The following is a 138,083-nucleotide window of genomic DNA, read 5'->3' as shown; positions in this document are numbered from 1 at the left end:
AACCATATTTCTCAGGACCTCACTCTGAAGGAAGATTCTTGGTGTCTAGTTTGAAGCCTACTCATTTTCAAAGACCACCAGCTCAACTATCATTTCCTCCGTAAAGCATTCCTGATTGCTCCCACCTGGAACTGACCTCCACCCTGCCCTACCCCAACTGAATGTTCCTCATTACCACCTCTCTCTGGGGCTTCCCTGGTAGCTCAGCTGCTAAAGAATCCGCCTGCCATGCAGGAGACCTCGGTTCAATTCCTGGGTCAGGAAGATTCCCTGGAGAAGGGATAGGCTACCCACTCCCGTATTCTAGGATGGAGAATTCCTTGGACTGTGTTATAGTCCACGGGGTCGCAAAGAGTCGGACACAACTGAGCGACTTTCATTTCAACACCTCTCTCGAGGTCTCATCGCTTGGAATTAGACTTTTACCCATCTTTACCTCTCATATGAGACTCTAAGTTTCTTGAAGAAAATGATTACATCTTATTCATCTCTCTGTTCCTGGAAAGGCGGACCCTTCTAGGGCCTGAGAGTAGGTTCTCGTCTAACACTTGGAAATAAATTGTCCAAGGAGATACATGTTAACAAAGCCAGAGACTTTATTGGGAAGGGGTGTCCCATGAAAAGCCACAGGGTATGGGAACCCAGAAGAACTGCTCTGCCGTGCGGCTCCCAGTCTTAGGTTTTCCGGTGATGGGATTGGTTTCTGGGTTGTCTCTGGCCAATCATTCTCATTCAGGGTCTTCCTGGTGGTGCATGCGACACCCAGCCAAGATGGGTTCCAGCAAGACAGATTCTGGGAGGACACATGGACTTGTGTCTTTCTGTGTCCTTTTGACCTTTCCTGAGTTCCTCCAGTTGGTGGTGGCTTGTGAGTTCTGTGTTCCTTACCGGGATCTCCTGTCATAAAATAATTCATGCAAACGGTTACCGTGATACCTGGCCAGGGTGACTGGTTTCAGTCAGTGGTTCCTCTAACATTTCTATTTCCTAAAAGTCTGTCACAGTTGCCCTCTGCCACTTAATTTGTCCTGTGACATTAAACAAAGCCCTTTCTCTCTTTGAGCTTTGACTTATTCTTTTGCAAAATAGGGAAGATGGTGGTCCTTACTTTCCAGTTTTTTGTGATACCTGAAACACTCATACAGAATTTATTGAACAGATAGACCATGCATATCATAATATGCCTTATAAAGGTCAAATACCTAGTGCTGGCAGACCTGGAACTCAAAAGTGCTTTTCTAAATAGGCTATGCTCCTAACCACTCCTCCAAGCAGTCTTCCGAATTGGAGAAAAACAGTGCCTGGAACACAGTAGGAGTGCAATGAATGTTGCTAAATGCTTGACTCGGTTGAATTGACTTACATTCTGGTTTGGCTGCGCTTCCCCCTGGACTGTGATTTGTGTCATCAGACCATGGGACCTTCCTGCTGACCTGAAATATGTCTTCCCAGCACTCCTGGAAACTGGGAGGAGCTCATGGACTGTAAATCCTGGATCTGGAACAGCCCAAAGGTCTTTGCACAAACCCAGAAAACAACTGGAACACCAGCCAAGGGAGACACTACCTGGTGGGGGAGGGGAAATGTGTGCGCCATCTCCTCCTCCCCAACAGAGGAGTCCAAAGTCCAAGGCCTTGGGTCTTCTATCTTGGCCATATTCCTTACTTTTTGGTTTCAAAGGCATTTGTGGAGATAAAACCACTTCTCCATTGTGAGCTCCCTCACTTCCTAACAACCTTGTGGCTAGATACTTGGGAAAGGGACCATGGGCAATTTGGATCTACCAAATTCATATTCCTGTTCCTGGAAATTTTTTTTCCCTAAAGTTATTTGTTTTTCATTTATTGAGCAGTTGATATGTGCCAAGTGTTGTATTGCACACATTATGTACATTATTTCATTCAGAATCTCTCAGTCTTGAGGCTGTTGATTTGTTTGGACTGGATGTGTTGTAACGGACGGTCCTGTGCCTTGCAGGGCAGCGTGCCTGTCTTCTGTTTACTAGGTGCTAGTTGCCTCTGCCCACTTGTGACAAGTGAAACATGCCTCCAGAGTTTGCCAAACGTCCCAGGAGCAAAGTCATTCCAGGATGAGAATGATTTGATCGAATAGACTCCATGATATACTGAGGAAAGGGGAAAACAGATTGTAAAACAGACTGTTTTTTAAAGAACAGATTGTTTAATATGTTGATATGCTGTTAGCATATTTATTTTATTTTATTTTTAGTTCTACCAGTTTATTGCTACCAACCCATCTCCCTCCATCCTCATGAACACATGCTCAGTCATGTAACCCCATGGACTGCAGCCCACCAGGCTCCTCTGTCCATGGACTTTTTCAGACAAGAATACTGGAATGGGTTGTCATTTTCTTCTCCATTTAGCATGTTTAAACATAGAAGGAAGATCTGGAAGATTGTTGCTGCTGTTCATTTGCTCAGTTGTGTCTGACTCTTTGTGACCCCACGGACTGCAGCATGCCAGACTGTCCTGGAGCTGGCTCAAACTCATGTCCATTGAGTTGGTGATGCCACCCAACCATCTCTGTTGTCCCCTTCTCCTCCTGTCTTCTATCTTTCCCAGCATCAGGTGGGAAAGCATCCAGTGAGTGAGCTCTGCACCTCAGGTGGCCAGAGTATTGGAGATTCACCTTCAGCAACAGTCCTTCTAATGAATATTCAGGGATGATTTCCTTTAGGATGGACTGGTTTGATCTCCTTTCATTCCAAGGGACTCTCAAGAGTCTTCTCCACAGTTCAAAACACCACAGTTCAGAAGCATCAAGATAAATCTAAAAGATAAATTCTGCAAACAAACACAAAACATAGTATTCTCTGAAAAAAAGTGAAAGTTAGTCACTCAGTCATATCTGACTCTGTGATCCCATGAACTGTAGCCAGCCAGGCTCCTCTATCCATGGAATTCTCCAGGCAAGATACTGGAATAGGTTGCCATTTCTTTCTCCAGGGGATCTTCCCGACTTAGGGATTGAACCTGGGTCTCCTGCATTGCAGGCAGATTCTTTACGATTTGAGCCACCAGAGAAGCCTGGTAGTGCTCTCCAGGGGTGGATTATTAGTAACTTTTATTTTCTTATATCTGTTTATCTGTATTTTCTGATTTTTCTAAAATGATCAGAAAACACTTGTCTTTTTCCTGTCTAACTTAATGAAGGAATGGAATTTATTTATAGGAAATACATATTATCAAATAGTGAACAATATATTATATTTAGTCAGTTGATTTTCCTTAAAAGTAACAAAATAATTAAATGAAGAAAGGATAGTCTGTTCAACAAATGGTAATGGAACAACTGGATATTTGAAGGGAAAAAAATGAACCTCTACTATTACCTCACACTATACATAAAAACTAACATAAAAAAAAAAAACTAACATGAAATGAACAATAAATGTTAAGAATAGCACTTTGGGGGGAATAAACACAGGAAAACACATCTGTGAGGTCGGGTTAGGCAAAGATTCCTTAGATAAAATACAAAAAGCACAAAACATTTAAAAAATTGATATATTGAATTCCATCAAAATTAGTCTTCCACTTTTATAGAGAATGAAAAGGCAAGCCATGATCTGAAAGAAAATACGTGCAATTTATATATCTGAGACAGGATAAATCTAGAATATCTAGAATATACAAATAATAATAAGAAAACAGCACAATAAAGAATATCACCAAAAGATTTAAAAAGACACTGCAGCAGATACACAAGATATACAAAAGGCCAGAAAGTATATCAAAGATGCTCATCATCCTTAGTCATCACAGAAATACAATTTAAAAACTCATGAGATACCAATACACACCTAGGAGAATGACTAAAGTTAAAAAGGTTGACAATACCAAGTGTTGACAAGGATGCAGAGCAACGGGAACCCTTCTATGTTGTTGATGGAATTAGCTCAGCTGGTAGAGAATCTTCCTGCAATGCAGGAGATCCCAGTTCAATTCCTGGGTCGGGAAGATCCGCTGGAGAAGGGATAGGCTACCCACTCCAGTATTCTTGGGCTTCCCTGGGGGCTCAGACAGTAAAGAATATGCCTGCAATGCTGGAGACCTGGGTTCGATCCCTGGGTTGAGACGATCCCCTGGAAAAGGGAACTGCTATCCTCTCCAGGATCCTGGCCTGGAGAATTCCATGGACACAGGAGCCTGGCAAGCTACAGTCCATGGGATCCCAAAGAATCAGACATGACTGAGCAACTTTTATAGCCCCTTTGGAAAATGATTTGGAAATTTCTTATAAAACTAATATACATTTACTATATGTCCACAAAATTTCACTCCTATGTTTTTATCTAAGAGAAGTAAAACCCTATGCCCCCACAAATAGCAAGCAGCTTTATTCATAAGGAGCGAGTAGACAAATTTCTATATATCCATGCAATAATATTCTATTTGGCAATAAAAATGAATGAACTACTGATACACTCAACAACATGAGGCATCTCAAAAGCATTATGCTAACTGAAAGAAGTCAGCCCCAAAAGATTACACCATGAATACTTACTCCATTTATGTGAAATTCTAGAAAAATCAAAATTATAGTGACAACACTAACCAGTGGTTCTTAGGGGACGGGATTGCGGGAAGGGACTGATGACGAGGAACACAAGGAAATTGTGAGGGGGATGAAAAATTTCCATATCAAGATTGTAGTGACTGTATAACTTGGTCAGTACGCTGGGGACTTCCCTGGTGGTCCAGTGGTTGAGGATCCACCTTGCAATGCGGGGAAATGGGGTTTGATCCCTGATGGAGGAACTAAGATCCCATGTGCTGCAGGGCAACTAAGCCCATGTACAGCAACTGCTGAGCACTCTCTCACCCAGGCACTGAGCACCACAATTAGAGAGAGGTCCCCACGCTGCAACTAGAGAAGCCTGCATGCCGCAACTAACACCCAATGCAGCCAAATCAATAAATTAAATTAAACATTTTTAAAAGCTCAGTGAGCTGTACATTTAAAATGGGAAAATTTTACTGTATTCAAATTCTACCTTAATTATGACTCACTTTAAAAGTTTTGATGCCACGACAGATCTGTTAGAGGGACTAAAATGAAAAAGACCAATTTTACCAAGTATAAAGAATATGTGGAACAACTCATTTGCACTTGAACATTGTTGCTGCTGCTGCTGCTAAGTCGCTTCAGTTGTTAGTGATGTGTAAAAACTGTACAAACTCTGTAGAAAACAGGTGGGCAGTTTTTTGTGAGGTTAAACACATATTTGTCATACAATCCAGCAATTCCAGTTCTAGGTGTTTACCCAAGAGGAACGCAACTATATGTCCACAAAAGGACTTAGAACTGAATATTCATAGCATATTAATATAAGTGAAAATAAGCCAAATGTTCAATTGAGAGAGGAATGGACGGGGGCATTTTCGTACAATGAAATAGCACTCAGTTATAAAAAGGAATGACCTACCAAAATAAAAAAAACCCATGAATAAACTTTATAAACATTAGGCTGAGCAAAAGAAAGTATACACAGAAAACATATACTGTATAATTCCACCTATATGAATTTCTAGAACAGGTAAAATTAATCTGAACTTGAATGCAAAACTTTTTTAAAAAGGAATGGCAAAATAGATTAATGAAGGAAAATCAAGCAGGGGAATTACATATACAAGGCTGTATTTGAGATGACTTCACACCTGTTTGATGTGATTAGAATAGTGAGAAGATAATCTCATTTCCTTTCTTATATACTTTGCTGATTTTTCACACTTTAAATAGCATTTTTTTAAGAGTTGCTGTACTGCTCAGCCATGAAAAATAATGAAATAATGTCATTTCCAGCAACATGGATGGACCTAAAGATTATCACACTAAATGAAGACAGTCAGAAAGAGAAGGACAAATACCATAAGATATCACTTATATGTGGAATCTAGTGTGTGTATGAAAGTCTCTCAGTTGTGTCCGACTCTTTGTGACCCCATGGACTATATAGTCCATGGAATTCTCCAGGCCAGAATACTGGAGTGGGAAGCCTTTCCCTTCTCCAGGGGATCTTCCCAACCCAGGGATCAAACCCAAGTCTCCCGCATTGCAGGCAGATTCTTTACCATCTGAGTCACAGTGGAATCTAGAATACGACACAAATGAACTTCTACAAAACAGAAACAGACTCACAGACATAGAAAACAGACTTGAGGTTACCAAGGGGGAGGGGAGTGCGGGAGGGATGGATTGGGAGTTTGGGATTAGCAGAGGCAAACTAAAATGTATAAACAACAAGGTCCTACTGTGTAGCACAGGGAACTATAGTCAGAATCCTGTGATAAATCACAATGGAAACGAATATGATAAAAATGTATAAATATGTGTATAACTGAATCACTGTGCTGTACAGCAGAAATTAACAGAATATTGTAAACCAACTATACTACAATAAAATAAAAAGTAGGGACTAACCTGGTGGTCTAATGGTTAAGGATCTGTCTTGCAATGCAGGGGATGCAGGTCTCTTGGGGGAGCTGAGATTCTCAGATTCCGTGAGGCAACTAAGCCCGTGCCCTAACTAGAGAGAAGCCCTCGCATTGCAATGAAGATCCCATGTGCAACGAGTAAGACCTGAAGCAACCAAATAATTACATGAATATTTTTTTTAATGTTTTCAAAAAAGAATTGCTGTCAGTTGTGTGGTCATCTCTCCTCTGAGCACCAATGTTCTAGTAACACCCCACCTTTGGCCTTTTGTTCTCCTGAGAGGTTGTAACTTCTTTCTACAGTTTTTAGTATCTGGGTTACCTCAGCATCTTTTTTCAGCTTTATTCTCTTTTAAGCTATAATTATATGTCTGATTCCCTATATTAAATCTCATTAAAAGAAAATTGCTATAGTTTAGCCCAATAACATGGGCCAGGTATTAAGGTTTATCACTAACTATCTATATTTAGAGTAAACACTTCTCCTGATGATTTTTCTTTGTTTGATATAATGACTGTCTTCCTATTCAACGAGACCTTGAAACAAAACTTTCATCATTTCTCCCCATTTCTTCCTTAAGTTGATATCTGTTTCAAATTTCAGAGTCATCATTTTTCTTTTTTTTTTCTAGCCGCACCATGTGGCATGTGGAACTTCCCCAACCAAGGGTGGAACCCACACCCCCTGCAGTGGAAGCGTGGAACTTAACCACTGGACCACTAGGGAAGTCCCAGACTCACTCTTAATTTGTGTATCATGAAATTAAAGGAAGAGATCAGAAAAATTGGATAATGACTATTGCTCTCTAATTCTTTCTTTTAAAAATGACTTTAAAAAATATTTAAATTAAATTTAAAATATTGCCTTACATGTAAGTAAGCATCTCTGTACCTCTTGTAAATTTTTAGGTATAGTTTTAAATCAGTGCTCAACTTGTCTTCAGTAAATGGACAAATTGTGATTATTACTAATTCTTTTCTACCATTGAAAGTGCTAGCCTCACAATCACGTCCAACTCTTTGCGATCCCATGGACTGCAGCCCACAAGGCTCCTCTGTCCGTGGAATTCTCCAGGTATGAATACTGAAGTGGGTTGCCACTCCCTTCTCCAGGGGGTCTTTCTGACTCAAGAATCGAACTCAGGGCTCCTTCATTGCAGGCAGATTCTTTACCATCTGAGCCACCAGGGAAGCCAATTATCTAATGACTACTATGTTCATTAGCAAATGCCTAGAATGAAAATATTGTCCTAAGCCTAGTGAAGTAATACATTTTGTTGCATTTTCTTTTTTGTTCTAATTTTTGAATACAAAACTTTGTGATTTACTAATAAAAAAGTGAGTAATTGACAACAACACAGACGTGCATGTGGTTCACCACAGCTGCATGTCTTGAGCTGCAGTTCTTTACTGCTCCCAAATAAACCTGTTTTGCTGATAAAAATAACTGTTGACCTGGCCAACAACGATCCATCTAGTCGAAGCTATGGTTTTCCAGTAGTCATGTATGGATGTGAGAGTTGGACTATAAAGAAAGCTGAGTGCCGAAGAATTGGTGCTTTTGAACTGTGGTGTTGGAGAAGACTCTTAAAGAGTCCCTTGGACTGCAAGGAGATCCAACCAGTTCATCCTAAAGGAGATCAGTCCTGAATATTCATTGGAAGGACTGATGCTGAAGCTGAAACTCCAATATTTGGCCACCTGATGTGAAGAACTGACTCATTGGAAAAGACCCTGGTGCTGGGAAAGATTGAAGGCAGGAGGAGAAGGGGACGACAGAGGATGAAATGGTTGGAAGGCATCACCGACTCAATGGACATGAGTTTGAGTTGGTGATCCACAGGGAGGCCAGGCATGCTGCAGTCCATGGGGTTGCAAAGAGTCAGACATGACTGAGCGACTGAACTGAACTGAATTGAACTGACCTGACCTGTGTTTCAGGTCAACAAATTCTAGGTAAAAGTTTTGCATGCTGAACGTGATTGGGGTGCAATGTATCAATATTTGTAACTTATTTTAAAATTTATCAGAAATAAGATGAATCAATAGAGGGATGGCTAGAGAATAGGTGATTAAACAACTACAGCAAAATGCTCATTGTAGAATCTAGGTGGTGGGTATACAGTTTCACTGTAAATTCTTTCAGACTTTCTAAATGTTGCAAAATTTGCCTTAAAATGTTGGTGGGGGGAAAGAGTGTTAAGAAAAAAAGAAGAAGAACAACAACAAACTAACCTGTAGTGACAAAAAGCAGAGAGAAAGTGTCTGTGGGACACGAGAAAGGGGACTGGGGGACTCACTGCACAGGGAGACAAGGGAATTTGATTTGGGTTAGTTACGTAGCATTTGATTAGTTACATGTGTGTCAAAACTCATGGAACTGTGCATTTAAATCATGCATTTTATTGCATGCAAATTATATTTCAATGAGTTTTATTTGAAAGGGAAAATTTTAGAGAAAAACAAAGGGGAGAAAGTAAAACTTAGAGAACCTGGCAAGCCTTGCTTTGGCTGGTCTGTGACTTCAACTCCAAGCTTTTTTCCTCCCAAATCTTACCTATCTTTAAGGCCTAGCTGAAATGTCACCACTTCCAGGAAAGTTCCCTGGCCTTTCCAGCTCACAATGATTCATTTTTGAAGTCAATATTGATTCTGCATATTAATATAAAAAATACTCCATGAACAAGCATAGTGCTTCAGTTTATTCCAAACTTTCAGCTCACTATCTCATCTGACTTTCACCTTAACCACTAGTTAGGGCAAGGATTCTTCTACCTTCTACCCATTGTAGAGTTGGTAACTGAGCCTCAGGAAGGGAATCGTAACCTAATCTTACATCCTCCAATTCCTGGGCTTCCAATTCTCCTTCTCCATTGGAAGGGTGGGTGGAAACAGCACAGGTCAAAGAGTTGGAACTCCTGGTAATATACTTGAGAAACTCCTGGGAAATATATTTTTAAAAATATTTATTTGGCTGTGGCGGGTCTTGGTTGTGGCATGCAGGATCTTTAGTTAGAGCATGTGAGATCTAGTTTCCTGACCAGGGATCAAACCCAGGCCCCCTGCATTGAGAATGTGGAGTCTTAGCCACTGGATCACCAGGGATATATGTATTGCTAGACCTCAGCTTCCACAGCTGTAAAATGAGTGAAATCCCTGCCCTGCCAATGTCTCAGGGCTGTGGTTAGGATTGCTGAGAACAGTCTCTGGTTGGTGAATAAGTAATCAATAGGTATTTAATGCAGTCAACATGTATTTATTGAGCATTTATGCTAGCACTGTCTCTGGCAGACAGTGGAGATACAACAGTGAGCAAGGAGACAGGCAAGAAACAATAAATATTATGAAAGACGCTGAAGAGAAAAGGGGTGGAGTTAGGTTGAGAAACAAGGATCAGGCCAGACCTCTTGACGAGATGATATTAAAGGTGAGGACTGAAGGTTTAGAAAAAGCTAGCCCCACACAGGTCTGGGAGGGAAGCATTCTAGGTCATGGGAATTCCATATCATCTTTCATTTCACAACTTCCATTTCACAGATGAGGAAATAGAGGCAATTCATCTGAGAGAATGACATTGATCTAATTCCTGTCTTCCATGCAAGGGAGGAACTAAATGAACTGAACAGGCACACTGTGAACATTTTCTCATTTGATCCTAACACTAACAATTTTTGATGGTAATATTCTCATTTTATAGATGAGAAAATTAAAGAAAGTTATCAAAGACCATATAGGTAACTGGTTCTATTTACTTATCTTCTGCCTCATTCCAGATGGACTTGCACTTAGATTTCAGCCTTGTCTGCAGGGTTCCAAAGTCCAAGCTCTTTCCCTGACACCAGACTGACGGTGAGAGTCTGAGAGCTGGAGATGTAACAGACAACCACCTGGAGCCAAGGCCAAGTTCTAAACACGGGGAGGGTGTTATTTCTGGAACACTGCTGCCTGGATCCAGCAGCAGACCAGGCATACTAGACCAGGAAGTGCTGTGCTCAGTCGCTCAGTCGTTTCTGACTCTTTGTGACCCCGGGGACTGTAGCCCACCAGGCTCCTCTGTCCGTGGGACTCTCCAGGCAAGAATCCTGGAATGGGTAGCCATTCCCTTCTTCAGAGGATCTTCCCAACCCAGGGATTGAACCTAGGTCTCCACATTGCAGGTGGATTCTTTACCAGTTGAGCCCATCCTGCTGGATACAAACATATATTCCACACCTATTTTATTTATTCAGCCCTGATCACACACCAGGTCCTACTCTAGGCCCTGGAGGTCAAGCAGGGAACATGCTAGACAAATATCTTCTACCTTCACAGGGCTTGCAGTCAAGTGGGGAGATTAGTGAGCCAAGTAAAGGTTATAATATTAGGGGAAAAAATGCCTTCGAAAAACAGAAGCACTTGCTAAGTTTAGGCCAAAGGAGGAAGATGTATACTGAGGGTGTAGATGGGGAACCAGAGAAGCTTTTTTTGACTCAGGGGACTTTTCAGTCTCATTTCCATCATGTATGATGTGCTAGGTTGCATCAGTTATGTCCAACTGTTTGTGATCCTATGGACCAGAGCCCGCCAGGCTCCTCTGTCCATGGGATTCTCCAGGCAAGAATACTGGAGTGGGTTACCATGCCCTCCTCCAGGCAATCTTCCTAACCCAGGGATCAAACCCGAGTCTCTTACATCTCCTGCATGGGCAGGCACGTTCTTTACCACTAGTGCCACCTGGGAAGCCCTCAAGTCCATCTGTAAAAGGAGACAATACCAGGCTCTACAGGGCCGTGGGGAGAATGAAATGAGGTCACGCTTGTGAATCACTTATGGATGACCCGGCACATAGGCAGTCCTAAGTCTCATGACCTTCTCTACTCCTTCTTCTAATAAAGGCTGCCTATTGTTTTAATTCAGGCTGCTATCACAAAAATATCTTAGACTGAGTGACATAAACAACAGACACTTACTTTTCACAGTTCTAGAGGCTGGGAGGACGTGCTGCCATCCATGGGGTTGCAAAGAGTCGGACACGACTGAGTGACTGAACTGAACTGAACTGAGAGGCTAGGAAGTTCAAGGTCAAGGTACCAGCCAGACCAGTTGCTGATGAGAACCGTCGTCCTTGCTATGTCTTCACATAGTGAAAAGAGAGAGAGAAAGCAAGCTCCCTCCTGTCTCTTCTCATAAGGTCAGTAATCCCATCAAGAGGGGTGAACAGTCATGACCTAATTAACTCCCAAACGCCCTGTTTTCAAATAACATCACACTGGGATTTAGAGTTTCAACATATGAATTCGAGAGGGACACGGACATTCAATCCACAGTGTCTATTTTGTCATAAATAGCAAGCTCTCCTCTGAAGACTTCCCCCTGCCAATAGGATAAAGTTCAAAATTCTTAATATGACTGGCTTGCCCTGGGCTTTCTCCTTACCTCCCCCTTCCTCATATTCTCTCTGATCTCTCTGCCCCTGCCAGGCTGCCTTCCTGTTTTCAATCTTCTCTTGTGTCATTTCCTCTACCAGAAATCTTTTATTTAATAAAAGAATACTTATTCATTTATTTGGCTGTGTCAGGTATTATTTGTGGCGTGTGGAATCTTCTCTGTTGAGTCATGTGGGATCTTTTGCTGTGGCTGTGGAATCTAGTCCCCCAACCAGGGATTGAACCCCGGCCCCCTCTCTGCCTTGGGAATGCAGTCTTAGCTGCTGGACCACCAGGGAAGTCCCAGCCAGAAATCGTTTTTTGTCCCATCCCCTTTCTCTCCTCCCATCCTTGACTGTCTTTCTCATCCTTCATGTCCAAGGTATTTCTCTGGGGACTCCCATCCTGAGTGTGGACATTCCCCTGCTGCGTGTTCTCGTGGCTCCCTGTGCATTTTGTCATCTTCCGCCCAGGACTCATTAAAGTACTTGCGGGATGTTCATCTTTAACACTGGGTTTTAAGGTCCTTGAAGGCCGGACTGTGTCTGTCTCTTTCACTGCTGTGTCTCTTTCCAGCAGTGTCTGCAACAATGTAAGCACCTGATGATGTGGGCATGAACTTAGAAAAGGGGCTCCTCCTTGGGAGGTGAGTTTAGAAACTTGGAATTGGGACAGAAGCTCAAGGCTTCCCTGAACGGGAAGCAACACTGAGATTAGAGGTGATTCAGAGAGAAGGGGAAAGAAGCTCTTCCAGCTGAGACATGGTTTTTCTCAGAACCAGGGCCATGCCATGGGGTGGCTTAAGAGAAGGTAGGACACTCAGAGTGTACTTAACATTCTCCCCAGAGATGGCAAGTAATTTGTCCAAGGTCTCCAGCCTTGGCAGTGGGGACGGGAGAGAGGAAATTTGCGGCCCTTTCAGTATCGCAGCGGTCGCCTCCAGCCTTGGGAAAAGAAAGTTGAGACAGGAAGTTGTTGGACTCTGTCATAGGGTGGTGACAAACTTTGAAGAGGGTCTAAAGATTCAGGCTTGTGAGACCACAAGCAAGAAATTTCTCCTCTCTGGTCTTTACTTTCACCATCTGCAATAAGCGTGTTTTAGGCTAAGTACCTTGGTGAGTAGACTCTGAGATGGAAATCTGCATAGGTTTATTGGGGATCAGAATCAGACAGAATTTGGACAGCAAGCGCAGCAGCAACATGGGCCTCAGCTGATCATGAAGGGAGCAGTAGAGCTGGGACGATCCTGGAGTTGCTTCAAATGGAGTCAAAGAGGTCAGACCTTTGTATATGCCTCTCCCATCCACCAGGCCTTGGAGGCAAGACTAGATTGCCTGGTGGGACATAACCGTAAACTTGGTTGTTCCCTTCAACTCAGGGCAGTTCCCAGAAAGGCACTCAGCAATCCACTCTCCCAACGGAGTGTGGGGTGTAGGAAGGAGTGTCTGACACAGTCTGTGTTGCGCACAACAGCATCCATTACAGAGGAATGTAGGTTAGCAGTTTCCTAACTATTCCATGGAGACTTTGGGTTCCCAGAAGGTGCTTAGAAATGGGAGGGTGGGAAATTGCTCCTCTTGGGTGTGTGCTCATTTCTGCAGAAATCCAACATATTTCCTTGGAAGGAAAGCCTCTGATGTTAGGTTGAAAATATTCTGACAGCACCTTGAATCTCTCCTTTTGAGGTGCTGATCGCAATTATAATTCAAACAATTAGTTGTGTAATGATTTAATATCTGTCTCCTTCGCTAGATAATAAATTGCAAGAAGGCAGGAGCCATGCCTGTCTTTTCCACTGGTCTGTGTCCAGGGCATTTACATATTAGGTGCATACTATCTGTTGTTGAATGAAAGAATGACCTTGGCATCAGAACAGCAGGGAAGCTGTTAAAACTGCAAGTTTCTGAGCTCCACCTCTAAACACTGACCCTCTAGGAGATTCTGAGGCACAAAGAATTTGTGAGCCACTTCTTCATTCCACTTGTCCCAGGGCTCTGGTGAATGTTTGAAATCTTCCAGAGACTCATCCAGCTCCTGTTTCTACCTACTCTTAGCCAGTCTTCAAAAGCCAGACCAACCAAGAGTCAAGCTACTGAAAAGTTTCCACTAACTCCAACCTGGGTAAAAATGCCCAGGTCCTGGACTGCAGGTTGCAGAAATCTAAAACAGATTTATTTGATCCAATTTGGAGCCAATAGTTTTCAATTCTACAGGCAAGTCAACTCAACATGAGTTTTAGAGATGCAGACTGAGGGCATAGGGGGTTTGGGACTAAAGTAATGCTCTGGGGTCAGACTGACAAGGGTTCAAATTCTGTCTCTCTTCTGTGATGCTGAGCAGTTTTCTGAATACAGAGTGACTTAGTTTGAGGTACCTGAACTGTACTAGGTGCTTTCCAAGCATTATTTGATCCACACAACCCTCCCGTGACCCTAGGTATTCATTCTGCTGCATAGATAAGCAACTCGAGGAGAGAGAATTGAAGTAACTTGCTTATGGTCAAACATTAAGTGTCAGGGTTGGAATTTGAACCTGGTTCTGCCTATCATGTTCTTAGACTGTAACTTGAGGTTCCTCCACATCTGTAAAATGGGACCATCGCTCCTTTCTCACAGGGTTGCTGTGAAGATGGAGCTATTACATTAGGCAACAGTCACTTAGTAATGCTACCTGGAAAACAAAACGTTTTGCAAACTTGAGACACTGTGAAACGAATCAACCCTCCCCCTCCCAGGAAAATAGATGGCTAAGTCAGGACCAGAATCTAAGTTCTGTACTCCAAGTCTGACTTATTTTCTCTCCCACCCTCTCAAATGACTGTAGAAGGCAGAAAAAGTATATAGGAACATTGCAAAAATGAAGCGGGGCTATGTACTACCACGTGTAAAACAGATGGTTAGAGGGAAGCTGCCGTATGACAGAGGGAGCCCAACTCGGTGCTCTGTGATGACCCACAGGGGTGGGATGGCGGGGAGACCCGAGGAGGGGATACATGTGTACATGTAGTGGATTCACGTTGTCCTACAGCAGAAACCAACCCAACATTATAAAGCCATTATCCCTCAATCAAAAACAAATTTAAAGGGGACCTCCTTAGTGGTCCAGTGGCTAAGACTCTGTGCTCCTAATGCAGGGGACCGGGGTTCAGTCCCTGGTCAGGGAACTGGATCCCACATGCCACAGCTGAGAGTTTTCATGCCACAACTAAAGATCCTGCATGCTGCAAATAAGACTTGGCACAGCCAAATAAGTATTTTAAAAAATACATGAATTTTTAAAAAATGAAGGGAGGAAAGGGTTACAGGGAAGTCAATCAGGGCAGGCTTCCTGGAGGAGACCTGGTTTTCATTTTGTGACGCAGCATTAAGAGGAAGTGGGAAACCAGCAGGAGCGGTCTTAACCTCTTAGTCATAATGTGGTTTTTCTGATAACTGTGCTGGAGTTCCTGATGCCCAGAGAAGCTAAGACGCTTGACCAAGGTCACACAGCTACTACTAAGCGGCACTGGCACAACTTGGAGTCGTATTAACTCCTCATGCCTGTCTCCTTTTTTCTGGGGAGGGAGCGAGGGACGGGTGAGAAGCCAGAAAGAATGAAGTGACGGGGCAGGAGAAACAGAGGGTCCTCCAAGAAATTCTCACATATCCTCCTTCTGCCTCAGGAGGAACTCGGTAGTGGGAAAACAGCAAGGTGAAATGCCGTGGTCTCAAGATCACGTTGACCCCAGTTGGAATCCTGACTCCCATCATTGACCTGAAATGGTCTCAGCAAAGCCACTCAACCCCTGAGTCTCAATTCTCTTGCAAGATTTTGCTGCAGATTCAGAGAAATGACCTCCAAGTACCCAGTCTGGGGCCAGGCTGAGTGAGGAAAACAACACAGCCATTATTATTCCATAGTGCCAGGCCAGCCACAGGGGGTGGCAGGGCTGGACACCCAAGGGACAAAAGTAGACTTTGAGTGCCAACCACTCCCAATCCTGTGGTCACTGGCACAAATGCTCAGCGGGGTAAGGGCTGCGAGGTCAGGTCCCTGATGCAATCGCAGCTCCCTGCTTATGCTAAGAGGTGAACCATGACCCCCAGGAAATGGAAAAACAGCCCAGTAACAAGAAGTACAAAACAAAACCTTGGTGAACTTTTATTTCTCATCATACAGAACTGGTAGCAAAGGCAAAGATTTCTGCAGTTGAACACTGGATACCCCTCCCCAGCCACCTGGAGACACTGACGGTCATCACGTCCCCTCTAGAATCCAAACCCCAATGCTGGGGCCTCTTCCCTCCTATTCAGCTTCACTGCAGGGAGGGCTTTGAGGCCGGAAAGGGGTGCCAGTCGCTCGCCCATGCCTGCACGGGTATGAAATGTGGCACAATGAACCAGGCTCCTCTCCTGCCCTGCCCCAGAGAGGAGGGTCAGAAGCAGCAGCATCTTGGCCCTTGCCTTTCTCCAGTCCCCTCCCAGCTGGTCAGAGGGGAGGTACCTATGGCCGGAAAAAGGGCAAGGGAAGTCAGAATTCACAGTTTGTTTGCTACAGAAAGTGCCTGGGATCAGTCCTTGGCTGCTTTTGCCTCCAAGGGATCCACCTAAAATCAACCGAGAACGGACAGAAACTGGGATGGGGGTAGGAAGGTCCTTGGCAGGGAGCCTGGAGAGACTGACTGCAGGCGGGTGTGTGTGTGTGTGTAGGGGTGTGTGTGTGTGTGTAGGGGTGTGTGTGTGTGTGTAGGGGTGTGTGTGTGTGTGTGTGTAGTGTGTGTGTGTGTGTGTGTGTGTGTGTGTGTGTAAAATCCCCAGAGGCCCTTGGGATCCTGCAATGCGTGCAGCTGGCTGCTGGCAGGCTGGCCTCAGAATCTGAGCAAAGGCCCAGACATCACGAGATATAGTCCTGCCCCTCAGTCTAACTGTGGAAACTGGGCTCACTTGGCCATGAAAGGGCCCACGCAGGAAACTTGGGGTCTCATGCCTGTCTCCCTGAGCCACTGAAACCATGTGGAAAGGCTCACTTTTTTGGCAAATATCTGTGGCAGAGCCAGGGGAGATGAGAGACTGTGGAGTGCCAGCCTCTGCCAGGTAGCTCAGCCCTGGGGAGACACTCCTGCTCTCCTCTCAGACACTGCCTGAGGCTCTAGGGGTGGGCAGTGAAGAACCTCACTCATGAAAAATCAAAACGCAGAGAATTTATCATATAATACTCCCTCCTCGTCTGAAGGCAAAATAACCAACAGAGACTTCGAACTCTCTAGAGATAATCTACTTGTTTGACGGGCTTGGTCTCTCTCCTGGGGCCTCCCTCCAACAGGTGGTGGAGAAAAGGGTAAGAGGGCAAAGGGGGGTCAAGGGAATTGAACTAGGACTGGCATGACCAGGGAGCAAGGAGCCTGTGGGCTGCTGGACAGAACGGGCTTCTGGGGAGCCAGATGCACAGACCGGCTGTGACCCTGACTTTCACATTGATGGGTGAATGGCTGGTGGGAGGTAATGAAATCTTGCGGAGGAGGAAGCTGGAGGAGAGAGGTGAAGCTGCTTGGAGTGTCAGTCCCTGGAGGTGTTTGCCCCTCTCCCTGGGGGCCAGCCAGGGACTCCCCAGGCCAGGAAGGCCAAAGTACTTGTGCTGCCTGGGCCCCTGCCTGCTGGCACACAAGTCCGTGCTCAGTCCATTTTCCTTCCTGTGCCCTTGGCCTCTGAGGGTAAGGGCGGTTAGGAGGGGCTGGCACCTGGGAATCCGCTAGTCCTCTGCCAGCCCCCCACACCCCAGGGTCAGAGCTGAGATACCAGAGTCAGTGCGATGGTCCTGTCCATTCCAGTGAGAAGGAGGGTGTGGCTGGGGGGGGCTGCACGTCACACCCCAGGCCCACCCCCAGAGTAGGGTAGGTGGGTATGGGACAGGAAGAGATTAGGGTCTGTCTCCAGAGAAGTCCTTGCATCGAGGAGGCCCCCCAGGGTCAGCTGTTCCAGGCGCAGGTCTTGCATTGAGTCAGGTCATGTAGCGGGTGATGGCACGAAGGGCATAGAGCAGGGCGGCTTGCATGCGGGCCTCCAGTAGTAGCAAGTTCACGTGGACCTGGGGGCACAGACGAGGGCTTGCTGGCAAATGATGTCACTTCTCACCATCCCCTTCCCTCCCAGAGTGCCGTCATCCCTGACCACCCATTTCATCCTTCCCTTTCCTAAGGCTCTGAGTAACTTGGTGCAAGGACTGTGGAAGAATTTCAAGCACATTGATCTCGGTCATGACTAATCTCGTTATCCCCCAAAGCTAAAAACTACAGCTACCTCTGAGCATTTATTTGGGATCAGAGGTTTACCTTCATTTTCTCACTTCATCCTCCCAACAACCTTGAAATGCAGGCAGTTTTTAATTTTTATTGTCAAGAAAACAAGCTCGGAGAGGCAAAATGACCTGCCCAAGGTCACACAGCTCCCAAGTGATAGTGTTATGATTTGAACCCAGGTCCTTCCGGCTGTCACTGAGGACACCCATTTTACAGGTGAGTAAATGGGCTTCCCAGCAGGCACTCATGGTAAAGAGCCTGCCTGCCGATGCAGGAGACATGAAGAGATGCAGGTTGGATTCCTGGGTCAGGACCTCACTGGGTCCCGAGCCCTCGCCTCCTCCACAGGCTTCCATCCTGTTCCTCCCCTGAGAGCCGCACCTTCTCAGAGTGGCGGAAGTGCCTCCAGAAGTGGTTGTACATTCTTCGGGTGGTCTTCTCCGGATAGCAGGCCACTGTCTTGATATAGACCTTGAGGTTCCGCTCCAGGAGCTGGTTCACCTCCCCGTAGTCATAGTCATCATATCTGAATGGAAAGACCCAGAAAGAATCACTCGCACCTCCGCTCCCACAGAGCTCCTCTTCCCCAGCCCCACCCTGCAGAAGGGGGAACAGAGAGCGGCAAGAAAAGGCAGAAGGTAGGAAGCAGCTAGAAGCTTGGTTCCTCTTAGAAAAGCAGCTAATATCATATATCACAGGGTACTGGACTCGCAAGGGAATGCACAGAGGCTGAGCACACTGCACTGACCATGTGAACATATCCTCAAAACTTCAGTACAGGACTGGATACAAAACTATTGTATACAACGTACTGTATTCGTCAGTCTCATTTTATAGATGAAATAGAGGTTCAGAGAAGTGAAGTCCCAGGTCACACAGCTGGGAATGGAATTCAAACCCAGCTCTGCCTGCCTCCACGCTCATAGTCGCCACTTTACAGCTAAGGCCATGCATGGCAGATGGGGCAGGAGATCAGTGTGAAAATTTACCTTGGAGAAGGAAGAGGGAAAGGGAAAAAGAAATTGGTAGTCATTTCACTGATGGGCAAACGGAGGCCTACGGAAGGCAATCAGCTTGTTCAAAATCAAAGGGCAAGTTGCTGACAAGTCTAGAAGCTATTATGTCCCTCCCCAGTCCAGTGAGCCAGTGAGTCATCACAGATCAGCGTGGATGAGGAAGACTGGTTTTAGACTAGAGGGCAGATTTGGTAAACAGAGGTTTAGGATCGAGGGCCATGTTGCATAGTGGGGCATCCTTGACCTGGAAGCCTGGCAGCAAGAGAGGTCACAGTGGGCACCCTAAGATGCCCATCCGTCCTTGGCCTTCCCTGGATTAGAAAGTTGTCAGTGAGGTTGGCCAGTGGGAGACTGGTCAATTAAGCACAGCTCAACCCACGTAGTGAAATGTGATCCACAGCTAGTAACATACAGAAATGCACATTTTCTCCAAGGAATGTGCACCTTTTCAAAACTTTGGGGATTTCTGTTTTTTGTTTCTGTTGTTTTTTGATACTTAGAATAAACAGTTAAACTAGAAAAGCAAGGGAAAAAATCATGTTCATTAAAATATGCTCTTACTTGATTAAACTGAGTAAAATAAAGGAGTAGACAAGAAAGTCTTATTTTTGTAAAATTATGTACAATTGAGTATTTGTGCATGGAAAGAAAAGACAGGAAGGAAATAATGGGTTAGTCAAAAAATGCATTCAGGTTTTTCCATAAGATGATAATGGAAAAACCCAAATGAACTTTTTGACCGAGCCAATACCTGACAATAGTAAGAGCAGGTGGGATCATGAATGATTTTTATTCTCTTCTTTTTGTTATCTCTTTTTTCCTACATTTACTAAAAACTGAATTTCACCATTGGGCATTTCTGTTGCTTTTCTTTATTATGAGAGAAGAACTGCTATTTGGAATGGAAATACAAACATTACTCTCTTTGTATGTATATATATGTGTATGTATGTAAGTATACTCTTGTGTGTGTGTGTATGATCTCCTTAGTTATTTCTGGGGGTGGAACTAAAGACTTTCAAAAACTAAGCATGGCTATTATCTTTCATAATCAGCCAAGAAATACATTTGCTTTGAAGAACAGTATAGGCAGGAAGAAAGAGAGAGAAAAACAAAGAAAAAGGAAACAATTGTGAGCTCAGATGGAGGTCTTGTGGTACACCATGATTGGATGAGGGGACTTGCACTCACCTGATGCCAAAGACACAGTGGATATAATTCCAGATGGCCCTGCGGAGCATGGAAGTATCTACTCCACTGTGCATGGCGATGGTGTTGTAGGTGAGGCTATAGGCTGCCTGGAACTTCTCATCCAGCAGTTGTCCACCCTCAGGGTAGAGCCGCTGGATCAGTGAGTAGCCATGGTCTTCCCAGGTATAATCCTGAGAAACATGGAAAGGGGTGGGTCCGTGAGTGGAATCCTTGGGGCCTGAGGCTGGCCAAAAGGACACCATCTTCTGCAGCACAGCTGGGATCTCCATAATGCCTGTCTCCACCCCCGCAAATCTAACCTGCTGCTTGGTCTGGACCTGAGAAGCTGAGGAGGATGCAGCTTGGTGATGACTTCCTTCCTGTGGTCAGGATCCCCTGAGCTTAGGACCCAGCTGGGTCTTTTCACCTTCAGGGTCTCCCACTTCTTTCATGGAATCTTGAGGGAGAGAAGGTGCCCAAACTCTGATCACACAAACTACCCACTCCTGCTTGTTTGTAAAGCAATGCTGGGACTTCCCTGGAGTTTCAGTGGCTTAGAATCCACCTTCCAAGGCAGAAGACATGGGTTCCATCCCTAGTCTGGGAAGATCCCACATGCTGTGGGTCAATCAAGCCCCTGAACCACAATTACTGAGCCTGTGCTCGGCAGTGAGAAGCCCTCACACCGCAACAGAGAAGCACCTGCTCACCACAACTAAAGAAAGCATGTACACAGCAGTGAAGAGCCAGGGCAGTCCAAAAAAATACTAGCTCATTAATTTTAAAAAAGCAATGCTAAGACCAGTAGGGAGAGCCTACCTGGGCACGGAAGGTGGGGGGTGCCTGAGTCCCCCGCCGGGTAAAGTCCTCATATCCGAAAGTGGGGTCTTCCACGAAGCACAGCATATCTGGGTTTGCAGAGGGCTCCAGGATGTCCGCTGAGGATGTCAGAAAGAGGTCACAGTGAGGCCAAGGCACGGAGCACAGAGGCCTCCACTCCCCATTAATCATCAATGGGGAGGGGGTACGGGGGAATGTGGAATAGGGGGCCTGAGAAAGCCCCTCACCACAGTGAGTGGAACCAGGACTTCGGCAGGAGGGCCTGGGGGAGGGGGTAACTCAGGTCCAGGGGCTAACGCCCCCAGTGATAACAATAGCAATCCTAACAACAGTGGCTACTTATGGAGCTGCTTACCCTGGGCCAGCCTCTGTGCTCAGTGCTTTGCTTCTGTTGTCTCATTTCCCCTACACACGAATCCCCCATGGGGGAGGAGGCTGGGACCTGAGATAGCAAGCGACTTATCAGTGGTCACACTGCCAGAAAAGCTACCAGGAGACTTCCCTGGCGGCCCAGAGGTTGAGAATCTGCCTTTCCTGGGCTCCATGCCTGGTCAGGGAACTAAGATCCCTAAGATCCTGCATGCCACATGGCCTGGCCAAAAAGAAAGAAGAAAGGCCAGCAGGCCTGACCCCAGAGCCCATGCTCAGAACTTCTTGGAAGTGGTGGCTGGGATGTGGCTACCGAGGTGCAGTAACATGAAGATGCCAGCTTCCCAGCAGAGAGGGTGCAAGGAGGGGGTGGCCCCTGAACTTGGATGCTTGAGACCCTGTACCTGAGGGGGTCACCAGCAGGCTCTCTGACTTCTCCAGCTCGAAGCGGCTCTCCATCTCCTCCTGCGAGGCGCCCTCGTCCCGCAGCAGGCTCTCCTGCAGCTGCCTCATGCGCTCCATCAGAGCTTCCACGTCGCGGGCAGCCTCAAAGCCCTGTAGGAATGACCTGGTGGCGACCATCCACCCCTTCTCCCTTGACCCCAGAAACCCCACACGTCCTTCTCACATGCCGGGCCTTCCTGGGCAATCATGAAGGCCCAGGGCCTCCTCTGAGCTGGACAGCTCATGTGGCCTGTGCTTCCGAAGTGATGTTTAAGCAGCTATAGAACAGACAGGTCTTCTCTGAGGGTCAACTCCCCTCACAGGAAAGGGCTTTGTAAAGTATCTGTATTTTTAAAATACACACAACCAAGGCCACTTTACAGAATAAGAGGCAAACTTTGTATTGTTAAAGTGGTGAAAGTCAGCTACTTTAAGCCCACGGGGTTCCATGCTGAGGCCAGTCACGTGGTTATTTCACCTCAGGCTCGCAACCCTTTATGATGAGGGAGTCTTTATCCTCATCTTCCATATGAGAAAACTGAGTTTCAGAACCAAATGACTTAGGGCTTCCCAGGTGGTCCAGTGGTTAAGGATCTGCCTGCCAATGCAGGGCGCATGGGTTCGATCCCCGGTCTGGGAAGATTCTACACGCTACAGGGCAAGTAAGCCTGCGCACTGCAACTCCTGAGCCAGCGCCCTAGAGCTGCGAACCGTGACAAACAGTAGCCCCGCTGGCTGCAACTAAAGGAAGCCCGGGTACAGCAAGGAAGAGCCGGTGCGGCCAAAAATAAAGAAATATACCTTAAAAAAATAAAAGACTTTTCTAAGGTCTCCCAGGGTGTGATAAGGAAGCAGCTGCAGACAGGGAGGCGCTGTCTTCTACCCAAGGGCCAGGGGCCCCCAGCTTCCTCCCCCACCAAGACTCAGGCCCCTGACTTACCCCAGAGTGGTTCAGCGAGTCCCTGCTGGGGGGCGTGCTCTGCTCACTGGGGGGCGAAGGGGCCTGGGGGGCGGGGCTGCCCTCAGGGTCCCCCTCAGGGAGGATGCCACAGCCGAACACGAAGGAGGCCAGTGAGTGGCAGTGTGTGAGCAGGACCAGGGCCTGGATGAGCTCGGCCAGGGACCAGCTGTGCTCGCCCGTCTTCAGCAAGGCCTGGAGAGAAAAGGCAAGGCCAGGCTTGCTCAGCTGCTTTGCCCCGGGGTGCCCGCCCCACGCTCCCCCGGGGACCCGCCTCCCCGCCCACCGCACCTGGATGTGCTCCTTGGTGATGAGCCACGGCCGATGGGCCAGCAGCTTGTTGACCTCACTGAGCCTGCGCAGTTTCTCAGGGGCGCGGTGGAGGCCACGCAGCCACTCGGGGTCACCGCCAGTCTGCAGGAACTCGGCCATGTGGGAGCCCACCAAGTAGGAACACTGGTGGCGGGCGGCAGCCTGGAGGCGGTGGACAGAGCCCGCGTCACCCTGTCCTCCCTGCGCCCTGCTCAGGGGGGGCACCCCACGGAGGGAGACGTCACAAGCCTCACTGTTGCCTGAGAGGCAGGAAACTTAGGTTCTCACCCCAGCTTTGCCACCGGTTGGGTGGTCCGGAGTGAGACAGTGTCTTCTTGAATGGATAAATGTATATCTAAATCACTTTGCTGTACACTTAAAACTAAACCAACACTGTAAAGCAATGATCCTCTGACATAAAATAAAAATTAAATTTAATAAAAATTAAATTGCCTACTTAAAAAAAAAAAAATGCCTCTCTTCAAAATCTAAACTTCGATGGATGGTCAGATAAAGCTAGGGCTCTGCTCTAAGCCACCTCTTCTCCTGTTTGTAGAATCAAGACCCCAGCAAAGAGATCTGAGGGCTGAACCCCACAATGAACCCACCCCTACGAAAGTCAGGCTCAGACCAGCTCACCATGATGGCAATGTAGTGGCGCCAGGAATTGGCCAGGGGCCCATCCGTGTGCAGCAACAGGTAGTGTAGGCGCCAGAAGCTGGTAAAGTAGTCGGGGTGCAGGCCCATCACCACGGCCAGGTTGTCCACCCGCCCCGAGGACATCAGTGCCTCCAGCCCCAGGTGCTGCTCGAGGCTCTCGGCTCCCTCCTGCAGGACCTGCCAAGCAAAGGTGAGGAAGGGTGACTCCCTCGTGCCCTCCCCACCTGAGAAACCAACATATTCATTGCATGCGTTGTGATTTTAATAGCAAGAAACTGAAGACAACCACCATGTCCAACAAAAAGGAGATCAGGGGAGGAAAAGATATTTCATTAAGTGATTAATCAAATACTTATTGGACACTTTATGCAATGGTAGTCAATACTTATACAATGCTTGCAATGTGCCAAGTACTGTTCAAACACATTATATATATGAAATTAGAAACTTATTTTCTCCAAGTTTAGATAGAAAGACTCATGCACGGAGATTAGAATACAGCTTCTCCTACTTTCATAGAGCTTTTTTTTTTTTTTTGCCATGGCACGTGGCTTGTGGGATCTTAGTTCCCCAACCAGGGGTTGAACCTGGGCCCTTGGTAGTAATGGTGCAAAGCTGTGCAGTCATTGGAAGCAGATGCTAAACAGTTCACATTTCTTGAGTGCTTTCTCCACACCGGGTCTGAGTTTGGAGCTTTCCCTGTCTATATTATCTCATCAGTTCTTCCCAATTTCCTGTGAGGTGAATAGTATTATTTTCCACCACTGACACATGAGAGAATCAAGGCTTAAGGTTACAGATCTAATAAATGACAGAATCAGAATTCAATTCCCAATTAAGTTCAAAGACTATTTCTTTCCTTTATTACAGAGGAAGAGTAGTTATTTATAAATGAAAAAAAAAAAGATAAGAATATTTGAGTTTAACATTCTGGGCTATAGCAGGTAGTTGCGTGCTTTCATCTATTTACAAAGGGTGAAAGGAACTGGAGAGTTTAGATGTTTGTTAACAGCTCATTAACTATTTGGCCTACACATTTAGGAAGGCAAGGAGGACAAGGAAATGTTTGTCTTTGTTCAATGAAGGCCAAAGGAAAAGAAGGAAACGATTATTTTTTAATTTGTTTGTGTGTGTGCTTTGAAGTTCTCCCCACCACAAACCCCCCACTGGAATGTCAGTTTTGTGATGGCAAGGAGTTTTGTTTGTCTTGTTCTCATCTTTATCCCCAGCACCTAGAACAGTGCCTGACAGATTAATCATTCAACAGACACCTGTTAAATAAATGAATGCATGATCTGACTCACTAGATGAAAGATGTCTCTGATGTATTATGTGAAATAACAAAACATAACAACCAAATGAAAAAAAAAAAAGAAACTTCCCAAATGAACAAAAATAACAAAATCATGTTACACACTATGACCTTGGCTCCAAATGAAAAGAAGTCTGGAAAACAGTGGCAAATGTTTAACAGTGATTATCTCAGTGGGGTTGGGATCACAAGAAACTAAAGTTTTCTGAAACACTGGAAATTTTAAAATAATGAACATCTATTACACGTGAAGTTGGGGGGAAAAAAAAACTTTAATACATGTACATTCAAGGGTGAGAAGATAACTACAGATAGTTCTGTTTTCTTAAGGAAAAACAAGTCTTGTTCTGGGAACCACAAGTTTGTTCATTACCTAGCTGTGTTATTAGCATTTTATCTCTTGGAGCTTGTTTCTTCCCAGTAAAATGGGGCTGAGATGTCTGCTTGGAGCAGAGCTGTTTTGCGGATTAAATGAGTCAGCAACCTGAAGGGGTAGTTTCAAAGCTGCAATTTCAAGAGACCAGAAAACCCCTCCCACCCACTTAGTGCCCCATGTCCTTTCCTCCCAGGGACCAACGACAATCCTAACCCCTTCCAAGCTTACCTCCTCCACTGGAATGAAGGCGCTGGGCCCCCGGGGGCCTCGCCGAACCCTGCTCTCCCTCTGCTCCTAGAAGGACACACATCATGGTCAGTCAGAGGTGAAATGGAGGACTAAGAAGATAGTTCTCGCTCCTGGAGGGGTCACTGGAGGGGCCACACGAGGGGCCACACTGAGCTTTAATTTTATTTTTCAATATTTACTTATTTGGCTGAACCGGGTCTCAGTTGAGGCATGTGAGATTTTTGATCTTCGCTGTGCTATGTGGGATCAGTTCCCTGGCCAGGGATCGAACCTGGACCCCCTGCATTGGGAGTGTGGGGTCTTAGCCACTGAAGCACCAGGGAAATCCCCACAGTGAGCTTTTAGAATCACCTTTCTGGTGCACCAGGAGTCAGGTGGAGATACAGACCAGCTTGGTGGATGGAGAAAGGGTAAATAAGCAAGAGAGCTCACCCCACAGGCTGAGTTCTTCTGGAACTGGGAAGGGACCCAGGAGTCCCACTACTGGGTTGCAGGGGCAGGAGCAAAGGAAATTATATAGCCACCGTGTTGCACTTTCCCAGGAGGCCACCTTTTGGTACCCATGGAGAACTTGTATGAGAACCTCCCTTGTTTGTATCCTGAAACCTGGTTACCAAGCCTCCTAGATTCCTATGATGTAGCTTTATTGACATTTCTTCATCCATCACCACCTAGTAGACACCACAGCCCCCTGTCTGGACCACTACCCACTGCCTCACCAATGGCCTACCTGCCTCCACAGTCCTGGCCTCTTCTCCATCCTCTACCAAGATAACAGAATGAATGAATAAATAAAGCATCCACCCCCAACCCCACCTCTGGGACCAGGAGCAGATCTAGTGAGTACATCACCCTGGTGGTCACTAGGAGGGCAAACTTTCAATAGCCAGAGTAAACTTTCTCAAGTGCAAATCTCATCACTGGCTTAAAATCCTGCCTCCACCTCCTATTGCCTTCCAGATAGTTAGTGGCTCAGATCCACCGCCCTCTCACTGGTCACACCTTTTGTAGAACTAACTCCATTTTTCTGAGCATCTTCTTCTGACCCTCATCTGTGACCCACAATTCCCAGTGCTTTTGCTTCTGAAAGCATCACCTTCTAATTGTCTGATTTAGGTCTCCGTATTTCCAGATTACATTTTGTGAAGAGCAGGGCCAGGTAATTCACACTAGTCTGTGAATGAAGAAAGCAGAGCTACATGGAGGGCAACGCTGATGGCAGCAGCTGTATCTTGACGTGGGTGTAGGAGCCTCTATGGAAACCACATATTTTATTTACTCATTTATTTTGATACCGAGGTGGCAGGGGTTGGGGGGGTGTTGTCTCAGCACTGGCTTTAGAAACAGTTTATCCAAACCAGAGTCATATCCTCACTGAACAGAGATGATGTCCCCCTAACTCGCCCCTCCTCATTCAAATCTAGACTTAGTGTTAATCCCCAGGTGTCCAGAGACTAAGGATTATAAGTGAACCTTCTTTTTTACATAGCTAAAAGACACCCCCTCACACACACACACATTGGAAGGACTGAAGCTGAAGCCGAAGATCCAATACTTTGGCCACCTAATGTAAAGAACTGACTCACTGGAAAAGACCCTCATGCTGGGAAAGACTGAAGGCGGAAAGAGAAGGGGACGACAGAGGACAAGATGGTTGGATGGCGTCACGGACTCAATGGACATGAGTTTGAGCAGGCTCCGGGAGTTGGTGATGGGCAGGGAAGCCTGATGTGCTTCAGTGCACGGGGTTGCAAAGAGTTGGAGAGGACTGAGGGGCTGAACTGGAAAGCCCCCTGAGGGAGGCAGAGTTCTGGGGCTCTGAAAGATCACCAAGGAAAGAACAAGGGTACAAAAGTCCCCGGTATGAGTACCGATTCTGATGCCACTAACTAGCTGTGTGACCCCGAGAAAGTCACTTAGACTCTCGGAGCTTTAATCTTGGACAAAGAAGGCAGTGGGGCTGACTGCTCAGGTCCTTTGCAGCCCATACTTCTGGGATCTACCAGACCAGGCTGGGCCAAGTCTAGCTCAGAAACCTGCACAATCCCCAAGCACTCCTGTTTCAGCTTTCCTCCTCCCTCACCAAAGAGAAAAGGCCTAACAGCTCTGTCTGGGAGATAAGGATTGCTGACTCCACAAACTGGGCCTCCCCCTCAGGCGACCTAAGGACAGACAGAAAACCACAGCCAGGTGTGGTGGGGAAGGGCAGGAAGGAACTGGGGGGGTCGGTGGTGGGGACAGGGAGGGCCCACCAGGGTACTAGGTAGGGAGGGACAGAGAACAGTTTCAGGAAGCCCTTCCCTCTCTAAAGTCTGCCCCAGGAGCTCTCAAAGGAAGAAACTGAGGCCTGTGGGTCTTTACGTGATAGGTCCGGATCTACCAAAGTTATCAGCCTCAGTGAAGATGATGATAATGATTTGGACAATAAAGCAGAGTACACTTTAAAGATAGGGGCTCTTGACACAAACTGCCTGGGCTCAAAAGACAACTCCACCCCCTATTACCTGCTAGCAATGTGAGCCTCAGTTTCCTCTCTGAATTATGGGGTAATAATAGTACCTACCGGAGAAGGCAGTGGCACCCCACTCCAGTATTCTTAGAAAATCCCATGGACGGAGGACCCTGGTGGGCTGCAGTCCATGGGGTCACTACGAGTCGGACATGACTGAGCGACTTCACTTTCACTTTTCACTTTCACACATTGGAGAAGGAAATGGCAGCCCACTCCAGTGTTCTTGCCTGGAGAATCCCAGGGACGGGGGAACCTGGTGGGCTGCCAAATTATGGGGTCGCACAGAGTCAGACACAACTGAAGCGACTTAGCGGCAGCAGCAGCAGCAATAGTACCTACTTTCACTGGGTAGTCATGAGGATTTAATGAGTACCTCTATCACAGCAAGCACTTAGCAAGTCAGCAATCATTAACCTCATTGTTATTTCAAACAAGGGCTTCTCAACCCAAGCTGTACAGGTAGAATCCCTTTGAGAAGCTTTTTAAAAAGTACCAATGCCAAGGCCCAGCAATTTTAATTTAATTGGGGGGGGCCTGGCATAACTTGCCAGGGAGAGCCATTGTTTCACTCCATTCATTGATTGCTTTCTCAAGTATAAGGTGCTGTGCTAAGTGCTTTCCAGATAGAACCAGAATTAATCTGTTCATTCAAAAGAAAAATTTTTTAAATATTTATTTATTTGGGTGCACTGGGTCTTAGCTGCAGCATGAGGAATCTTTAGTTGTGGCATGTGGGATCTAGTTCCCTAACCAGGGGAATCAAACCAGGGCCCTCTGCATCAAGAGCATGGAGTCTTAGCCACTGGACCACCAGGGAAGTTCCTTGACAAATATTTTTGATGACTACATTGTAGGCAGCAAGAGTACTGGAATGAAAAGACAAAATCTTAGTCTTCCTAGAATTTACAAAGGAGAAAGACAAACAAATGATGAATAGGATTTCAAGTCACAGATTCCATACAGTAAGAGAGTGTATAATGGGGTGGAGAAGTATGTGCAATATTCCAGTCCTAGACAGGGGAAGCCACTGAGGAGACAACCTTTAAGTTGGTATCTAAATATCAAATATGTAAATGAGTTGATGGGCCTGTAAAGGACCCATAGAGATCTAGGGAACCAGCATTCCAGGCAAAGGTAGCGGGAAGTTTAAAGCCCTGAGGGCAAGACTGAGTAGATTCTAATCCAGAGTTCCAATACCCTGCATGCTTCCCCAACCCAGACACCCAAAACCTGAGAGGAAGTGGACAGAGCAGGGGCCACCGCCAAGAAATGACACCTCCAAACCAGCCCTCCCCTATTTCCTGGGGTAGGAAGTCAATAATAATGGTAGGTAACAACACTGATTATCATGGGCTAAACCTTTATTTCATGTGCACTTGAAGAGTTCCCATTTTACAGATGGGGAATAAGGTTCAGAGAGGTCAGGTCACTCAGCCAGGAAAGAGGTAGCAGGGTTAGGAAACAAATCAGATATCCTCAACTGCAGAAATGATTCCCATTCTGTAAACTTCTCAAGGTCTCAGTGGCCCCAAGGCTTCGCCTCTGGGGTTCGCCAGGAGTGAGATGCTCCTTCTCCCTGTCCACATTTCCAAGGGCTCTGCTGCCCCAATAACGGCCCTTGTCATCCTGCGTTGTTTCATACCTTGAGAGCACACCCTGGATCAAGTTCCCTGCTGTGACCCCAGTACTTAGCACTGCAAGTCCAATAAAACTTTCTGTAATGATGAATATTGTTTATCTGCACTGTCCAATAAAGATGGTAGCCCCAAGGCACTTCCTTGGTGGCTTCTGTGGTAGCTCAGATGGTAAAGAATCTGCCTGTAATGCAGGAGACCTGAGTTCAATCCCTGGGTTGGGAAAATCCCCTGGAATAGGCACAACTACCCACTCCAGTATGTTTGCCTGCATAATCCCGTGGACAGAGGAGCCTGGTGGTTTACAGTCCATGGGTTTGCAAAGAGTTGGACACAACTGAGCGACTAACACTTTCACACACAGTAGCTGAGCATTGGAAATGTGACGAGTGCAGCTAAAAAACTGTTTTAAATTCAATAAAATCTAATTTATCTAAATTGAAATAGCCACATGTGGCTCAGGATACACATTCACACACCTGATAAAGGCAAGATCCCTTCCCTGACTATATGGATTAAGAGTGGGGCAGGTGACCCACCCAAGGCAACACAGCTAGGGCGGGGCAGAGGGAAAACCAATGAGTTTCAGCTGAGAGGACCACCCCGGGCAGCGAGAACACTGAGGTCAGTTAGCTGGGCGGCCACTCAACTGAGAAGGCATCAGGGTTGTTGTAAGGAGGGGATCAATCACCTCAGCACTCCGTGCCTGGATCCTGATTTACGTGTCTACTCACAATTCCCTTTCATATTAACTCTGACACTAGCATACTGGTTGCATTTAATCTTCATCAGTTCGGGGGTGGGAGTAGGGGTCTCTTCTGCACACAAGGAAAGATTAAGGTTCCAAAGGTTAAGCCACAGTTGACAAGTGGCCAACTCAAGATTTGAATTCAGCTCAGTCTGGCTTGCAAGGGTTCTGTCCGCCACCCCAATCAGCCTCAGCCTTTATTCCTGGTAGGCCTGCCATCTCCAGGACTCAGTTACAGACTCCTTCAAGGTTACTCTGCCAGCTGGACATGGGTAGAGACTCCCCTCCCCTTGGGCTGCTGAATTCAAGACACTTGCCTGGGTTTACACCTGAGAGGGAGTCAGAGTCCTCCTTTGGGAGAGGCATTGTGTGAGTGATGCCATAAACTCATCTCCCCACCACGATCTGGCTGATTTCTCACAGCCACCTGGAGGGAAATAGGTCTTCTTATCCCTTCTTCAATCCTAAAGGAAATCAGTCCTGAATATTCATTGGAAGGACTGATGCTGAAGCTGAAGCTCCAATTCTTTGGCCACCTGATGCTAACAGCCAACTCACTGGAGAAGACCCTGATGCTGGGAAAGATTGAAGGCACAAGGAGAAGGGGATGACAGAGGATGAGATGGTTGGATGGCATTACCGACTCCATGGACATGAATTTGAGCAAGCTCCAGGAGTTGGTGATGGACAGGGAAACCTGGTGTGCTACAGTCCATGGGGTTGCAAAGAGTCAGACACGACTGAGCGACTGAACTGAACTGATCCTTTCTTCAGAGGCAGCTTACTGAGGCTCTTTCAGAGACCTGTTCCAGACAGGCAAGCTCAGATCTGACTTCAAAGTCTGTGCACAGTTCACAAGGGTCAGCTAAGCCAACAACGGCAAATAGTTACGAGCACTTATTAGGTGCTAAGAACAGTGCTAGTGATGGGGCCTACAGTGTTTCCAGTCTAGCAAGGTACACAGACAAGAAATGCCTGATTACACAACTGCTACACTATAGCTGGGATAACAGCTCTTGCAATGGAGAAGGGGGACAGGAAGCAGGTATGCAGAGGTGGGGAAGGAAAGACTTTCCTTGAAGCAGTGATGTTTCAAGAGCTCAGGAGGGCTCTGAGAACACACTCCCAGTACTAGAGTGAAGTGTCTGAGGGCCTTGACTTGGTGAAAGGGTGTGCGTCACAGCATGAGCTGAGGGGACTGTACATTCCTTGTATGTACTTGTATGTACTTGTCCAGCTTCCCTTAAGGCTTGGGCACAGGGCTCTGTAAGTTCAGCACCCTACTGTCTTCTAAAAGACTCTGCTTAAAACAGACATCTTCCCAAAGTCCTCTTTTCCTGGGAGAGAAGAACATGTAGAAAGGGGTCTGACATTACCAATTCCCCCAACCCCTTCTGCTGTTGACAGCTAGCAAGCTTCCATCTAAAGGCCCCGCCCTCAGAGCCTGCCCAGTCCACCTGGAGCTCGCTTTTCTCCCCATATCACTTCCCAGACGCTGTCCCAAAGAGAGATGAGCCAACATTCGCCTCAGGCAGGAGTGGCGGGTTCAGACACCCCCTTGCAAGAGACACTCTGGGGAAGGGGCAATACATGCTGTGGCCACATTCTAACAATACCTAGCGTGTTTGACGCAGGACTGAGTTGCTATGCTCCAGGCACTGAGCACTGGTCTTTGCATGTCTCCTCAGTTAACTCTCCCAACAATCCCTCGGAGACAGAGCCAAACCCCGACGTAAGGAAGTTGCTGATCAGAGAAGGGATCCCTTGGCCAAGGTCACAGAGCAAGAAAGTAGGAGGGCCGGGGGACATGGACCCGGAGCAAGTCTGCTCTAGGGCCCAGGTGCTCTCAAAAGAGAAAACTATTTCCTTTTTTCCTTTTTTCACAAAGAAGGAAACTGACTCAAAGAGTAAGATGACTTGGTCAAAGTCACACAGCTGAGAAGAGGCAGGAGCAGTTTTCCTTCCTCCACTTGGGCTCCTAAACCATGACAGGGGAGGGTGACAAGCTAACAGAAAACTGAGGACCCCCAGAAACCAAGCTGCTCAGGAAAGTGCAGCCATTTATTCCCAGGATCACAGTTCAGGACTAGCACAGGTCTGACTCCCAATCCCACTAAGACACTTGCACCAGGCTCCAGGCCTGGAAACCAAAGAAACAAGCAAAACTCCCTGCTGAGCGAACCACACTGGGAAATCTTAAAGACACCACAGCCAAAGAATGAGCTGCTCTGCAGGGTGAGCCAAGGAAGCCTCTCCACAGCCCCTCTTGGGCCTCAATTTCCTCATCCCCTAAATGAGCGGCAACAGTATAGCTCAAATTCTGCTTGTTTAAGTCTTGAGGACTCAGAGAAAAGGCAGAACCGGAGCCTGCCATACAGTAGGTGCGTAATAAACAAGATGTTCATGGTCCGTGGTGGTGGTAATGAGGCAGGGGGGTGTCAGATTGGGTGCAGCCGTATTCCCAGCCTCACTGTAAAGACAGTCTCTGCAGAACAAACTTCTGGGACGTCAGACCAGTTAGTAGAGCACAGCCAAATCGGCTTGGCTTCGGGAGCCGCGGCCAGGATTTTTCCCCTCTGCGAGCTTTCACCGCGGCATACCCGGCAGTCCGCCAAGGCCCCGGAGCTCCCGCGCCCCCAATCCGAATCGGGGGTGCAGGTGGGGGCGAGGGACGGGGTCGACCTTCGTGCGCCAGCCTCACGTACTCCCATCACCGAGCGGGGGCACTGGAGCCGGGTACACATTCTACCTAGAAACGGTTCCTCTAGCCCCAGCCTAGAGGAAGGGATCTGCGGAAGGGGGCGGGGAGGAGGAGTGGTCCGGCCGCTGCGCCGGGATTTGCCTGGACTTGAACACTCCCTAGACGAGGGCCCAAACCCAAGATAACCTCGAGAAGGCGCCCTTCTCTTTGGCCCGGAGTCTGAGGGAGCCGCGGAGGGCTCTACAATCCTACCCCCGCCCCGGGGAGGGGGCAGGAGGCGGAGGCTGAGGGGGCCGAGGCTGCCGGTTGATGCAACCCCACTCCGGGTTACGCGCTCCATTCCCCCTCCTCCAGCCGAGGGGGCGGCTCAGACTCAGCTCGCAACAACCCGCAGCTTGGACGCGGCTCTGGGTTCGAGGGAAGAGTGGCGTCGCTCGGCCGCTGCTTACCTCTCCGGCCGCGGGCAGGTAGCTCTTCAGCTCCGCGCGGCACTCGGAGTCCGCAACGATCATGGTGTGCGCCAGGACCCAGACGCGGCTCGGCGACCGCCCGTGCACCCGAGGGGCTTTCAGACGGACGCGCGCAGGAAGCCGGGGCTGGGGGCCGCTGGGGGAGCTTCTAGAGCCCCCGGGGGTGTCTCTCGGGGTTCCAGAACGCTCCGAAAGCCCAGGATCCGGGAACGGCCGCCGCTGCGCTGGACTCTCCGCTTGTCTGGCTTCTGGAGGGGTGAATAGCCTCGGGATTGGCCGCGGCGCAGGGATTTTCACGGTCCGGAGCTCCTCGGGACTCCGAAGTAGCCAGCGCTGCTAGCGAACCCAGCGCTCCTCAGCATCTCCGCCTCGGAACTGCCAGCGCTTGCCGGGCTCTGACACCAGCAGAACCGCTCTGCCCGCTGCGGTCCCTGGGGAAGGGCGGGGACACAAAAACCCCCGCGCCGCAGCCAATCAGATGCCTGTTTCCCGGGGAGGCGGGGGAACACCGCCCTCAGGAGCCTGGGGCTCAGCCAATCGGCACCGGGAAGTGCCCGGGGAATTCTGGGAGCTGTAGTCAGCCTCCGGCGAATGCTGCAAACTTTTGCAAGAGGGTTTAGTCAGAATGTTGGCAATACCAGATGAGAGTGACAGCCCCGCCAGTCACTAAAGCTGCATGATGAAACGGGACTTCACCAGGCTGGGCCAGAGATACACGGGTGTGAAATCCCTCCCAAGTATCTTCTTCAGCTTTTCGGTTCCTGGAGGGACTGGTTGGGGTTAGGAGAGGTAGTGCTAATTACAGAGCCGACCGCCCGATCTTTGGGAGATCAGAGCACACAGCCCTGTTCTTCTGGCCTCCGGGAAGGCTCCACCTTAGAATGTACCAGACACAGGGAATCCAGCTCATTTGTGGAGTCTCTGGGAAAGCCTTCATTCATTGAAATCTCCTTGGCAACTTCTTGTCTAATCTCAAACCCTGTTGCTGCAGTTTCCCCTCTTCCGCTCCCTTGGGTCCTCCCATCTTGCCTTCTATCCCCCCTCTTCTAAAAACTTTGCGACAAGGTATTCTACTGTTGTTTTTTTTTCTCCCTTCTGTCTCTGGCCACTCCTTCTCTGACTCTTCTTTCTCCTCCCACCTCCTGGAACGTGGGTGTTCCCCTAGTTTCTGTTTTCATCTTTCCTCTCTCCAGGCACACTCTCTCTCCCCATCTCATCCATTTCCTGGCCTTCAACCCTCCATTTGGGAGAAGTCGCTTCTACCAGCACCTCAAAGCTGACTTCTTCTGTTTCCTTCCCACAGCCTCTTGACAGTTTTTCTTCAGGGTTCCACTTTTTGTTTCAAAGGTAATGTTTACTAGGGATAGAGAATCCCAGCAGGAGCTCAAGTGGACTGGATGACCTCCAATGGCCCCTCTGTGGCTTCCCAAGTCTGACTTGGTCTCCAGACTCTTGGGAGAGCTAAATGAACCTCATTCTCAGCTAAGCTGAGGCCCTGGGGCTGGGGCTCTGTTGTAACACCTGTTACAGTCTACCTGGTGTTGCCCTTTTCTGTGGACATGAGTTTTGACTATAAGCTCCTTGAGGACAGGGTCCACATCTCGACATCTTTGTCTTCTGCCCTATGCCACCTAACAAAATATCCTGCCAATAACATGCCCTTGTTGACTAAATCCTCCTTTGACTGAATTCCCCTCTAAGTTACCCTCCTCAAATATGTCAGGTTCAGCTTTTACTTTTAAAATATACTCTGTAATGTCAAATGTTTAGGTCAGCTTTACTGGTATTTCATCAGTCACAGAATGAAGCTCAAACCCCTAGACTGGCATTCAATATCTGCCAAGATCTGCCTCAACATATCTTTTCTAGCCTAATCACCTGCCACCTTCATGTTCCTTGTTTGATTTCAAGCCTTTCTCTCTGCAAATCTCGGGCCACTGAACTCTAGCCCAGCAATTAATGCCTTTATTAGTAACTGTGGTCTGAATGAAAGCTTTAAAATGCCACTTCCTATAGAAAGTATTGCTTTTTTCAACTGAGCTGTAAATAAGCGCTACCACTGTTTAACTCCTCAACACATTGTTTCTACATTTTTTGTACCATTGGTCTTCAAATTTGATGCAGTCTGGTTATCATATTTGCATGTCTTACCCCTTCTCTCCAACTAACAATAGAATGTTATTGACCAAGTTTGCAAAGTGAGGAAATCTAAACTCAGAAAAGTAAAACTTTGTGTCAGGGTCATATAATGTCTTCTTTTGATTGCACCAGACTGGGTCAGAACTCCCTGAAGGCAAGAAATGTGTCTTATTATCTCTCTCTCTCCCACTAGCATGTAGTGAGTCCTCAGTTCAGTTCAGTTGCTCAGTCTTTGCAACCCCATGGACTGCAGCATGCCAAGCTTCCCTGTCCATCACCAGCTCCCAAAGCCTGCTCAAACTCATGTCCATTGAGTAGGTGATGCCATCCAACCATCTTGTCCTCAGTTATCCCCTTCTCCTCCTGCCTTCAATCTTTCCCAGCATCAGGGTCTTTTCTCATGAGTCAATTCTTCACATCTGGTGGCCAAAGTATTGGAGCTGCAGTATCAGTGAGTCCTTGGGAACTACTTTTATATTAATGAATATGAGTTGCCCTCCTCTGTAGAATGACTCTTTAGAACCTTGAAGGAAGTGACTAAATCATTCCCAAGGCTTCACTTACAAAGTCAGTAAATTTGTGAAAAGCAAGAGATACTGATATTCTCAATTGAATGAGATTTTGTGACCCAATCTCCTTTGAAGGAAAGCTTGGAAGGGAAACAGATACTGCTACTTACTGAGCTCCAAGGATAGTCCAGGATTCATCTGTTATCTCATGTAATTCTCACCACCATATCATGAATTAGGTAGTATGCCCCCATCTGACAGATGAGGATACTGAGTCTTGAGAGGTGTGTTGGCAAAAGTCAGACAGCTTAGTAATACATTGAGTAAGAATTCAAATCTAGACAGGAATGACTCCAAAGCAGAAACTCCACTGCATCACGGATGAAAGACCTGAATATGTAAGAAGCAGGCTGACACAAGGAACTGATATGTAAAGCAGAATTCCAATATATTAATTGGGAGTGAGAAATATAATTGTTAAGTGGCCCATAATTGACAGGCCAGAACCTCTTTATACCATGAAAAGCCAAATTATCATCAGAAAGTAGTGAGGGTAGTTGGAATCTGAGCAAAAAGAGCCAGAGAAAAGATGAATCACTAAACCACCTCCACAGCGAATGTGCTGGTTGGGGCTCAGGCTTCTTCCCTCACTCTTTCATTCACTAAACATTTATTGACCATCTAGTGTGTACCAGGCACTGTGCCAGACTCTGGAAATCCAGCACTGAAGCTCCCAGCCCAGGAAACACTGCCAAGTTTGTTCCTCCCCTCCCCCATGCCTCGTATTTTTGGTTCAGGAAAGATCCACCTCCTGTTGCCCTTCTCTCCACTCTTGCATCAGCTCTGTTGAGGCCACTGATTGGTCAAAGCTTTCTTTTATTCCTCAGTCACATTCCAGTCCTGAAGGTACATCTAGATGCTGTTTGAAATGTTTCTGAGGCTCCTTTAGCTTCAGACCCTCTCACAGATTTTAACCCTAATGGAATTCTCATCTGTTCTGAATTCATTCTTCATAAATTAATTTTCTAATCCCAAATGCAATATGATAGAATATTTTTATACCCTGACCAGATCTGGGGCTATGATTTATCAACTCAGAGGTAATTTTCTGAGCTCTTATTGTTTGCCACACCCTCCCCTTCCATTTTAGAATATTTCTGCCTTGAGGGAATTTCAGGAAAGAAATCCAACTCCAGGTGACTTATTTGATAAAACCAAAGCAGACTCAATCTCTGTGGCTCATTCACACATTCATTCATTTAATTACTCATTCAGCAGGCATTCTGCTAGGTGCTGAGGGAGGGCCTTCTGGCTGACAGGTCCTGAGCTGTCAAGTTATACAACCAAAATTGACATTCTCCCCAGGAATTGTGCATTAGGAGGCAGAACAGCCACAGACTCTTGAAAGCAGAACCAACCCTCTCCGAAGAGCCCTGCCCAGGAATCAGGTGCTAGTTTTGAGCTATGTGATCCAAAGTGATTTTTTTCCCTCAGTCTCTTAGGATCTGTTTCTTCATCTGGAAAACAAAGGAATTGAAAATAGCTCTAACTCTCCAGAGACAGTGTGAGAACTGGTGTTGGGCATTACATATAATTCCGGTACATTGATTGTATTCTGAGGACAGAAATCTTCAGATTTCAAAAAGTTCACCCCTCTTGGATTTCCCTGGCAATCCAGTGGTTAAGACTCGGCTGCTTCCACCGGAGGGGGTGCAAGATGATCCTTGGTGGGGGAAGTTCAGCAAGATGCGGCCAAAAGACCCCAATAAATTAAAAACAAAATTCACCCCTCTTAAAAAATAAAACACAAAACCTGAGTTCCAGTTTGGTTCTGTCGGCTGTGAGCCCTCAGCGCACCCTGCAGGCAGGACTCTGTTATAGCTCAGAACTGGCTGGGGGAAAAGGTAGATTTTTGAGTTCCCAGAATTGTCAAATCCTGAAACAAGGCCAGGCAACAGCTAAGACCATGAGGATTTCCTTGCTGCCAGCAGGAACCAGACTCCCCAGAGACCACCCCGCTTTCCTCTGCCCCTGTCCAAATGTACTTCATGTTATCTTGACTTATTATCTCACCTTACAGGCAGGAATCCTTAAGTCCAGAGAAGGCATTTGCCAAAGGTCTCCCAAGAAGTTGGTCAGAGAGCAAATTTAGAACCTTGGGATCAGGCCCCCAAACTAGGACCACCTGCAGACTGCCTCAAGAGCCTCCCATTTCCAGAGAGAATTGTCTTTGCACTGGAGTTTTGGTCACCCTCTCTCCCACTGTCCTCCAGGCCCCAAGGCTCCATATATTCCATTCTCAGACAATCACCTGAGGCCTATCACTGGAGCAGTGCCCCAGAGCCTTGCCACCATCTTTCCACCTCTTCCTACCCTCAGAAGCCTTTTGTTATCCACTGCCCGTCCTGTCCCCGCCCCGAGTTGTACTTGGAAGCAGGATGTCAGAATTGAAGGGTCTAGTTCAAACACTTTAGAGCTGTGGGAACATGGGAAAGTCACTTCACCTCTCTGAACTTGTTTCCTGTTTAGTAAAATGGGGCTATAACTTTTACCTTCAGGGGTTATTGTGTGGATGAGAGTTAATGTCTCTTATCCAGACTTGATGCAGATTAAGTGCTCAATAAACAGTAATTATCATTTAAATGGTACCGAACTGTGGTGTTGGAGAAGACGCTTGAGAGTCCCTTGGACTGCAAGGAGATCAAACTAGTCAATCCTAAAGGAAATCAGTCCCGAATATTCATTGGAAGGACTGATGCTGGAGTTGAAGCTTCAATACCTTGGCCACCAGATGCAAAGAACTGACTCACTGAAAAAGACCCTGATGCTGGGAAAGACTGAAGGCAGGAGGAAAAGGGGACGACAGAGGATGAGATGGTTAGATGGCATCACCGACTCCATGGCTGAGTTTGGGTAGGCTTCGGGGAGTTAGTGATGGACAGGAAAGCCTGGCGTGCTACAGTCCATGGGGTCGCAAAGAGTCGGACACGACTGAGCGACTGAACTGTTCTTATTTTAAAGTACCTAGCTCAGTGACTGGTAGTTGGGTGTTCAAGAAAGGTGGTCATATGACTGTTGCTGCACTTGGGCCTGGTTAGGAGCTTTCAGAAATGGGATGGACATCTTTGGTAGGTTATTGTAACTGTAATGAATGCTTTACTCCCCGTTGACTCCCCCCAAATGCCTTAATTCTGTGTACTGTTTATCTCATTGGAGAGAAGAATTGATCACGTGACATCTTTGTATATGCACTTCAGGTAGAGGCAGTGGCTCTCTGGAGAGTTTCTCATGATTTGCAGAGAGGGGCGTCTGTAAATGGGAGTCTCAACGGCTTCTCTCCACTGCTTGGGGGCCCCCGTGCTCCTGGGAGGCACTCATAGTGTTGCACAGGTTTAAACTGGGATGAGCCTGTTTTATTTAGTGGGTTTTTAGTCTGAAGAGAAAGTGCCCCTAAAATGTTTGAAACACATGACTTTCCATCATGGTGACACTGTCCCTACAGTGCTCTCTTGGGTGGGGAGGTGGTGGGGACTGTGTTACATGTGACTTATTTGACAGTGAGAGGGTGAGTTGTGAAGCTTTGGGAATGAATGAACTAAATAAAGCATTTATTCATTTCTCCGTGGGGGGGGGGAAAAAAAAAAAAGGTGGTCATGACAATTAAATTTAAAACTTTGGAGCACGAAGCCTGGCATTTAGCAGGGACTGAATAAAAGAAGTTAGTCATGTTGCTTTTTTGACCCAAGGGCGCCCAGTACCTTTGCAGTCTAAGAGTCTCTCCCGAGCAAAATCTGCGGAGCCTACATCTTTTTGCTCAGCAACAGGGTCTCATTACGAAAACCGTGGCTGCCAATGAGCAGGAGGATGGGCGGGGCTATATGGCAGCCAGTAGCAGCCCGCAGCGGCACTCTGGATAGGCCCAGGCTGGTTTCCAGGTCGCTTAGGTAAACCCCGAGGCTGATTGCTGGGCGTGAAGGGTCTCCAAATTCGCCTCGCTAATCAACTGGGCTCTGATTGGTGCAAACTGCGGCGGCCCGCCCCTCCCTCCGTCCGATCCCGCCCCCAGGGGAGGGGGCGGGGACTACGCCGTTAGCTTTCCATTTCATTTTTCCCCCTTCTTTCCTTTTCTTCTGTTAATCAACTTTTGGTTTTGGTTCATGTTTTTCTTTTCCAAATTATGTAACATATATTATTGCAGAATATTGGAAAGTATAGAAAAGGATAAAGCTATAAAAGAAATAACCCGAAATGATACACCCTCCCCCCTTTAAAAAAGGTTTTTCATGCTTTCTACCCTAAACCGGTATTACTCCTGTTCATTGTTCTATTGCTGTAAAAGTGTAAACCTAGAAACAACCAAAATGTTCATCAAAGAGGACTGGTTAAAGTAATAAGCAGATTGGTCTACACAAGGAAACATAATGCCGCACAGAAGCAGAAGGAGATAGCTATACGTGCTGTACTGTAGGTGCCCTACATGAAATGAAAAGATGTGCTGAATTTAATGTTAGGTTAAAACAAAGAAACAAAAAACCAAATGCACGGTGATACATTCAGAATGATGTCGTAGATATGTCGGTGATTACACAGACGCAACAAAAGTCTGGAAATATGCGCAGTTTGCAACGAACTGTTAGGATCCAGTTACGTCTGAGATAAAGGGATAACAGAGAAATTATAAGACTTTATACACTACACTTACTTAATAATCGCTTAAAAGCCAAGATGTAGTACATTTGTAACTTTAAAAAAAAAAGATGCTTTCAAAGGACTGAAGGAGGGGGAAAGGAAGGGGCAGAGGGAATCCCTTTGAAATTCTAATTCCACTACCAAGAGAGGTTCAATGTTAACACACTGGCTTTTATTTTTGCGTATATTTATTATATATAAATATAATGTTACTATTATATACTCATTCTTTAACTTATGCTTATATTTACAGTATATAAATTATGTGGACTTCCCACGTGGTTCAGTGGTCAAGAATCTGCCTACCAATGCAGGAGACCCAAGACCCTTGGGTTGGATCCCTGTGTCAGAAGGATCCCCTGGAGAAGGAAATGGCAACCCACTCCAATATTCTTGTCTGAGAAATCCTGTGGACAGAGAAGCCTGGCAGGCTACAGTCCGTGGAACTGCAAAGAATCCAACACGACTGAGTGACTAAACAGCATATAAATCATGTATGACTGTCGAGCCTGCTTTTTCTACTTACTATAATTCATGATGATTTTCAAATATTAAATATTCTTTAAACTTAATTTGTTTAAGGTTCATAATAACGTGATTTTACTGATAGGTTTTCTTTTTTTTAGTAACTTTTTTTTTTAAATGAAGCTCTTGATGTCTTCATGAAGGTTCTTGACGTCTTGTGGCAGAAAGAGTTGAGCTTTAGCCACTGAATGACCAGGGAATTCTCCTAAAACATCATTTTTAATGGTTGTAGAATGTTCACATGTCACATTCATTAATATCTATTGCTAGACATTTTTCAATATTTTATGTCAAAGTGAGATGAAACTCTTACATACAAAATATTGCATTATATTCCTAATTAGTCTCCTAGGTTAAGTTTCTAGGAGCAAATTCATGAGTCAAAGACTGGGAACAAGTATAGTTCTCTTGATGCTAACTGTAAAAACTTTTCAAAGTTTATTTCTGTGAATATTTTTGATGCCCATCTTAGGTCAGGCTGCTATAACAAAATATCATAGACTGGGTAAGTTTGAAAAAACAGAAATTTGTTTTGTCAGAGTCTGGAGTCTGGAAGTCCAAGATAAGGTGCCAGCATGTTGGGTTCTGAGGAGAGCTCTCGTCCTGGCTTACAAACGGCTGCCTTCTCGTTGTCCACAGATGGCAGAGAGTGAGTAAGCAAGCTCTCTGATGTCTCTTCTTAGAATGGCACTAATCTCATTGTGAGGGTCCCACTCTCATGACCTCATCTAAAATCACAGAGTGGGAGAAAATTTTGCAACTTATGTCGCTAATTAAGGTCTGAAAGTGAAAGTGAAGTTGCTCAGTCGTGTCTGACTCTTTGCCACTCCATGGACTGTAGCCTACCAGGCTTCTCTGTCCATGGGATTTTCCAGGCAAGAATACTGGAGTAGGTTACCATTTCCTTCTCCAGGAGATCTTCCCGACCCAGGGATTGAACCCAGGTCTCCTGCATTGTAGGCAGACACTTTACCGTCTGAGCCACCAGGCAAGTCCAATTAAGGTCTAGCAGCCATCATATATAAAGAATTCTGGGGGCTTCCTTGGTGGTCCTGTGGCTGACTCCAAGCTCCCAATGCAGGAGGCCTGGGTTCCATCCTTGGTCAGGGAGCCGCATCCCACATTCCACACTTTAGAGTTTGCATGCCACAACTAAAGATCCTATGTGCTGAAACTAAGACCTGGCGCAGTCAAATGAGTTAATTAATTTTAAAAAATTCTGGAAACTTAATGACAAGAAGACAAATAATCCCATTCAAAATAGGCCCAGGACTTGAAGGGATGTTTATTCAAAGAAGACAGACAAATGGCCAATAAGCACACAGATGCTCAATATTATTGACCATCAGAGAAATGCAAATCAAAACCATGACGAGCTACCACTTTACCCACATTAGGATAGCTAGAATCAAAAAATCACGTGTAACAAATGTCAGTGAGGGTGTGAAGAAACTGGATCTCTGTACATTGCTGGTGGGAATGCAAAATGCTGCTGTGCAAAAACAGATTGGCAGTTCCTCAATAGGTTAAATATAGAATTACTCTATGACCCAGCAGTTTCACGCCTAGGTATTTATCCAAAAGAACTGAAAACAGGTGTCCAAATAAATAATTGTACAGGAATATTTTTAGCAGCACTATTCACAACAGCCAAAAGGTGGAAGCAAGCCGAATGTCCATCAGTTGATGAATGGATAGTCAAAAGTGTGATATAGCCACACAATGGAATATTATTCTGCTATTAAACAATGGAATGGAGGTGTGGGATGGGGAGGGAGGTGGCAGGGAGGTTCAAGAGGGAGGGGAAATATGTAAACCTATGGATGATTCATGTTGACGTTTGGCAGAAACCAGCACAATACTGTAAAGCAATTATCCTTCAATTAAAAATAAATAAATTTTAAAAAATGGAATGGGACTTCCCTGGTGGTCTAGTGGTTAAGAATACACCTGCCAATGCAGGCGACATGGGTTCCATTCCTGGTTCGGGAAGATTCCGTGTGCCACAGAGCAACTAAACCCATGTACCCTAGAGCCACGAGAAGCCAGCGCAATGGGAAACCCAGGCACTGCAACTAGAGAGAAGCCCCTGCTGACCGCAATTTGAGAAAGCCCACGTGCAGCCAGGAAGACCCAGTGCAGTCAAAAATACATACATGAAAGTTTAAACCATGTTACACAGATGGACCTTGAAAACCTTACTCTTAAGTGAAAGAAGCTAGACACAAAATGTCACATTTTGTATGATTCCATTTGCATGTTGATTCAGAACAGGCAAGTCTATGGCGACAGAAAGCAGGCTAGTGGTTGCCAGGGGCTGGGGTGAGGAGGAAATGGAGAGTGAAAGCTTAATGGGTATGGAATTTCCTTCTGGGGTGATGAAAATGTCTCGAACTAAATAGAGGCAATGTTTGCACAATATTGTGAATATACTAAATGCCCCTGAATTTTACACTTTAAATGGTTAATGATTAATTTTATGTCATGTGAATTTTATCTCAAGTTAATAAAAAGAATGATGAGCAAGGGGGAACCTGTGGCATCTGCTAATTGCGAGATTGCGTTGGGTGGCCCAGCGTGTGAAGTGTTGACATACGTCTCCTTGTGTTTCTTTGTTCCTTTGCCTGCTCCCAAGCTTTTTGTTCCTTTCTGATGTTTGAGGTTGAAGATTCCTCAAGGGTAAAAGTGGTTTAGGTGTTTTCTACTCTAATAAAGGACTGTACTTAGAAAGAAGAGGGAAAGGAGCAAAGGAGGGAGAGAGGATGGAAAGAAGAAAGGAAGGACTAAGGAGTGATCACACTGTGATTGATTCAGCTTACAGGTGGTCAGCTCAACCCTGCGAAGATTCACAGAACTTACTACACTACCTCCTCCCCAGCCCCGCAGCGTTCCCTCCATGTTGCAGATAGAAAGGCTGAACTATTGTCAACTCCCCAGGAACCAAGGACCTCTCTCAATGCCAGATGCTGTCACTCATTCTTGAGTGCCATTCTCTCCTGTTTACCTGGCCGTTGTTATGTCTCTCCCAGGTCTGCATTGAGTGCCTGTCCCACGACCTCCTCCAACATTCTAAACTCAGCCCATTAGAACTACATTGTTGTTTAACCACTTGACTTTGCCAATAGACTGTGGGTTCCAAAAGGACAGGAGTTGGAATTATTTTGTAGTTGAATTCCCAGTGTTTACCAAGTGTCCAGCATGTAGTAGATACTAAATATAATTTTTGTATTGAAAATTATATGCATACATTTTAGAAATGTGAAACTGGAACCCATACAATATGCAGCAATGCATATTTGAAAATAGTGGAATAACCCTGCGTCATACCCAATGGTCCTGGCAAGACCCACCACCCCCAACCTGTTCCGCGTTGGGGAGGGAGTTACCAGGTAGCTGAACTACTGCAACTCAAGACTGGAAACAGGGGTTCTGAAGTCAAGTCCTCGCTCAGCACAAACCTGCTTGTGTGACCTTGAGAAAGTTATTCCCAATTCCCTGCTTTTGTTACCTTGGTTATAAAATTAAGCTTATGATGTATGAACCTATTTACCAGAAATATCATGAGATTTAATGAGTAAATAATTATAAAGTGCTCCATAAATATAAATTGTGCAATTGTTAAAGAATTGTTAAATAATCTCATGTAAAATTCCATAGAAATTCTTTTTTTTAAAAAAATGTTTCTGACACAGGTGGTTAGAAAGCTACTTAGACAGATCTCCTGCACTTTTCAGGGCTTCTCTGGCCCCTGCCTTTCCTGGGTTTTGTTTGTTCAGGTCTTGAGGTTCTGTGAGGCAATAGCCTGTTCTTCCAGTAAATTACTGTTTTTCTCCTCCATAAGCCAGCCAGTGTTGGTTTCTGTTACTTGTAAACAAAAAAGATTTTAACTAATGCAATAAACCAGTGTAGCATTTTCCAAATTGTATTCTGTGGAGTGCAATGTTTGAAAATACTAATATGTACAGAATAATTTTTTTACAGGATAATTCTTAATACACTTTTTAAAAATGTCCTAAAATAGCATCCATATTAAGAACTATATTAGAGACTTCCCTGGTGCTCCAGTGGCTAAGACTTTGTGCCCCAATGCAGGGGGCCCAGGTTCTATCCCTAGTCAGGGAACTAGATTCAACATGCTGCAACTAAGACCTTGAACAAACAAATAGGTACAATATTTTTAAGCTAAATTAAATATATAGTTATCTTCATTGTACTTAGTAATCTGCCTATGTTGACACATATGTTGCCTATGTCTGACGATCATTAAAAGTGCCCTGTGCCCAAGAATGTCAGCAAATTTCATTAGAATTTAGAATGGTCCTCAAACTTCAGGGTACATCAGAATCACCTGGGGGAGCTTGTTTAATGACATTGCTGGGTTCTACCCTCAGTTTCAGCAGGTCTGGGATGTGGCCTGGGAATCTGCGTTTCTAACAAGTTCCCAGGTGATGCTGCTGCTGCTGCCTTGTGGCTTCTTTAAGAATCCCTTGCTGTAGTATTTCCCAAATTCTAAGAACCACCTGAGGGTGCTTCTGGGTCTTTGGTTAATCTCATGACCTGTGCTGTGTCTGTGGCAACTGGTTCATATCACATAAATTATCTTAGGATTTTTTAACATATATTTGTTTGAAAAATTTAAAGTATTTTAAAACAGTTATATCTTTCCATTACTATAGCATGATAGGAAAACTAACTACAGGTATGTCCTAACAAAAAGACCATGAGTTACCCTTTTCATAAAGCTCAGGTAGTTTTAAATTAGGCGGCTCCAAAAACTTTTTTTAAGAGTTGAAACTCAGTTTTAACCACTGGACTTCCACTGCAGGGGTTTCAGGTTGATCCCTGATGGGGAAGTTCCACAAGTTGCCAGGTGAAGCAAAAAAAAAAAAAAAATTGAACTCATGATTCCTTGTCTTCACTTTAAAGTTTCAACTCTTTGATCCAATCATCATTAGACTGATTTTTATTTAAAACATAGGACAAGAGCAAATGATACACTGCTGTTGAGGAATCAACTTAGGAACATCATTCCCAATAAGGAAAGTATTGATTATAAGAAGTCACAAAATACTATAATTTTCAATTTTTTTTTCTTTGCCTGTTTGGCCTCGGGGCATGTGGGATCTTATTTCCCCGACCAGGAATCAAACTCCAGGCCCATGGCAGTGAAAGCAGAGTCCTAACCACTGGACCACCAGAGAATTCCCAAGATTTTGTGTGCTGTTTTTTTTTTTTTTGTTCTGGTCACAAAAGTCCAAAATGAAAGATGTTACTTGTTCCTCAACCAGTTTTTAAACTGGTTGCAGTGTTTTAAAATTTTAAAAAGGTATGTGAGTTAATATGACTATTTCTTGTACCTCATCTTTAAGGTCATTTTGTTGCTGGCCACTAGAATCTCAGCACTCATACCTCAAGAATATCTAGAAATAAACTTTCCATCAGCAGCACTAGGGGTAAGTTTTGGAAACAGCCATCAACTGTCTGGTCTGCAAGGATAGGGTCAATGACTTGTCCAAGATGTTATCACTAAATGGTCCTAAAGCCTTTTGTGTAAACAAAAAGTCCTCTGTCTTAAAACAAATGACATCACAATTCTGGGGCAAATGATCTACTACTGAACTGGTGAATTGAAAATATCTTGCCAATGGCCCATATGTCACTTGAAGTTGTTTTTTGCATTTTTGTCTACAAGAGTTACACAACTAGTTTGTATAATAATCAAGGCCTTAAAGTCTAAAGCAAGAGGATGCTCGGCAAAGCAAAATGTAACTTCAGAGATAATTCTGATTCTGTGCTATTAACAGATTAGGAGTCTAATCACCTGGATGCCAAGGTGACACATGATTTCTAATTCCAGCCTTCTCAACCTGCATGAGGATAATTAGAACAAGGGTAATTAGTTCACATGGAGTTGTCTAATCCATTTTATAAATGCAAAATGGTATTATTACTGATGGTGCCTTGAATTACAACTTTTAAAGTCCATCCTAAAGGGGATCAGTCCTGGGTGTTCATTAGAAGGACTGATGTTGAAGCTGAAACTCCAATACTTTGGCCACCTGATGCGAAGAGCTGACTCATTTGAAAAGACCCTGATGCTGGGAAAGATTGAGGGCAGGAGAAGAAGGGGATGACGAAGAGGATGAGATGGTTGGATGGCATCACCGACTCAATCAACATGAGTTTGGGTAAACTCCGGGGAGCTGGTGATGAACAGGGAGGCCTGGTGTGCTGCGGTTCATGGGGTCACAAAGAGTCAGACACGACTGAACGACTGAACTGAACTGAAGCAACCACTCCTGTTTTCCAGACTGCTCTTGACCTTATACATGGACATTTATCCCTTAAGAAGCTTTCTCTGACACCTCTTGACTAGTGTCTGACAGGGAAAAGGGACTTTCTGTTCTTCGTGTCACACTGTTTCCTGCCTATGTTGCACAGCACTCATCACACTGTGCTTTGTCTCCAAGTTCCCTACTGCGGGTACCCTGTCTTCTGATTCATTCAGTGGCCCAGTAGTGTGTCCCCTCACCCTTCTTCAGACAGAAGCACTACACACAGTTCACTAATGACAATTTATTTGTTGGAAGCACACAGGTTGATTTTGGTTAAACCAGAACTATGTCTACATAGAAGTGGGCAATAATAGGTAGCCATTCTATGGAGAACTTTGCACTTAGTCGTCATCCTCACTCTGTTTTAGTTTCTTGATCGACTGCTTATGCCGCTCAATTTCTTTCTGCAGGCGCTCAATCTCCTTTGCATGATGAGAGATCTCATTTTCATGGTGTTTCTTCAAGGCGGCCAGCTGTTCTTTAGCACGAGCTCTACAAGGACAGAGTGGCTCTTGGTTTAATCCCAGTTCTTCACCCCAAAGAGATCTCTAAGCACCTAAGGCAAAGAACAGGCATCCCAACCCCACAGAAGTCTGGCTCGCCATCCTCTTCTACCCTCCTCAAGCCCCACTATGAAAGACGACTGCATCCTAAGATACAACATTTATAGGAGATGGCCAAAAATGATTCCATTGTCCTGGTGCTAGTGCCTGAAATTCCTCCGCTAATGACGGAGTCCTTTCAGATTCAGTAGAAAATTCCAGAAAGGTGTGACTTAAGTCCCTACCTAAAGGACTTACTAGAGAAAACAACCCAAAGAACAGAATCCCCTTCTGGGGGGGGAAAGAGCAAAAGGAGGTGGGGAGATATAAAGGTGCATAGTTAAAGGACAAATATATGTGTCCCACCACAGTTTATCTAGGGCTGTCTTTGCCTGAGGACTGCAAGGCCCTCTGTAAAAGCCAAAATGAAGGGGAGGAAAAATAAAAGTGGTCTCTTGAGTCCAATTTAGGTCTCAAGAATGGATGATTCAGATGTTGGTTTGGCCACATAAGGGCTTCTGTTTTCCATAAATGTAAAATGTGGGAGGTCAATTAGATGGTCTCTAAGGGCTGCACCTTGTCTCTCTGGTATGACAGGTGTCATGGTGATAATCCTTAATAGTGAGCAAGAGAGGGCAGAAGAGAAAAGATAGGCCAAGGAGAGCTGAAGATAGATTAGTTCCACGCTGCTACCCACGGTGGATACAAGTCAGTGTGTGTAAGATAACTGGAGGTTGGTAAACAGGATAGACAGGCCCAGCCCAATCCATGCTCCTAAAGGCTGGGCTGGGCTGGGCGGAGCCGGCCAAGTCTCCAAGAAAAGGGGGGGAAGGGTGTCCCAACCACGTGCAGCTGCCACATGCTCCTACGATCCCACTCGCTGAGGCGAGTTGCAGAGGCATAAGGGTTTAGAAATGACTGAGGGTCTGAAGAATCAGGGAATCCATCCTCGCGGGGCTGGCAAGCTAAGGCCTGGCATAAGGGCCAAGAGAGTCAGGCTCACGGAGTTTGCAGATAGTGGAACCGTCGATCTAGACGCTCTGGGAGGAATCTGGGGGGCATTCTGCATGATGCGGGTAGAACTCCATGGGTGGAGATGGTAGATGACTCAGGAAGAGGAGTCGTGGTCTGCAGACCCTCAGGTGTAAATGACTGGGATATGGGGGCCGTGGGATTCGGCAGGGCACCGGGAGCCCACAGGTGGCGACAGTCGGGCCCTCAAGCCTTGGGTGTTAACAGGTTCAGGGGCCTGTTAGGTCTGTCGGGGGGGGGGGGGGGGGTGGGTGAGGTGGGTGGGGTCGGGTGTGGATGGGACGCCGCAGGACGCCAGGGAGGGATGCGTGGGGGCAACTGGAAATTGAAGAGGGGCTGGAAGGCCGTGAGGGATCTAGGGCTGGACTCGGGGTCCCAAGGGCCTCACCGGAAGTATCGTTCCTCTTCGGCCTGCTCTCTTTTTCCGAAGGCCCCACCGGCGTCCCGGACCGCGCCCGCACTGGACCTAACATTATCTCCCTGCGGAGAGAGACGAGGGCATTGGTACAGACGCGGGCCGGGGGGAGAAGAAGGATCCGCGCTCAGGGCTGGGGCAGCGGACCCTACCGCTGGCGTACCTGTTCCGAGCCAAAGCCTCGGCCTTGCATTGCCCAGACGCTCCAGACGGCCTGCCGGGTACGCGCGGCCAACACCGTGGCTGCCATTGCTGTCAGTGAAGCACCCCTCCAGTGACCTGAAGTGCAGCTTCTCCTTAGGCGCAGCTTCGCAGGCGCTAACGGCCCTGCTGGCCAGGCAGCCAATCGTTTCGCTGGAGAGGCGGGATGAAGCCAGGAGTAGCGAATCATGCGAGGGGGAGGCGGGGTTCCTGTAGTTTGTGGCGAATCCTGACAGAGGGGCGGGCCCATTCTTAGCCAACCCCTAGCAAGGGCTCCAGGGTCAAAGGACTGGAGAAAAATAATGGAGGAAACTGGGGAAAAGCTGAACAGAGAGGCAGTAGCCAAGGTCTCGGCTCTTGGATCTATCAGAATTAGCCGTGGCGTCCACCCCCACCTCACCATTCCTACTCTCATGTTATTGTTAAACACCCAAAGGAAGCCTTCATTTTTCTGGACTACTAGCATCAATAAGATGGGTAATAAGGGGGCGGGGGGCGGAGTGGGCGGCTCTGTCCATGATGCTGACGTCCAGGGTGCCCTTACTTAGTCTTTCAGAGTTGTGGGAATTTTTTTTTTTTTTTTTTTTTTTGGTGTACGAATATATGTTTTTGTTGTTGTTGTTGCACTGACATTTCACTCTCAAGTCTCAAACTTCAGCTCAGAGAAAACTCTTCTGCCCTCCTTCGTCATTCTATCAATAGCTCACTGTTCTGTTGTTTTTGTCTTTTTGGGCCTTCGAGTTTATGAAGTTGTCAAGTCATTACTGAATTAATATTTGCGAGATGCATTGATGTGTTATCAAATGGACTTGATAACAGGACTTTTGGCAGTGTGGTGCAATGAAATTGAAAAGAGCATAGGTAGGCGTCTAGGGAAGACATTACCTTGGTCTTCTGTTAGCCATCTAACAAATGTCATCAAGATAATAGTAAGTAGTTCATAGCCTTTGCCTATGTCATTTTCTCCCTCTGGGCCCAGTTTTTTTTTTTTCTCTTTTAGTTGAGAGAGTTGGGCCAGATCTTATTCATGATTATAAAAATATCTTCTTTGGTTTCTGTGACTTTGTTGAAGTGTTTTTAGTGATCACCTTTTCACTGGAAAAATGCCAGCCCTGGTTTGTATGACTTACATGGGAGGAAATGGCTGCAGGGCACATTTTCAAATGTTCATTTCACAAAACTTGAAAAAGCATGAAAGCAGAAGGCTAGAAATAATAATCACGCATAAGCCCACTACTTAGTGATAATAATTGTGTGTGTCTCTAGATACTTAAATGCCATTCCTGTTTCAGAGGGCTTCCCTGGTGGCTCAGATGGTAGAGTCCACCTGTAATGCAGGATCCCTGCATTGATCCCTGGGTTGGGAAGATCCCCTGGAGGAGGGTCTGGCAACCCACTGCAGTATTCTTGCCTGGAGAATCTCCATGGACAGAGGAATCTGGTGGTCTATAGTCCATGGGGTTGCAAAGAGTTGGATGAGACTAAGTGACTAAGCACACAGCACAGCATCTGTTTCAGAAACTCTGCTTCTGGTTCTCAGATAATATTGTTTTTTTATTATCTCCTGGGTGGGCATCCAGTGGAAGGTCTTGCTGAGTTTGTGCAAAGGATCCATAGAGGCATTAGGGTGGCTGCAATTTAAAAAAAAAAAAAAAGGAAAACAACAAGCATTGGTGAGGATGTGGATAAATTGTAACCCTCCTACATTGCTAGTGGGATTGTAAAATGGTTCAGCCACTGCGAAAAACAGCTTGTCAGTTGCTCAAAAGGTTAAGTATAGAATTACCATCTGACTCAGCAATTTCATTTCTAGGTACATACCCCCTGCCCCAGTAGAAAACTGGTACTCTCACCTTCATAGCAGCACCATTTTACAATAGCCAAAAGATAGAAACAACCCAAATGTCCATCAACTGACAAATGAATAAACAAATTGTGGTATACACATATGATGGAGTACTATTCAGCCATAAAAAGTGATGAAGTAATGATGTGTGCTGTGTTTCGAAGGAACCAGGAAAACATTATGCTAAGTGAAGGAAGCCAGACGCAAAAGGTCACATGTTGTATGACTGCATTTACATGAACCATCCAGCATAAATAAGTCCATAGAGACATTGGCAAGTATGGGAAGAAACTGCTTATTAGGTACTAAGTGTTCTTTTAGGGCGATGCAACTGTTTTGAAACTAGACAGAGATGGTGATTACACAATACTGGGAATATACTGAAGACCACTGAATTGTTCACTTTAAAATGGTTAATTGTATGGCATCTGTGCATGCGTACTAAATCACTTCAGTCTCCGACTCTTTGAGACCGTATGGGCTGTAGCCTCAGTCGTGTTCTACCCTTTGCAACTGTAGCCCGCCAGGTTCCTCTGTCCATGGGATTCTCCAGGCAAGAATGCTGGAGTGGGTTGCCAGACCTTCCTCCAGAGGATCTTCCCAACCCAGGGATTGAACCCCTGTCTCATTATGTCTCCTGCATTGCTGGTGGGTTCTTTACCACTATCGCCACCTGGGGAACCCCAATTAAAAAGTTTATTTAAAGGTATCTGGTTGGGCTGCGACCCCTTTAAGAGACGCAAAGAAGGGGCCGGGGCTAGAGAGGCGGGCCTGTGAGAATCACGTGAGGTAGCGCCTGCGCAGAAGAGTCACGTGGTCGCTGGGCCGGGGAAATGGCGGCTCCAGGAGAGAGCGGGGCTTCGGGTGGAGGAGGCAGCACGGAGGAAGCATTTATGACCTTCTACAGTGAGGTAAACACGGAGTGAGGAATGGCGGCACCGGGGCGACCCCGCCCGGGGCTATCCTCCCAGTGGGAGAAGGCAGTGATCCTCCTGGCCTGGACCGTTGGGCGGCCCCTCCTGTCTGGCCTTTGGGGCGGTGGGGGACTCGGGGTGTGTGTGCGTCTCCTCCAGATACTGCAGGGGGAATCCCCTGGAAAACTGAAAAGGGGCGGGGGTCTGACGTCTGCGGGGAGGCGGCGATCTTGGCCAACGAAGTGCTTGGGCGCGTGCAGAGTTCCCCAAGTTGGCGTAGTCCGGTGCTGTCTGCGGCTGGGAGATTGGGTCTACCTGGGGGCGAGTTAAACGGCTTGGTCCCCGTTTGTATTCAAAACGGAAGCACTCTCCAGTCTTAGTCCTCTGTAGTGAGTTTTAGTAGTTATTTCTGCCATTGGAGAATGCTAGGCATTGTGCATCATGCCATGTAGGCACTGTCTCCATTTTACAGATGAGGTTTAGGGAGGTGAAATAATTTGTTCAGGGTCTTAGAGCAGATAATAGTTTGGTATCATGTTAGGACGGGAGTAAGTTTGGTTTGAGCCTCATTTACTGTCGCGTCTCCATCGGGTACTGCGTAGTAGTTACTAGGTGAATATGTGTTGAGTAAATGAATGAATGAGTGGATGAACGAATAAATGAAAGGAAAGGATGACTCTTGGAGTCATAGGACCTCGGATTGGATTTTTGCATGGTTGTTAACGTGACTGTGACTGAATTCTTTCAAGCCATTGATTTTGCCAATCAATTTTCACGTTTGTAGAACGAAGTTTATTATTAAAACAGTTTTAATGAGGGTTAAAAGAAAGTTTCATAAAATATAAAGAAGAAGCTACTTTGTAAAAAGTTAAAAACAAGGCTGAATGTGAACTTGTTTAGCTTGGCGGGGATTTGAGGAATGGAGTTGCTCTCCACCTGGCTGTGATGTGTTCAGAGTTAAGTGCCGTTTTACATTCACCTTTTATCTCTGGTATTTGTAGCAGTGATTGCTACATAGCTCGGCTTCCCTAGTGGCTCAGACGGTAAAGAGTCTTACTGCAGTGCGGGAGACCCGGGTTCCATCCCTGAGTCGGGAAGATCCCCTGGAGAAGGAACTGGCAACCCACTTCAGTAGTCTTGCCCGGAAAATCCCATGGATTGAGGAGCCTGGCAGGCTACAGTCCATGAAGTCGAAAAGAATCGGACACGACTGAGCGACTTCAGTTTTGTTACATAGTAGTTTCTCCGAAGTAATACACTTTAAAACAACTGTAGTACGTCCATTTATAGTCTACTTTCAAAATGCCTAATTCACTTTGAAGTGTTAATTTGCTGATACCAGTGTTTTCTGGTGGCTCAGATGGTAAAGAATCTGTCCAGAATCTGCTGGTTATACAGAAGACGGGGGTTTGAACCCTGGGTGGGGAAGGTCCCCTGGAGAAGAGAATGGCTTCTCTGCAATATTCTTGCCTGAAGAATTCCATGGACAGAGGAGCCTGGCAGGCTACAGTCCATGGGATCGTAAAGAGTCAGACACTGAGCAACTAACAATAATGAGTACTGAACAATTATAGGGGAACTTGTCTTAATTTCCTAGTTTTTTTTTTTTTAAGCAATCCTGGTTTGTTTAAATTTTAATGTCAATTTCATTTGTGAGCTGTATTCACAGATGACTTATTTTGTGTGTGTGTGTGTGATGGAATATTTTCTCCTGGGGACAATGACTTATGACTGTTTTTCTGTAGTTTGCTCTCTTCTTAGCTACCCAGTGATTATGAACAGAAGGGTTTTCATGAAATGAGTTATATGCTCATGGGCTGTGGGTTTCATATTAGGTACTGTACAAACATCATGGGTGTCTGATTTTCCCTTTTGTGGCCCCGTTGAAATGAGCCGTATCTCTTATGAAACTCCAGCAGTGCTAGAGCTTACCCTGCAGACACCTTTTTTAAATTTTAGATCTATACATTCACTGGCATGGTTTGTTTAATGAGAGAAAATGCTGTTTAATCATCATTCAACTAATGTTTATTGAGCACCTGATACACACTAGGTCCTGTATTGTTTAGCTCCTGGAGAAATGGTAGTTGACAGCAGAAAGGAGAATCCCGTCTTCATAGGGCTTTCATCTGATAGAGAAGGCTAAATAATGAACAGATGTACAATATAGTGTTAGGTAGTGGTAAGTGCTATGAGGAAAAATGAGACTGGGAAAAAGAGAGTATGGTGGAAGGTGGGGAGTGGTGTGCTATTTTACAAAAGTTAAGAGGGAAGATGCTGAGAAAGATTAGCTATTTTACCAGAGTTAAGAGGCAAGATGCTGAGAAGGATTAGCTTTTCCTGTTATTGAAATCCTTTCCAACTCTGTTTTGGCCATAGAAATGAAGATAGTATATATAATATGCCAGAGGTTCATTCCAACTAAAATTTCAGTTCTGACGACAGCATCAAGGAGGTTTTTCTGGGACTAGCCTGGTGCTTTTTCTCCTTAGTGTTGTGTTCAGGACAGGGAATTTTTTAGTTAGAGTTAGGAAGGTAGAGTTATTTGCTCCCTCCCACATATTTTTTAGGTGTATTTTTTTAGTGTCTATTTCAGTGTAATTGTATTTTTCCTTTCTTAAAAAGTTGTGAATTAAGTTCAAACATTCACAAGTACGTCTTCCATCGTTAGAGTAGAAACTCTTCGAAGGTAATAGCTGTGACATATTTATTTTTGAATCTTCTTGTTCCCTGTTCTGGAGTCAGACTGTTGGGGTTAAAAATTCTGGTTTATAACGTGAGTGATTGGGCAAAAATCTGAGTGGTTACAAAAAAGTTGAGTGGTTACAAGTCAGTTGACCAAAGTCTCAGGTTTGTTATCTGAAAAATGGGGGTAATGGTGGTACCTACCATAAGGGATTGTTGAGAGGAATAAACACCTGTAAAGTTTTTGTAATTTTACATTATAGTAAAAGTCAGTAATTGGTAGCTGTTGTAATTAATCCTAAAGTGTTTAGCAAAGTACCTTGAACATGTAGACACGCAAATAAATGTTTGCTGACCATGTCAGTGAGTTACTTGTTGAAATGACAATTTACAGTTCATTACTGAGCTTTACTAATGAGGTTTTTATTCCCTTTATTTTAGGTGAAACAAATAGAGAAGAGAGATTCAGTTCTAACGTCCAAAAATCAGATTGAAAGATTGACTCGTCCTGGTTCTTCCTACTTCAATTTGAACCCGTTTGAGGTGAGCTGTCTGATATTCATGTGGCCTGGAATAAGGAATTTTACCTAGCTGTGGGCAGACTTACTTCAAACACACACCTAATTGGTGCTGTGCATAGTTGGAATTGACCTTGGGTGGCTTTATTGTGAGCAGAGCTTGCTGTCATCTTTTAGTAACCCGGATATATGTAGATTTATTTTCAGGTGTGATGGAATAGCTAGCATTGGTAAATTTAGGATCTTTGATTTAATTTATTTGTTAAAACTTTCCTGTTTCACCACAATAAAATAACTCAACAAGCAAAAAATGATCATATGATTATAGACAGGCATGTACACTTTTGAATTTCCTTAGTTTTATTTTTTTTAGTATATGTGCTGCCGAAGCGAGCACTAATTTCCTTAGTTTTATAACTTCAAATATTTCTTGATAAAAGTAAATCATGTTTCTTATAAAAATTAGAAATATACAAACAGCAAGAATAGTCATGTATTATTCCATCTAAGAAAACATCTGTTTATTTAAAAAAATTTTTTTTTAACTTGAAGTGTAGATTTTTTTAAAAGTATTATTTATTTATTTGGTTGCACTGGGTCTTCATTGCTGTGAGGGGGCTTTCTCTAGTCTTGGTGAGTGGGGACTATTCTTCATTGAGGTGTGCAGACTTCTTGTCATAGTGGCTTCTCGTGGGATTCAGTTTATGCAATGTTGACAAGAATAGCACAGAAGTGACACTGCATTCTCTCTGTCACCTGTAAAGTGGAACATGATTTTGATTTAGCCTATTATTAATGACGTTAAGTTGATCTCTTAAAGAAGTGCCTGCTAGGTTTGCTTATGAAATTAACTTTTTTCTCCTTTCTAGGAACACTTTGAGAATGTGTGAATATACTGTCCTTGTTGAGATATCAGTTTTTTCACTTGTCAGTGTAGACTTGGGGTTTCCTATTTTATTCAGTGGGCTATGATTCAATATTATTTATTCTGTTGTTCAGATATCCCAGATTTGACCAGCAGGTTACTTTAATGCCAGTGCTTATCTTTTTTTTTTTTTAATCATTCTTTGATTCGTAGGCACTCTTGTACTTCTCTGAATCCAGCCTTGAATTAACCATTTCTCTGAGGATCTCTTTTTAATGAAGAATGATATTTAGAAGTCAAGATTTGAGTGCTGGGCATACCCATTGCCATAGTCATTACTCCCAGGGCCTGTTGGTAGATAGAGCTAAGGCGTGTGTGTGTCTGTGTGTACACACATATACATGTATTACATAAAAGTTCAACCCAACACCACAGGGTTTATTCTAGGACGTTTTTCTTCCAATGTTCATAGTTCCCTTCTCTGATAGCAGTCTGGCTCCTGTTATCTTTATTTTTTGAAGTACTGGTATTTTATTTATTCATTTGGCTACCTTGGGTCTTAGTTGTGGCACACAGGATCTTCACTGCATTGTATGGAATGTTTGGTTGCATTGCATGGACTCTCTAGCTGCGCCCCACAAGCTCAGTAGTTATGGCGCGCAGGCTTAGTCGCTCCTTGGCCTGTGGGAACTTAGTTCCCTGATCAGGGATCAAACCCTTCTTCCTGCACCGCAAGGCAAATTCTTAACCAGGGCCCTCCTACTGTCTCTAATATGTACACGTGTACTTAATTGACCCCCCTGCAGGAGTCTGGCCTCCCATCCCTCCCCTCCCTCCTTCACTCTCAGCCCCACCCCAGGTTGCCTCCCTGTGCAGAAGCCCTTCTCTCCACCTCTGAGCTCTCCCCTGCCGGGTCCCCTTCACTGTGGGTGTGCGTCTCCTGGCTCTGCCTCCCGCGCCTGCCCCCCACCTGCCGGGAGCTGTCTTTATCCTTCCTGGGTCCCGCATCCTTCCTGCCCTGTTCTGGCTTTGACACCCCGTGTTAGGCTGCCTTCCTCTGGGGACACCCTCGTCACCTTTCTTGGGTTCTGACTCCACCTCCAGGTCACCCTCCTCACTGCTCATGTTCCAGCTCTCCGTGCCAGTGATACCTGGGCTCCTAGTCCCAGTTGGGCTGCTCTGTAACATTGATGCCCTCCTCCGAGGGCACCCCCCTCAATGTCCCTCGGCTTGCACCCCCCATGCTAGGCTTGGGCTTCACAGAGACGTCCTTGATGGGCTCCTGCACTCTGCCCATCCATGTTGGCAGTCTCACCCTGCTTGGGTTCTGCCACCGTGGGGCAGGCTGCCTGTCCATAGAGATGCCCTCTTCAACCCCCGTTGGCACTTCCTGTCGAGCTCCCCTTCTGTGGATGCTCTTCTCACCCAGTTTGGGTTCCAGCACCACGTGACTGGCTGACACTTCTCCTGGGGTTCCTGTCTTCTTTGCCCCAGATAGACTCTGACGCTCTGTTTGGGCCATCTTGACTCCCTTACCTGAAGTAGATGTCTACTTTGCCTGGTCCCACTTAGCATATTTGAAAGAGAAGAAGAAAATGAAAAAGCTGAAACTTAATCATAACTAATCATTAATTAAGGATAACTTAACTGATCATTAATCATTTAGTTATGATTTTGGGGAGGACAGAGGGGAAGATGATATATTTGAAAGGTGATAAAAGAATTTGACGGTATATCCATTCTGTTGTACTTTTAAATTGAGGTAGTATATACAGTGAACGGGGATCACTTGATTGTATAGCTTACCCCTTTATTCGTTAAGATAATTGGTGTTTTCTATGGAGATCTGATTGATGAGGAGTAACACTGTTGGGACCAGGGTGAATGCTAGGATTTTGCTGTCCTGCCAGTTAATGTGGTTCTGGAAGTGGAACTGACTGCTCCATAGCGCCTGTCCTGGCTGTAGGAAGTGTGTGTGAATGTGTAAAGAATACGGTAAGGTTGATACACTTGAGGAGGTGCAAGGTGATGTTTAAGTTTGTAGGACTCCATGACTGTCCATTAGAACTTTTGTCTTTTCTCTTTTTTGACAAATACGCTGGCCGCTTTATAGTATGGGTGTCCTTGTGGTCTTCTTTTTAAATTGAAGTATAGTTGATATACAGTGTTGTGCTAGTTTCAGGTGTATAGCAAGGTGATTCAGTCATGTATATATATGTGTGTGTGTATGTGTGTATATATGTAAATATATATTCTTTTTCAGATTCTTTTCCATTATAGCTTATTACAAGGTATTGAATATAGTTCCCTGTGCTGTATAGTAGTGGGTCCTTGTTATCTGTTTTATATGTAGTAGTGTGTATCTGTTAATCCCAAATTCCTAATTCATCCACCCTCCACCCCCATTGTCTTCTTGTAAAGTTGATTTTTGGCCCTAAGTCAGGATTAGGTATGCCTAGAAATTTAGGAAATCTTTCTGTTGAGGAAAAAACAAAATCTTCCGTGTAGGAAAAAAATCTCCAATTTAGGGAAATACTTCTGTTTCTTCATGCAACAACTCTTGAGACATCTAAATGAATCAGACTTTTCTCCAGAAGCAAGCAGACTGGTCTTTTCCTAGTAAGAGGTGATGTCATCATAGCTGTCCTATTGGCTGTAAATTGAAATGTGAGTAGTCGTCCTATGTACCATTTTACTGAACATCAGGTAGAAGAGGGACGCCGAGGGGTCTTATTACAGGAATTCTAATCCATGGGGCATTCCCTACCTCCACCCCACCATCAGTGCAGCTCCCTATTTGGACATATTTCTAACCATCAGCTATTATGCGAGCATCTTTCTCTTATGCATTCTAAGAATGTTTCCTCCCCCACTTCCTTTCATAAGCTTAGATGAATCTGTGCTCCTGCTCAGTCCTGCCTTCTTCATGTTCCTTTCTTCTATTTAACTTTAAAGCCCCAGAAGGCAGCACCACAGACTTTTGTTTTCTGTTTATCTTGTTTGGCACTTTGGAAAGAAAAATATTTGTCTCACAGGACTCTGGAACTTGCACATTATTCACAGGTCAGAGAGTTCAGATAGCATCTAAGACTGGATTTCTCTTTCAAGCAGAAGATCCAAAAGGTGACAGTTGCACTTTATTTGAGTTCAGGAACTTATATTGATATAAATGCCACAGTCAAGCATTTTCATTTCTGTGTGATGATTTATTCACTCTCTGAGGTCCAAGACTGTGGATTTTTCTTTGCAGCATCCCCAAAGCTTGAGACATAGTAGGAGCTCAGAAAAAATCTGGTCTGAACAGGCCTGTGTGCTTCCTTAGAGTCATAGTGATTGACATAGTATTTATCATTTTGGTAAGAATTACTTGTGACTTGTCTGTTCCTTCCCTTGTGGACCTTAAATTCCAAGAGAACAGTAGTGAGCACAGTATCTAGCAATCCCAGTTGCTCATAAATTTATATCAAATGTGTAAACTGGCTTCAAAGAGGTTTGGGCTGGTATAGGCCTGTTGTCTTTACTGTGTTTCATGGCTACATATGGCACCTCCAATGCTTAAAGACAGGAAAGGAGTTGGATTAGCTGGATTAGTTGGATTAGGAGTTGGATTGAAGGTACTCAGTGAATATATGTTGCAGTGATCAGTGTATATATGATCTGAGTCTTGGAAAAATAACTTTTGGCGTGTGTGTGCTGGTATGTGTATATTTATACATTTTTGTTTAGTCGCTAAATCATGTCCACCTCTTTTGTGACCCCATGGATTGTAGCCCACCAGGCTCCTTTGTCCATGGGATTTCCCAGGCAGGAATACTGGAGCAGGTTGCCATTTCCTTCTCCAGGAATCTTCTCGACCCAGGGATGGAACCTGTGTCTCCTGCATTGGCAGGTGGATTCTTTACCTCTGAGTGACTGGGAAGCCCTATATTTATACATACCCTCTTCATTTTTGCCATATCATCTGAAAGTAAGCTGTAGACATTGATGCTTCATGCCTAAGTATCTTAGCCTGCCTCTTCTCCAAACAAGAACACGTTTCCACATAATCACACTATTACCACACCTAGGAAAGACCACATTACTGCAATTCAATAAACATCATCGGGCATAGAGTCCACACTCAAATAACTCTAATTGTCCTAAAAAAAACCCTCAGTTATAACTATTCTAGTTTTGTTTTTTTTTTTTTTTTACTATTTTAGTTTTTAACCTGGGAACCAGTCAAGGTTTATGAAATACATTTGGCATGATTGGTTCTAGACTGTAGCTTTATTGAGGCTTTTTTCTTTTTGTGAAATGGCGGGATGATTTCCATCCTTTCACATTCATCTGAACACCTTTTTGGGTATGCTGGACTTCTATTTGTTTGCTCCAATGCATTCCTTTTTTTCAGAACCAGGAAAGGTAGGGTTCTCTAAATATTTGTGTGTGTGCAGTTATCTCCCTTTGTCTGTAAATCTTATTTAGGTGCATTTTTCCTTTTGAGTGACTCCCCCCGCCCCCAATTCCTTTCTCCCTTGGGGTGGTATTGTGGGGCCACACACTCATTCTTGAAAAGTCTTTGTTTTAAAGATTTTCCTTTTCCCTCATCCCCAGTTGTATGCCTGACATTTGAGAATGGGCATGCTCTTGTAGTAACCTTCAGAAGTCTCTTGAATGTAGGGGTGATTCAGCTTCCTTGCCTACCAATAACTCTGCTCCTGAAGGTGGGCTGTTTGAATGTTTGGACAGCTTGCTATAAATCTTGACATTACTTGTTGTCAAGTTTTTCTGAGACCTTGTAAGCATCTGATTAAGTTTGGCAGATTATTTTTCAGTTTTAACTTCTTTGGTATGTATTTTTCATTTCAAGATTTTTTTTTTCTCTTTATCCCCTTTAATGACTGATTATCAGTTCTATTAACCTCAAACACACTTATTTCTGACCTCTGTCATCTTTTCTAACCAGGCATCTTAAGCTGTATTATGATTCAGATCACCTGGGGATCTTGTTGAAATCTTGATTCTGATTCAGTCACACTGATGTGGGGCCTACTTTTCTGAATTTCCAACAGACCTTCTCACCCTCTGCCCTTTAGCTCTTCCTTACGCCTTGAATACTAAGTAAATAAATAGATGCTATGTTGAATCTATGGAGTAAACTGAAATCATCCAGTTTAATTGTATTTCTTAAAATGAACCCTTCTTTAAAAAACTGTTTATGGTAGTTTAAAAAATGTTTTCCTTTATTCATCTTTGCATTTCTAAGTGTATAGTAACATGTTCAGCAGGTAGTAGCTACTGTGTAAATGTTTGAATGAATCTATGTTGTGGTGGTGGGATCAGAATCCTTGATGAGGAATGTCAACACCAGGATACCCAGGATTGGAGAAGAATGATAAAATTTGTTTTTAAACCGTATTGTACAAAAAAATAACAGATTTTCCTGCCATTTCACTGTACCCTAGTTCTGCTGAGCTGGAATCAGAGTTTGCTAGAGTAAGCCCCAGGCATTGCTCTCAGGTTTCCACTCTGGGCTGAGAACCATTGAGTAAATTTGTGTAAATTTTAACATGGAGCCAAGTTGAATTTCTGAATTGAGGTGAAAATCAGGATATATTTAAAGTGATGAAAGGCAAGAACTTCCAACCAAGAATATGCTACCTGGCAAGACTCTTGTTTAGATTTGACAGAGAAATCAAAAGCTTTCCAAACACTCAAAAGTTAAGAGAATTCAGCACCACCAAACCAGCTTTACAACAAATGCTAGAGGAACTTCTCTAGGCAGGAAACACAAGAGAAGGAAAAGACCTACACAGAATAAACCCCAAATGACTCAGAAAATGGTAATATCATCATACATATTGATAATTGCCTTAAATGTAAATGGATTAAATGCACCAACCACAAGACAGACTGCCTGGATAGATGAAAACACGTGCATGTACATGTATCTCCACTTACCATATCACTCTACTTAAACCTCCAAATTGTATGTAATAATTTTATAAATGTTTCCATTATGACTTGCAGTTGTAATTATCTTTTATTTAGTTGATTGTGAAAACTGAGAAACATCTTTTACTGTTGTTAAAAAAATTCAGATAGTCTTATGGGGGGGGTACTTTATTTTAAGATCAACAGTTTTCCCTCATTTAAAAAAACAAACAGGTAGCCAGCCTAATTATTTCCTTATTGAGTTGCTATACTTTCTCCACATTTGCAAAGATAAGGAGAGGGTGGGTGCTTTTCTTAATGAAAAGGAGTGAATGAAGGAGGAAGCCAACATTTTTCTCATGGTCTGGAAGCATGTACTGGTTATAGGGTGATTTATTATTTTTCTGATGGAGTGAAAGTAACCACTGAATTAATTAAGAACCCTGAAACACTATAGCTGTTACTCTGTTACTGGTTTACTCATTTCTGTTTCTTGAACATTTTTTAGAACTGTTCTAGAATGCTGACAACTGTTAGATGCCAATTATAATTATTGGGCATCTCTTAAATCTATAAATTCTTTTAATCTCTTTTACAGTTTTGATTTTGATTCTTCCAGGTTCTTCAGATAGATCCTGAAGTGACAGATGAAGAAATAAAAAAGAGGTTTCGGCAGGTATGGTACTGTGTTCCTGTAATAGGTGGAGTTTGAGCCTTTTGAAAATGTGTTGAGCACGTGATTTTCTTAGGACTTAACTGTTACAACTTTTGGGCAAAAATTTAACCTTTTTTTTTTTTCTTAAATTTTGTAATTCTTAAAAAAGATTACAGTGACTTAATATTAAATAATTGAATGACCATAGCTTACCTATGAATAAGATGAATTTTACATCCAAATAGAATCTCTCCAGCCCCTTAATTAAGAAGGGGAAGTACAAGGTAGAGTAGAAAGCTTTCACGGAGTCATATTGTACAGTACTTACCAAATCCCCTGGCTCCTAGGAGAGTACATGTTAAATGATTCACAGCAGTGATTTACTTCTAAGATCCCATTCCTCAATAATTATATTTTTTGTGAACCTGTATGAATACTCAAAAGATATCTGCTTTAATATAAAGAGTGCTTTCAGAAAGTTCTCTCAGAAAGGAGATCCAGGACCTCTGATTATTGCTCATTCTAATATTTAATAACTCAGGCTATAGAGTTTATAGTAGCCTTTTAAAACACCCTTCCAGTCTGCGGCTTCTCTGGTGGATCAGATGGAAAAGAATCTGCCTGCAATGCAGGAGACCTGGGTTCGATCCCTGCTGGAGACCTGAGTTCAGTCCCTGGGTTGGAAAGACCCCCTGGAGAAGGGAATGGCTACCAACTCCAGTATTCTTGCCTGGAGAATCCCATGGACAGAAGAGCTGGGCGGGCTACAGTCCATAGGGTCACAAAGAGTCAAACACAACTGAGCTACCAACACTTTGACTTTCAGTCCAGTTTTGACAGCTGAGTAACCCCCAGCCTTTTCCTTTATGAGCTGAATAATCATACTCCCTCTAATGTCTTTGTAAATTAAATTTTCTGTATATTTCATGCCTTTAAAATTTCTTTTTTCTTCAGCTTATATTTTTTATGTACTTTATTAAAAAAGTGGTTTTTTTGGCCACACTGTGAAGGATGCAGGATCTTAGTTCCCCCACCAAGGATCACACTTGCACCCCCTGCAGTAGAAGCACAGAGTCTTTACCACTGGACCACCAGGGAGTTCCCTGATTGCTTTTTCAATACAGTCATTGCCGTGCCATTGCTGACTCATAATCGTCTTCAGATCTATTATTAAGCCAAGGTATTTTTAATCTTTGCCTACCCAGTCATTTCCCATGATATAACTTGATAGTCTTTTTGGTTCCTGAGTTCTACTCTGCACTTATGTTCAGCGTTTGCCTCTTTTTCTACAATTTCTAGTTTTCTAATGTAGTACATTAGCAGTTTTTCCCAGTTAAATAAGCATTTATTCAAATTCATAGTAAAAACTTTTAGACTATTTGTATAACAATACAAAGAACTCAGTAAGATTTTTTATTTAGTCGTTAATAGGCCCTAGTAGTTAAGAGTCTGTGCTGAGGCTGTATGACCTGAGTTTCAGTCTTGGCTGTACCTCTTATAAGCACTGTGAGCTCTGGCAAGTTTCTTTCAACTTTTCTGTGCCCTGTTACCTCATTTGTAAAATTCTTGTAACAATGGTGACTACCCTGGGATTGTTACAAGGATTTGAATGAGGTTACACACATAAAGCAGTTAGAATAGGTCTTCTTTATGTGCTGTTGTTTATGTGTATTGGTATGCTAAGTCCTTTACTTGCATTATCTCATTTCATCTTTACGACAAGCCAGTGATCTAAAGGTATACAGTGTTGTCCCACTTAGAGGAGGAAACTGAGGCAGAGATTAAGTGGACTGCCGAAGGTCTCACAGCCAGTTGGTGACTGCAGTTGGAGTTGGAAGCCAGGACTCTGGCTCCAGTAGTGCTGGGCTTAGCGTTAGATGCCCACTGGCTTTCATCCCAACACAGTCCCTGTGTTCACGCCGTTTCTGTCTTTCATTGACAGGTCAGTGGTTCTTAACCCTGGCTGTCTAAAAGGGTCCCCGGTGGAGGGTTTTGTTTTTAATTTTTTAGTCATAAGAAGTTTTAATTATATTTTAAAAAGAATAAAGCAACGAGAGCCCATATATTCACCATCTGTATGCAATGGTGTCCTTCGGTAGCTGTGTATTTTTGGCTGAATTGTAAATTACAGACACCATGATACTTAACACCTAAATACTGAAGCAGTTATCCCACCAAAGTGAAAGAGGACATTTTCTTTTTTCTTTTTTAATTGGAGTATAACTGCTTTACAGTGTTGTGTTTCTGCTATACAACAATGTGAATCAGCCATAAGTATACATATATCCCTTCCCCAAAAGGACATTTTCTTGCATAACTGCCTGTCACACCCAACAAATCAACACCAATTCCTTTCTATAATATCATCTGATACCCAGTCTGTTGCTGTGCTGTGCTCAGTCATGCCTGACTCTTTGCCACCCCATAGACTGTAGCCTGCCAGGCTGCCCTGTCCATTTAATTTTCCAGGCAAGAATACTGGAGTGGGTTGCCATTTCCTACTCCAGGAGATCTTCCCGACCCAGGGAAGGAATCCACATCTTTTGCGTCTGCTGCATTGGCAGGCGGATTCTTTATCATTGAGCCACCTGGGAAGTCTGTGTGATACACAGTCTAGTAGAGATTTAGAAGAGATTTTAAAAGTACAGATGCCAGCGACTCATTCAGAAGGTCTCAGGTTGGAAAGTAGACCTCTGTATTCCTAAAAATCTTCACAAGATTCAAGCACAGCCGGAACTGAGAGCTACTGCTTCATATTAGAAATTCTTTCAGGAAAGAGATGATCTCAGACCTGTTTAATACTCTTTAGTGCTCCATACAAGAACCATAAAAGGAACTTAGTACTTTTCATTTTTCCCTTCCCTCACCCAAATTATCAGAGCATCTTCATGATGCCAGGCTGATATTTGTTCTCAACTAGCTGTTTTCCACCTGTGTGCATTTACCTGTTGATATTTGAATTTTATTAAGGACTAATACAATACCTCTGGGCATTTAATGACATCAATTTTTTTAAAAATTGCTTCTGGCTAACAGTTTTTGCCCTAGTATCTTAGAGCTTTTGGTTGTAGAGAGGTGCAGTGAAGGTAAAGAGTTACTAATTGTTCCTCTTACTGAAAAACTAACTTTTCTTTGATTATAGTTATCCATACTGGTGCATCCTGACAAAAATCAAGATGATGCTGACAGAGCACAAAAGGCTTTTGAAGGTATTTGTAAATTTACCTGCTTGTGAGTAACATTGTATCAATGCTAAGGACTAACTGTTCCTAGTCCTGGATCAAGAAAAGAATGTTGTAGTTTTGTCTTCTGGTCATGAAGAAGCTGTGGTTTTCAGAACAGTTGTCATTCAAAGCAGAATGTTGCTGTTTAGAAATAGACCTTAACTTTGCTTAGTTAAACCTTGTGTGTGCCAACAAAGACTATTACTGCGTAGGCTCATTTTTTTTTTCTTTGAACATAAAAAATAATTGGCAGAATTTGATCACTGAATTAAATCTAGATATGGTGTAATTAGCCTTGAGCGTATATTTAATTTTCTTCCAAGGCTCTCAAAGAAAGTCATTGCTGTGGTTGTATGTTTTTAAATTAGTGTAACAACAGTAAATAATTTAACAAAGTAGGGAATGCTTTTAGATGGCACAAGTCCATTTGCACTGCCTGAGTAGAGTTCAGACTTTGAGAGGGTGTTTGCAGAAACAGTTAATTTCAATGTTTTGCATTAGCTGTGGACAAAGCTTACAAGTTGCTACTGGATCAGGAACAAAAGAAGAGGGCCCTGGATGTAATTCAGGCAGGAAAAGAATACGTGGAGCACACCGTAAGTATTTATAGTGCTGCTGTGTTTACAGGAAGTATTAGCACGCCTTGGGCACCCTGTCGGAGGGTAAATGTTCACGCTGACATAGCAACGCCGGCCTGGCCTGACTGCTCCTGTGGTCTCCACTCCTTTGCGGTGGCGGTGGCCATGCGCAGTGTGTGCCTGAAGCTGGCATTCACTCCTGGCGCTGAGGGTGCGTGGCCAGGACGCTGCACCTGCCTCTTTCCCCAGCAGTCCCGGGTGTGGCAAGCTCTTCCTGTCCTCTCGGCGCTGTGCCGCGTTCTGAGAGTGAAACAGTAGAGCCGCCATGCTGCTTGGCCCTGGACTGTTATCCTTGTCTCTGTGAAAGGGCTGAAACAGGAGCTTGAGAACGTCTGGCAAGGCCATATGAGTACATTTTAAAAAAAAACAGGAGGAGGTACATGTCTGTTAATAGCAGGGTTGGGAAGGACTCAACTGAAATGAATTCAGTTATAGCTGGCTTTATTTTTTTGCAATAACCTAAATGTCCTGAGTGGTGGGAAGTGTTAAGAAACTATCTTAACTGTTTTCTAACTAGCTATCTTAAGAAAGGTCTCTGTTTTAATTTTTCACTTGCTGGGGCAAAACTCTTGAGGCTGTTTTATAAGGGCAATTTCTATTGGGAAGGAATATAGATGTGACCTTTTATTTGAAGAACTTTGGTATCTGTAACAACTCTATAACCAATCATAGTAATGAGGCCAGTTAAGATGAAGGAAATGAGTAAAAAGAATAGACAGACTGCCATAACTGTGTCTTGTTGGTCAGACGCTGGAATTCAAGGGCCAGATTCTGGTAGACACCCAGGAAAGGACCTGATGATTTGTCCACGAATTATTATAATAGTTACCCTTCCTCTGTATTTTGCCTGTAAAGGAGCCACCACTGTCAGGCTGTCTGACCACAGGGTGGCAGTAGGGCCTTTCTGAGCTTGGAAGGCACTTGACGTTTTGCTGGACTGAATGGTTATTTATTGGAGTAAATGCCATGCTTAGGTGAATGGGTATATTTTTTTTTCTGGGGGGGATCTCAGTGGTGGCCAAAATGATGTGAAAATTGTTGGTTTAAAGAGGTTTCCTAGAATGCAGGTGTAGAAATGCCAGAAAACAACCATATTTGATGCTACAAATTCTATAGCTTCTTTAAAACTTGACAGATCTACTTTCTTTGCTATAAACATATAACCACAAGCCCTGAAAGATAAATGCATAATCTGTTCAATGTAGCAAAGACTCTTTGGATCTGGCCTGGTATGTGAGTTGGGGACAGCTCCCCTGTTTGTCCCACGGTGTTGGATTTTAGATGAGGTGGAGAAAGGACCCCGGTTCCTCGTTTTCTTCTATTGCATTGCTGGTTTGGAGGGGAGGCAGGGGCTTATCTTTTTTCAGTGCAGACTTTTTGTTACAACTGTAGAAAAGTGCACGCATCATGTGTGTGCAGCTTAATGGATATTCTCAAAGTATAAGTGCTCATTTTTTGATGGAAAAAAAATTCTTTTTAGGTGAAAGAGCGAAAAAAGCAATTAAAGAAGGAAGGAAAGCCTACAAATGTGGAGGAGGATGACCCTGAGCTGGTAGGTTTGAAATGAGAAAAGCCACTTCATTTTATGTGAATGGTTCACAGCCGTTGGGTTAAAGAGAGGGAGGTTTGAAGATTGATGCGCACATGCTGGAAGCAGTTTACCTTAAAATATTAACGGGTACATTCATTCTGCTTTTTGAAAAATCCAACTCTTTGGGGGACAGAGGACTATGGCTTTTCCTTTGAGGATGTGTCTGCTTGTTGGAGCTCACACTTGACTTTATAAAACACTCAAAGCATCATCCATAGTTCCTGCTTTTAATTTCTCCTGAAGAACATTGCAAATTGAGGTACCCATGAAGCAGATCAAGAGCAGAATCCTAGATTGTTTTTTTCAGGTACCTCACCTGTATCTTGACTTCAACAGCAGTTATTTTTAGAGTCTTAGGTTTAACTCTTTCTAAAGCATTCCACTTGGTTTTAAAAGAACCAACTAGGGCTTCCCTGGTGGCTCAGTGGTAAAGAATCCGCCTGCCGGTGCAGGAGACATGGATTCAATCCCTGATCTGGGAAAATCCCACAGGCCTCAGAGTAACTGAGCATGAAGCCGCAATTACGGAGCCCATGCCCGGAGACTGTGCTCCGCAACAAGGGAAGCCACCACAATGAGAAGCCCGTGCACTGCTGCTTGAGAGTAGTCCCTGCTCACACAGCTAGGGAAAAGCCCATGCAGCAAGGAAGACCCAGCAAATAAACGCGCCAGCAGATATTTGTTTTTGTAACCACACTCATCAATTTCTGTGATGTTTTAAATCACCTAAGTACAGTGCAGCTGCAGCTGGGATAGTCAGTTTGGGAGCAACCAGAGTGACTCTGGGTACACAGCTGTCTACCAGCTGCAGGTCCCCATTGTGCTTCAGGAAATCATATGCTTCCAGGGAGATGGCAAGCATCAGTCAATCCTGTGGGTTCTTCAGTGGGAATTGGTTAAGAAAGAGATTCTACTTATATATTTGTGTCTCATTGCGTCACTAGCCTGAAAATTTCAGTTAGGTCAAGTAACTTGATCCACATGCTTATCGTAAAAGATTCACAGAGGAGCAACTGTCTTGCTAGGGCTGCTTCCTATCAGCTTCTTCAATCAGCAGTTGGTCCCTTCTTCTGTGTGGTAACACTGCTTCTTGAGAACTGCTGCTGCTGCTGCTAAGTCGCTTCAGTCGTGTCCGACTCTGTGCGACCCCGTGGACGGCAGCCCACCAGGCTCCCCCGTCCCTGGAATTCTCCAGGCAAGAACACTGGAGTGGGTTGCCATTTCCTTCTCCAATGCAGGAAAGTGAAAAGTGAAAGTGAAGTCCCTGAGTCGTGTCCGACTCGTAGTGACCCCATGGACTGCAGCCCACCAGGCTCCTCGGTCCATGGGATTTTCCAGGCAAGGGTACTGGAGTGGGGTGCCATCTGTTAGGCCATCTTTTCCGCTGGATTTTGGGTTTACTCCATTTCAGTATTGTATTTTTTTCTCCTCAGCTTTCTCCTACTTTCCCTTCTCTTTATCCTTTTTAGTCTTTTCTGAATACTCTTATAAATATTCCTTGGTCCTTCTCTGTTGTTAAGAACCGTACCAGTTTTTTAGTTATTCCCCGCCCCCCCCCCGCCCCGATCATAAAGGAACACATGCTACTGATAGAAAATTCAGAAAAAGCAGAGAAATATAAAAAAATTAAAATCACCAGAAACAGTTCATTTAAAAATATTGAAATATTCATATGGATTCCATTGCCTCTTTAATTGTCCTTATTAGGGACTGGAGTTTGTCAGCATTGCTTTCCTTGAGCAGTGCCTGGCAGGTAACAGTGTTCAGAAGTGATAGTAATTTGAGGATTCCTTTATTTCCCTTTTTCTCCATATATCATCCTTTGCTCTAGTGTCTCTGATTTTAGAATATAAACCCTATGAAATCTGCATGATGGGTTATTTTTTTATATTTCTTTGTATATTGAAAATATACAAAGTGTTTATATTGTGTTATAAATATAACACTGTGTTATCTGTTGCTGTTAACGTGTGAGTCAGGATACCCAGTTTCAGTGGGTCCAGCTGAGCCCCCGAACGATGGTGGTGCCCTTTCTCCCCCGTGCAGCCGTCTTTGGGAGCATGGCCGCTGCACTGTGTGGATTCCAGGGCTCGGGGGCCTCCAGTAGCTCTGCCGCCAACTGTGTCTCCTTCATTCTTGCAGTCCAGGAGATGCTGTTACCCCTCGCAGCAGGGTAGGAGGAGAGGGCAGGAAGGGAGAATGTGCTCCCTCCAAGCACATTCCGGAAAGTAGCTGCATCACTTTTCCTTACAACTCATTCGCTGAAACTTAAGTTACATGGCCACACCTAGCTACAGAGAAGCTTGGGAAATGCAGGCATTTGTGCTGGGTGGCCATGTGCCTTGAGATAAGGGATTGTCACAAGAAGGGGGAAGAGATAATGGGGTGAGGATGGGGACAACTAGTAGCTCTGCCTCAGCTGAGAGACTTCCGGGACCAGTCTGCTTGATGGCATCTGCGTATCTCTAGTTGTACCTCAAGTGGTGCCTCACTCAGACTAGTTATAAAATATGTGAACAAAGAAAAATTGGATGTTATTTTTGCCAGTTGGAAAGGGCCCTCTGAAATTTCAACGGTTGTGATAAGCATCAAGTTGCTTTTGTTTTCCTCGTTGGTGCTTTTTTACCCGCACAAGCCTCCTCTGTATCATCCCCATGTGGAAGAGTTCATAGATGGATGTGTTATCTCCCAGGAGAGAGCCAGCATCAGTTTTTCCTTGTTGGTCTAATTTGCTTTTGTCCTGGATGCCATCAAAAAATATTTAATTCAAATTGCTGATAAAATATTTACTTTTCTTTGTTCTTTTTTTTTTATAGTTCAAACAAGCAGTGTACAAACAGACAATGAAACTCTTTGCTGAGCTGGAAATTAAAAGGAAAGAGAGAGAAGCCAAAGAGATGCATGAAAGGTATATATTGGTATATTCGTTTAAGCCATATCTAAATAGCTAGATTAACCAAGATGGTCTTTGAGGATTTTTCTGATGAAGCAGTTACTCTGCAGTGCATCATTTAAATACTTGAAATAGCAAAAGTTTTGAATCACTGGGGTAAGGCATTCTGTCTCACTTCTGGGAAATATTGAATAGACTTGTCCTTAGGGCGTTTATAATCAAGAGTGCTGTGTGTTTTCTTCCTGATTTCTTGGCGTGAAGTAGGCAGTCACTGAGGCCAGAGCCGTTTGTGTGAATAGTGGCTGCAATTTTGGTGAGTATTTAGTGCTGTACAATGTGATCTCTTAGAATGTACTTATTGTCCTAAAGTGTGATTTGTCTTCCTCATTGGAAATCTTGAGTCTGGGGCTTCCCTGATGTTCAGTGGTTAGAACTCCTTGCTTTTCACTGCTGAGGGTCTGGTTCAATCCCTGGTCAGGGAACTAAGATCTCAGAAGCCAAGCAGTGTGACCAAAAAAAAATAAAAATAAAAATCTTGAGGTTAATTTAGTTTACATATTTTGTATTGTTGATTGGTGTTCAGCAATAACTAGGTTTTGTTAGTTGGGATTGTGTGAAATGGCTTGTTTGGGGATAGGGTTTGCGCAGAAATCCTCCTGAACGAGAACTTTTGCTGTTGTGATGGTCACTGTCACGGAAGTAAGGTGGCCTGGGTTCTCAACATGGCTTTGTCAGGGTCTGAGCCCAGAACCTCCGATTAGTGTTGGCTGGGCTTTGATGACCTGATCTATCTCTGTATCGGCAGTGTCTATATTTTGCCCCACAGCCCTGCCTACGGTCTCATCTGCATGTTTTAGAATGAGACATTCATGAAGTGCTCTGAGCCCTTTCCAGGAGAACCCTAGGGAATTGACTTACTTTGTACACTGGCTTCTGTGGGGAAGATTCCTAACTTGTATGGTTAACACAGTCTCCAAGTACCATCTAAATCCTGTGGTTTGGTTTTCCTCCTAGGAAGCGACAACGGGAGGAAGAGATTGAAGCTCAAGAAAAAGCCAAACGAGAAAGGGAGTGGCAGAAAAATTTTGAGGTGAGTTTCCAAGGTGATGGGGGACTCTTATTCCAGAGGGAGAAAGCTTCCCAGCTGAGAAACTTGATTGCTGGGCAGTCCCAGGACTGCCTGGGGCAGACTGTTGGGGAGATGGTGCGTGTGGGGAAGAGTAGGGCCTTTGGGGACTGAGTTCTGGCTCAGCCGCCTCTCTGCTGCGGAGCTTGTTGGCAGGGATGTGACAGGCGCAGCTTCCAAATGGGCTCAAGACAGTGGTTCACACATTTAATTTAGGGATAAACGTGGAGCAGTGCCCCACTTAGAGGTCTGTGAGTAGAACCTGAGGTTCTTGTAACCCCCAGTGTCCTGCCTGCAGAGAGACTTCGGGCTTTATTCCTCTTTGACATCCTGGTTCATCCGTCAGAGGCTCAGCCCGGTTTCCTGAATTGAGCCACATTTGGTCTTACCTTCTGTTAACATTTAGGATTCAGGATAGGGATAGGCTAACCAGAGATGATGGCTTTGTTTCTGTCCCACCACATGTGTGCAGAGAGAGAAAATGAGAAGGCCCCTCTGTAAGGGGGAAGGATTCCTGTGGTCCTCCCAGCACAGCCGGCCAGGCATTATGCTGGTTTCACACCTCCATCCAAATTTTAAGGGGCAGAAGGAAGGTGTGGGGGAAAAAGTGACTATAATGCTGGCCAAATAGATGGCTTTGAGAAAAGGATGCAGCCTCTGAGCCCTGGTGGTCCTTGTTTGTTAAGTGATAGTGGCATGACACACTGCAGCTTTTTATGAGGGTTAGAAATGTTGCTCAGTCACTAAGTCGTGTCTGACTCTGCAGCTCCATGGACTGCGGCACAGCAGGCTTTCCTGTCCTTCACTGTTTCCCAGAGTTTGCTCAGGTTCATGTCCATTGAGTCGGTGATGCTATCTAATCATCTTATCCTCTGTCATCCCGTCTTTTCCTGCCCCCAACCTTTCCTAGCATCGATATTTTCCAGTGAGTCAGCTTTTCGCATCAGATAGCCAAAGTATTGGAGCTTCGGCTTCAGCATCAGTCCTTCCAGTGAATGTTCAGGGTAGATTTCCTTTAACATTGACTGGTTTGATCTCCTTGCAGTCCAAGGGACTCTCAAGAGTCTTCTCCACAAGAGTGATTCTCTTCAGCACAATTCAGAAGCGTCAGTTCTTCAGTGCTCAGCTTTTTTTTTTTATGGTCCAACTCTCACATCCATACATGAGGATTAGAAATAGCATGCACTATTATTAGAAACAACACTAAATATTTAGGCCAGAGGTCCCCAACAAAGGATAGCCTCATTGTCATGAGTTTTACTTATCTCATCCTCCTTTTCAGCTTGTGGCTCATCCTGCCTTCTAGGGGGTGGTGTGACTCTTTCTTGGGTCCATAGAAGTGGGGGGAAGCCTCTGCTTTGTTATACTGTAATAATTCCAGAGGGCCAGGCCAGATCGGCATACAAGGGGGATGGCAGAGCAGGTGTAGCCCTTCCTTTCCCCAATTCCTCACCTCAGACCCCTTTTGTGTTTAGGAAAGTCGAGATGGTCGCGTGGACAGCTGGCGAAACTTCCAAGCCAATACGAAAGGAAAGAAAGAGAAGAAAAACCGGACCTTCCTGAGACCACCAAAAGTAAAAATGGAGCAGCGTGAGTGACCGCCAAGGGTCACGGCCCAGAACCTTCCCCGACTGTCTCCCTCCTGCTTTGAAGGACTCATTCTTTCCTCCCATTTTCACCCCAACATAGAGTAGTATTTGCTTTTTAGTCCATTTTGTTTTCAATACAATTTAATACCGATCAGAGTAATTCTTTTGTACATTGAAATGAGGGGCTCGGTTTAAAAAGAACCCCCCCCAACCCTCACCCCCAGACCAGCTGGGACTGGAAGGCACTGCCTTCTCTTCCCACAGCCTGTAACTCCATGTTTTGTACTTCACCGAGTGTGATGGTTAGAAACGTCGTGTGTAGTTTGTGGAAATCATCAGTTAAACACACTGCTGACTCTGGTGTTGCCGTGACTTCAGAGACAAGCCTGGGCCACCTTAGGAAGCCCCTTCGCTTCGGTTGCTTGCTTCTGGGTGTGGCGTCCTTCGAAGCCCCAGATCAGATGGGAAGGCCGCCGACACCCAGAGCGGTCACTGGACGTCCCGATGTCCCTGGAGTTAGGCATGTGCTTTCCCATCTGACTGGCCAACCTGCGTGGCATGAGGCTCCAAGCTACCCGACCTGTTCACTTTCCAAAGAGCTAGCCGTGCTCCATCCCGTACTGTGGTGTCCTCGCCTGTCTGCATTTGTTAGTGGTAATATTCTGTATGTGTAATAAATTTTTATACCCTAACCACTCATGTGCTGGTGCTCAGGTGTTATTCCACGGGTGGGTCTCTTGTTGGGCTCGGCCCAGCTGCAGAGTGCTTTGGATTTGGACAGACCTGGCTTCTGACCACTTACGTGCTGAACCTTAGTTTTCTTCACCTGCAAATGGGAATATAGTTCATTGGCACCTTTTAGGGAGGATTAGCTACAGCTTATTGGAGAAGGCAGTGGCACCCCACTCCAGTACTCTTGCCTGGAAAATCCCATGGGCAGAGGAGCCTGGTAGGCTACAGTCCATGAGGTCGCTAAGAGTCGGACACGACTGAGCGACTTCACTTTCACTTTTCACTTTCATGCACTGGAGAAGGAAATGGCAACCCACTCCAGTGTTCTTGCCTGGAGAATCCCAGGGACGGGGGAGCCTGGTGGGCTCCCATCTATGGGGTCGCACAGAGTTGGACACGACTGAAGCGACTTAGCAGCAATAGCAGCTACAGCTTATATAAAGTAGCTACCATAGTGCTCAGCGGGTGTTGCCCATGTCATTTCTGTGTGAAATGAAAATGCTGATTCTTTTGAGGATTAAATGAAATAGTGTATGGATGCATCCTGTCTATGCTATATATACTCTGGTGTCCTGCTGGCTATGAGAGACAGGACTAGCCCTCGGGAGGGACATAGGAGAAAGAAAGGTAACACCTAAAACGTGAAGATTGAAACTGGGTGACTTGAAGCTAGGCTTTGACAATGTTTTGCAGTAAAGAGTTTCAGTAATCACCAAGGTACAATGAATGTCTTGTAGTGTCAAGAGATCCTATAACTTCTGACTTGCGTTTCTATGGGAAGGGACAAGCTTGGGTGTCTTACTGTCCTTCTAAGTGCAGCTGAGTCCAAACTGCAGGTGATGAGACCACCAGGGTGGCTGGGTGGGGTTTTAACTAAAACCCGACTGAGGTAGAGGAAACTTTAGTCACCCTGCAGAGTGACACGTCCGAGGTGATGCTGACTTACCTGCGCTGGGAACATCTGTATTGTCTCCTAGCTTGAAGAGCGCCCCCACCTCACTCCAGGGTGGGTGTGTACTTGCCCACCCCTTCCCTGGAGGTTATGTGCTGGTCACAGTTCAGCTGGCTTTCGTAAGCTCATGAGGGCCAGGCCCTGTCTTTGCTCCCAAGGAGGTTGTGCCAGCGATCAGCTCCAGGTATGCTTGTGAACCCAACAAATATGCTGGGTTAGGAATAAAACGTGACGCCATGGGTCCTTGCCACTGACCTCATCTTCCTGGAGCGTATGGATGGTGAACCAGCATGAAAGGTTCAGTGCATCCACTGCTCCGAGGAGGGGACCTTTGATCCTGTTCTAAGTAGTTGGGCGTGCTTCCTGGAGGAAGTGACCTTTTTGAGCTTGGACACAAATGGGGCCTATCTTCTCACAGAAGTCTGGCGGCAGGCTGTTTCAGGTGCTGTACGTGACCGCAGCAGTGCCACCGAGGACCCTGGCCCTTCCTCGGCCTCCCCTCTCTCCTCTCAGCAGGACTCATCACCTTACAGTTGCAGCGTCTCAGGTGGTGGTGGCAGCACCATACCTCACACCTGTTGCCAAGCAGAAGTCATCCAGTAAGCAAAAATTTCCCCCGATGGTGTCATTGGCTCAAAAGTGTACAATGTAGCCACCTCTAACTGTAAATCTGGGAAAAAAGCAAAGGAGGGTGGGCAGGCCATAGACCAGGGCATGCCCTTGGGACTGGATATCTACTATTTCCAGTAAAGTCTTGGCAAGAAAGGAAGAGAGGCAGATTGACTGGCTTAGGGCAGGACTTGAGGGGAAGATGTTTCCATCAGAGGAAACGGTGTGTGCAAAGCCCTGGAGGGAAGAGTGTAGCAAATTCATAGAACTGAACACCCTTTTGTCATGCCTAGAGCAGAGAAGTGGGGTGAGGTGAGACCAGAGAGATCAGAAAATCATAATAAGAAATTTGGGTTTCAGCCACGACATCCTCTTCTCCCAGACGGACTAACGCCTTTCCATTTCCCTTCTGGCACAGGATAGCCACAAATCCATTTGGGAGGTTAGCAGTGGTCCCAGCCCATTCCCATAACCCTGCTCAGAGCAATCTTTTCAATGATGACTTTTCCTGAGGGAGAGGTGTGCGTTAGGCACTGAACCAGCTATGTTACTCAGGCCAGGCATGGCTCTAGCAACTGATCCAGCCCCTTCATCTGTGAATAGTGGAAGGGGCTCCTTGGGCAGGAAAGGCTGGCTGGAGGCACGCCAAGGTCCAGAAAGAATGGGAGGCTGGATGAACCACTTCACTCTTCTTCCTGCAGTTTGCTATGAATAACGGAGGTGATCTCAGCACCCCCATCTCCCAGCCTGCAGCTCACTGCTGCCTGCGGGCCACCCTGCGCTGAGCCAGTTAGGGGTCACACCCAGGCATTTAGGCCTCAGCTTCATCACACGTCAAGTGAGAACTGTCCCTTTAAAATGAGGTGTAGGCGCCAGTCAGAATGACTGCTATCCAAAAGTCTACAAGCAATAAATGCTTGAGAGGGTGTGGAGAAAAGGGAACCCTCTTACACTGTTGGTGGGAATGCAAACTAGTACAGCCACTAGGGAGAACAGTGTGGAGATTCCTTAAAAAACTGGAAATAGAACTGCCATATGACCCAGCAATCCCGCTGCTGGGCATACACACCAAGGAAACCAGATCTGAAAGAGACACGTGCACCCCAATGTTCATCGCAGCACTGTTTATAATAGTCAGGACATGGAAGCACCCTAGATGCCCATCAGCAGACTAATGGATAAGGAAGCTGTGGTACATAACACACAATGTAGTCTTACTCAGCCATTAAAAAGAATACATTTGAATCAGTTCTAATGAGGTGGATGAAACTAGAGCCTATTAAACAGAGTGAAGTAAGCCAGAAAGAAAAACACCAATACAGTATACTAATGCATATATATGGAATTTAGAAAGATGGTAATGATAACCCTGTATGCGAGACAGCAAGAGAGACACAGATGTATTGAACAGTCTTTTGGACTCGGTGGGAGAGGGCGAGGGCGGGATGATATGGGAGAATGGCATTGATACATGTAAGCTATCATATGTGAAACGAATCGCCAGTCCAGGTTCGATGCATGATACAGGATGCTTGGAGCTGGTGCACTGGGATGACCCAGAGGGATGGGATGGGGAGGGAGTTGGGAGGGGGGTTCAGGATGGGAAACACATGTACACCCATGGCGGATTCAAGTCAATGTATGGCAAAACCAATACAATGTTGTAAAGTAAAATAAATAAATAAAATAAAATAAAATGAGGTGTAGGACTTCCCTGGTGGTCCAGTGGTAAAGAATCCTGCCGGCAACGCAGAGGACACAGGTTCCATCCCTGGTCTGGGAAGATCCCACCTGCTGTGGGTAACTAAGCCTGTGTGTCACAACTACTGAGTCCGCGCTCTGGAGCCTGCAAGATGCAGGTACTGAAGCCCGCGTGCTCTGGAGTCCGTGTCCCCGCAGCAAGAGAAGCCACCGTAGTGAGAAGCCTATGCATCACCACAAAGAGGAGCCCCCGGCTGCCGCAGCTAGAGAAAGCCCGTGCACAAGTGAAGACCCGGCGGAACCGAAAAGCAGATAAAAAGTGAGGAGCAACCACTGAAAGCATCAGTCTGGACTCCCCCAAATCCCTCAAAATCCCCCACCCCCACCCCATGGCTGTAGACTCAATGGCTGTCTGGGGCTGCCACAGATGGGCACCACCTTCCTGCCCCTCTCACAGACTCCAGGTTGGAGAGAGAGAGAGAGTGTGTGTGTGTGTGTGTGTGTGTGTGTGTGTGTGTGTGTGTGTGAGAGAGTGTGTGTGTGTGTGTGTGTGAGAGTGTGTGTGTGAGTGTGTGTGTGTGTGTGTGTGAGAGAGTGTGTTTGTGTGTGTGTGAGAGAGTGTGTGTGTGTGTGTGTGAGTGTGTGTGTGAGAGGATGTGTGTGTGTATGTGTGAGAGTGTGTGTGTGAGGATGTATGTCTGTGTGTGTGAGAGCATGTGTGTGTGTGAGTGTGTTAGTGTGTGTGTGTGTATGTGAGAGTGTGTGTGTGTGTGAGAGTGTGTCTGTGTGAGAGAGAGGATGTGTGTGAGAGTGTGTGTGTGTGTGAGAGTGTGTGTGTGTGTGAGTGTGTGTATGTGTGAGTGTGTGTGTGAGGATGTATGTGTGAGTGTGTGAGAGTATGTGTGTGTGTGTATATGTGTGAGAGAGTGTGTGTGTGAGTGTGTTTGTGAGTGTGTGTATGTTTGTGAGAGTGTGTGTGTGTGAGAATGTGTCTGTGTGAGAGAGAGAGGATGTGTGTGTGTGTGTGTGGATGGGTCTGGGCCTGCCCTGGGCGGAACCTCAGTGACTCCTCACCCCCACTTTCATCCTAGCACATCCACCTTCTCTGCCCCCTTGCAGGAGGTCACCGGCGCTTCTCCCCAGTGGGTTTGGGGGTAGTGGGGACGTCTTGCCCTGAGTGTGGGGGAAAGAGCTCAGAAGGGGCTCGGGGTCACCTTGCTCTGTCCCTCACTGGCTTTGTAATCCTGACCAGTCATTTTACCTTCTCTGGGTTTTAGCTTCCTCTTCTGTAAAATGAGGCTAAAAATATCTTCTGCGTCCCTATTCTATGAACTCAAACAAGATTCTGTTTATTGGAGAATAGACCTTGCAAATGGAGGCGACAGGCCTGTGTTTGGCGTCAGGAAGACTGGAGCCTTGAAGCTTCTCTGAGCGTCAGCTTCCTCATCTCTTAAATCTGCTGCCCTGAGGGCAAAGGAGATCAGAGAATCCACTGCCTGGCACAGCAGGGTGCAGGGTGTTCTCCTCAAACCCTCCTCTGGGAGGGTGGTTCCTGCTCCAAGAACTGGGTGGAAAAGCAGAGGGTGGAGGTCGCCTGAGAAACTTGTTAAAAAGCATTCTCTGGTCTCCCTGAAGATTCAGATTCAGGATTCAGGGTGGAGGAGACAGACTAGATCTTTAACCAGCTTCCGGGTTAACCCAGCCAGCACTGGAAACTCAGGCAGGGACAGAGAGTCCACTGGGAGGCAGGGGGTGGAGAGAGCTTGGGGTTCCACCAGAGAAGTCAAAATCCTCGCCCTACGCCTCTGGCTGAGCAGACGAGCCTCTCTAGAAAGAGCCTTGAGGTAATCGGCCTCTCCTTGTCTAGTTCTGGCTTCCTCCAGCTTCCCTCCAAGCCTGCTCTGCAACCAACTTCCTTGTTAAAAATTCATGTTCCTGTGATTTCCCTAGTGGTCCAGTGGTTAAGAATCTGCCTCCCAACGAAGGGGACATGGTTTCGATCCTGGGTCCAGAAACTAAGATCCCACATGCCATGGGGCAACTAAGCCCCTGCGCGACAGCCACTGAACCTAAGCTCTAGCCCGTGCCCTGAAATTAGAGAGAAGTCCACAGGCCGCCACGAAGGCCCAGCATAGCCAAGATAAAATAATAATAATGTCACGCGAGTGTGTGTTCCTCGGTTCTTTGTCTCGTCACAACAAAAATTTGGAGTGACGGACATTAAAGCCCCTTGGCGGGTCACAGCTCTCGGAGGACAGACCGTGTTATAGCTCTTAAATAAATCAGTGTTACAGCTCAGTGTTACAGCTCTATTTATTTAGATAATAGCAGGAAAATTCATCTTTGAGGCGTGAGGGCACGTCGATCCAGAGACGCGAAGAGATTGCCCCATCGCGCGGGAGAGAGAGAGGGAGCTAAAAAGAAAAAAGGGAGAAGAGCGCTTTGGCTCCTCTTTTTATATGTTTCTCTGTCCCTGGGCCTGCCTTATGTAAATTGGGCTTAGGCAGGAGCGTTGTTTGTTTTACCTGAGGTTCTCACTCTGGTCCTCAGACCTTCCTTTGTTCTATTTTCTCGGGCTTTCCCTTCCAGGTCTTTTAGCCACCTCCATTTTGGACTCTTTTTCCCTATTCTAACTACCTAACAATAATAATAATAGTAATAATAATAATAAAGTAGTCCTCATCCCCCCTCACTCTAATAAAAAAAAAAGCATTTCCTGGGTCCCATGACCAGCACTGCTGATTCAGAAACTCTCAAAGTGGAATCTGAGAAACTGCTTTTCTTTTTTTCAACAGTTATAAACTGCTTTTCATTTTTAACAATTTCTCCAATTGAGTCTGATATGGAGAATGGATTTGACTCCCAATTAGCAACACCAGGCAGAAACTTGGGTAAATAAAGTAGTTGTCACTTGTTGCTCAGTCACTAAGTTGTGTCCAACTCTTTGAGAACCCATGGACTGCAGCATTCCAGGCTCCTCTGTCCTCCACTGTCTCCTGGAGTTTGCTCAAATTCATGTCCACTGAGTCGGTGATGTTACCTAATCATCTCATCCTCTGCCACCTCCTTCTCCTTTTGCCTTCAATCTTTCCCAGCATCAGTCAGGGTCTTTTCCAATGAAACGGCTCTTCGCATCAGGTGGCCAAAATATTGGAGCTTCAGCTTTAGCATCAGTCCTTCTAATGAATCTTCAAAGTTGATTTCCTTTAGGATTGACTGGTTTGATCTCCTTGCCGTCCAAGGGACTCTCAAGAGTCTTCTCCAGCACCACAGTTTGAAAGCATCAATTCTTTGGTGTTCAGCCTTCTTTATGGTCCAACTCTCACATCTGTACATAACTACTGGAAAAACCATAGCTTTGACAATACAGACCTTTGTCAGCAAAGTGATGTCTTTGCTTTTTAAAATTCTGTCTAGGTTAGTCATAGCTTTTCTTCCAAGGAGCAAGTGTCTTGTAATTTCATGGCTGCAGACAGGGTCTGTTATGATTTGGGAGCCCAAGAAAAGAAAATCTGTCACTGCTCCCACTTTTTTCCCTTCTATTTGCCATGAAGTGATGGGATGGGATGCCACGATCTTTGTTTTTTTTTTAATATTGAGTTTTAAACTAACTTTTTACTCTTCTCTTTCACCCTCAACAAGAGGTTCTTTAGTTCCTCTTCACTTTCTGCAAGAAGAGGGTTATTGTCCGCATATCTGAGGTTGTTGATATTTGTCTTGGAAATCTTGATTCCAGCTTGTGATTCATCCATCCCGGTATTTCCCATGATGTACTCTGCATAGAAGTTAAATAAGCAGGGTGACAATATACAACCTTGATGTAATCCTCTCCTAGTTTTGAACCAGTCGTTGTTCCATGTCCAGTTCTAAGTGCTGCTTCTTGACCCGCATACAGGTTTCTCAGGAGACAGGTTCACTTACTGAGTTCCTATTATGTGCCAGGCGTTGTGTCAAGGATAATGGAGGGAGTATGTGTGACTGTTACTGACCCAGGAAACTGAGGTTCTGAGTGGGCTCCAGCTGAAGACCAGAGGCAGTGGTCAAACCTCAATGTCATAGATTCATAGAGTTAGTATTTGAGAATGCCATGGCCCAGTTTGCTTTTCTCTGTGGCCTGACAGCTTTGCTTCCTGCTAAGCCCTGTCAGATATTTTGGAAGGTCAGGTTGGGGGTGTGAAGGTGGAGACTCTCAGCACAGAATGTGCAAAGTTGGAGCCTAGGCAGAGTCCTAGGCTTTGAAAGAACTGTGGTCCTTTGCCATGGTCAGATTAGACACTCCACAGAGCAAGGATCTCTCTTTCCCCTCAAAACTGGGGGTTCACAAGGGCAGACATGTTGTGTCTTCTCTTACAAGGAGCTGGCTTCAGGAAGAAGAATTTCCTCTTCCCTAACAGACTGGGCATCCCGAGGGCAGGCTGTCTCCTCCTTGGTTGGGAGCACTTGAGAGCAGGTTGTCACACCCATTGAACTGTGGCTTTCTGTGCATCCCCTTTCTAGCTGTGCATCCCCTCAGATGGGGTATCTTCAGATAGCAGCTTTGGGCCTTATTTCTAGCATCCTGGGACTCACTGAAGTTGAGACTGCACCCACTGAAGCCTGGGCTCCTGAGACAGGGTTGGGACCTTTCTCAGGGCCCATCTTCCCCTGAGACAAGGGACCCATTTCCTTTCTCTTCTGACAGCCCAGGCCTAGCCCTTCCTCCCAGAGCAGTTCTGCACCGGATGGACCAGTCTAGTGTTGCTGACTGAGCTAATGTGCAGAGAGAGAGAAAGACTCCCTGCAGGATGTGGGTATTTCTGGAGACCTTGGAGTTGGGGCCCCACCCAAGGACCTGGCTTCTTGGCCTTGGGCCCACCCGGTAGAGCCCACAGCCAGGCCTTCCCTAATCCTTTATTCACCACTGCTCACTGGGGATTGGAGCGTAAAGTGAGTCATGCACCTGGGTCTGGGCCTGCCTTCTGCCTCCTCCCAGTTCCTGGCCCCGTTTCCTGAGTCCCCTGAGAACGCGGTAAGGAAGCATGCTCTCGGCGGCCCCCACCTCCTCCTCAGCCTCTTTGTCACCTCCTGGACCACTGTCCCTGCAGTTTCTCAGGTAAGAGGCTGGTGGCCTGGGTGAAAGGGTCAGGTTTGGCTGCTTCGTCTGGCTGCTCCTTGGGATCCTTGAGGCTGGTCAGGCTCTGGAGGGGCCTGGAGGGCTGGGTCACGTCGGATTTCCCTCCCCTCAGCACCCCATCATGGACACCTAACCCCCTTATCACTCACAGACAGAGCATACATCCTTTCACTTCTCATAGACACTTATCACACACCGTCACTAGCAGACATGGCATTCCCTCACACACTTGACAGAAAACACAGCGTCATCCCATGCAGACACCATTCATGGCCCCTCACAAATACACATCATACAACAGATCCTTAGTATCTGATGACTCAACAGTCCCTCATGGGATGTATATCATTACCCATGGGATGAAACCCATCCTTACAGACACACAAAATGTACGATAGCACTGACTCACATAACACATGACATAACACATAACACGTAACACTCACATAACAGTCACATAACACATGCTCCCCCAGTGGCTCAGAAGTAAAAGAATCTGCCTGCAGTGCAGAAGACCTGGGTTTGATCCCTGGGTCGGGAAGATCCCCTAGAGGAAGGCAAGGCAACCCACTCCAGTATTCTTGCCTGGAGAATCCACATGGACAGAGGAGCCCGGCAGGCTGCAGTCCATGGGGTTGCAAAGAGTCAGACACGACTGAGCAACTAATGCTTTCACTTTCACACAACACATGAACCCTTGCAGGACATAAGGAGCCCAGACATGAAAAACCTTCCACTCCTCACTCACAGCAAATTAACCTGCTCCACATAGACACATGCACACGCATACAGAGATCAATGCAATCACACACACATATCCTAGAAGCTCCTCACACCCCCACACAGGGCCCTGAGATCCTTGGTGGAACTGCTCAGCTGGGGCAGGGGCTGGGGCCCAGTCAGCAATGCTATCCCCCCCTCACCTCCCGCCTTGGGCCCTGCATGTGTGGTCCTGGCCAAGTCATGGAGCATTAAGAGGGGGTGGGAGGATGCCTTTCCTGGCTGGCTAAGTGCTGCTTCCTGATGATCCTGGGACTCTGCACAAGCTGATATTAAAAATCTAGCTAACATTTATCACATGCCTACCAGGGTCAGACACCAAGCTCACTGCTTTCCTGAGTACTATCTTATTTAATTATGTGATACCTTTATGAAGCAATACAGTATTTCCCTCATAGCTCAGTCGGTAAAGAATCTGCCTGCAAAGCAGGAGATCCGGGTTCGATTCCTGGGTCGGGAAGATCCCCTGGAGAAGGAAATGGCAGCCCACTCCAGTATTCTTGCCTGGAAAATCCCGTGGACAGAGGAGCCTGGCAGGCTACTACAGTCCATGGGGTCACAAGAGTCGAACACGACTTCTCAGCTAAACCACTGCCACCTTTAAGAAGTGGATAGATACTGTATTATAATCCTCATTTTGTAGCTATGTTTTCATAGTGGTTCAGAGAGGTTAAGAAACTTGCCTGATATGTCACAGCTAGCAGGCAGCAATGGGATTTAGATCTAGGTAAGTCTGAGTGACTAACACTTTCACTTTTGGAGAAGGAAATGGCTACCCACTCCAGTATTCTTGCGTGGAGAATTCCATGGACAGAGGAGTCTGGTGGGCTACAGTTCACGGGGTCATGAAGAGTCAGAGATGACTGAGCCACTAATATTTCAAGTCTGACCTCAGACTCCATATCTTTTTTATTTATTAAAATTTAAAAAAGTTTTTATAAAGAGGTCACAAAGGAGCCAGTTAAAAGTTCAGTAGATATGAAAGAACGCACAGTGAAATGATTCTCTCTTACCCTTGTTCTCAGAACACCCGATTTCATTCTCTTCCCCGAACAGTGATTGAACCCGGGCCCTCGGCAGTGAAAGTGCCCAACCACTGGATCACCAGGAAATTCCCAACCTCTCCTTTAATGGGGCAGTCTCCCAGTGAGAGTTCTAAAGCGCAGTGCCCAGACTCTAGGGGCTTCCCATGCCCTCTACCTTCCCGGGGTGAGCAGTGGGGTCTGGGAGACGGAGGGCTCCTTCCATCCTAAATCCTCTCTTGCCCTAAATCGTCAGGGAGACCCGCTCCCTTGAGTCCCCTGGGCCTGAATCTTCTCCCCTTATCTCACCCCTGGGGGCCCTGCCCCACCCCTGAGGCTTCCTTTCAGGATCCAGTGCGGGATGAGGTGACCCCTCTTAGAATCTAGGGGACGGGGAGCCCTTGGGACTCAGCCCTGACCAGAGGAGGGAGGGAGAGAGGAAGAGGAGTGAGGAGAGTGAGGACCAGCGGCCGGGCCGGTCCTCCACAGACCTAATTCCACAATGGGGTTGGAGGTGTCATTCCCGCTTCACAGGTGACGAGGCTCAGGGGACCATGTTAAGAGGCAGAGATGGGATTCAACCTCCCAAAGTCTGAGGGATGGTGAGTAAGTGAGAGAGTCAGAGAGAGAAACTGAGGCTATGATGAGGCGTCACAGAGGCTTTGGGACTGCCGAGCATCAGGGCTGCCATCCCCGGGAGGGCTCTCGAATGAGCCTGCTGCCCCAGTGACTTACGGGCTCCGAGGTCTCTGGTTTTGTAGTCATTCCCCTCCTCCAGTGATTCTTTCTCTATTCTGCCCATTTGCGCTATTTGTCTAACCTTGTCCTTTTTCTTTTTTTTGGGCAGTACCACTTGTGGGGCTAACTTAACAGATCTTAATTCCCTGAAAGGGAAGGTTGCTCAGTTGTGACCACTCTTTGCGACCTCATGGACTATACAGTCCATGGAATTCTCCAGGCTAGAATACTGGAGTAGGTAGCCTTTCCCTTCTCCAGGGGATCTTCCTGACACAGGAATCGAACTGGAGTCTCCTGCATTGCAGGCGGATTCTTTACCAACTGAGCTATGAGGGAGTATTAAATCCAGGCTCACGGCAGTGAACTCTCAGAGCCCTAACCACTGGATCACCAGGGAATTCCCCATCCTATTTAAAGTACTGTAACTTTATTGTAAATCTCGATACACAATGTGGCACTTTCTTTTTTTCTTTTCATTAATTATTTTGGCTGCGCTGGGTCTTCGTTGCTGAGTGGACCCTCTTTAGTGGCGAGAACCAGGACCGTCTCGTCCTGGAGGCTTTTATCGCTGAAGATGTTGGGCTCTGGAGTGCGGGCTCAGTAGTTGTGGCATACGACGGGCTTAGTTGCTCCTTGACATATGAGGTCTTCCAGGACCAGGGATCGAACTTATGTCCCCTGCATTGGCAAGGGGATTCTTAACCACTGAACCACCAGGGAAGTCCCTGTATCACTTTCTTGACTTATCATTCTCCAAATTATCTCTGCAAATCCCAGGCTTGGGTATATTTACAAATACATATTACAAAATCCTGTGCACCTACTGCTGAGTTAACTAGAATATTGCAGATATGATAGAAGCCTCCTGTGTGTCCTTACTAACCTTGTTCCCTCCCTCTCTCCCCAGATGTAATCATAACCTGAATCTGTCTTCATCTATTGATGCATCTGTATTGTGTCCACCAATAGTAATAATGTTTAGAGTCTTAGGAAACAGTTTCATGTTATATGAATCCTTCTGCAGCTTGCTTTTTCAGTTTACTATTATGTTTATTGTTTTTACATGTTATTACAGGTTATTACATGTAGCTCTGTTCATTTTAACATATGTACAGGATTACATTGATGTACAGGATTACATTGAGAAATATTAATATTAATATTTCCAGTGTGAACCTAAGAAGAATGTGCACATTAAACTTTAGTATGAAATTAATATCCAAAATGGTGGTGCCATTTGTCATTTCTTTTTATCAGTGTAATGAGGGTTTCCACTGTTTTACATCCTCCTCAGTACTTGGAATTGGCACACTTTCATTTTTTTCCAACATGGTAGGTTTGTTTAAACTTGAACTCCTGATTTTTCTGAAACATTGACCATATTTTATGTTTCTTAGCCTTCAGGATTTTTCTTTTGTAAACTGCCTACTTCTTTCTTCACCCATTTTTTCTATTGGGCTTCTCTTTAAGTTACTGGGTTTTAGGAATTAATATCATATTATGCTGAAAATTCTTTGATACATTTGATATAAATATCTTTTCTTGGTCTATGACTTATCTCTTTACTACTTTTATAGTATCCTTTGATGTATGCAGTTTTGAACTTTAGATGGTCATATTTATCCAACTTTTCTTTGTTATAATATTAATAATTTCTATGCCTTAATTTTTCTTTTTTTAGATATTTTTTTTGATGTGGGTAATTTTTAAAGTCTTTACTGAATTTATTACAATATTGTTTCTGTTTTATGCTCTGGTTTTTTGGCTGTGAGGCATGTGGCATCTTGACTCCCTGACTAATGATCAAATCTGTAAAATTTCCCTGATCCTTAGCTCATAAAGATACTTTCCTCTATTCTCTTCTGAAGTTTTTTTTTATCATTATAGCTAGTTCTTTATGTCAATAGAAGTTTAATTCTGGATATGGTATGAGGTTGGAATCTAATTTTGTTGTATCTTTCCCCTAATGGATAGCCAGTGGTTTGCATGAGCATCTACTCTGATTGATCTGTAATGGCAGCTCTGTCATATGTATCAAATTTCCATGTGTATGATCTTTTTTTGTGATCTCTCTTTCCAGTATCTCTATTCTATTCCTTTTGTCTACCTGCTTGTCCCTTTGTTAATACTACCCTGTCTTACTACTATAACTTTCTAATATGACCTGTTAAAAAGATGCTTGCTTCTTGGAAGAATAGTTATGTCAAACCTAGACAGTGTTTTAAAAGGCAAAGACATCACTTTGCCAACAAAGGTCATATAGTCAAAGCTATGGTTTTTCAGTAGTCATGTATGGATATGAGAGTTGGACCATAAAGAAGGCTAAGTGCTGAAGAATCGATGCTTTTGAACTCTGGTAGCAGAGAAGACTCTTGAGAGCCCCTTGGACAGCAAGATCAAACCAGTCTATCCTAAAGGAAATCAATCCTGAAGATTCACTGGAAGGACTGATGATGAAGCTGAAGCTGCAATACTTTGGATGCTTGATGTGAAGAGCTGACTCATTGGAAAAGACCGTGATGCTGAGAAAAATTGAGGGCAAAAGGAGATGGCAAGAAAGGATGAGATGGTTGGATGGCATCACAGACTCAATGGACATCAGTTTGAGCAAACTCAGAGAGATAGTGATGGACAGAGAAGCCTGGCATGCTGCAGTCCATGGGGTTGCAAAGAGTCAGACACGACTGAGCAACTGAAAACAATGGCAACAACATTAGATAGCAGAAATTCTATCATGTGTGTATGTTCTTGTTGTGCATCAAAAATTTTTTGGCTAGTCTTGGCTCTTTACTTTTTCATCTGGAATTTTAGGATCATCTAGTAAAGTTCCTTGTAGAACTCCATTGGGATTTTTTTTTTTTTTTGAGTGCTTTACATGTTATTTTTACCCCAGCTTTATTGAGGTATGATTGACAAATGTAATCGTAAGATATTTAAGATGTACATCATAGTGATTTGATATACATACATTGTGAAAGTACTCCCACCATATAGTTAATTAATATCTACTGGGATTTTGATTGAACTGGCACTGAACTTACCGATTTAACTGGGAAGAACTTACATCTTTATGATATTGACAATTCCATGAATGAATATATTGCATCTACTCATTCATCGAGTTCTTCTTGATTTCTTTTTCATTTATTTTTGCTCTGATTTTTATTATTTCTTTCCTTCTATTGACTTTGTGGGGTTTTTTGTTCTTCTTTTTCTAGTTGCTTTAGGTGTAAGGTTAGGTTGTTTATTTGATGTTTCTCTTGCTTCTTGAGGTAGGCTTGTATCAGCCTTCCTCTTAGTACTGCTTTTATTGCATCCCATAGACTTTGAGTTGTGTTTTCATTGTCATTTGTTTCTAGGTATATTTTGATTTCCTTTTTTATTTTTTTTCAGCATCTAGTTCTCATTTAGTTATTTTTCAGTAATTTTATAATTCCCTCCATTAAGACGTGACATATCTGAGGCCAAGATAGTTTTCTTGGTATCATAAATTGTGTCTTACAAAATGACATTTTCTGTTTATTGCTTGTTTATAGGAACATGATTTATTTTTTTCCTTTTGGCCACACTTCATGGGTTGCAGAATCTAAGTTTTCTGGCCAGAAACTGAACCGTGGCCACAGCAGTGAAAACACTGAGCCCTAATCACTGGATCATCAGAGAATTCCTGGAACATAAATGATTTTTATTATTGATTTTATATCCAGAAATCTTACTGAGGTCTTTTGTTGATTCTAATAATTTTCCCATGGAATAGCTTTAATATTTCTACAAATCATATTGCATGTGAAAATGATTTGCTTTTCTTTTTCAATCTTCACAACTTTTTTTTCACGTATTCTTCACAACAGAGTGAAGTACTTATGATATTTCCAGTTTGCAGATTTTGAAACAAATTTGAAGAGGTAAGCTGGCTTTTCCAAATTCAAACAGAGACTTGGTGGCAGTCAAGGTTTTGAATTCAAGTGTCTTTGATTCTAGAACCACGCTCTTTTCTCTGATGCTCTTCCTCACACATTATCCTCCACTGATGGGTGAGAAAAGGATTGTTCCCGGAAGGGAAGTGTCCACATCACTCCAAGTGAAGGACAGCTTGAGAGAGCAGAATGAAGTCACCAGAGCCTGGTGACTCAGTGGTAAAGCATCTGCCTGCCAGTGAGGGAGACATGGGTTTGATCCCTGGTCCAGGAAGATCCCACAGGCCATGGAGCGACTAAGTCTGTATGCCACAACTCCTGACCTGTGCTCTAGATCCCACGTGCAGCTACTGAAGCCTGCACGCCTAGAGTCTCCACCACAAGAGAAGCCACTGCTGCGAGAAACCCATGCACCACAACTAGAGAACAGTCCCCACCTGCCACAATGAGAGAAATGCCTGAGCGGCAGTGAAGACTTGGCACAGTCAACAATAAATAAATAAATAAAATTATTTTAAAAAATAGCCGTGCAGGACAGAACTAGGGTCCAGGGTAGCTAGGGTTCAGGGTAACTAGGGTTTAGGGTATATAGAGTTTAATGTAGCTGGACTGTAATTCCTTTTCCACCTACCAGCTATGTTGCTTTGGATAATTCACATTGTCTTTTTAACCTTATTCATTCATTCAGTAAACTTAATCAAGGAGCACCTGCAATGTGCCAGTCAGTGTTCCAGGTAATGGGATACAGTACTGTAATCAAGAAACAAATCCCTGCTCTCAAGGAACTTACAACTTAGTTGGGGACATAGATAATGAACAAAGTAAACAAGTGGAATATATGATGTGTTAAATTGATAAGTGCTGTGGAGAAAAATAAAGTAAGGTAGGAGGGCCTAGGGCATGTCAGCGAACGGCTACAATTTGTTTGAGTAACTGGGGAAGCCTCATTGAGGAAGTCGCACTTGAGTAAAGACCTGAACTCTGGGTATCTGGGGAGGAGCATTCTAGGCCAAGAGAACAGTAGGTGGAAAAGCTTGAGGCAGGTGTGTGCCTGGAGTGCTGGTGGAGATCAGCAAAGGTGGTCTGACTTGGGAGTGGGGGGCCAGAAGTCGGAGATGAGGTCAGGTCTTACATGTCCTTGGGGGCATTTTAAAGGCCTTTGGCTTTTAAAAAATAATTTTATTTATTTATTTTTTGGCTGCACTGGGTCTTTGTTGCTGTGAGTGGGCTTTCTCTAGTTGCAGTGCCCAGGCTTCTCATTGCAGTTCCTTCTCTTGTTGAAGCATGCAGGCTCTAGAACACAGGCTCAGTAGTTTCAGCACACGGGCTTAATTGCCCCGAGGTATGTGGGATCTTCCTGGACCAGGGAACAAACCCATGTGCCCTGCGTTGGCAGGTGGATTCTTAACCACTGAACCACCAGGGGAGTCCAAGACTTCAACTTTTGCTCTAAATGAGGTGGAAGCCACTGGCAGGTTTTGAGCAGAGGAATGATGTGATCTGACCGATGATGACATTTAATAGGCTCAAGGCACTATGGTGTTGAGAACAGACTAAAAGAGGTGTGACGGTGGAAGCAGGGAGAACAGTGAGGGGCCACATCCAGGTGAGACATGATGGTGGCTTGGACCTGAGCCATGAAAGTGGAGATGGTGAAAGGTGGTCAGATTTTGGATTGATTGATCAATCTAGCAATCAACTATCATCATTTAAAGTTTAAGGTAAATTCATTAATTTAAAATATTTGTTTGATGAAGGAAACTTTAAAATATTTTATAAACCCAAACATAAGGCCACTCTTCAAATAAGCAATCCCTTATTTTCCTGATGACAAGATTCCCCAAAGACACTTATTTTTTTTTTTTTTTTTTTGGCTTCATGGCTTGTAGGATTTAAGTTTCCCGACCAGAAATTGAACCCAGGCCATAGCAGTGAGATGGAGGAGCACAGGGCCCACTGGTCCACAGAGAATTCCCTCGAAAACTTTTTAAGGCCAGCTTGAATATATAAACTCTTTGGAATGAAGATGACATAATCCTGAGTTTCTCAACCTCAGCACTGTTAACATGTTGAGCCAAATACATTTTTGTTGCAGGGACTGCTCTGTGCCTTGTAGGCTGGTTGGCAGCCTTGCTGGCTTCTGCCCCCTAGATGCCAGCAGTACCCCAGTCCCCTCCTCCCCTGCCACCGGTGACAACCAAGAATGTGTCCAGACGTTGACACACGTGTTTGGAAGGGAAAGTAGCCCCTGGTGAGAATGACTGCTGGAGTCAAATGCCTGTTTACAATATTTAATTATTTTTAATTATTTGTTATTTTGGCTGCACTGGGTCTTCATTGCGGCTCCTGGGTTTTCTCCTGTTGCTGATCTAGAGCTCCGTCTCAGTAGTTTCGGGACAGAGGCTTAATTGCCCCAAGGCATGTGGGATCTTCCCAGATCAGGAACTGAACTCGTGTCCTTTGCTTTGGTAGGTGGATTCTTAACCACTGGACCACCAGGGAAGCCCTAACATTCTTTTTAAAAATCATTTAATTTTTAATTGAAGTATAATTGATTCACAATGTTGTGTTAGTTTCAAGTATACAACAAAGTGATTCAGGTTAATTTATTCTTTTAGTTACTGACATAATCATTCTGGGCAATAATTTACTATTTTACACATAATGCGCTTTTACATGCTCAAATTTCATGAAACTAGTTTAGTCACATCCATTATATATGTCATTGATGTCAGCAGCTTTACTGTTATTGTTGTTTTCTTTCATTTAACAGAAGATTCCAAGGTACATCATTTTTACTTCCATTAACCTTGTATGAGATACAGCACTTAATGTCCTAAGAAGATGCTATCATAGTTAAAGCCCATCCCAAGACACAATTATGCTTTTTATGGCTTGAGGACAGTTCTCTTTTTCACTGTTGTTCTCATCTCTAAAATTCAAACAAATATTGAATTACTTTAAAAAAACAAACAACAAAAATCCCTTTCTTATAAAAAATTAAAAATTCATGCAAAAGTACACCTGAGGTATAATGGATCCCCAGGATTCTTGACAGGATAATCCCATGGATGTAGGAGTCTGGTGGGCTACAGTCCATGGGGTCAAAGAGGTAGACACAACTTAGTGACTGAGCACACTACATCCAAGGTATCAATACACCCTAAGAGTAAGGAATTATCTAAACTTTGATATATACATTAGACACTTCATTAAAGTATCAGCTTACAAAGCCACATCCTCCTTAACAACATTAACTTTAAAAGGAGCACTAAAACAGTGTTTTTTTTTATTGCACGTCATTTTGCTATATGTAGACTCAAGCTTTGGCTCATTTAAAGTTACACAAGCCTGAGTAAGGGAACAGGACCAAATTTTTGAACCATACATTGAACTAATTTTAGACTATCAGCTTATTAGCAAAATCAGTATGAACTGAGGTGTTGTACTTAAAGAAAAAGTAAGTTAGGACAGGTGGTCTCTACACCCTGGAAACTGCCAGGGTGTCTCAGCACTGTAGCTGTGCATCATTGCTATAAGAGTTGAACAGTGAAAAGTGTTTCAGTTCAGTTCAGTTCAGTCACTCCATCGTGGCCCACTCTTAGCAACCATGGACTGCAGCAAGCCAGGCCTCCCTGTCCATCACCAACTCCCGGAGTTTACTCAAACTCATGTCCAGTGAGACAGTGATGCCATCCAACCATCTCATCCTCTGTTGTCCCCTTCTACTCCTGCCTTCAATCTTTCCCAGCATCAGGGTCTTTTCCAGTGAGTCGGCTCTTCGCATCAGGTGGCCAAATTATTGGAGTTTCAGTTTTAGCATCAGCCCTTCCAATGAATATTCAGGACTGATTGCCTTTAGGATGGACTGGTTGCTGTCCAAGTGACTCTCAAGAGGCCTCTCCAACACCACATTTCAAAAGCATCAATTCTTCTGCACTTAGCTTTCTTTATAATCCAACCCTCACATCCATACCTGACCACTGGAAAAACCATAACTTTGACTAGATGGACCTTTGTTGGCAAAGTAATGTCTCTGCTTTTTAATATGCTGTCTAGGTTGGTCATAACTTTCCTTCCAAGGAGCAAGCATCCTTTTAATTTCATGGCTGCAGTCACCATCTGCAGTGATTTTGGAGCCCTGGAAAATAAACTCTGCCACTGTTTCCATTGTTTCTCCATCTATTTCCCATGAAGTGATGGGACCAAATGCCATGATCTCAGTTTTCTGAATGTTGAGCTTTAAACCAACTTTTTCACTCTCCTCTCTCACTTTCATCAAGAGGGTCTTTAGTTCTTCTTCACTATCTGCCATAAGGTTGGTGTCATCTGCATATCTGAGGTTATTGATATTTCTCCTGGCAATCTTGATTCCAGTTTGTGCTTCTTCCAGCCCAGAGTTTCTCATGGCATACTCTGCATAGAAGGTAAATAAACAGGGTGACCATCTACAGCCTTGACGTGCTCCTTGGAACTAGTCTGTTGTTCCATGTCCAGCTCTGTTGCTTCCTGATCTGCGTATAGGTTTCTCAAGAGGCAGGTCAGGTGGTCTGGTATTCCCATCTCTTTCAGAATTTACACAGCTTATTGTGATCCACACAGTCAAAGGCTTTGGCATAGTCAATAAAGGAGAAGTAGAGGTTTTTCTGGAACTCTCATGCTTTTTCAATGATCAAGCGGATGTTGGCAATTTGACCTCTGGTTCCTCTGCCTTTCCTAAATCCAGCTTGAACATCTGTAAGTTCATGGTTCATGTATTGTTGAAGCCTGGCTTGGAGAATTTTGAGCATTACTTTACTAGTGTGTGAGATGAGTGCAACTGTGTGGCAGTTTGAACATTCTTTGTCATTGCCTTTCTTTGGGACTGGAATGAAAACTGACCTTTTCAAGTCATGGGGCCACTTCTGAGTTTTCCAAATTTGTGGCATATTGAGTGCAGCACTTTCACAGCATCATCTCTTAGGATTTTAAATAGCTCAACTGGAATTCCATCACCTCCACTAGCTTTGTTCATAGAGATGCTTCCTAAGGTCCATTTGACTTCACTTTCCAGGATGTCTGGCTCTAGGTCAGTGATCACACCATTGTTATTATCTGGGTCATGAAGATCTTTTTTGTTTAGCTCTGTGTATTCTTGCCACCTCTTCTTTATACTTCCTGCTTCTGTTAGCTCCATACCATTTCTGTCCTTTATTGAGCCTGTCTTTGCATGAAATGTTCCCTTGTATCTCTAATTTTCTTGAAGAGATCTCTAATCTTTCCCATTCTATTGTTTTCCTCTATTTCTTTGCACTGATCACTGAGGAAGGCTTTCTTATCTCTCCTTGCTATTCTTTGGAACTCTGCATTCAGATGGGTATATCTTTCCTTTTCTCCTTTGCCTTTAGCTCCTCTTCTTTTCTCAGCTATTTGTAAGGCCTCTTCAGACAACCCTTTTGCCTTTTTGCATTTCTTTTTCTTGGGGATGGTCTTGATCACTGCCTTCTGTACAATGTCATGAACCTCTGTCCATAGTTTGAAAATGCATTGGCAGGTGGATTCTTTACCGCTGAGCCACCATACAGGAAGCCCTATATCTTTCATATGTGTCTCTAAAAGATAGGAATTCTTTTAACATAATCGTGAAATCATAGTATGAAAAGTATTTACATATGTAAAAAATGTAAACCTCCTCAGGAATATATGATAAACATTCTTGTCATTTACTTTAAACTCATGGTGGTGATTAACTTTCTTTCCACTCAAAACTTCTGAGAGTTTCCCTGGTGGCTCAGACAGTAAAGAATTTGCCTGCGGTGCAGGAGACTTGGGTTCAATCCCTGGGTTGGGAAGATCCCCTGGAGAAGGGAACGGCAACCCACTCCAGTATGCTGACCTGGAGAATTCATGGGCAGAGGAGCCTGGAAGGCTACAGTCCATGGGATTGCGAAGAGTCAGACACAACTGAGCGACCTTCACTTCACTTCAGGAACCATCAACCAACACTAACAATTATCAACCCATTTTTTTTTTTCCAGTTGAGGTATGTCCCATTTTATTCTGAAGCAAACCCCAAATACATAATTTCATCTGTAACTATTTCTTTCTGTTGTTGTTACTTAACTGCTAAGTCGTGTTCAATTCTTTGCAATTCATGGACTGTAGTATGCCAACCTCCTCTGTCCATGGGATTCCCCAGCCTTGAATACTGGAGAGTGTTGCCATTTCCTTCTCCAGGGGATCTGCCTGACCCAGGGATTGAACCCACATCTCCTGCATTGGGAGGTGCATTCTTCACCACTGAGCCACCAGGGAAGCCCTATATATTTCATATGTGTCTCTAAAAGATAAGAATTCTTTGAACATAATTGTGAAATCATTAACCTAACAATCCACATTAATTCCTTAGTATAGTTGAATATCCAATGTGTTCAAATTTCTGACTGTTTTGTAATTCCTCTTTTTCTTTTTTTGCTCCTCTCTCTCTCTCATTTGTTTGAATCGGGATCCAAAAAAGGCTCACACGCAGCATTCTGGTTGCTGTTTCTTAAATCTCATTTAATCTGTAGGTTCTTCCCGTCATCATTTTCTCCTGTATCATTTGTTGGAGAAGCCAGATGGTTTGTTCTGTGCATTCACTACAGTCTGAGTTTGCTGTGGATATCCTTATGATCTGTTCCTTTTCTGTATATTCTGTAAACTGGTAGTTGAACTGGCTAATTATGTTTCTATTTCCTTGGCAAGACTGTTGCGTAGATAGCATTGTGAATTGAGCACGCACAAACACAACTTTATTAGGAAAGCTTCCAAACACACAAGAAGAGAGGGAAGAATAATAAATCTCTGTATACCCGGATTAGTTTCACACAGCGGCTGTAACAAATGACCACAAACTTGGTGGCTTAAAATAACACACATTTATTCTTGTACAGTTCTGGAGGCCAGAATTCCAAAATCAGTTTCTTTTCTTTGACTGAACAGCACAGCACTCCTCAACCAGGCTTGAACCTGGGCCCTGAGCAGTGAAAGCTCAGAGTCTTAACCACTCGACAGCCAGGGAATCCCCCTAAAATCAGTTTTGATGAACAAGGAGTCAGCACCGTGCTCCCTCCAGAGGCTCCAGGGAGGAGTCCCTTCCTTGCCTCTTCCAGTTTCTGGTGGTGGCTGGCATTCTTGGGTTGTGGCCGTGTCTCTCTGCCTTTATGGCCACATTGCCTTTTCCTCTTCTGTCTGTATCCAGTTTTACTCTCTTACTCAGATATTGGTGATTGCATAAAGGCTCATTTGGATACTCCAGGATAATCTCCCCATTTTAAGAGTGTTTATTTAATGATACTTGCAGATCTTTGTCATGTAAGATAAAGTGTACAGCTTCCAGGGATTAGGACCTGATATTTTTGTGGGCCATTATTCAGCCTACACAATACCCATTCCCTAGATTCAATATTCTGCCTCTCTTTCTTTTTATTTTCTTTGTTCCTTTCATCCTTATCTTCCCTTCCCTCCCCTCTCCTCCACTCCTTTCTCTCTCTCTCTCCTTATTTTACTGTACTATTTTAAAGCAATTCCCTGTAATTCCATCTCTAAATATTTCCATATATATGAACATTTTCTCAGGTAACCACACCCTCTGCTGTAGAATCATCAAGTCTTAACCACTGACTGCCAGGGAAGTCCCTGAATTCGATTTTTATTTCTCTTAAGTCTCTTTTAACGTAAAGATTCCTGGATTAAAAGTCCTCTCTCCATTCCCCATACCCTCTCTCTCCCGACCATGTAGTTGATCTGTTGAAGGAACTGCATCAGTTCTGTAGAAGGTCCTGGTCCCACATTATGGATTTGACTGATTGCTTTCCTGAAACGCCTATTAATTTGTTCCTCTGTCATCCGTATTTCCTATGAATTGACGGTTGGAGCTAAAGGCTTGATTAGGTTCAGATTTGGAAATGTGTTAAAGTAGAACAGACAGAATTGGTAACAGCATGGATGTAGGTGTGAACGAGAGGCGTCAACCTCAGTTTCCTCATCTGTAAGATGTGGCTAATGACCTCTGCCCTCCTGCCCTGATTACTGATCATCTCAGAGAGGTGCTGATCTGACTGCTCCGTGCACTCACACGAGGGGCCTCAGAAAACCGGGCATGAGCCTGGGCTGAGCCAGCTGTCCTGCAGTCTGCGGTCAGGGTTGACCCCAGAGGTCCCTCTGCCCCTACTGGAGTGGCGGCTCCGAGAGTGGTGGCTGGAGCGCGGCTGAGAAGGTGAAGCCAGGCTGGAGGAAGAGGGCCTGAGTTGGGGAGCAGAGCTAGGACTCGACTCACGTGGACAGTTTGTGTGATGGTTAAACGCAATGAACAGACCACCATGTCCTTTTGTGTCTCGGGCCTCAAGGCTCAAAATGCCTCCAAGGGAGACGAGGAGGGATGACCTAACGGGCGCTTGTTAAAGCCCCTCCAAAGAGGCCTGGGCTGCATCTTGGGATCTGAGGAGAGTGTGAATGAGCACGAGGATGAAGGCAACCCTGGGCAGGTGTGAGCTGGGGGTGTGACAGATGCAACACCTGAGTTTGTGAGCGTGTAGGTGAGTGTGTGTGGGGGGTGTCTCTGTATGCTGGTTTGTACTGAGTGTGCAAGGATTGTGTGTAGGCGGTTTGAGTGTGTTCGACTGCATGTGATGGGCTGGAGTTGGGGGAGAGGGACAGATTTTTGGTTCCAGTTCTTTAGGGTTGAGCCACATGTTAGAGGCGCCTTGTCCTCTGAGATCCATTTTTGGCTTAGATAAGGAACAGTGGGGTGGGGTCCCAGTGAGTGGGAGGCGCCGGTCCAGACACCCATGGTGGAGTTGAGGCTGGACCACGCATGGGGAATCAGGAGCCCCATCTCCTAGCTCTGCTTGGCACCTGCCCGACTGTGGGGCCCTGATCCTGTCTAGGCCCCTCCACCCCCACCCCCCACACCTATAAGGAGGCTGTTGGGTTGGCTATTGACTGAATGGCTTGCTTCCTTAGTGTCCACTGCAGTGCCTGGGGCCTGCAGGCTCAATAAATGTTTACTGGTTGAAAGAAGGAGTGGATAAATGGACTGGAAACTGAGGTGGGGAGCTCAGGCCCATCCCTCACCTCTGCTCACACCCAGTCTCTGACATGGGACTCTGGCACAAACACACGCTCACTCAGTCTCACTTGTGATCACTTCCTCAGTTGCCCATACCTGCTCACCCTCTCCTGTTCCTACGGACTCACTCGCTGCCAGATTCCTGCCTGGGATCTTATGAACCTTCCTCCTCTGCCAGCCCAGCGCCGCAGGGCTGTGTGCCCATGGGTTCCTTGGTCTTGGCACTCCTCGGCCACCAGGGGGGCCCAGCCTGGCCATGGCACTGACCACAGCCGTTCTTAAAATTTCCTTCCTTCCCATCCTCTTTATTTTCCAGCTGCCTCTCCTTTTCCTCCTTCGCTCCCTTTCTTTTGTATTGTGTCTCAGGCACAGACACACATCCACACACACACGCGTGTGCGCACACGCACCCATACACACACGCACCCACACACACACATGCACCCACACACACACGCACCCACACACACACACGCACACACACAGGCCCTCTCACTGTCCGACTCATCTTTTTCTCTGTCACTCCCTTGCTTTTTGTCCTCGAATCTCCTCATCCCGCTCACGCTGTCCCTGTTTACATTTGCCCGCCTCTCTCTGGGTGCCTCTCTCTCTCCATCTCTGAGCCGCCTCTCCCCTGACTCACATTCTTCCTTCTCACTCACAGCTCCTCTCTTGCTCACGCTCGTGCTAGGCGGCGTGTCTCTCCCCGCCCTGACTCTCTCCCGGTGGCCGCTGCCCACACCCCACCCTGCCCCTCGTTCTGGGAAAAGCCTCCGAGGGGCACCCAGGGCCTGGGTGACCCAACTCGAGGTTCTGTAGCGTACCCTTTCCGCTGGCGGGGCCCTGGGGTCACGGCATTTCCTCCTGGGGGTGACTTGGCAGTGATGCGCGCTGTTTCCTTACTTCTGCAATTACAGACAGCACAGAGCCCGCGGCTGCCGATATGCTCAGACCTCGCAGCGGCAGCCACTGCCCCTGGACAGGTAAGGGGGTCCCAGCCCTGGCCCGGCCAGGGGGAGGTGTGTGACAGCGTCCCCAGGAGGTCAAGGTCCTGCCCCTAGACTCCGCCTGAGCAAACATGTGCTTCTGTTTTTAAGGGGCTGCTCTGGCATCTTCCCCAGACCCAGATGGTCTCATTTAGAAGGAATTCCTCGTGACTAGACATTCCCAGGGAACCTGCTACCCCCTCTGGTTCTCTGAGGTCAAGGCAGCGCTGAAGTGACCTCAGAGACCTCCCTGGGAGGTGGTGGTGGTGGTGATGAGAGGGGGGCTACCTAGATCTCGGTGGGCTGGATGCTGTCTGCTTTAGTGGCCGTGTGGCCTTGGCCATGTCACCACCCTGCTCTCCATGCCTCAGTTTCCTAAAGTGTCAAATGAGGCTAATGCCGTCTCCCCAGCAGGAAGGTTGGGAGGCAAAGGGTCAGGTACCAGCTGGGTATCTAGGAATTGACTAGGAGCTGGATTCTCCTGTGGGGATGATGAGGAAGATAACAGGGTGGCTGATATAAGAGTCCTGGCCCACAACCTGTTCCCACCATCAGGTCGCAGGTGGTAGGGACGGAGCACAGGCTGGGAGCCCCTGTCCTTTGCCGGCAGGAGGTCCGGAGCATGGGGAACGGAGGCTGCTGCTCAGACTCTTGCTTACTTGTGAAGAATGAGGGAACCTGTAGAGTTGCTTCCCAGAGCATTCAAGCAGCTCTGATTTAACCCTTGACTGAATACACAGCTGTTCCAGGTGCTTGGCATGTGTGTGCGTGTGTGCGCGTGTGTGTATGTGTGTGTGTGGGGGCGCTAGGGAAATGAAAGAGACGTTTTTTGCCTTTAGGTACTGACAACCCAGTGAAGGAAGGAAGCCCCGAAAGAGATGAGACAGCCTGAAGTGGGCAGCGGGGTTTTGGCATCAGCTCTTGCGTATGAGCTGGGACCTTGGGCAACTCAGGAGCGTCCCTTCCCTCCTTTGCATATTGGGGTTTAAGTACTGACCTGTGAGTTGGTGGGAGAGGATGAAGTAAGAGGCTGGTGGGAAAGTGCTTTGTCAATAGTAAGCTGGTGTGCAGACACGAGCCAGTATTACTGCTGGTGCCGATGCTGTTATTCTTACCGTAAATGCCTCGTGGAGGAGGATTTGTTTGTTCCTCGTTTTATCCTTACTCTTCACATGGAGTTTGGCAAGTCATACAGTCTTGAAACATGAACTGAATAGGGAGTGAGAAAGTAGTGTGTTGTACTGGAAGAGGATGGACAGTGAGCCTGAGGTCCAGCATCCGGTTCCAGCTTGGCTCCTGATTCTGTGGTCACTTGGGGCAAATCCTTTCTCTTCTCTGGGTCTCAGTTTCCCCATCTGTCCAATGAAGGTTTCGGTAAGAAAGCCACAGTCTCGGCAGCGTGTAGGCTAAGTCCCTCAGTCGTGTCCGACTCTCTGCGACCCCACGGACTGAAGCCCATCAGGCTCCTCTGTCCATGGGATTCTCCAGACAAGAATACTGAGTTGCCATTTCCCTCTCCAGGGGATCTTCCCCTTCAAGGATCTAACCCACGTCTCTTGTGTCTCCTGCATGGGCAGGCGGGTTCTTTATCACTAGCGCCCCCTGGGAAGCCCATAGACTATGGTCTACGGTAGTAATGTCGAAATGCGCTTCCAGGAGTGTTTCTACTCTGGACTGACGCGGGGCGGGGCCGGTGTGAGGAGAGGCTGGGATTCTTTATGTCCTTTTTTAGAAAGACTTTTTATGGAATGCCCTCTTCCTCCCTATCCTAACCCTGCGAACTCGCCCTTGAGACAAGAAAGGGCTGCTTCTCTTTCTAGTGAAGTCCCTTCTTTCCCGGCCTGGTCTCTGCCTCCCCACGGGTATAGGGGGCACCAGCTGAGCTCCGGCCTGGGAACGCCCCCTTGTGGATCCTGGGAGAAGGTGTCTAGTTTCAGAGTGGAGCCCGTTCTCAGAAGGGTCTCTGCTGGGTGGCCACGTGTCTGATCAGCAGCTCTTGGGTTCCTTGGCCGCATGGTGGGACGGGAGGGAAGTCTCTGCTATGTCTTCGTGTGTGCATGTGTGCCCGTGGGGTGGACTGGAGAACTGGCTCTGGGTATATATTTCCATGTGTGCCTGGAGTGTGACCAACTACGGGATGGCCCGTCCAGCCCAACAGTTCCCAGAAGCAGCATCATCAACAAAGCCAGCTGAGAGGCTGGCACTCCATTCCTCCCCTGTGTCTTCAGCCAAAGAGAATCCAGAGCCAGTGTGTGTGTGTGTGTATGGCTGTAAGATGTCGGGGGAGGAGAATTTGTGGGGGGAAGACTATCACTTAGCCGCCCCTCCTCACCTGTTTATTCCTATAGAAGGGGGAACTTCAGGAGCTAGGTTTGGAGTTGAGCTCAGCTGGCTGATGTGAGAAGAGTGTCAAAAATTTGTGCAGCGCCCTTCACAGTTTGTAAAGTCTGTTTCGATTTTCTAAGTTCTTGACTGTTTACCAAACCCTTTGTCACTCCCAGCAATCTTCCTTTTCACAGCAATGTTTGAGCTTGGTTGGGGGTGGGGTGGGTGGAGGCCCTTGCAGATGAAGATCCCAAGGTTCAAAGCGAGGGAGAGACTCGCTCAAGACGGTTAGGGGCTTGGCTGAGGCCAGAGCCCAGGTCCCCTGATCATAATTCCTAATCGTGATTCGTGTTTCTCTTCAGCCACCCTTGGTTGCTGCTTCTAACGAAAGAGAGGTGGCTGCATTGGTTCATGGCTGACTGGTTTGCTCACTCATTCATGCAACAAACATTTTCTGAGGGTGGGGGAGGAGCTCCCAATTACTGAGCAATAACCAGGTGTATCAGTTGCTTCATTTTGCACTTCTAGCTACCCTGTGAGGAAGGTTTTATTGTCACCACTCTTTTGCAAATGAAGGAAGAGAGGCTTTGAGGGTTAAAGATCAGCTGGGAAAGAACAAAGCCAGGTGCAGATAGGGGTCTGTGTGACTGTAGGGCCTGTGCCCTGTACCCTATGTTTTCCCTAGGGCCAGGCCCTGAAGATGTCAGAGTGGTTCCTGGAATAACAGAGGGGTGTGCCCTTGCTGCGGAAGCCCAGAGGAGGAAGCACCTCCCTGCCCTCCTTGCCCTGGTTGACTTCCGGGAGGCAAGGAGTAGGAAGGGTGACTCACAGATGGATACTATCTGCATATCTGGAAGCCAGAAGGAGAGACCCAGGCCATGCTCAGGGTCCCCCAACTCCATGGGGATGTCCTAGGCCAGATGAGTCGAGACAAGCAAAGACTGAGTCTCATCAATGTAATATACATACCTGGGACCAGTTGGACCCCAAGTGAGAGAGAAAACTGGGAAACTTTGATACCCAGGCCACCTCCCACCTGGCATCTCTGGGGCCCTAGACCCTGACCAGTCTCCCCAGATAAGGAGCTCTGTTCATTCACCGATAAACGTGCCCAGCATGGTGCTAGCCTCCTTGAACTGGAAACCATGGGGAGCCTAGTGCAGAATTCCCCAGAGATCACGAAACTTGCTCCCTTTCTTTCCCCCTTAACTCCCTCTGCTTCCTGGACAAGAGGTAATGAAACCACTCCATGGGGGGGCGGGGAATTTTTGGAGGATATGAGCAGAGGCACAAAGGCATGGGCAGGCCAGGGCACAAGTATCGAGTGCCAAAGGAGGCCAGATGAGCGGCAACTTATTTCTTGAGGATTTTAGAGGTTCAACTGCCTTCAGTCTCAACTGACCTCAACATTATGAGGTCAATGTTGATATTATTTCCATTTGATAGATGTGAAAACTAAGTACTCACTGAAGGGAAATGGTTAAACTACGGTACTTTACTGGTTCCAGGGAATCTAAGGGCTGGGAGTGGCTGAGGCTGGTGTGAGAGGGTTTGGAAGTGAAGGATGAGGGACAGTGTGACTGTGTGTGTGTGTGTGTGTGGGGGGGGTAATGCCCGAGGCCCTATACCCAGGGAGTTCCCAGCCCGAAAGGAAAGCAATATCCACAAGTGATATGGGAACCGAGGTGGTGCCCATATTCCTTCTGGGGTAGAGAAGTATGACTAACAGCCAACATTCATTGAGCTCTTATTATGGATCAGGCATTTCCTACTCAATCCTTACAACAACCTTATGACATAGGGTTAGAGTTAGTTTTTTTTTAACAGATGAGCAAACAGAGGTTCATGGAGGTAAAATTAATTGTCTTGGACAAGGATTCAGTTCAATTCAGTTCAGTCGCTCAGTCGTGTCTGACTCTTTGTGACCCCTTGGACTGCAGCCCGCCACACCTCCCTGTCCATCACCAACTCCCGGAGCTTGCTCAAACTCATGTCCATCGAGTCAGTGATGCCATCCAACCATCTCATCTTCTGTCATCCCCTTCTCCTGCCTTCAATCTTTCCCAGCTTCAGGGTCTTTTCCAATGAGTCAATTCTTTGCATCAGGTGGCCAAAGTATTGAAGTTTCAGTTTCAGCATCAGTCCTTCCAATGAATATTCAGGACTGATTTCCTTTAGGATGGACTGGTTGGATCTCCTTGCAGTCCAAGGGACTCTCAAGAGTCTTCTCCAACACCACAATTCAAAAGCTTCAAGGGTTGGCTGATAGCATTTTGCCAACTGTCCCCAGTTGCCATAAAATGATATGACTGGTTCCCAGAAGTTTTCAGGGTTTTATTTTTAAAATATATTTCTTATTATTTATTTGGCTGCCCCGGGTCTTAGTTGTGGCATGTGAACTCTTGGTTGCCACATGTGGGATCTACTTCCCTGACCAGGGATCAAACCAGAGCCTCCTGCATTGGGAGAGCAGAATCTTAGCCACTGGACCACCAGAGAGGTCTTCAGGATTAATGATATATCTGGAAGCCTTATCTAAATGGGTTCAAGCTGGGGAGAACTTGGGATGAGCTTGATATGAGCGGTTGCAATGACAGTGGTGCTATTTTGACAAACATTTGATCTGATCTAATTAGCAGATTGTCTGGACTTCCTGTAGATAAAGCTTTTTAGAGCTGTTGGTCATGAGTATCTGAAACTGTGCTACATTATTTACTGAGTCTTTGCACCATGCTGGGAACCATGTGCTTGGAATATTATGAGCTCCATATACAGTGGAAGGACCCGTGGCTCAGAGAATGATAAGCTTGACTATGGTCATGAAACCAGGATGTGACCAGAGGCACAGTTTGAATGGAGGTTTGTCTGATGCCAGAGTTTGTGGTCTTAACCACTGTCCTTTCCCAAATACTTTCTATCCTCTGTCTCACTGGACGCTCACAGAAAGCTCTATAGGGTAGATGTGTTATTGCTCCCATTTTATAGATGAAGTCCAGAGAGGTGAAGTAGTTTTTACTAACAGTTACACAGCTATTAAGTAAAAAAGCTGAGCCATATGATTCCAAGTTAAAAATATACAACGTATTTTCAAATCTGCCATTTCTGAGGCCCATTAAAATTCTTTGTGATAAAAATATGTAAGATGGATTTACCCTCTTAACAATTTTTAAGTATTGTTAACTATATACACATGTTGTACACTTTTTGTCTTGCATGATTGACTCTCTGCTCAAAAAGTGCAAGACACTTTTTGTCTTGCATGATTGAATCTCTGTGCCCAATGAACATCAACTTCCTGTTTATCTCTTCCTCCAGCCCCTGGCAACCAGTATTCTACTTTCTGTTTCTATGAGTTTAATTACTTTCAAAACCTCATATAAGTAGAATCATTCAGTCTTTTTTGTGATTGGCTTATTTCACTTATTAATATTCTCAAGTGTCATCCATGTTGTAGCACAGGACAGAATTTCTTTCTTTTTACAGGCTGCATAGTATTCCATTATATGTATATTGATATTTTGCCAGATTTTGTTTATCCATTTGTCTGTTGATGGACATTTAGGTTGCTTCTACCTCCTGGCTATTGTAAATAGTGTTGCTGTGAACATGGGTATGCAAATATTTCTTCAAGATATTGTTTACACTTTTTTTTTTAAAAAAAGAAATACATCCAGGAATGAGATGTCTGGGTCATATGGTAGTTCTATTTTCAATATTTTGAAGAGCCTTCATACTAATTTCTATAGTGACTGCATCATCTTATGTTCCCACTAACAGTGAGTGCACAAGTGTTCCAATTTCTCCATATCCTCACTAACACTTGTCATTTTCTGTTTTTATGATCGAGGCCATCCTAATAGGTGCTATCTCATTGGAGTTTTGATTTGCATTTCCCTGATGATTAGTGAAGTGGAGCATCTTTTCATATGCCTTTTTCCCACCTGCCCCTTGACAATTTTTAAACAAATTTATTTTATTGAGTTATAGCTGATTTATAATATTGTATTGGTTGCTGCTCTACCACACAGTGATTCAGTTATACATAGATATATATTCTTTTCCATATTATTTTCCATCATAGTTTATCACAGGATATTTTTTTTCACTGTCCTCTGTTTCCCTCAATATATCCCAGGATATTGAATACATTTCCCCATGCTATCCAGTAGGACCTCGTTGTTTATCTATTCTCTGTATAATAATTTGCACCTGCTAATCCCAAACTCCCAATCCCTCTCTCCCCATCTTTTCATATGCTTCTTGGCCTTTTATATCTTTGGAGAAATGTTTCTTCAAGTCTCTTGCCATTTAAAATTTTTGTTGTTATTGTTGTCGTTATTGAGTTGTAAGAGTTCTTTCTATATTCTGGATATTAACCCCTTATCCTGTATATTATTTGCAAATATTTTCTACAGTTCTGTAGGTTGTCTTTTACTCTGTTGATTATTTCCTTTGGTATACAGAAGTTTTAAAGTTTGATACCATTCCGAATGTCTCTTTTTGCTTTTCTTGCTTTTGGTATCATACCCAAGTAATCATTGCCCATTCCAATGTCATGAAGCTTTCCCTCCATGTTTTCCTCTAGAAGTTTTATACTTTCCAGTCTTAGGTTTTTGATCCACTTTGAGTTACTTTTGTATGTGATTTAAGATAAGGGTCCACCTTCCTGCTTTTGCATGTGGATATCCTCTTTTCCAAATATCATTTGTTGAGATTAAATTTCCCTTATTGTGTAGTCTTGGCACCCTTGTCAAAGATCATTTGACCATATATGTGAGCATTCATTTCTGGGCTGTCTATTCTGTTCCATTGTTCTGTATGTCTGTCTTTGTGCTGATACCACTCTGTTTTGATTATTGTACTTTCTAATATGTTTTGAGATCAGGAAATGTGAGGCCTCTAGCTTTGTTCTTCTTTCTCAAGACTGTTTTGACTGTTGTGGTTACTTTGAGATTTCTTATGAATTTTAGGATTTTTTTCTATTTCTACAAAAAATGCCACTGAGATTTTAACAGGGCATTAAATCTGTAGATCGCTTTGGGTAGCATGGACATTTTAACAATATTAAGTCTTCTGATCCATAAACATAGTGTGTCTTCCCATTTACTTGTGCCTTCTTTAATTCCTTTCAGTAATGTTTTGTAGTTTTCAGTGTATAAGTCTTTTGCCTCCTTGGTGAAGTTTATTCCTAAGTATTTTACTCTTTTTGATGCTGTTGTAAGTGGGATTGTTTTCTTTCTCTTTTTTCAATTTTTATTTTTTTATTTACTTGTTTATTTTTGACTGTGCTGGATCTTCGTTGCTTCATGGGCTACTCTCGAGTAGCAGTGTGTGGGTCTCTCATTGTGGCGGCTTCTCTTATTGCGGAGCACAGGCTCTAGGGTGTGTGGGCTTCAGTAGTTGTGGCACGTGGGCACAGCAGCTGTGGTTCCTGGGCACTAGAGCACAGCCCCAATAGCTGTGGTTCACAGGCTTAGTTGCTTTGAGGCATGTGGAATCTTCATGGACCAGGAATGGAAATCCGAATCCCCTGGATTGGCAAGCAAATTCTTTACCACTGGAATACCAGGGAAGTCCCCTGGGATTGCTTTTCTTAATTTCCTTCTCTCTTAGGCCCATTTTATCTTCTTCTTCTTTTTTAATATATTTTTTTATTGAAGGATAAGTGCTTTACAGAATGTTGTTGTTTTCTGTCAAACCTCAACATGAATCCGCCGTAGGTATACATATATCCCCTCCCTTTTGACCCTCCCTCCCATCTCCCACCCCACCCCACCCCTCTAGACTGATACAGAGTCTTAGGCCCCTTTTAAAAATCTTCATTCTACCAACAGGGAGACAGAGACCCAGAGTCATGGAGTGAGTTTAGTGTATGAACCAGGATTTGCTTCCAACTTCACCGCTGCCTGGCAGGAGTGAGATGGATACAGATCAGACTCTCCCTTCCATGGCCCCATTCAATTCCCCACTTTGGGGAGCAGAAGTAAAGCAGGGCCCCAGGTCAAAGGCATCTCTTCCTGGGTCCTTGCAGCCTCTGAAGCACCTTCTCTCGGGCCATAGGACAGGTCTGTGAGTGGAGGGGTTGGCCACGGAGTGGTTTCCTTCCAGCAGGGGCCACAGCTTGGCCTGGGGGAGACAGGCTCGGCCTTGGAGTTCAAAATCCTCACTGGCCGTTTCCCAGTTGTGTGACTGTGGACAAGTCTGTTTCATTCTCTGACCTCACTTTGTTCCCTGGAAAAATGGGCGTTTTGTAAAACTCACTGTGTGAGGCTGATTTGAGGAGGACATGTGATCATGGGTAAGAGGTGTCTGTTCACTGAGTTAGTAAATGCTGCTCAGGGCCCTCAGCTTAGGTGGGTGGCTCCCCCCTCCCCCCTCCCCCCGTCCCACTCCCTGGTCGCATCGTCCCCCACCGAGCATGGCATCCTTGAATCCAGGCGAGAGTGCCCCCTCAGAGCCTGTGTTCCTCCACACTCCCGGGCTTGCGGGGCGGTGAGGAGCTGCTGAGGCATGGAATGTGTGTGAACTAAGATATGACTGATTTTAGCTTATAAATATTTAGATGCTTGTACTCTGGACCCCAAATGGCCCCACAGTATTAGGGGCCAGTCTGATTGGTAAACGCAGCTCTCCACCCCACAGTCCGCGCTGAGGAAGTACCCAGCACACGCTTCCTGTTGCCCAGATCTCAGTGGTCCTCCCCTCTGACAGTCCATCTGAGGACGGGACCCTTTCTCCAGGTCCCCTAGGGGCCAGATTGTTGGCAGACAGATGAGAATGGTACCAGTGGGCGCTGGGACTGAATAGTCTGCAGGGCAGAGGGTGAGAGATACAGATGGTAGAATTTTTCTTGTCTCCATGAATATTTATACTCTCTTGGCCCAGCTTCAGCTAAATGCTGGGCCTGAGCTTGTTGCTTGGACTTGATCCATCAGGGTGGCCCTGCCCGCATGTTAAGTTAAGTGGTTCAGAGTCGCTTCCTTCTCCCTCTAAATGCTCATTCCCTTCCTGAGTTGTTGAAAGCTTTGTTGGCGTTAGTCCAATGCTGTGTCTGGAGCTGGCAGGAAACACAATATGTGGGTTAGAGACTCTGAGGTCACTGGTGATCCATAGTCCCCTCCCCTGTCTCCAAGTGATGGGGCCAACAGTGAGAGAAAGTCCTGGCTCTTTGTGGCAACTTTGTATGCTTATCTTTGGAACTTTTTTTTAGGGTTATAAGATTGTGCAGATGAAGAAATCCAGGCTCAGAGAGGTAAAGTCACTTGCCCAAGGTCACACAGAAAGCAAATGGCAGACTCAGGTAACAACCCAGGTCTTTCTGACTCCAGAGGCCTTTTCCCCAATCTGCTATGTCTCCCCCAGGGAGACTGGACACCTCTTGATCATGCCAGTTTCCTCTGAATAATCATCAGGGCATGGTCATTCCTGCATTCAGTCCCCAGTATCTGACACTGAGAATAAAGAGATAAAAAAGATCTAGTCTCTAACCTCAAGAAGCTGTCAGCCTGGTGAGGAAATGGCCACAGAAATCAATATTTACAACATGTTATGAGGAGGAACGTGCTCAGTACCATGGCAACCCAGGGAAGGCTGCAACTCATTCTGTCTGGGGCAATCAGAGAAGGTATTCCAAAGGAAGCCCTCTTTAGATAAGGTCTTCAAAGATGAGTAAGATTTTGCTGGGTAAAGCGATACGCCAAAGACATTCTCAGTAGGGGCCATGGCGTGTGGGAGGGCGCTGGGGACTGAGGAGAAATCGTTTTTAGAGAAGCAGCCAGAAGGTCGGTGTGGGGACTTTCTTGGTGGTTCAGTGGTTAGGAATCCGCCTTGCAATGCAGGGGACGCCGGTTCGATCCCTGGTTGGGAAACTAAGATTCCATAGAGCCATGGAATCAACTAAGCCCTCTCATTGCAACGGCTGAGCCTGTGCAATGCGACTAGAGAGTCTGTGCACCACAACGGAGGATCTCATAAGGTACAGCGAAGATCCCGCGTGCTGTAACTAAGACCTGATGCAGCCAAGTTAGAAAAAAAAAAAAATTCAGTGTGATTAGAGTAGAGGGCAAGGGGTAGTAAAGGCTGGTGATAGACGAGGTGGGAAAGGAGCTTGCACTTGGTCCTGGGCAGGGCGGAGCCATAGAAGGTTACAACAGGCAAATATGTGGCTAGCAGTGTACTGAGGCATACTACTGCTCGAAATTCAGTGCGCGTATGAATCACTGGGCAATCTTGTTAAAATAGATGCTGTAACAGCAGGTCTGGTGTGGAGTCAGCTTCTGCATGTCTAACCAAGCTCACAGGTGATGCTAATGCTGCTGTTGCAAGGACCACAATTTACATCATGAGGTTGTAGAGGGTTTACCCTGCCTTCTCTGGAGGCTGCTCTCAGGGGCCAGCAGCCACTGTGCTGTTTAGTTCCTGGAGATATAGGCCTCCACCATCTTCTTGGGTCAGCCCTCTTTCAGCTCTCATCTCAAAGAGATGACCTTGTTGGTTGCTAGATATTTGCTTACTAGACAGATGTTTATCAAGCTCTTCCTCTGGGGACTTTCCTGGTGGTTCAGTGGCTAAGACTGTTGAGCTCCCAATGCAGGGGGCCCAAGTTCCATCCCTGGTCAGGGAACTAGATCCCACATGCCACAGCTAAAAAAAATAGATAAAAATAAAAGCTCCCCTCTGGCCAAGTTTGTTCTGGGTGCTGGGATAGAGAGAGGAATTGGAAATGCTATTTTCTGGTCCATGTCACCACCGTCTCTTGCCCCTAAAATAGTCTCTCTGCTTCCATTCTTGTTCTCTACCATCTATTCTCTGTCCAGCAGCCAGAGAGAGTCGGATTATGCTGCTTATCTGCTTGACATCGTCCAGCAGTCCTCCAGTGCTTGTAGAATAAAATCCTAACTTCGTACTGTGGCATAAGAGAGATTTGGGGTCTGTTGCCCTCTGATCTCATCCTTGTTGTTGTTCAGTTGCTAAGTTATGTTTGATTCTTTGCAACCCCATGGACTGTGGCATGCCAGGCTTCACTAGTGTCCTTCACTGACTCCAGGAGTTTGCTCAAACTCACGTCCATTGAGTCAGTGATGCCATCCAACCATCTAATCCTCTGTCGTCCCCTTCTCCTCCAGCCTTCAATCTTTCCCAGCATCAGGGTCTTTTCAAATGAGTTGGCTCTTCGCATCAGGTGGTCAAAGTATTGGAGCTTCAGCTTCAGCATCAGTCCTTCCAGTGAATATTGATTTCAATCCTAAAGAGTTGATTTCCTTTAGGACTGACTAGTTTGATTTCCTTGCAGTCCAAGGGACTCTCAAGAGTCTTCTCCAGCACCACAATTTGAAAGCATCAATTCTTCAGCACTCAGCCTTCTTTATTAGTCCAACTTTCACATCTGTACATGACTACTGGAAAACCCTGGGACTTTATGGACCTTTGTTGGCAAAGTGATGGACCTTTGACTATATGAACCTTTGTTGGCAAAGTGATGCTTCTGCTTTTTAATATGCTGTCTAGATTTGTTACAGCTTTCTTCCAGGGAGCAAGCATCTTTTAATTTCATGGCTGCAGTCACTGTCCACAGTGATTTTGGAGCCCAAGAAAATAAAATCTGTCACTCTTTCCACTTATTTCCCCTTCTATTTGCCATGAAGTGATGGGACTGGAGGCCATGATCTTAGTTTTTTGAATGTTGAGTTTTAAGCCATCTTTTTCACTCTCCTCTTTCACCTTCATCAAGAGGCTCTTTAGTTCCTCTTCACTTTCTTCCATAAGGGTGGTGTCATCTGCATATCTGAGGTTATTGATAATTCTCCTGGCAACCTTGACTCCAGCTTGTGCTTCATCCATACTGGCATTTCACATGATGTACTCTGCATATAAGTTAAATAAGCAAGGTGACAATATTCAACCTTGATGTACTCCTTTCCCAATTTTTAACCAGTCTGTTAGTCCATGTCTGATTCTAACTGTTGCTTCTTGACTTGAATACAGGTTTTTCAGGAGACAGGTAAGGTGGTCTGCTATTTCCATCTCATGAAGAACTTTCCACAGTTTGCTGTGATTCACACAGTCAAAAGTTTTCACATAGTCGATGAAGCAAAATAGATATTTTTCTGGAATTCCCTTGCTTTCTCTATGATCCAGAAAATGTAGGCAGTTTGATCTCTAGTTCCTTTGCCTTTTCTAAACCCAACTTGTACATCTCGAAGTTCTTGGTTTACATACTGTTGAAGTCTAGCTTGAAGGATTCTGAAAATTACCTTGATAGCATGTGAAATGAGCACAATTTTAATGGTAGTCTGAACATTCTTTGGCATTGCCCTTCTTTGGGATTGGAATGAAAACTGACCTTTTCCAGTCCTGTGGCCATTGCTGAGTTTTCCAAATTTGCTGGCATATTGAGTGCAGCACTTTCACAGCATCATCTTTCAGGATTTCAAATAGCTCAACTGGAATTCCATCACCTCCACTAGCTTTGTAGTAATACTTCCTAAGGCCCACTTGACTTCATACTCTGGATTTAGGTGAGTGACCACACCAACATGATAATCCAGGTTTTTAAGACCTTTTTTGTATAGTTCTTCTGTGTATTCTTGCCACTTCTTCTTAATCTCTTCTGCTTCTGTTAGGTCCTTACTGTTTCTGTCCTTTATTGTGCCCATCCTTGCATGAAATGTTCCCTTGATATTTCCAATTTTCTTGAAGAGATTTCTAGTCTTTCCCATTCTATCCTACTCTTCTCATTTCTCTGGAGACACTGACCTTTCAGTTATTTGAAACTGACACCTTTATTTTCATCTTAGAGTACGGTGAATTTATTCCCACTGCAGGCCTTTGGCACGTGATACCCTATGCCTGGAATACACTTCTTCATCTACATTTTCTCCTGACTTGTTTCTTCTCACTTTTTACATTTTAGCCATGAGAAGACACAGGTCTTGTAGGACTCTAAAGTTTATACAATTTGGGGGCCCTTCTTTAAATGGAGGATACCAAATTATAAATATACAATTAGGAACAAGGCCTAGGAAGGGACCTTGAAGTTTATGCTTCATTGGCTTCACAGTAGATCTGCCTTTGGTTTCATTTATGTCACCTCCTCTGAGAAGCCTTCCCTGGTTACTCTATTTTAAGCAGCCCCCATCCAATAATCATGATGTCATGCTTTTTATTTCTTTTGTTGAATACATTACAAGTTGAAATTACCTTGTTTTTTTTTTTATCTGTTTACTTATTTTTGTCTGTTTTTCACGTCTAGAGTATAGCTCCTCAAGAGCAGGAATCTTGCCTGCTTTATTCCTACAGTGTCTGCAGCATAGTGCTGGGCACCCAGTTGGGTGTCAGGTGAATGAATGGACATGGTCTTGGTCCTCTGGGAGCTATGGCCCAGTGCTGGAAGGATGCACACAGGCAATTTCAGTGAGTTTTGGGAGCCCAGGGGATGGGCACTTAATCAGGCCTGGGGGGAGAGAGAAGGGTATGAAAGGGTCAGAGAGGTTTAGGAAAAACTACCTGGAGGAACGGAGGCCTTAAAGGATGACCAGTATCAACTAGGCAGAGAGAGGGAGGGAAGCACGAATGAAGGTGTGGATGGATGAGTTCCAGACCCAGAGGAGACTTGACCGGTTACATTTTGGGTGACTTCAAGGGTTCTGTTGATGCGAAGGGACTTCTGCGCACCATATTCGGGAGGAGGGTCAAGGGAGTGGAAGTCACCTGGGGACCTGCAACTGGATGGAAAGCACCAGAAGTAGCAAGAGTCTGGGTGGTGGGTCCTGGAGGCACCAAGGACAGGGCTCCGAGCAAAGGCAGGGTTTCCACCCGAGACTCCCACACTGCTTCTGGCCCTGTGTCTGGAAGAAAGAGGCATGCTTCTGCTCGGCCTCCTGTGGGGCCGTGGGGACTGGGGAGGATCTGGGGTCAGACAGACCCAAGTACATGTTGTCACAGTTTGGGTTCCTGGGAAGATGCTTCTCACATGAGATTAGCCCACAGGTGTGTTTTTCCTGGAATATTTTTAAGCAAAACTGAGATATTGTATAATCCTAGCTATAAATTCTTTTTGTTGTTCAGTTGCTAAGTTGTGTCAGACTCTCTGTGACCGCATGGACTGCAGCACGCCAGGTTTCCCTGTCCTTCACTATCTCCCAGAGTTTGTTCAAACTCACGTCCATTGAATTGGTGACGCCATCCAACCATCTCGTCTTCTGCTGCCCCCTTCTCCTCCTGTCCTTAATCTTTCCCAGCATCAGTGTCTTTTCCTGAGTTGGCTCTTTGCATAAATACTTTAGCTTGTGTATATAATAGATAAGGAATTAAAATTTAAAACTAGAGACTTCCCTAGTGGTCCAGTAGTTAGGACTACAAACTTCCACTGTAGTGGGTGTGGGTTCAATCCATGGTTGGTGACCTAAGATCCCACATGCTGGGCAGTGAGGCAAAAAAAAAAAAAAAAGTCTAAAAATATATCACCAATATATAAAAATCACAACCTCACAAAATTGGCATCAATTTCTTTCCTTTTTTTTGGCTGTGCTGTGTAGTTTGAGGGATCTTAGTTCCCTAACCAGTGTGAAATCCTAACCACTGGACTGTCAGGGAATTCCCATCATCAGTTTCTTAATTCCATCTAATACTTTGTGTTGGAGTTCTCCCAGTTGTCTAGCAAATATTTTTTCACAGTTTGTTTAAATCAGGGTACACACAAGGCCCACACACAGCATTTATTTGCTCAGCTCAGATTCTTGAATGAGAATTTGACATTCCACTTCCTTGCCTCTCATCCACTCCTCTACTCATGTTGAGGAAACTCCTCTCCCTCCGATCATGCAGGATAGGTTTCCGAGTGGCCCCGTGCAATGCTTGCTTTTGTGTCTGCACTGTGCTGGATCTTGCTGTGGCTTTTCACACCATCGACCACTTTTCCCACACTCTCAAAACTTCCTTCGTGTGAGGACTCCAGTGTGGTGCTCCCCTGGTCCTTCTCCTGTCTCTTGACCATCCTGTCCCTACCTCCTTCCTAGGTTTTCCCTCCTCCTCTGACTGCTCTTTTAACGTTGGGCTCTTCAGGATCCTCCTGGAGGTTTCTTAGGCATTCTACCTGTGACACATCCCCCATGGAATTCCTCCTCCCTACCCCCACACTCTTCCCCTTCAGTGTCATCTCTGTGAAGACAGACACTACCCATATCTAATCATCTGGGTCAGAAACCTGGCCATTCGTGTCTCCTCCCTTTCTCTCAGCCACTGTCCCTTGCATCACTAAGTTCTGTCCATTCTACCTCCAAATCATTCTCACAGCCATCCATTTCCCTATGATCTGCCGTGGTCCAAGCCTCCTCCAGCCCACTGGACAATTGCAGTGATCTTTTTCTCCATCTCTCTGCCTCTGACCTGAAGCCCTCCAGTCTGTTCTGTACACAACAGCCAAATGGATGTGAGAGTTGGACCATGAAGAATACTGAGCACCAAAGGACTGATGCTTTCAAACTGTGGTGCTGGAGAAGACTCTTGAAAGGCTCTTGGACTGCCAGGAGATCAAGTCAGTCAATCCTAAAGGAAATCAACCTCAAATATTCATTAGAAGAACTGATGTTGAAGCCGAAGTTCCAGTACTTTGGATACCTGATATGAAGAGCCGACTCATTGGAAAAGACCCTGATTCTAGGAAAGATTGAGGGCAGGAGGAGAAGGGGGCGACAGAGGATGAGATGGTTGGATAACATCACTGACTGAATGGATGTGAATTTGAGCAAACTCCAGGAGATAGTAAAGGACAGGGGAGCCTGGTGTGCTGCAGTCCATGGGATCACGGAGTCAGACAAGACTTAGTGACCGAACAGGAACACAATGCTCAAAGTCATCTTCCATAAACACGAAATGCTACACACTTCAATGACTCCCTGTTTTCTGCAGAATCAAGTAAAACTCCTTTAGCCTAAAATTCAAGACCCCACTTCAGTAGACTGATGATGCTTACTCTATAAGTCCTGTCTCCTCACCACCACCCCATCCCCTTAGTGAAAAGTGAAAGTGAAAGTCACTCAGTTGTGTCTGACTCTTTGCGACCCCATGGACTATACAGTCCATGGAATTCTCCAGGCCAGAATACTGGAGTGGGTAGCCTTTCCCTTCTCCAGTTTTAGCCAAACCAATCTTCTCAAGTTCCCCAAGAAGAAGGCACATTCTCTACTTTCTTCCAGGTCTCTTCCTCTCTCCCAGCTGCATCAGGCTAACTTTTTCTCTTCCTTCAGCCGAAGCAGGAGTTGTTCTGGACCCTCGAGTCTGGGCCATGGGCACCATTCAGAATGACCCCGACATCTAGAACCTCCACTCTAACACTTGTTCAGTTGCTAAGTTGTGTCCGACTCCTTGTGACCCCATGGACTGCAGAGTGCCAGACTTCCCTGTCCTTCAATTATCACTTACCTACTTCTGCATCTCTCTCTTGAAAATGGTCTGTTAGTCCCCAAAGGACAGAGACAAGGTCTGTTTTCAGAGGTCTCAGGACTCTGCCCAGCCGTGAGCTTGTCCAGTGAAGGTGTGAGTGACCGAATGGGTGAGCTGCGCTATCAGGTGGCGTGCCCCATTCACACGGTGAGATTATTTTTTAAAGAGTCGATTAATGCCCAAAAAACCCCACCCCACACCTAAATCCATGATGAACAAAGTACCAAAATTTTCAATGAAGTCTGGGTAATAGTGCCAGGCAGGGCCATATTGGAGTCTGAGGCAAAAGGAAGAGTCAGTAATACAGATTTGGATTCTTTAAAATTGCATTAAAATGTTATTTATCTGGATTACTGAGCTTTTTGGTGCTCCCTTAAATTTTGTACCCAGGCGAACACCTCACAAACTTTACTCTAATTCTGATCTGGGAGGGAAGACTTCCTCAACAGGCCTGGACAGGCATGGTACAGGGGTCAGTGCCCAGCAGAGTGTCCTAGGTGGAGCCTTTTGCTTGGAGAAATATCATTCTGGAGTTTTCCCTACCCCACTGAACTGGAGCCTAAACCCAAGAAGAGGAAGGGACTTGGTTGGGGAGAGGGGTTGGGGGCGGGTGCTGGTTAGGGATGCGCCTTCCTTAAAAACCCAAGGTGAGCACCACACACCGCCCAGTCCAGCCGTGGGCTGCCTCCCTGCCTCTCAGACCCCAGGAACAGGGTCCGCTAAGGCATGAGGGTTTTGTCCAGTAGGAAAAAGAAACAAGGGCAGTCCCAGATGAAGGGGCATCTCAGGCTCACCAGAAATGAGGGGAAGGAGGAGGAGCTGACATGATGGAGCATCAATTTTCAAATTTTCTAGTTTCAGGATCTCTTTATATTCTTCAAAATTATTGAGGGCTCGAGGGAACTTTTGTTTACATGGGTTATATCTCCCAATGTTTACTTTATTCAAAAGCAAAAATGACATTCTAAAACATTTTGTTTTTAAATATGAAACCAATAATAAACTCAGTTCATGTTAACATAAATCATGGTTTTAGTAGAAAGTAACTAAAGTTTTCAAAACATAAACAATTTAGGGAGAAGAGTAGTGTTAATTCACATTTTTCTTTTCCAATCTCTTTAATGTTGAATTCAATGGAAGACAGCTGGGTTCTCACGGCCACTTCCTCATTCAATCTATTGTGATAATACTGTTTGGGTTGAACCATATGAAGAAAATTTGCCCTCCCACAGTTGTTAATTTGTAAAGGGAGAAATATTTTAATGGATTTTTTTCAGACTAATTGATGATATTCTGTTTTAAAAGATTATCTATTTATTTATTAGCTTTTTGACTGCACTGGATCTTTGTTGCTGTGAGTGGACTTTCTCTAGTTGCAATGCGTGAGCTTCTCTTTGCAGTGGCTTCTCTCTAGTTGCAGAGCACCGGCTCTAGGGCATTGCTCTGTAGTTGGTGGCGCACGTGTTTAGTTGCTCTGCAGATCTTCCCAAACCAGGAGCCAAACCTGTGTCTCTTGCATCGGCAGGTGGATTCTTAACCAGTGGACCACCAGGGAAGTCCCCTGTCATCTGTTAGCACTGCGATATATTGGTCTATCTTGCCTTTTGAATCTTTTACCTCGGCGTAATTTGGAAACATCATGTTTTCCTCTTTTAGAAAATAGTGTTTCACTGAGATATATAGGTCTTCTGAGTATTGACCTTTCATTATAAGGTATTTGCAGGACAGCGAAGCCTGGAGCATTGCGGTCCATGGGGTTGCAAAGAGTCAGACACAACTTAGCAATGAAATAAGAACAACAATTATAAGGTATAAAAATTGCATTTATTAATGTAACTACCAAGCACATCAGAACATCTTTTCACTGTTGGAAAGCTGTCAACTGGCAGATACAGTTTTCCAAAACTTCTAGTTTTCTCTTGTTAAGTTCAAATTTTACCATTGGCAACAAGAACGCATCATTTGTTTTCCTTGATGAGACAGGTTCACTTTATTTATATTTGAGAAAATGTCTGCCAAATACCCAAGTCTCTGAAAAACTGTAATTTGCCAGTCATTTTTTCAAGTGATAACGGTAATATGAAAAACAGCTCAGCTCACAACTCAAACAATGGGACAATGGTCTTTTTCTAAAGACAACCACTGCATTCCAGTTTGCAGCAGCGATGTTTCCAATGTACTTCCCATTCTGATACACAGATTATTCAAAAGACGTGTAGGAACTTCCCTGGCGGTCCTGTGGCTAAGACTCAGTGCTCCCAGTGCTGAGGGTCCAGATTCGATTCTTGGTGGGGAACTGGGTCCCACATGCTGCAACTAAAAATCCCACATGCCTCAACTAAAGATTCCAAATGATGGAACTAAAGATCAAAGACCTGGCATGCCACAGCTAAGAGTCAGGGCAGCCAAAAAAGAAAAATATTAAAAAATTTTAAGAAATAGAAAAATTAAAATAAAAAGAAGTATACTTAAGATTTAATAAAATAATTACCTTTCTTTATCAAGGACATTTAAAAGTGAAATTGGGGTTTTTTTTTTTACATGGAATGCATGGCTGTGAAGAATACGACACCTGTGACAGTTTGGTGTCTCTGCCTTGATTGGTGCTAAGGAATCAGCAGTTTTAGTCACCCTTTTGTACCATTAGCACAAACATCAACACAGTGAAAAAGACAAATAATGTCTTGGTATTATTATGATGATCGCTTTGACCTCATGGATCCCCTGAAAGCCCTCTCTCTTCCCTCATTTACATGGACCACTCTTTGTGGGTTATTATTCTGTACCTTTGGGATAAGATGGCAGGATAGGTCACCTTTAGGAGTGGGAAAGTTCCCAGCTGCGTAGAAGCTAGCATTTTGCTGCTGAGGAAGCAACTTATGTATGTGTGAAGCTGATTCACTTCACTGAACACCTGAAACTAACACAGCATTGTGAATCAACTGTACTCTGGTAGAAATGTAAAGAATTATGTAATCAAATCAACTATGTAATTCACAGTTTCACTGGAGGGTGAGTTTTTTGTTTTTAAAAGGAATCACAATGATGTATTTGAATAATGGAACCTACATTTATTCAGCTAACATAGACAAACCACCACCATACTAAATGGAGCAAAGAACAAAAACTTTCTCAGTCAACAAAATTCCAGTTACAACCACTGATTTCTTTAAATTCACCTGGAAGTATCCCTAGACATCCTCAAGTGTTTCCAGTGCTCTGGGGCTCCTTAAAGGGTGGGTGTAATTAACAAGGCTAATTATTACCCATTCCTTTAAACTTTTTTTTTTTTAATTTAGTTATTTTTTATTTTTGGCTGTGCTGGATGTTCGTTTCTGCGTGGGTTTTTCTCTAGTTTCAGAGAGCAGAGGATACTCTAGTTGTGGTGTGCAGGCTTCTCATTGCTGTGGCTTCTTTTGTTGCAGAGCACAGGCTCTAGATCACAAGCTCAATAATTGAGGTGCATGGGCTTAGCTTCTCCACGGCAAAGGGGATCTTCCCAGACCAGGGATCTCCTGCATTGGCAGGTGGATTCTTTACCACTGAGCCATCAGGGGAGCCCCCTCTTCTTTTATTTGTTGGTTCATGGTGCTGGGAATAGAGCAGAATAGACAAAGTCCTTGATCTCGTTTTGCTCACAGTTAAGTGGGAGAGGGTGAAGCAATCATACAAACAAGAATATGATGACAATCGAGCTAAGATTTAAGAAGTACAGGGAGTTTTGAGATGGGACTTGACCTGACCTGCAGCTCACCGAAAAATTCCCCAAAGGAGTGAAATGAAACTAAGGTCTGAAGCATGAGTTGGAGCTGGCCAGGTGGAAGTATATGTGAATCCGGAAGAGTGTTCCAGACAGGGGCCTGGATGTGCATGGAGCCGGCTCAGGCAGGAGAGTCCTGGGTGGGCTTGAAGACCCACCTGGGAAGCCCATTTTGGCTGGAGCCCGGTGAGAAAGTGGCACGAGATGAAGGTGGAGTGGCAGCCGGACATCAGGGCAAGGGTCATCGGATGGCCATTTTTTTCAGTCCCTGAAACTCTTTCCTGCCCTAGTCCTAGACCCACACAGATCCCTCTGCCTGGAGCGCTCTTCCTCGGCTCCTCTTTCAGACCTTAACAGAAATGTCACTTTCTTTCAAAGTAGATCTCTTTTTCTTCATATCAACACCCCATTTTCTTTGTATAGCAACCAAGTTTGTTTACATTGCCTTTGTCTCCCCTATGAGACTGTAAGTTCCCTGAGGGCATGGTCCTATCTGTCTAGTTCACCCTGCCTCTCCTATGTTTAGCAGTGAGCCTGACATGCAGTTGGAGCTCAGAAATATTTGTTGGATAAACGTATGAATGAACCAGATTTGAGATTCTGGCTCCATTCCATAATGCTGTGTGACCCTGGTCAAGTCACATGACCACACTATACTCTGTAAAATGGGGATTTTACTTCCCATCTCAAAGGGATTTTGTGAGACTCAAAGGAAATAGTGCCTGTGGAAGCACCGAGCAGAATACCTGGCTTCAAAAGAGGTACTCCTAAGTGTTTTGGGTTTTTTTTTTTTTTTTTTTGGCAGCATGCAGGATCCTACTTCCCTGACCGGGGATTGAACCTGTGCCCCCTGCATTTGGGAGCATGGAGTCCCAACAACTGGATTGCCAGGGAAGTCCGCTCCTAAGTGTTGTCTTCCTTGCGTCTCGCTGTCAGCTCCCTACTTTTTTCTCTGGACTGTGATACGTGATGAGCTTCGGGCCTTGCTTAATCCCAACTGAGTCTCTTGACATCCCATCCCTTCAGCTGCAACACAAACATCAGAGGTGCTTCCAGGCTTATGTGATGGCACCGCAGCAGGAGGAACAAGAGTAGAGGGGAGGAAATACTGGTTTTGATGGAGAGTGCACGAGAGTGATGAACTGTTGAAAATGGACCAGACTTTGATTAGTGTGATTATGGCTAGCTTTAATCTTCTTTAATATACAGTTGAATCTTGAACAACTCAGGAGCTAAGGGAGGCAACTCTCCACGCAATTGAAAATCTGCTTATAATTTTAATTGGCCCTCCCTCTATGGGGTTCCATATCTGTGGACTCAAACAACCTTGGATTGTGTGGTATTGTAGTATGTATTTAATTTTTTTAAAAATCCATGTATAAGTGGATGCACACAGTTCAAACCTGTGTTGTCCAAGGATCAACCATGCTTTAAAAAAAACTTTTTATTTCTAAATGATTTTAGGCCTTTAAAAAGGTTGCAAAATAGTACAAAGAGCTCATGTATGGACTTCACCCAACATTCTCAATTCATAAACTACAGTACAGTGATCAAAACCAGGACATGAACATGGATACTGAGTTATCTAAATTATAGACCTTATTTGAACTTCACTGGTTTTTCCTCTAATGACTTTTCCCCCAGATACCAACCCAGGATCCCATGTCTCACTTAGTTGTCCTGTGCTCCTTAGTATCCTCTGATCTATGATAACTCAGTCTTTCCTTGTCTTTTATGACCTTATTTATTTATTTGGCTGCGCTGGGTCTTAGCTGTGGTGTGTGGGATCTAGTTCCCTGACCAAGGTTGAAACCCAGGCCCCCTACAACGGAAGTGTGGCATCTTGGCCACTGAACCACCAGGGAAGTCCCAACCTTGACACTTTTGATCATTTATTTTGTGGAATGTCACTCAATTTAAGTTTGTCTGATGTTTTCTCGTGACTAAATTGAGATTCTGCATTTTTGACAAAAATACCACTGAAGTAATGTGAGCTTCTCAGTACATCATACCAGGTGTACTTGATGTTGCTATGTTTTACTAACAATGATGCTACTCTTGATTGCTTGGTTAAAGCAATGTCTTTTGGGTTTCTCCACTATACTTTTATTTTAAAATTATATTTAAAAATTTAAAATTACTAAAGTACAACCTGCTCCTAAAAAGTTCAAACAAACAAAAAGTATAAAGTAAATATCCTTCCTACCACCTCTACCTCACCTTCCTAGAAGTTACTTACTTGTCAACACTTTGAGGTATATCATTCTAGACCATTTTCTATATCATAGACACATATATAATGAGTTCATACCAATTTCTTTTGTTTTGTTTTACTTAATAATATTATCCGGAGACAACTTCCCATGTCAGTACAATTAGATCTAACTCGTTCTTTCTAATAAAGAGCTGCTATTTCATTCTCTGGGTGACCCTAATTTACACTTTTGTATTTTCCAGATTTTGTATGAGCATGTAAATTATTTTTTTAACATAGAACTTTATCATCAAAATTTCTATTTCAAATTTCATCAATACAAAAATATTTAAATTTTGTCAGAAAATTAAAATCATTATAATTTAAATTAATATTTTAAATTTTATCTGTTTCATCACCAGGAATAGATTACCTAAAACTTTAAGTCAAAATGAGGTTAAGAATAAAAAGATATGTTTTAAAATGAAACAAGAGAAAAGAAACTCCACTGCCACTGATTTTATTGAATCTCAGAGGCCCTTCATTTTAAAAACACACCACTATTTTAGGTAGGAAGAAAAAACATTGTCAATTAATTGGAAAATGCCATCAATTTTAGAGTTTTTAAAATGTGCAAAACAGGAGTCTTAAAACAGAGTAGACGAGAGAGTACCATGTTGGCCCTTCATTAACCAGAATCCCTATGTGGTCTTTCAGCAACAGGCAGGATCCTATGACCAGCAGCCACTTCCAGCCCATAGCCATGGAGCCAAACAATTCCTTTCGTGTGGACTCCGAGTTCCGATACACCCTCTTCCCAATTTTTTACAGCATCGTCTTTGTGCTGGGGGTCATTGCTAACAGCTATGTGCTGTGGGTCTTTGCCAACTTGTACCCTTCCAAGAAATTCAACGAGATAAAGATCTTCATGGTGAACCTCACCATGGCTGACCTGCTCTTCCTGGTCACCCTGCCCCTGTGGATCGTCTACTATTACAACCATGGAGACTGGATTCTTCCCAAATTCCTGTGCAACGTGGCTGGCTGCTTCTTCTTCATTAACACCTACTGCTCAGTGGCCTTCCTGGCTGTCATCACTTACAACCGCTTCCAGGCAGTGACAAGGCCCATCAAGACTGCTCAGGCTACCACCCGCAAGCGTGGCATCCTTCTGTCCCTGATTATCTGGGTGTCCATTGTGGGTGCAGCATCCTACTTCTTCGTCCTGGACTCGACCAACAAGGAGCGCAGCAAGAGCGGCTCGGGCAACATCACACGCTGCTTTGAACATTACGAGAAGGGCAGCATCCCAGTCCTCATCATCCACATCTTCCTCGTGTTCAGCTTCTTCCTCGTCTTCCTCATCATCCTCTTTTGCAACCTGGTCATCATCCGCACGCTGCTCACGCAGCGGGTGCAGATGCAGCGCAATGCCGAGGTCAAGCGCCGGGCGCTCTGGATGGTCTGCACGGTCCTGGCTGTGTTCATCATCTGCTTCGTGCCCCACCACCTTGTGCAGCTGCCCTGGACCCTGGCCGAGCTGGGCTTCCAGGACACCGACTTCCACCAGGCGATTAACGATGCGCATCAGGTCACTCTCTGCCTCCTTAGTACCAACTGCGTCTTAGACCCCATTATCTACTGTTTCCTCACCAAGAAGTTCCGCAGGCACCTCACGGAGAAGTTCTACAGTATGCGCGAGAGCCGGAAGTGCTCCCGGGCCACCTCGGAGACGGGCACGGAAGTGGTCCTGCAGCTCAAAGATGGCCCTGTCAAATCCCTCAAAAATTAGTCTAACTGTTGGAGCCAGGCCCGGAGGCTTCTTCTCCACGGACATCATCGACTGACCTGAGGGGGGGGCGGGGAGGGAAGGGGTGTCTGCTGTGGTCCTGGCACCTTCTCCCTGGGCACTGGTGGCTGGTTAGGTATGGAGGCTGCCTCACCAAGGTGGGGTGCTGGCAGAACCAGACCGCTGGGAAACTCCGAACTTGAACGAGCCCCTTCTGCCACCTTTGGACGCATGCCATATAACCTTGGCTGGCAGAGTCATCCCAGTCTGATGGCTGTGGAAGGGATGTCAGGACCAGGGGGCAGTCCCTGTGAGCAGACTCTGAGTCACCCAGTTCACCCTACCAGGGCGGCAGTCCCGAATGAGTCAGGCCTACAGTTTTGGACCACCACTCTCATCACTGAAAAGGCAGACAAGGGGTTTGGGGAAAGGGGTGCTCCCCTGGCTATGGCACTGTCTTTGGAATCGACTTCTGAGCTAGGAAGATCCCACCCCGTCTCCACTCACAGGCACAAGGTCTTTGCGACACTTCCTAGGGGAGTGTCCCAGGTGGAAGGGGAGCCACTTCCACCTGGCTTGGTGGAACATTTTCCTAATTCATGTATAAACCTCTACTGAGTGGTTACCAGAGAAGATGCAACATGCATGGGCCAAAAACGAGGACAGGGAGCCTTTCTCCTGAATCAGATGAGTCTCTTCCACCAGACTGGGGCAGCTCTGGGGCGGCAGGAGAAACACAACCGCCACTTCCACTGTCTGTCTCAACAAGGAACTCTGAGAAAGTAACTCCTGTGAGGCAGCCACCCACTGTGGGTGGGCAAGCCCTGTCAAAGCCAAATTGGGGCCCTCCAGGCCACTGTGATGCCGAGAGGCTTCCATGAGAGACGACACTCAGGCTGAGAAGTGCCTGTGGGTGAGTGAGGCCTCCAGGGTGGAAGGAGCCTGTCATCTCCCCTCCCTGCCTCACTTTCTTCAGGCCCCTCTGATTTAGCTCCCAGGAGGTGAGGGGAGCACCTATAATCCCTAGGGCAGGCAGGCACTTTGAACTCTGGGTGCAGAAGAGAGGGGGAAACTGCTCTTGAGGAGCTTTGGATGTCTGATCCTCCTCTCGCTCCCTGAGCACCTGCGGTGTGAACCTGGCAGCCTCAGACTCAGGGGCTCGGAGGAGCCTGCCCCGATTTCCAGAAACCTTCCTCCCTTCCAGCCAGTGTCCCTGCAAGGCTGGGATCCTGGTTTCCGGCACACTGGGCTGATTTTGATAAATGCCTATCAATGGGCCAGTGACCTGCTTGGTCCGGTCGCCATGGGCTGGACTTAGCAGAGGTGACCGTGTGAACAGTGCAGTGGATTTGAACTTCAGTGTCACACAGACGCCGGTTCAAGCTGCAGCTGTGTCACTTCCTGCCAAAGGACTGTGAGCTGGATTTCCTACCTCAGAGTTGTTAGGAGGGTCAGATACCTCTTGGTCAGGGTGACTGCTCCTCCCAGAGTCTCTCTGTTTTTGAGATTTTGTTCCCCCTAAATCTTCCAACAGGGGATGAGAGGTGAGTGTCTGGCTCTTGTGGGGTCAGACAGGTTCTCCCTTGGGAATAAGCAGCAAAATTCAGGGATGCTCTTTCAGGTTCTGCAGGCCACTCACCTGAATGCATATAAACTCTGGAGCTGTGAGTGTGTGTGTGTGTGCTCACATATGTGAGGTGTGTGTGTGCCGTCAGCACAGCAGGGTGGGGAAGGTATCTGCATGAACGTAGTAGAGATAATGGCTTTGCTCAGAAAAAGAGAAAGAGATGAGATGTGCAGAGAAAAAAAAGAAGAGAGATGTGCAGAGTCAAGTTGAGACCAGAGGGGACCGCAGAGGCCTGGAGAGAAGAGGGGATGATGCTCCCAGGGGCCTGCTGGCTCCCCCCCTCTACATCCAGCCCTCTTGCCCAGCCCTTCTCTAAGCTCAAATCTGTGCTACTTCCTTTGGGTCCTTGTGACATTCCCTTGTTAGGATACACTCTCCTATTTTGCTCAAGTTCATTTGAATGAGTAATAATATCGATTACTTTGCAACCAAGAGAGCTCTGAAGGAGATAAATACTTGTATGCTAAAGCAGTGTTTTTTGAATTTCAGCCGTTTGTGTACCCATATCATGAATTTCGCAAGATCCATGTACCATCTGTATGTTTTGCTCAATAAATATTTTTCTCTAGATTGAGTCACTTTTTTAAACTTACACTTATTTAAAAGGTTGCTTTAGAACTAAACTGTGAATGAAGGTGAATGCCACCTGGCACACATAGAGGGTAAACATAAACATAAAATTAAAATCAAAATGTTCTTGGCATCCTATTTACAGTCACCTCACATGCCCCACAACTTGCACAACACACTTTAGGAGATGTGGCTGTGATGTGTATAAAGCGCACAGGGGTCTGTATTTGCTAAGTGCTCAATAAAGAGACAAATGTTTCTGAGGTGATAGCTTGTGATTGCCCCCTTGCTTCTTACAGAAAGTTGCCCAAGCTCACTCCCAGCAAGGCTCAGGAGAGTGGTGGAGAATTTTAGGTTGTAGCTCATGCTATGACTCATGCATTATCTCATACTCTGAACACAACCAACTTCCCCCACCGACCCCCTGTGACCTCTGCCTGGTTGTGACTGTCTCAGGTGCTTTCTCTCTTTTTGACCTAGCCCAGAACACCTCCTCCAAGCAGACTTCCTGAATTCCTCCAGATGAGTTAATTGACCTAGTAGCACTTTAGGTCTAAGAGGGTGCAATTTTTTTTATACCTTAATAAGTATTGAAGTTTATCCATTTCAATGTATTCTATCCTACCCTGGGGGCAGAAACTGAATCTTTTTTTTTTTTTTAAAGATTGAAGTATAGTTGAAGGAATTGAAGCTTAATCATCAGTGTATCTACATTTCTCACTTGAGACTAGAATGAGCTCTGTCTAAAAAGCATCCTGCTTCCCCAGGGTGTAACATGAGCACACACTGAAACATACATGCACTTATTTTTTTTTTCATACACGCACTTATTGTGAGAGAGTTTAAGAAGCCTCTCTAGGGACACCTAAGAAAGGAATTTAATGTATATTTCCCCAAAGTTCTATTAATATATCTATATTCTTTAAAAGATGTCAAGAATTTTCAGAAAATCAGAATTTTTGGAAAAAGGAGGGTCCAATTCCTTCATCTTACAGAGAGGAACATGGGGCTCATAGGGGCTCACTAGAAATTACCTAGTGTGGAATGCATTTCTTTCAATGGTAACAGGGTTGTGGAAAAAGCTGAGTTGTAATTCTTTCAATGAAATATCACCAATCAGGATTTTCAAGCCATGTTGCACATCAAGAAGTCCTCACCCTGCATTTTCCCCTGATCTCAATCTTGACCCCAGGGAATTACCAGCAATCTCAGAGAACATTGGCTCAGGGAAGACCTGGCCCCTTACCTCATCCAGATGAGTCATAGAACTAGAGTAGTAAGGGCAGCTCACAGCCGGCTAGAACTGGGCACAGCTGTGCCTATTTCTGCTCATCTCTGTTATGTCTGTGCTTAAGACCTGAGGCCACAAGAAGATATAATAAAACTCTCTTGTAAAACACTTGTTTTTTGAAGACTTTATATTTCTGTAATACAAATCATGATTCCCCTGACATATATATTTCAGTTCAGTTGCTCAGTCGTGTCCAACTCTTTGAGACCCCATGGACTGCAGCATCCCAGGCTTTCCTGTCCATCACCAACTCCCAAAGCTTGCTCAAATTCATGTCCATGGAGTCAGTGATGCCATCCAGCCATCTCATCCTCTGTCGTCCCCTTCTCCTCCTGCCTTCAATCTTTCCCAGCATCAGGGTCTTTTCAAATGAGTCAGCTCTTCACATGAGGTGGCCAAAGTATTGGAGTTTCAGCTTCAGCATCAGTCCTTCCAATGAATATTCAGGACTGATTTCCTTTAGGAAGGACTGGTTGGATCTCCTACAGTCCAAGGGACTCTCAAGAGGCTTCTCCAACACCACAGTTCAAAAGAATCAATTCTTCGGTGCTCAGCTTTCTTTAGAGTTCAACTCTCACATGCACACATGACTAGTGGAAAAACCATAGCTTTGACTAGATGGACTTTTGTTGGCAAAGTAATGTCTCTGTTTTTTAATATGCTATCTAGGTTGGTCATAGCTTTTCTTCCAAGGAGCAGGTGTCTTAATTTCATGGCTGCAGTCACCATCTACAGTGATTTTGGAGGCCAAGAAAATAAAGCCTGTCACTGTTTTCCCATCTATTTGCCATGAAGTGATGGGACCAGATGCCATGATCTTAGTTTTCTGAATGTTGAGTTTTAAGCCAACGTTTTCACTCTCCTCTTTCACTTTCATCAAGAGACTCTTTAGTTCTTCTTCACTTTCTGCCATAAGGGTGGTGTCCTCTGCATATCTGAGGTTATTGATATTTCTCCCGGCAATCTTGATTCCAGCTTGTGCTTCATCCAGGCCAGCATTTCACATGATGTGCTCTGCATATAAGTTAAATAAGCAGGGTGACAATATACAGCCTTGACGTACTCCTTTCCCAATTTGGAACCAGTCTGTTGTTTCATGTCCCGTTCTAACTGTTGCTTCTTGACCTGCATACAGATTTCTCAAGAGGCAGGTCAGGTGGTCTGGTATTCCCATCTCTTTCAGAATTTTCCACAGTTTGTTGTGATCCACACAGGCAAATACTTTTAGTCAATGAAGCAGAAGTAGATGTTTTTCTGTAATTCTCTTGCTTTTTCTATGATCCAATGGATGTTGGCAATTTGATCTCTGGTTCCTCTGCCTTTTCTAAATTCATCTTGAACATCTTGAACATCTGGAAGTTCACAGTTCACATACTGTTGAGGCCTGGCTTGGAGAATTTTGAGCGTTACTTTGCTAGCATGTGAGATGAGTGCAATTGTGCGGTAGTTTGAACATTCTTTGGCATTGCCATTCTTTGAGACTGGAATGAAAACTGACCTTTTCCAGTCCTGTGGCCACTGCTGAGTTTTCCAAATTTGCTGGCATATTGAGTGCAGCACTTTCACCGCATCATCTTTTAGGATTTGAAATAGCTCAACTGAAATTCCATCACCTCCACTAGCTGTGTTCACAGTGTTGCTTCCTAAGACCCCTGACATATTACCAGTAAACTGTCCCCCATCTACCCAGTCATCTGTCCATTTGTCCATCCATCCATCTACTTATACATATCTCCATTCACCCATCAATATAGGTAACCAACGAACACCTATGGAGTACCTATTTTGGCCCAGTAGCTATGCTAAGCAGTTTTTAATCTAACATCTCACTATAGCTTCATACCCTCCTTGAAAGGTAGGTGATTCAATTTAATCCCCATAGAAGTGAACAAAATAAATAAATGTCCAAGCTGACTGAACAAGACAGTGGATGCCTCCCAACTACTTGTCACAAAAGGAAGGGGCCTACTTTTTTGTGAGCCCCAGATACTTGCTTGCCACTTTCACAGATCTTATCTCACTGATCCCTCACAACCACTGTATAGATTTATTTCCATGTACATTTTCTAGATGGGGAGATTGAGACTCAGAGGGCTTCAGGGGTGTGTAAGTGTACCTGAGCTACTCAGTGGCAGAGTAACGTTCAAACCCAGATCTGACTGAATAAATATGGGTCCCTTCCTTTTTCTCCTCTCTCCAAGTGACTGCACCCTGACCCAAGCCCCTTTACGCACGGTCCTAGTTTTGATGAGTGCTGGGGTAGGGATCTCATGAGGGGAAGAGTAGGTGGTGGGGTCCCTGCCTTTCTCCCTTGGGGCTTCTGTGCTACCTACGCAGGTGGAAGCCCCGGTAGGGATGACTTTCCTGGGCTGATGCTCCTGCGGTCTGTTAGGGAGGGCACTCCTGCAGTGAATACAGTGTTCCAAAGAGCTTCTGAAGCCAGAGTCCCATTGTCACTGGAGCTAGAAGGTGACCTGGATCCTGATATTTCTGCAGGAGGAGGGAAAGGGGTAAGTGAACAGTCAACAGCTGCTGAGCACAGACCATGTGGCCGGCACTATGGAGGGAATGTCAAGTCCTTACCTATGGATGGAATTGACTCTTTCCTCTGCCTGAATTACTTTCCCCCAGATTTCTGTATAGCTCACTCCATTGCCTCCTACAAGACTTTGCTCAAATGTCCCCTTCTCAGTGAAGCCTGTGTTGACCAGTTCATTTAAAATAGAATCTGAGCGAGTCAAGTGCTTCCCCAAAGCCACTCAGTCATCAGCTGGGTCATGTCCAAAGGCCATGTACTTTCCATTCTGCTGTGCTGACTTCCTCTGTCGACATCCTTCATGACATATGATGTGAAGACTCATATCTTCCTATTTTACCTATAAGAAAAACAAGTATCAAGGCATGAAATGACTTACCCAAGGTCGCATAGTAATACCTTGGTAGAACTGAGATGCATAGATCCCTTTTCTCACCTCGGTTTTTGTAAGATGCTTCTCTGGTCCACTTTTCCATCTGAATGCACATCATTTTCCTTCATCACCATTCTCCAGGCCCAACCCCCACAATAGTTCTAGCGTGGGCAACACATATCTTTGACTTTTATGTTCCCTTCGAAAATGTACTGTTATTTTCCATGCATATTGATTTTAAATTTACATAAAAGGCATGATTTACATAAATTGGGCTATGGGCCTCATTCTGGTTCTCATTTTTTTTTTTCCCAATCAGCATTGATTTTTTTAAAATTTACTTTTTTCGCTGCACTGGGTCTATGTTGCTACATGCAGTTTTCTGCAGTTGCCATGAGCTAGGGCTACTCTCTCAGAGAAGGCAATGGCACCCCACTCCAGTACTCTTGCCTGGAAAATCTCATGGACGGAGGAGCCTGGCAAGCTGCAGTCCATGGGGTCGCTAGGAGTCAGACACGACTGAGTAACTTCACTTTCATTTTTCCTTTCATGCATTGGAGAAGGAAATGGCAACCCACTCCAGTGTTCTTGCCTGGAGAATCCCAGAGACGGCGGAGCCTGGTGGGCTGCCGTCTATGGGGTCGCACAGAGTCGGACACAACTGAAGCGACTTAGCAGCAGCAGCAGCAGGGCTGCTCTAGCTGTGGTGCATGGAATCTCTCTTTTTGGTGGCTTCAGTAGTTGTGGCACAGGGGCTTAGTTGCCCTGAGGCATGTGGAATCTCCTGGACTAGGGATCCAACCCATGTCCCCTGCATTGGCAGGCAGATTCTCAACCACTGGGCCACCAGGGAAGTTCTCAGCATTGCTTTTACGATGTAACCTTGTTGAAGTGCATGTATTTGGCTCATTGATGCAAACATCTGCCTGGCTGACCTCCATCAGGTGAATCTACATTTTTCTTACCTGTTCCCCTGACAATGGACACTTACATTACTCCTAAGTGTAAGGACATTTAGGTTACTCCTAAAAAAACTCCTTTTTCTGCAAACAATGATTTGAGGAGAGGCTTCCAGAGGTTCCCCTATGAACCAGTGTAAGAATTTCCCTGGAATGTATACCCAGGGAATAGCTAGGTCATAACCAGTGCTAGGTCATAAGCTACACCAATATCTAACTGGGTGAAGAGATGCCAAGTCAATTCTGGAATGGCCTTAGGTCATAAGCTACACCAATGTCTAACTGGGTGAAGAGATGCCAAGTCAATTCTGGAATGGCCTCACCAGGCTACACACCCGCTCATGGTTACAGGAAAGTTTCTATTTCCCCAAATCTTCACTCACACTTGGCATTGTCCAACTTTCAAGCCGCTGTTAAGTATAAAGTCTTGTTTTTAGTTTGAATTTCTCTCAGATTACTAATGGGCAGTATTCTTGGGCTTCCCTTGTGACTCAGCTGGTAGAGAATCCGCCAGCAATGTGGGAGACATGGGTTCGATCCCTGGGTTGGGGAGATCCCCTCGAGAAGGGAAAGGCTACTCACTCCAGTATTCTGACCTGAAGAATTCCATGGACTGTATATCCCATGGTATTGCAAAGAGTTGGACATAATTGAGCAACTTTCACTTTCTTTCTTTCTACTAATGGGCTTGTAATCATGTTCTCTTTAGTCATTTGAGTTTGTTAGTTGCTCAGTCACGTCCGACTCTTTGTGACCACCTGGACTGTAGCCTGCCAGGCTCCTCTGTCCATGTAATTCTCCAAGTAAGAATATTGAAGTGGGTAGCCATTCCCTTCTCCAGGGGATCTTCCCAACCCAGGGGAGTTTGCATTGTGGGCAGACTCTTTACTGTCTGAGCCACCAGAGAAGCCCAGTCATTTGAGTCTGAATGCAGGTAATTCCAAGTCCAAAGAATACACAATGTCACATAGTGATCAGTAAAATAGCCTCGAGGTCCATATGAAGTGAAGTGAAAGTAGCTCGGTCATGAATGACTCTTTGTGACCCCGTGGACTATACAGTCCATGGAATTCTCCCGGCCAGAATACTGGAGTGGGTAGCCTTTCCCTTCTCCAGGGGATCTTCCCAACTCAGGGATTGAACCCAGGTCTCCTGCATTGCAGGTGGATTCTTTACCAGCTGAGCCACAAGGGAAGTCCTTGTGGGGTCCACATGGCCAGGGTTCAATTTCTGCCTCTGTTTCTTCATCTGTAAAATGGGAATAATTTTACTGTGAATGTAATAGTGTGATTTTGAGGATTTAAAGTTTCTCAGGACAGTGCCTGGCACAAAATAAATACTTAGTAAAGGCTCTGTCCTGCCCTGATAGAGTGCGCTGTTCTCCACAGCCTCCTTTCCCACTCTAGCCCACAACCCCTTCTCCCTTGTCTCTTTACATGAAGTTCATATTGCATATTCATATGACTTTTCCTTAAAACTGTGAAACTGTGAAAGAGAGTGTTAAAAACAAGACAACAGGGCCAAAATGAAGTCACTTATGCTAAACCCCAAGTCACCAAACCAAGACCTAATACCTAACTTGATTGCAGTTTTAGCATCTCCCAGTAATGAATTTCTTAAACCAGTCCAATCTGAAATCACCTAATTATCGAGGTCATCAGCCTCATACACCCCTGCCTCCCCTGGCTCCTAAAGAAAGATGAACTTGCCACTGCCAGTTTTTGTTAGTAAAACTTCCTTGTCCTCACCCCCTTTCACCAATAAAAATCTTTCATTTTGTACTGCTCCTTTTTGCCTATTAGAAGGGACATTGCCTGACTGAATAAATTCAATAATTAGCCAATAAGATCTTTAAAATCTACTTAGTTAAGTTTTGCTTTTTAACAAGAAGAACAGAGTGTGATTAGTCTGACTTTCTTTTTATATAAATTCCCGGGTCATTCTAAAATACATTCAGAGAGGGTTTTTTTTTTTTTTTTCGGTCCAACAAAAGTTTTCATGTATTTGTTATTGAACTGCACAGACCACTAGTGAGGAAACATGAGCCATCAGGAGCCAAGCACTCCATCTCTCCCACAAGCTGTTCAGACAGTAGTGACATGCTCAATACCGTGATTTGGTTGGTTAACATGCAAGTGACCTTAACATACCATAAACGTGTGCCACTTCGTATGTGAGGCTTCTTACAGACCCAGCTTGGTTCCCCTGTGTCTTCTCTTGGAGTTGTACCTGGTATTATCACCAGTTTTCATTCAAATAAATTGAGTAATGGGATGATTCTGCTTTTGATTCCTGACCAGGAATTGCTTGATCCTGAAACTCTGGTGAGAAGACATGATGAAGAGCAAATTCAATGGTACACAGGATGGCAGAGAAGAGAAAAGAGGAGCTCAGAGAGGTTTTTAAGAAGAACTGCCACATACATGAGTCAGGGGTTTTGGCCTATGGAAGGAAATGATGAATCGGTTCCTTAGAAGAAAGGATGGGACATTAAAGGACACTATCAACAGAGTTAAAAGGCAACCCATGAGAATTGCCTGGTGGTCCAGTGGTTGAGACTCTGTGCTCCTAATGCAGGGGGCCCTGGTTTGATCCCTGGTCCCACATGCAATTAAGAGTTCAAATGCCACGACTAACAGATCCTGCATGCTGTAACTATGAATAAAAGAACCCATGTGCCACAAGGAAGATCAAAGATCCTGAGTGCTGCAACTAAGACCTGGTGCAGCCAAATAAATAAATATTAAAAAAAGCAAGTGACTCTTTTCATAGGGTCTGTCTTAAAAAAATAAAAGGCAACCCATTGAATGGGAGAAATTATTTGCAAATCACATCTGATGAGGGAGTGATATGCAGAGTATATAAAGAGCTTCTACAGCTCAACATAAAAAAAACTAACAAGTCATTTAGGAGATGGGTAAAGGACTTGAATAGACATTTCTCCTAAAGAGATATACAGATGGCCAACAAGCATATGAAAAAAATGCTCAGCATCACTAATCATCAGGGAAATGCATATCAAAACCAAGATGACATGAAAACAGAAGATAACAAAAGTTGGCAAGGCTGTGGAAAAATGGAATCCTTGTGCATTGCTGGTTGGAATGTAAAATAGCACCGTTGCTATGGAAAACAGCATGAAGTTCCTCAAAAACTTTAACACAGAATTATCCTATGACCTCGTAATTCCACTTCTGGTTTACCCAAAGGAACTGAAAGCAGGAACTTTAATACCAAGGTTCATAGCAGCAGTATTCAGAATAGCCAACTGTGGAAGCAACCAAAGAGATGAATGGATAAACAAAATGCAGGTGTATACAAAACCAGGGGATATCATTCAGCCTTAAAAAGTACGCTACATGCTACAGTATGAATGAACTTTGAGGATATTATGATAAGCCAGTCACAAAAATATGAATACTATTTGATTCCACTTGTATAAGGTGCCCAAGGCAGTAAATTCGTAGAAACAGAAAGTAGAATGGTGGATATCAGGGTTGGGGGAGAGTGGAATGGGGAGTGATCATTTGATGACTATAGAGGTTCAGTCTGGGAAAATAAAAAAGTTTTAGAGATGGATGGTGGTGATCATCGAACAAAAGTAGAAATATCCTTAATGCCACTAAACTATACACTTAAAAATGGCTATGATAATACATTTTATGTGAACACATACACACACATACCATTTGGGAAAATGGGAAAATTGGGTAGGAAGAAGTGGGGTGAAATGAGAGAAATTCAGACTTCCAAAGGAGCTTTTTTCATGGTGGGTTCATCATGTTCAAGGCGGGGTTGCCTGCCATGGATTCAACAAACTCTGCTGGAGTTACTCTGAGTGAAATGGCTGAGTCACTAAAATTCTGTACACGTGAGTCTTGCTACATGTGACTGTCTGAGGCAATGCAGCCTTGTGAAAAGAGAATGAGCGTCCTTTCGTTTTCTGACTTTCAGCGATTGCCTTTCGGTAGCCCTCTGCCATGTGCGGTGGGAGCAACAAAAGAAGTCTCTGCGCTCACACTGCAGCAAAATGGCAGATGTGTAAAAATGCAATGGCGTGTTACGCCTGCTTTTCAGAGCCAAAGCCAGGTCATCCGGCGTGTGAGAGGCCACCAGGAGCGTCTCTTCCCAACTCTGTGCTCAGAGGCGTCGCATTGGTAGCTTGACTGGGTATTTACACCACAGAAATCAGCAAATGCTACAAATCTTTTGAATTTCAGCTCTGTCACTTGCTGTGTAATCGCTTAGGCGAATCACTTAGCCTCCCCAGCCTCAGTTTCCTTATTTGTCAAATGGCTATAGTAAATGTCGGTTCTTTTCTCTCTCCTAGGAAGAGAACAATTTGACACTTAGGATGCATCATTGCTTGATCCTGGAAGACAAGAAGCCTGTCTCTCGTCAGATTAACAGCTGATTCCTTACCTCATCCCCTCAGTTGGCGCCAAAGTTGCCCCAGACTGGGGGGTGTCCAGAGAGGGCAGTACCTGATCCTGCCCGTGGGGTACACACTTACTATGTACCCAGTGAGCACTAAGGAAGGGGGAGAGACTAGTGATGGAGGAGATGAAACTGCTTTGCGTAGTTCATTGTTTCCTTATTTTTGTCTGTGCTGGGTCTTCGTTGCTGTGGGGGCTACTCTCTAGTTGTGGTTCACGGGCTTCTCATCACTGTGGCTTCTCTTGTTGCAGAATGCAGGCTCTAGGTGCGTGGGCTTCAGGAGTTGCGGCACAGGGCTCATTAGCTGTGGCCTGCCGGCCCTAGAGCGTGCAGGCTTCAGTAGTTGTGGGGCATGGGCTTAGTTGCTCCGCAGCAGGTGGAATCTCCCCAGACCAGGGTTTGAACACGTGTCTGCTGCACTGGCAGGTTGATTCTTATCCACTGCACCACTAGAGAAGTCCCTATTGTTTCTTTTTTTAAATAAAAATTTTTTTTAAAGTTGAAGTATAGTTGATTTACAATGTTGTATTAGTTTCTGGTATACAGCAAAGTGATTATATATATATATATGTTCTTTTCCATTATAGGTTATTATAAGATAATCAATATGGTTCCTTGTGCTATACAGTAGGTCCTTGTTGCTTACCTATTTTTGTTTGGCAGTGCTCAAGTGTCAATGTGTCTCCCCCCTGATCCTAGACCTTCCATCTCTCCTTTGGTTCCTGTCTGTCCCCTAACTTACTTCTCCAGCTACCTATAAATCTTTTGAGCCTTGACTACATCCCTCCAATAAATTCTCTTTTGCTGAAAACTGGCAGAGGTGATGTCTGTGGCTTGCAGCCACAAGGTCTAACTGCTACTCTGCCAGCTAGACCCAAATTCAAGTTCCAGTCCTATTACTTAAGAGCTGATTGTTGTCCAGGGACTGGCTGGATACGTGACCTCTCAAGAGATCCTTTGACCCTGGTGTCACCCAAGAACCACAGGGAAATGAGAGCAGCAGTGTCAGGGGTTCTGAGTGCCAACTCCCATTCTTCCATGAAAGGGGGCAGTTCCCTCCTGTTCATACAGCTAGGCAGCTGGAGTCTGGCTAGGTGATTGACCCATGCTTGCTTCATGGGATGCTCCCAACTGGGTCTTTGAATCTTGGGGGACAGTTGCAAAGACAAGGGAACAACTGGGATAGTCACAATGGGAACAGTGCCAGAGGCATTGTCCTCACAAGCAAGTTTCTTGGCTCCATTAGCTGCCCACCCTCCTGTTTCCTGGGTCTGGGTCTCCTGCTTTCTTTTCAATCCTGGGATCCATCCAATGTCCTTCCAATAAATTTCATTTCAGAGTGAGTGTAGTTACATGCACCCAA

At 45.1% G+C, this 138,083-nt stretch overlaps 4 protein-coding genes across 7 annotated transcripts; 2 read left to right on the top strand and 2 right to left on the bottom strand.

The window, feature by feature from the left end:
• Positions 1-15,981: 15,981 nt before the first annotated feature.
• SESN2 (sestrin 2) lies at positions 15,982-34,363 on the bottom strand. The gene is made up of 10 exons (XM_020909097.2): positions 33,912-34,363; positions 25,847-25,912; positions 23,910-24,107; positions 23,250-23,432; positions 22,941-23,153; positions 21,961-22,111; positions 21,167-21,285; positions 20,348-20,538; positions 18,522-18,666; positions 15,982-17,929 (listed from the first exon to the last, which is right to left on the bottom strand). The coding sequence occupies exons 1-10, from the start codon at positions 33,972-33,974 to the stop codon at positions 17,843-17,845; spliced, it is 1,416 nt and encodes a 471-aa protein (XP_020764756.1). The 5' UTR covers positions 33,975-34,363; the 3' UTR covers positions 15,982-17,842.
• Positions 34,364-48,355: 13,992 nt separating this feature from the next.
• Positions 48,356-50,450, bottom strand: ATP5IF1 (ATP synthase inhibitory factor subunit 1). Its single transcript, XM_020909304.2, has 3 exons — positions 50,282-50,450; positions 50,092-50,183; positions 48,356-48,621 (listed from the first exon to the last, which is right to left on the bottom strand). Exons 1-3 carry the CDS (start codon positions 50,366-50,368, stop codon positions 48,471-48,473), a joined length of 330 nt encoding a protein of 109 aa, XP_020764963.2. The 5' UTR covers positions 50,369-50,450; the 3' UTR covers positions 48,356-48,470.
• A 2,502-nt stretch (positions 50,451-52,952) lies between these two features.
• Positions 52,953-75,478, top strand: DNAJC8 (DnaJ heat shock protein family (Hsp40) member C8). Its single transcript, XM_020909099.2, has 9 exons — positions 52,953-53,076; positions 56,206-56,307; positions 63,683-63,739; positions 66,861-66,927; positions 67,444-67,538; positions 69,061-69,132; positions 71,988-72,079; positions 73,079-73,154; positions 74,666-75,478. Exons 1-9 carry the CDS (start codon positions 52,999-53,001, stop codon positions 74,786-74,788), a joined length of 762 nt encoding a protein of 253 aa, XP_020764758.1. The 5' UTR covers positions 52,953-52,998; the 3' UTR covers positions 74,789-75,478.
• Positions 75,479-83,725: 8,247 nt separating this feature from the next.
• Positions 83,726-135,858, top strand: PTAFR (platelet activating factor receptor). Of its 4 annotated transcripts, none has more exons than XM_020909100.2 (2): positions 83,726-83,865; positions 123,856-127,122. In XM_020909100.2, exons 1-2 carry the CDS (start codon positions 83,792-83,794, stop codon positions 124,928-124,930), a joined length of 1,149 nt encoding a protein of 382 aa, XP_020764759.2. In that variant the 5' UTR covers positions 83,726-83,791; the 3' UTR covers positions 124,931-127,122. The 4 variants fall into 4 exon arrangements, 3 of the variants coding, with proteins under 3 accessions (XP_020764759.2, XP_020764761.2, XP_070315116.1); XR_011484777.1 differs by lacking the exons at positions 83,726-83,865; positions 123,856-127,122 and adding exons at positions 99,888-100,414; positions 134,584-135,858; XM_020909102.2 differs by lacking the exon at positions 83,726-83,865 and adding an exon at positions 99,928-100,414.
• Positions 135,859-138,083: the final 2,225 nt, after the last annotated feature.

Source organism: Odocoileus virginianus, chromosome 30 (assembly GCF_023699985.2).
Source record: "Odocoileus virginianus isolate 20LAN1187 ecotype Illinois chromosome 30, Ovbor_1.2, whole genome shotgun sequence".
NCBI classification, from domain to species: Eukaryota; Metazoa; Chordata; class Mammalia; order Artiodactyla; family Cervidae; genus Odocoileus; species Odocoileus virginianus.
The sequence above is the reverse complement of the archived record's forward strand: the minus strand, read 5'-3'. Positions and strand labels throughout refer to the sequence as shown.

Excerpts from the sequence above, each read along its gene's own strand:
- SESN2 (XM_020909097.2), bottom strand. The coding sequence starts at position 33,974 with ATGATCGTTGCGGACTCCGAGTGCCGCGCGGAGCTGAAGAGCTACCTG. Across the intron at positions 24,108-25,846 it reads CCTTCATTCCAGTGGAGGAG|GTCCTGCAGGAGGGAGCCGA; the intron begins GTAAGCTTGGAA and ends TTTGCTTGGCAG. Across the intron at positions 17,930-18,521 it reads ACTTCCGCCACTCTGAGAAG|GTCCACGTGAACTTGCTACT; the intron begins GTGCGGCTCTCA and ends CTGTGCCCCCAG.
- DNAJC8 (XM_020909099.2), top strand. The coding sequence starts at position 52,999 with ATGGCGGCTCCAGGAGAGAGCGGGGCTTCGGGTGGAGGAGGCAGCACG. Across the intron at positions 56,308-63,682 it reads TCAATTTGAACCCGTTTGAG|GTTCTTCAGATAGATCCTGA; the intron begins GTGAGCTGTCTG and ends TGATTCTTCCAG. Across the intron at positions 67,539-69,060 it reads AAGAATACGTGGAGCACACC|GTGAAAGAGCGAAAAAAGCA; the intron begins GTAAGTATTTAT and ends AATTCTTTTTAG.
- PTAFR (XM_020909100.2), top strand. The coding sequence starts at position 83,792 with ATGCTCTCGGCGGCCCCCACCTCCTCCTCAGCCTCTTTGTCACCTCCT. Across the intron at positions 83,866-123,855 it reads CTGTCCCTGCAGTTTCTCAG|CAACAGGCAGGATCCTATGA; the intron begins GTAAGAGGCTGG and ends GTGGTCTTTCAG.
- ATP5IF1 (XM_020909304.2), bottom strand. The coding sequence starts at position 50,368 with ATGGCAGCCACGGTGTTGGCCGCGCGTACCCGGCAGGCCGTCTGGAGC. Across the intron at positions 50,184-50,281 it reads GAGGCTTTGGCTCGGAACAG|GGAGATAATGTTAGGTCCAG; the intron begins GTACGCCAGCGG and ends CTCTCTCCGCAG. Across the intron at positions 48,622-50,091 it reads GAAGAGGAACGATACTTCCG|AGCTCGTGCTAAAGAACAGC; the intron begins GTGAGGCCCTTG and ends CTGTCCTTGTAG.